Source organism: Cherax quadricarinatus, chromosome 32 (assembly GCF_038502225.1).
Source record: "Cherax quadricarinatus isolate ZL_2023a chromosome 32, ASM3850222v1, whole genome shotgun sequence".
Lineage (NCBI taxonomy): Eukaryota > Metazoa > Arthropoda > Malacostraca > Decapoda > Parastacidae > Cherax > Cherax quadricarinatus.
Genome location: NC_091323.1, coordinates 26,364,570 through 26,508,748, shown reverse-complemented (window position 1 = coordinate 26,508,748; position 144,179 = coordinate 26,364,570). Strand labels below are relative to the sequence as shown.

The 144,179-nt window shown below is 40.1% G+C and overlaps 4 protein-coding genes across 7 annotated transcripts in view; 2 read left to right on the top strand and 2 right to left on the bottom strand.

The window, feature by feature from the left end:
- LOC128690149 (glycine receptor subunit alpha-2-like) overlaps positions 1-37,703 on the bottom strand; it is a 303,369-nt gene extending 265,666 nt beyond the window's left edge. For both annotated transcript variants that reach the window (XR_011392685.1, XM_070090555.1), the window contains exon 1: positions 37,382-37,703. Coding sequence is in view for 1 of the 2 variants with exons in the window: in XM_070090555.1 (XP_069946656.1) it covers positions 37,382-37,437 (56 nt within the window). In the remaining variant the exon portion in view is untranslated. The remainder of the gene's footprint in view (positions 1-37,381) is intronic.
- Positions 37,704-48,406: 10,703 nt separating this feature from the next.
- LOC128690279 (dual specificity protein phosphatase 14) lies at positions 48,407-69,070 on the bottom strand. Of its 3 annotated transcripts, XM_053778883.1 has the most exons (6): positions 69,001-69,070; positions 63,689-63,851; positions 57,385-57,426; positions 57,037-57,136; positions 54,434-54,612; positions 48,407-51,761 (listed from the first exon to the last, which is right to left on the bottom strand). In XM_053778883.1, exons 2-6 carry the CDS (start codon positions 63,842-63,844, stop codon positions 51,612-51,614), a joined length of 627 nt encoding a protein of 208 aa, XP_053634858.1. In that variant the 5' UTR covers positions 63,845-63,851; positions 69,001-69,070; the 3' UTR covers positions 48,407-51,611. The 3 variants fall into 3 exon arrangements, with proteins under 3 accessions (XP_053634858.1, XP_053634859.1, XP_053634857.1); XM_053778884.1 differs by lacking the exon at positions 57,385-57,426; XM_053778882.1 differs by lacking the exons at positions 48,407-51,761; positions 54,434-54,612; positions 57,037-57,136; positions 57,385-57,426; positions 63,689-63,851 and adding an exon at positions 63,872-65,531 and having other exon boundaries at positions 69,001-69,065.
- Positions 69,071-75,424: 6,354 nt separating this feature from the next.
- Positions 75,425-97,629, top strand: LOC128690280 (uncharacterized). The gene is made up of 7 exons (XM_053778885.2): positions 75,425-75,597; positions 82,934-83,040; positions 83,405-83,565; positions 91,008-91,602; positions 92,688-92,943; positions 93,511-93,786; positions 96,770-97,629. Exons 2-7 carry the CDS (start codon positions 82,937-82,939, stop codon positions 96,956-96,958), a joined length of 1,581 nt encoding a protein of 526 aa, XP_053634860.2. The 5' UTR covers positions 75,425-75,597; positions 82,934-82,936; the 3' UTR covers positions 96,959-97,629.
- Positions 97,630-104,476: 6,847 nt separating this feature from the next.
- BckdhB (Branched chain keto acid dehydrogenase E1 subunit beta) lies at positions 104,477-134,291 on the top strand. Its single transcript, XM_070090554.1, has 8 exons — positions 104,477-104,905; positions 107,479-107,556; positions 110,862-111,064; positions 119,217-119,372; positions 126,866-127,037; positions 127,892-128,037; positions 131,512-131,598; positions 131,751-134,291. The coding sequence occupies exons 1-8, from the start codon at positions 104,776-104,778 to the stop codon at positions 131,889-131,891; spliced, it is 1,113 nt and encodes a 370-aa protein (XP_069946655.1). The 5' UTR covers positions 104,477-104,775; the 3' UTR covers positions 131,892-134,291.
- Positions 134,292-144,179: the final 9,888 nt, after the last annotated feature.

Here is a 144,179-nt window from a genome sequence, read left to right as displayed (position 1 = left end):
TGTTCCTAGCAACTTTAAAAGATTTATCAATTACATTTCTTGGGTATTTTAAATCATTACCTATTTCATAAATTTTGGATATTTCCTCATCTATGAACTCAGGACTACAAATTCGTAAAGCTCTCAAAAACATTGATGAGAAAACAGACAGTTTGACTCTATCTTGATGCGAGGAATAATAGTGGACATAGGAACAGTTATTTGTAGGTTTTCTGTAAATTTTAAATTTGAATTCATTATTACCCTTAATAATTAAAACATCTAGAAAAGGCAATGAGTTATTTTCTTCAAACTCAACAGTAAAGTTTATAGAATGGGCTAAGCTATTTAATTTTCCAAGAAAATGGTGTATATCTACATTTTTGGGCATAAGACACAAAATATCATCAACATATCTGAACCATTTTGCTCTATTAGGGAGGATTGTGTTAAGCAACCTTGTTTCAAAAACTTCCATGTATAGGTTACTAAGAACAGGTGAAAGAGGATTTCCCATTGCCATACCAAACTTCTGAGTGTAAAACTTATCATTAAATACAAATTTTGCATCAACAATGCAAAGTTTAATAAGTTTAATGATAGTAGGAACAGGCAATGGTAAATCATAGTTAACGAGTTCTTCAGATAAGAAACTTAATAAATCATCAACAGGAACTTTCGTAAACAAGGAAGTAACATCAAAACTAACCATGTTAAAATCATTTAAGTCAGTCAAGGAGCTTAATTTATCAACCAAGTCTATGTTGTTTTTAACATTAAAGTTAGAAATTTTGCCAACAATAGGGCTCAAAATATCAACAAGCCATTTGGATAATTTATATGAAACTGACCCTATGGAGCTAATAATTGGTAGTTTTGCAAAGGACCTATCCAAGTTGGCTCGCCGCGCGTCACGTGTTTAACCGTTGTGGGATCTGATAGTGAGGTGCTGGCCGACCCCTTATATAGCTTCCTTGGATGCTTCACTTTCATAGTTCCTTGATAATGTGAGTAGTCACGAAAGCGCTTGGAATTTCTCTATTCTTTCAGAGTGGTTGTTTTGCATATTTTGAAATCACCTGTTTACTGTGATCTTATTGCATATATATATATATATATATATATATATATATATATATATATATATATATATATATATATATATATATATATATATATATATATATATATACATATATATACATATATATATATATATATATATATATATATATATATATATATATATATATATATATATATATATATATATATATATATATATATAATGTATTACAATGAAAATAAGACACGATTTAAATAAAAAATAAAACTCTTTATATATCATGATTTGAGTAACCTAATTATATAATTTACAACAGACAAACTGAAATGCCTTTCTACAAGACTAGCATATTTTAAAGATGATTATGCAAGAAATTTCAGAAAAATGTAACTTTAAAAGCTATACAGTAACAGAATAATACAACAATGTAAGCTAAATTCCAGTTAGTAATCTAAAATAAAGTATAGCCTAACAACACACCTATACTCACACAACTTATACCTGGAGTTAGCACTTTCAAATAAAACTTACCTAAACATTATTATTATTAAAGATTCGCCGGTATTCTCCCGGCCCGGGCCTTTTCCAAGTGGTGGCCCGGCCTTGGCTTCCTCTTTAGGGAGTATCTGAGACCTAGGTCTCCCATGGGAGGAGGCACAAGTACCCCCTCATCTTTGGGACCAACTGTCCCCAGGCCTAGCCACAAGCTAGGTTTCTCTGGTCTGCCATCCCCGCCTCAAGGGGCCTAATGGGAATGACAGTCTTGTGAGCTATAACCTCTGGCTCAGGCACCTACCCTACCCTAGAAGGGCTAGGCATGGTGTCGATGTTTTACCTAAACAAATGCTTTTTAGTACCTAATTAAATCGTTTAATGAATAAAACAATCAGAGAGTAATATTATGCAAATTGCCCGGTAATACAAACCTGGCACAGTCTTTCATATTATAAAAAAATCATGATTTTTGAAAAATATTTCTAAATGATGCATTATTTTTAAGATTCGTTTCCTATGTGGAACCTCAATTGCTCACCTATATGTGGTTGCAGGGGTCGGTTCACAGCTCCTGGTCTCGCCTCTTCGCTAATCGCTAGTATTTCCACTCTCTCCCTGCTCCAAGATCCAAGAGACTTATCGTACCTCTTCTTAAAGCTATGTATGGATCCTGCCTCCACTACTTCACTCTCCAGATTTTTCCACTTCCTGACAACACTAAGGCTGAGGAAATACTTCTAACATCCCTGTGACTTATCTGAGTTTTCAACTTCCAGCAGTGTCTCCATGTTCCCGTATACCATCTCTGAAACATTCTGCCTTTGTCCTTCTTTTCAATTCCTCTCAGTATTTTATACGTCGTTATCATGTCTCTCCTCCTCCTGTCCTCCAGCATGAGGGAAGTGTTCATTGTTGGTAGTGACAGCTGAACTTGAAAACCCTGTACTCACCTATTTGTCTTTGCAGGGGTCGAGTCATAGCTCCTGGCCCGCCTCTTCACTGATTGCTACTAGGTCCTCTCTCTCCCTGCTCCATGAGCTTTATCATACATCGCCTTAAAACTATGTATGGTTCCCGCCTCCACTACGTCACTTTCTAGGCTATTCCACGGCCTGACTACTCTATGACTGAAGAAATACTTCCTAACATCCCCTTTGATTCATCTGAGTCTTCAACTTCCAATTGTGACCTCTTGTTTGTGTGTCCCATCTCTAGAACATCCCGTCTTTGTCCACCTTGTCCATTCCGCGCAGTATTTTATATGTCGTTATCATGTCTCCCCTGACCCTCTTGTCCTCCAGTGTCGTCAGGCCGATTTCCCTCAACCTTTCTTCGTATATATGTGCGTGTGTGTTCCTCCGCACCTGAAGAATGGGAGGGAAACAAGTTTGATTAAAAGGAAGAGTCGGTTGAAATCCTGACCAAGAGTCCTTTCATCCAGTATCAAAGCTTCACACAGAAGGGTGTGACGAAAAAAATGAACATTCCCATATTTTTATCTTTCGACTTATGAACTATATGACTTTTTTTTCCACGCGAGAAAATCTTTTCTAGATCGTCCTGGAAATTAAAATAGACATTCGACTATTTCGTTATAGAGAGAAAAATGTACTGGTCCCAAAATATTTTTAGTATGGGTTGCGCTCGTACATTTTTTCAAGGATTAAGCCGTTAAAATTTTATGCTGTGTGCGTAATGAATAAACAAAAATTTTTATTATTATTATTATCTATCATATTACAACTGCCACCTATATTATGCTTTAGTTACTAACTCGCTGAAAAACTTGCAATTTATATTGGACGCTTAAAATATACTGCTTAAGTATATATTATACGGCAAAAAAATTTCATACTGGAAAGATTTATTTTATGATGGGAAGATATATTATAATGAAGAAATGGATTATACTGAAAAAACTGTATTATTCAGGAAACTTGTATTATACGAGAAATATTTCCTAGGCTGGAAAGATATATTGTGGTATCTATTAGAGGTTCTGGGGATTATCTTCCCCAAGGCCCAGTCTCAGACCAGGCCTCTCAAGGCCCAGTCTCAGACCAGGCCTCTCAAGGCCCAGTCTCAGACCAAGCCTCTCAAGGCCCAGTCTCAGACCAGGCCTCCCAAGGCCCAGTCTCAGACCAGGCCTCTCAAGGCCCAGTCTCAGACCAGGCCTCCCAAGGCCCAGTCTCAGACCAGGCCTCTCAAGGCCCAGTCTCAGACCAGGCCTCTCAAGGCCCAGTCTCAGACCAGGCCTCCCAAGACCCAGTCTCAGACCAGGCCTCCCAAGACCCAGTCTCAGACCAGGCCTCTCAAGGCCCAGTCTCAGACCAGGCCTCCCAAGGCCCAGTCTCAGACCAGGCCTCCCAAGACCCAGTCTCAGACCAGGCCTCCCAAGGCCCAGTCTCAGACCAGGCCTCCCAAGACCCAGACTCAGACCAGGCCTCCCAAGACCCAGCCTCAGACCAGGCCTCCCAAGGCCCAGTCTCAGACCAGGCCTCCCAAGGCCCAATCTCAGACCAGGCCTCCCAAGGCCCAGTTTCAGACCAGGCCTCCCAAGGCCCAGTCTCAGACCAGGCCTCTCAAGGTCCAGTCTCAGACCAGGCCTCTCAAGGCCCAGTCTCAGACCAGGCCTCCCAAGACCCAGTCTCAGACCAGACCTCCCAAGACCCAGTCTCAGACCAGGCCTCTCAAGGCCCAGTCTCAGACCAGGCCTCCCAAGGCCCAGTCTCAGACCAGGCCTCCCAAGACCCAGTCTCAGACCAGGCCTCCCAAGGCCCAGTCTCAGACCAGGCCTCCCAAGACCCAGTCTCAGACCAGGCCTCCCAAGGCCCAGCCTCAGACCAGGCCTCCCAAGGCCCAGTCTCAGACCAGGCCTCCCAAGGCCCAGTCTCAGACCAGGCCTCCCAAGACCCAGACTCAGACCAGGCCTCCCAAGACCCAGCCTCAGACCAGGCCTCCCAAGGCCCAGTCTCAGACCAGGCCTCCCAAGGCCCAGTCTCAGACCAGGCCTCCCAAGGCCCAGTTTCAGACCAGGCCTCCCAAGGCCCAGTCTCAGACCAGGCCTCTCAAGGTCCAGTCTCAGACCAGGCCTCTCAAGGCCCAGTCTCAGACCAGGCCTCCCAAGACCCAGTCTCAGACCAGACCTCCCAAGACCCAGTCTCAGACCAGGCCTCTCAAGGCCCAGTCTCAGACCAGGCCTCCCAAGGCCCAGTCTCAGACCAGGCCTCCCAAGACCCAGTCTCAGACCAGGCCTCCCAAGGCCCAGCCTCAGACCAGGCCTCCCAAGGCCCAGTCTCAGACCAGGCCTCCCAAGGCCCAGTCTCAGGCAAGGCCTCTCAAGGCCCAGTCTCAGACCAGGCCTCCCAAGGCCCAGTCTCAGACCAGGCCTCTCAAGGCCCAGTCTCAGACCAGGCCTCCCAAGGCCCAGTCTCAGACCAGGTCTCCCAAGGCCCAGTCTCAGACCAGGTCTCCCAAGGCCCAGTCTCAGACCAGGCCTCCCGAGGCTTAGTCTCTGACCAGGCCTCCCAAGGCCCAGTCTCAGACCAGGCCTCCCAAGGCCCAGTCTCAGACCAGGCCTCCCGAGGCTTAGTCTCAGACCAGGCCTCCCAAGGCCCAGTCTCAGACCAGGCCTCCCAAGGCCCAATCTCAGACCAGGCCTCCCAAGGCCCAGTCTCAGACCAGGCCTCCTAAGGCCCAATCTCAGACCAGGCCTCCCAAGACCCAGTCTCAGACCAGGCCTCCCAAGGCCTAGTCTCAGACCAGGCCTCCCAAGGCCGTCTCAGACCAGGCCTCCCGAGGCCGTCTCAGACCAGGCCTCACAAGGCCGTCTCAGACCAGGCCTCCCGAGGTCCAGTCTCAGACCAGGCCTCCTTAGCTTGAGCGGAAATATTACAGAATAAAGAACTACTAAGAACCACACAGGAAAGTAAAGGTATGCGTATACTGAATGGTAATATGTACCTGTCATTTTACGTGTTTACCAAACAGAAAGAAAAGATCAGTCTGCCCGTCAGTATATTAACAGCTTTCCATTTGGCAGGAAGGAACTGGAAATATTTTTTATTATACTGCCTGGGCATGAATTATATTCTGAAGATTTATTATTCAAAATATTATAATGGAAAAATATTATTACACACACACACACACACACACACACACACACACACACACACACACACACACACACACACACACACACACAATACACACCTTCAACCAGGACTTTCTTGTCCCTATTTCTCAAGAGGACATCTTGCCAGGATAACCTGCCAACATCCCTCGTGTAAACCCTCTCTCAACTCCCTGGTCTTCCTTTGGCTCCCTGGTTGAGTGATAAGCCGGTGGTCAGCTGACAGCAGCAGCTTTGGCTCGTGGTAGCTGGCAGGCAGCCTGACATCTTTCGGATAATGGCTTCTTTTCTAACCACACACACACCAATCTCTCTCGCTGTCTCTCTCTCTCTCTCTCTTTCCCTCATTTTTATTTTTTGACGCTTAAGGTTCTACGGGAGTTAGGCTAAAAGTTCCTCCACGTATTTTACAAGACTGTGAGAACTTGTTTCTAATGTGGGAATGAGCGATCGTTGAAAGGGTGATGCCCTTGAGAACAATAGAGCTGGAATGGTGCTAATGATAACTTTATTTTCCAAGAAGATTCATCAGGGTACATTATACCATTTCGTGCACTCTTAAAGGACTATTATTAATAATATAAAAATATAAAATATATATTTTGGACATATGTATATAAATGCAGTGGACATTAAATGTAAAAAATTACATATTACAAAATTTTAGTGGAAGATGTGTACTTATTGAAAGACATTAAAATTTAATGTTAAATTAAATTTAGCTTAAGGAGAATTAAAAAGCAAATAGGGAAGTAATGATGGTTAAAACTGAAAAAAAAGGTTATAAATCATGGTGTAATATACAACTTGGAAGTAAAAGTGATGGACAGCATACTGTGTCAGGGGATATACATTAAGCGCATATTTTTCACTTATTAAGTTAGGTTTGCAAGTCATCCGACAATTTATTCTGCATTTTGTTCCTTATACCGACATCGTGTTTCTATAGTGGACGAGTCGTGAGTGATGCTGTGTGTTCTGTTCTAGCTTTCCAGGAAGTGACTCAGGCCAATTTAAGAAAGCCTAGAGAACGAATGAATTTGTCAGTTAAAAACTGAGTAGGGGAGTTAATAGATGGGGAGATGGAGGTGTTGGGTAGATGGCGAGAATATTTTGAGGAACTTTTAAATGTCGACGAAGAAAGGGAAGCGGTAATTTCATGCACTGGCCAGGGAGGTATACCATCTTTTAGGAGTGAAGAAGAACAGGATGTGAGTGTGGGGTAGGTGCGTGAGGCATTACGTAGAATGAAAGGGGGTAAAGCAGCTGGAACTGACGGGATCATGACAGAAATGTTAAAAGCAGGGGGGGATATAGTGTTGGAGTGATTGGTATTTTTGTTTAATAAATGTATGAAAGAGGGGAAGGTACCTAGGGATTGGCAGAGAGCATGTATAGTCCCTTTATATAAAGGGAAGGGGGACAAAAGAGATTGTAAAAATTATAGAGGAATAAGTTTACTGAGTATACCAGGAAAAGTGTATGGTAGAGGTAAGACAGAGGTGTAGAGGTAAGACAGAATGTAGGATTGCGGATGAGCAAGGATTTTTCAGAGTGGGTAGGGGATGTGTAGATTAAGTGTTTACATTGAAGCATATATGTGAACAGTATTTAGATAAAGGTAGGGAAGTTTTTATTGCATTTATGGATTTAGAAAAGGCATATGATAGAGTGGATAGGAGAGCAATGGGGCAAATGTTGCAAGTATATGGAATAGGTGGTAAGTTACTAAATGCTGTAAGAGTTTTTATGAGGATAGTGAAGCTCAGGTTACGGTGTGTAGAAGAGAGGGAGACTACTTCCCGGTAAAAGTATGTCTTAGACAGGGATGTGTAATGTCACCATGGTTGTTTAATATATTTATAGATGGGGTTGTAAAAGAAGTAAATGCTAGGGTGTTCGGGAGAGGGGTGGGATTAAATTATGGGGAATCAAATACAAAATGGGAATTGACACAGTTGCTTTTTGCTGATGATACTGTGCTTATGGGGGATTCTAAAGAAAAATTGCAAAGGTTAGTGGATGAGTTTGGGAGTGTGTGTAAAGGTAGAAAGTTGAAAGTGAACATAGAAAAGAGTAAGGTGATGAGGGTATCAAATGATTTAGATAAAGAAAAATTGGATATTAAATTGGGGAGGAGGAGTATGGAAGAAGTGAATGTTTTCAGATACTTGGGAGTTGACGTGTCGGCGGATGGATTTATGAAGGATGAGGTTAATCATAGAATTGATGAGGGAAAAAAGGTGAGTGGTGCATTGAGGTATATGTGGAGACAAAAAACGTTATCTATGGAGGCAAAGAAGGGAATGTATGAAAGTATAGTAGTACCAACACTCTTATATGGGTGTGAAGCTTGGGTTGTGAATGCAGCAGCGAGGAGGCGGTTGGAGGCAGTGGAGATGTCCTGTCTGAGGGCAATGTGTGGTGTAAATATTATGCAGAAAATTCGGAGTGTGGAAATTAGGAGAAGATGTGGAGTTAATAAAAGTATTAGTCAGAGGGCTGAAGAAGGGTTATTGAGGTGGTTTGGTCATTTAGAGAGCATGGATCAAAGTAGAATGACATGAAGAGCATTTAAATCTGTAGGGGAAGGAAGGCAGGGTAGGGTCGTCCTCTAAAAGGTTGGAAGGAAGGGGTAAGGGTATTTTTTGTGGGCGAGGGGCTTGGACTTCCAGCAGGTGTGCGTGAGCGTGTTCGATAGGAGTGAATGGAGACGAATGGTATTTGGGACCTGACGATCTGTTGGAGTGTGAGCAGGGTAATATTTAGTGAAGGGATTCAGAGAAACCGGTTATTTTTATATAGCCGGACTTGAGACCTGGAAATGGGAAGTACAGTGCCTGCACTCTAAAGGAGGGGTTCAGGATATTAGCAGTTTGGAGGGATATGTTGTGTATCTTTATACGTATATGCTTCTAAACTGTTGTGTTCTGAGCACTTCTGCAAAAACAGTGATTATGTGTGAGTGAGGTGAAAGTGTCGAATGATGATGAAAGTATTTTCTTTTTGGAAATTTTCTTTCTTTTTGGGTCACCCTGCCTCGGTGGGAGACGGCCGACTTGTTGAATATATATATATACATATATATATATATATATATATATATATATATATATATATATATATATATATATATATATATATATATATATATATACATATAAATTAAAGTCATGGGTTTAAACATACGATAGTTATATCATCAGCAAAATGTACTGTCTAAAGATGCATTCAGTAGGTCATTGATACAGAGGAGGAAGAGAAGAAAGCCCTGCGATGTTATCTTTGGGAACACCTAATTTAGTTGGATGGGTAGATCAGGAAGTGTAATTTATGACTACGTACTGCTCTCTCTTAGTTAAGCAGGATCCCAGGTAGCTGTATAAATTCCCTCTGAGATCCTATCTAAAGCCTTACGCAAATCAGTACAAAAAATCCAGTGGGATACTCTTTTCTTCTCATAAGAGTGCTGAATAAATTGTATCACACATTTTTAATTTCATTTCACTTGGCTGAAGTACGTCGACGACAATTTGATGGAGGTACCTAAACACTTTAACCTGCAACACTAGAGACCAAATCTTGTGTTGCAGGTTAATAACTGCCACTTTTGAACAACTTACTCACCAAAGAGGAAGATTAATCTATTTGCAGGAACTAAAGGAAGATTTAGGCATTAACATATAAAGCATACAGCTACACATTTATGTACCTTACGACGGGAACATTAAATACCTAACCGGAAAACAATTAAGTGCCTAGCTACAGAACTACTGTGTACCTAACTGCAGAACCACTGCGTACCTAACTACAGAACCATTGCTACCCAATGACAGAACCAGAAAAGTACATAATTTTACAAAGCCATCTCGACAGTGAGATCTAGACCTAAGATCACTTAGGAATTATGGATGTTTTCTTGACAAAATGTGTGTATTAAACTATATATATTACAAAAGTTTCTATGGCTAATAAAGCCCTTCCTAGGCTTACTTTCCAAAATATTTTCGTATATCCATAAATATGCTTAAAATGCTAAAACTTGAGAAAATATATTTCAGAGGATATTTTCGCATCCTGCCGTGAAAATATTTGCTGAGGTAAACATTGCTTGCTTGAACTAATGGTGTAACTGAGCGGGTGGGTGATGGGTGAGCGGGTGGGTGATGGGTGAGCGGGTGGGTGATGGGTGAGGGATGGGATTGATATGTTGTAAAAAGATTTTTTTTTTTTTTAATATTTTTCCATCCATATTTATGAGGGTTATTTTATAGTTTGCCAATGTAGCATTTGAATTTCTCACAATTTTATTTACATGAATCTTCCGGTGACAATTTTTTTTTAATAATCACTCCTCCATTCCCTCTCTGATAATTTCAATATTTTGTTAGTCTGTACTCTTCAATAATGCACCACGCAGAAACAAACGGGTATATACAGAGAAAGATCGCGGTCAACACGATTCGAACCCACTACAGGAAGATTGACAAGGTATGGTCTGATTTCGCCAGAAATCAGACCATACAGGAGAATGAAATAGCTTGAAACCATGCTTGAGGCCCACTGATGTGCCCACTGATGTGCCCGGGCTGTACCCTCCACAGAATGAGTTTTGTACATCAGGTAATTAAATCTGTGAGCTTGAGATGAGTGACTTCACCAGGGCGATGAAGAGTTCAAGTGTCTGGTGTGTATATGTGGTGGTATTGTTGGAGATAACACGAAGAGGCGTAGTGAGGAGTTATGGAAAAAAGTGTTTGGCTGTGGGCAGGCACAAGTATAGAGACTGATCAAGGTAATGATGAACTGCTAACCATAAAATACTAGTAACTTGAGTTAAATAATCTCTCGCACTATTTTACAGATCCTATGTGTTTAGGACGAGGGGTAATAACTGTGAAAATATTTTTCTATCTATGCTTCGTCCCATCTGCCTCCATTCCTTTCCCTTCCTCGCTCTTCCAACCCTTTCCCTCTCCTTCCCTTTCTCCTTGATCTCTCTTTCCTCCCTGCCTCCCTCCAACAGCCCTTGGCGATGACTTTAGGTAGCAGGTAGACGTTAAAAAACAAAGAGCAATTTTTATTTATGGGCAGCTGGCTGCTAGGGTGAACCTAGGAGAGGACACCAGAGAAAATGCTGTTAAAAACAAGGCCAAAAGGTAAGGAACTGTGTGTGTGTGTGTGTGATTGCTTGGTCCTAGTTGTTGAGTTTATAGGTTTCTGAAGTTCAAATTATGCCAGTTATCGTGAACCAAAACAACTTGTAGTTTAATTGATTTACTTTGATGAGAATACTTTGCTAATAATAATGTGTAAGTGGTTAGTTAGATTTTGAAGCACAGATGTATATACTAGGTGATAATAAAAAATCCATGAATGATATGTTTTGCAATATAACACAATGAGTTATTTAAACAAACTCAATAAATCAATATTAATTTTGTTTTGCAGCAACGCAGGAGCGAATCATGTTCCAATGGGATGCCCTAAACTCGCAGGGGTTCATACAGTGCCTCGGAATGGGAGGCAATAAAGTGTGCCCCAAGGAAGATATTTCTAATTATTTGAAGACATTTCACAAGCATGATGGCACATGTCATGAAGGGAAGTCCACTGTAGAGTAAGCTCTGCACAGCAGCCTTCGCCTCAGCACCCGCTCGTTCATTACCTGGACCCCAACATGTCCTGGGCACTAACAAAACTCTAAGCTTTGTATAAAGTACACATGTGCTACCTTTGAAAACTTTTATTGGGATATGTTTCGTTCACCAGCAACTTTTATCAATCCAATAAATTGGTAAAGCTCCAAGTGATCAAAGCATATCTTAATAAACGTTTCCAAGCATTGAACATGTGTCTAATTTATGTATGTCAGCATATGTATCATGTGATTTACGTCAGTGCGCTATGCATAGACAAACGCAAACAACAGCTTCTACGACTACACTCAAAAGACTTTAGGGTAGATTACAAAATAAATCTTTCATAAGTGGCAGAATAAATATTTTGAGAATATCGATATTAGCTATATGAAATGCTAAAGGTCGACTTCGAAAAAAAATTATGTTAACCAAATATATATTTGGCCCAGTCCCATCAGGATATATAGACCGTAAGGCATATCTCTCACTGTATATACACCTTGAGGTGCATATCTCTCATTGTATATACACCGTAAGGTGTATGTCTCTCACTGTATATACGCTGGTGGTTTACTTTAATCCCCTTTTATATGGGTTAAATATTCTAGACTGATGAACACGTTACATGTAGTCTCAATGATTATCGTTTTGACGACACAACTTACCCTCAGAACTGGCCACTCCTGAATACTCGTTAATACTTCCTGACGTTACTCTTTATTATGAAGGTACTGCTATTAATAATGAAGACACAGGTACACAATAATAATAATAATATAATCAAGTTAACAGCTAAACCCGATATGGTTATACAGCACACGTGTACACAGTCTTATATTGTAACAACAACGTTTAGCTCACTATGTATTGTTAAGCTTTATCAGGATGACTGACGTAGCTGTAAGCAGAGTGACAAGCTGTCACAATAAAGGTGTGCTCTGCATCATCTTTTCTTCATACCGCTGGCAGTACGCTACTTCTGTATATACTTACTATTAATTAATAACCTCAAATATACTCCCTTGTTTATATATCAGAACAAAGTTATTAAAATAGGACTAGTGCAAGGGACTAGCTAGCCGAATTAATAATAACAGTAGTAAAAGTAGAAGTGGTCGGTAGTAACAGAGAAGTAGAGTGTGGAAAGATTTCTACATGATTATCCTCTCAAGATATAGGATATATACTTGCAACAGTACGACAGTCATTTGGTCTCCATTATATAATCTTGGTACAGGTTTCGTGTTGGTCTTATCACTGTTTAATATTAACACCAAAGTATTATCAAGATCCTTCTCTTGAGTAAGAGAAGTTATAAATACACACAGCTTAATATAATGTGTGTGTGTGTGTGTGTGTGTGTGTGAGAGAGAGAGAGAGAGAGAGAGAGAGAGAGAGTGAGTATGGAACACATTCGTACAGCATAACGATGTCAACGAGATAACGTCAGTTGATCACATGAAAATGCTGGCCCACAGATGGTTCCAACTTCATCCTGTTCCCTACTTGTATGTCTCATAACAATAAAAATGCTTTCAAATGAGCTGATGTAGGTAACAGCTCTTAGCTTGTCAATAAAGTTAGGAATCCTTAACCTGTAAATAGCTTGTCAATAAAACTAGGGGTCCTTAACCTTGTCAAACCCTGTGTAAAAAAAAAAGAGAGAGAGAGAGAGAGAGAGAGAGAGAGAGAGAGAGAGAGAGAGAGAGAGAGAGAGAGAGAGAGAGAGAGAGAGAGAGAGAGAGAGAGAGTACAAAGCATGGCGAAGGTATAAGAGACATCCTACCACCTATAACAGGAACTTGCACATGCAAGCCTGTAGGCATATGGGTGATGTTCAAAAGTGGGCCATTGCTAAATGGGAGTTGGACACTAAAAGAAAGTTAGCATCAGGTAGGGTAGGCTCCAAAACCTGGTGGTCCCTGGTCAAGGACAGACAAGGTTATCTGCCTGATGAACTTATTCCACCTCTAAATCGACAGGATGGGACCACCTCTACTAGTAGTCAAGAGAAAGCGGACCTCTTTGCTGAACACTTTGCTACCAAAATGCAAGTTCCTGATCCAGCAAGGGACCCTCCTTGGCTAGCTGCAAGAACTGTATCAAAACTGTCAGGGGTGACAATAAGGCAGGAGGAGGTGCATTTCCTTCTTAAATCACTTGACCAAGAAAAGGCTGTGGGCCCAGACAAGTTGAGCCCAAGATTGTTGAGAAGATGTGCAGACCAGCTAGCAGCACCTCTAACTCGCATCTTTCAGCACTGCCTAGTACAGTGCAAATGGCCCTCTCCATGGAAAGAGGCAAATGTAGTCCCTGTTCACAAAAAGAAGAGCAGAGCAGAAATCAGCAACTACAGACCAGTGTCACTCCTGTCAATCACTGGTAAGATCCTTGAGACAATAATCTCAAGACAAATGACAGATTTTTTTGACTACCACTCACTACTTTGTGATCGTCAATATGGCTTCAGGAAAGGTTACTCTGCTGCTGATCTGTTGTTAAACCTCTCCACTAAGTGGCACCAGTCACTGGATGAATCCAAAGTCAGCTGTGTGGTAGCACTGGACATTGCTGGCGCTTTCGACCGGGTGTGGCACCAGGGCCTCTTAGCAAAACTTCAAGCACTGGGAATTGCAGGCTCTACGCTATGTCTCCTCAGTGATTACCTTCATGGTAGATCTCTAAGTGTAGTCCTCAATGGAACGGAATCAGCAAGACATCCTATTGGGGCAAGCGTTCCACAAGGAAGTGTGCTGGGTCCACTGTTATGGAATGTCTACTTCAACGACCTTCTTCATCTCATCCCAGAATCACATGCATATGCAGACGACTGTACACTGACATTCACTTATCCAAGAGAAGAAATGCCAGCTGCTCTAAGCTACATCAATCACCAGCTGAGAGCTATATCAGCTTGGGGAAATAGATGGCAAGTAACATTTGCACCTGAGAAAACGCAAATGATGATCGTCTCTAGGCACCATGAAGGTAATGCTGGTGCAGTAGTAAGGATGAATGGGAGGATGTTGGCACCTGGAGAAGAAGTTGATATCCTTGGGGTGAAATTTGACTCCAAACTAACCATGAAGAACCATGTTGTAAATCTTGCAAACAAGGCAGCCAGGAAGCTTACAGCACTTCGCCGTATCTCGCATCTGCTTGACAGTAGGGGTTGCAAGATACTGTACGAGGCACAAGTACGCTCACACCTTGAGTATGCTCCACTTTCTTGGTTTGCCTGTCCCCCCTCTCATCTGCGACTGCTTGACAGAGTAGAGAACAGAGCAAGACGTCTCATCTCTCGCCTGGACCCATCCTGGATGGATCTGTCATTTCAGCAGAGCCTTCAACATAGGAGGGATGTGGGTGGCCTTACTGTTATGTACAAGGCCAATATTGTCAAAATACCACACTTGGATCCACTTCGAGGACAGCGCGAAACAAGCTTTTATGCCACAAGACGGGCAGAAAGCAGCAACTTCACTCTGGCTGTACCCTTCTCCAGAACATCACTCCATCTGAGATCATACATACCCAGGATGACTCGAGTATGGAACACATTCGTTCAGCATAATGATGTCAACGAGATAACGTCAGTTGATCAAATGAAAATGCTGGCCCACAGATGGCTCCAACTTCATCCTGTTCCCTACTTGTATGTCTCATAACAATAAAAATGCTTTCAAATGAGCTGATGTAGGTAACAGCTCTTAGCTTGTCAATAAAGTTAGGAATCCTTAACCTGTAAATAGCTTGTCAATAAAGCTAGGGATCCTTAACCTTGTCAAACCATGTGTAAAAAAAAAAAAAAAAAAAAAAAAAAAAAAAAAAAAAAAAAAAAAAAATAAAGAGAGAGAGAGAGAGAGAGAGAGAGAGAGAGAGAGAGAGAGAGAGAGAGAGAGAGAGAGAGAGAGAGAGAGAGAGAGAGAGAGAGAGAGAGAGAGAGAGAGAGAGAGAGAGAGAGAGAGAGAGAGAGAGAAAGAGAGAGAGAGAGAGAGAGAGTGCCGTAAGCAAGGTGGCCAGAATACTTCCTGGTGTTTCATCCTATTCTAAACACTGTACTCTCTTTCCCTCTCCCTCTTGTAGCCTGAGTCAAGTCCTCCAATAGAAAAAAAATAATTTTCCTGCAAATCTTTGCAGCCCTAAATAAAAAAACAAAACTCCATTGAAAATTACCTCGCCTTTTTTCTTCCATCGTAGGAAACTTCATTAATGTGAAGACGGGAGAAATTTCTCCCGTCAGCAGTTATTCACGACACGCAGGGAACGCCACAAGCAATGAATAAGTATGCAAATTACTTACATTCACTCTCTCGCGCATTCCCACTATAACACACTCTTGCCGCGGGTGTGAGCAGACGTCAGCGAGAACAACATGGAGAAAGAACTAAAAATGCAAAGAAAAATCAGGAACATTTCTGAATTAGGAAGCCTAGTGTGTCCACGCCTAACAAACATATTAAGCAGAGGCTGGGTCAACCACTGATATCTAGATATCATCGGGTTTTGGTGCAATTAGTGTTAAGTGAGATCGACGTAAAAGAAGAAAAAACGACTAAAAGTTCTGGATATATCCTTGTTGGAAGACAGGAGGAAAAAATGACGTGATAATGACATGTTATTACAATACTCAGTTGATCTCCCAGAGAAGCTAGATTCACCCTCTACACAAATCACAAATAAGAATTTGTGTCCACAAGATGCACTCACTCGGACAATCTGAAGATCTAGTTAGACTCAGCCTAAACACAAATCACAAGTTGGCCGCTACAAGATCTAGACTCACCCTATATATAAATAACACAACAGCTGACCACACAATCTACTCATCCTATACACAAATCACACACAATAATTGACCTCCGCTGTATGTAGACAACTCGTGTGATGTATAAAGTTGATGTTCTGGGGCGACCCTCGATGCATGAAGATTACCAGTTGAAATTTTGATGTCGCTGAAGGCCGCGTTTTTTTTTATGCTACAAAATGTAATGGTGGAAGTGAATGTGTCGAGCTTAACCTCTCAGCGATACATTATCACTCACTACTTCAATTTCTAGCTGGAAGATTATCTGCACTAAATCTCAATGTAAGCAGGGTAATATTTCTGGGGTAGAGTACTGCCATAAACAGATCGATGAAAAGTCATTTGGAAAGAAAAGGTGTGAGAGATTTGTTTACTTTAACTTCAGTCAAATAGCCTCTTCTTCGGCTGTCCAAAATAGTCTCGACTGAGGCCAATATATGCAGACATCTTTTACCCTGTATGTATTTCTCTTTCCCGTACGAGTGGTTTTTCACTTTTCATGCCTGCTAATATTGCAAATAAAAAATTTTTTCGTAAATCTGAAGTGTTGGAGAATATTCTGAGTGTAAATCTGAAGTGTAATCACTTTGAACCTTATTAACCAACGAGGAGAATCAATTTCCACAAGGGCTAAGCTAGGATACAAAACATCTTTCTCGGATTTCTTTTAACATATCTACGTTGCGCAAACTTAATTTTAATCAAATACGGTTATCTTACTTTTTTCAGATACCTTACGTACTAAACTAAAACTTAAATTACGAAAACCAATGGAAACTGTTGTCAAATTTCCTCTTGATCAAACCATCCATTGTATCAGCAAAGTTTTATGATAAAATCCCCGAGAATCCGATTATGTAGATGTTGTTTTAGCTAGCTTGTATTATAAAACATAGTTTGTTCCTGAAAGTAGGTGGAGATGAGTGGTGTTGGTGGAGGTGGGTGGTGCTGGGTGGAGGCGGGTGGTGTTGGGTGGAGGCGGGTGGTGTTGGGTGGAGGTGGGTGGAGGTGGGTGGAGGTGGGTGGTGCTGTGTGGAGGTGGGTGGTGCTGTGTGGAAGTGAGTGGAGGTGGGTGGTGCTGTGTGGATGTGAGGGGAGGTGGGTGGTGCTGTGTGGAGGTGGGTGGTGCTGTGTGGAGGTGGGTGGTGCTGTGTGGAAGTGGGTGGTATTGCGTGGAGGTGGGTGGTGTTGGGTGGAGGTGGGTGGTGTTGGGTGGAGGTGGGTGATGCTGGGTGGAGGTGGGTGGTGTTGGGTGGAGGTGGGTGGTGTTGGGTGGATGTGTGGTGTGGGGTGGAGGTGGGTGGTGTTGGGTGGTGTTGGGTGGAGGTGGGTGGTGCTGGGTGGAGGTGGGTGGTGCTGGGTGGAGGCGGGTGGTGTTGGGTGGAAGTGGGTGGTATTGCGTGGAGGTGGGTGGTGTTGGGTGGAGGTGGGTGGTGTTGGGTGGGTGGTGCTGGGTGGAGGTGAGTGGTGTGGGGTGGAGGTGGGTGGTGCCGGGTGGAGGTGGGTGGTGTGGGGTGGAGGTGGGTGGTGCTGGGTGGGGGTGGGTGGTGTTGGGTGAAGGTGGGTGGTGTTGGCTGGAGGGATGTAATCCTAAGCCACAAGCTGCGCCCTTAACCAATAATTTAACACAAACAATAAAATGCTATTAACAAAGGTAACATTAACAATGACAACAGCTTAGCATTGAAAATAATGATGATAATAGTAATCATGATAATAAAAATAATAATATATTTTGATTTTCAAAATTTATAAATATAAATTATTATTTAATCGGGCTAGAGCAACCGAGAAGTAATCCCAATGGCTTACTACAGAAATCCTTTTCTCTCGCTCTTTCTCTCTCCCTCTCTCTCATTTAACCAACGCTTTCCTCTCCCTTTCCTTCTTCCACGCCTCATTTCCCCTCTTCCCCTCGCAGAGTGTTCAACCCTACACCATATACGAATGTTAAACGCACTATTTTGGGCTATGAAATATATGCAGCTGTAGAATAATTTAACTTAAAGCTCAAGAAAACTCTCGGGACTTACCAACACGACTTAAAAGCACATAGCATTACTAGGAATCCTAACACCTGCCTAACAAGTCACTTCTATATAGTAAAAAAAATCCTATATACACCGAGAGGTGTAAGTGAATAAGACACATGTGCAACATCTGGGTATCTTCATTGTGAAAACGTTTTGCCAACCAATGGCAAATAAAACGTGTACAATACAAGTGTTGTACACGTTTTATTCATCTACTCCGTTTTATATACCATTAATATTTATCTACCGGAAAAATCTTGGAATCTTGCTACACAGAGTTCTACAATGCTTATCTAACCTACTGGCAAGACCTACTTCGACTACTGGGCTTCGCTCACCTCTGACAGTCTTCAAAACTACTTCGCTTCGCTTGTCTCCAGTATGACTTCATTCTTGAGCATCTATTTTAGATTCATCAAGACTATTTCATGTCCTTCGCCGTCCCCAGTACTTATTTCCTGTACTGGATCTTATTCATCTGTCTCTCGGTTTTATATACCATTAATACTGACAGGTGTACATCTCTCAGTATATATACGCTGAAATTTTACTTTAATCCCGTAACATTATATATTACTCTCGAGTAGTGTGGACAGATTACATAGGTAGTCTTAATAACCTTCTTTTATATACTCTAGTTTTTAAACCCATTTAACCAACTAAAAAATAGCCTAAATATATTAATACATTAAAAGAAATGTGTACAGAATGATGGTTCCTCTGCCCATCGTGCACCACTGTTACCTAAGAGAAAACACAAACTGGATACTTTACAAGCTCCTCCTTTCCTTGCTGCTACAAGTACGACACTATTATGTACTGTCGATAAATTATATGTAATACAGGTTAATATACGTTAACCTAAATAAACCTAACATAATTAAAAATGACAAAAACGAAAATGTTTATTTTCTTGTTAGCCCGGTAACGAACAGTTTGCTGAGGGTATTTATATATGGCAGCCAAGTAGCCACCAGTTTATAGGTTAAGTTACAACAGTTCACATAAACCTGTGAAAAACATACTTAACCACAAATAAGCAAATTGAAAATCAACGAACGTGGGAAGTCTGGTACGCTGCCGCTCATAGCCTTGGCCTAACAAATATTAAAATTACTGAAAAATTAGGAGAGCGCAGAAAGCGCGAGGGACAGTTCGTCAAATAATGATGCACGTTCTAATTGGAGAACAGGTTGGGTTAATGGCACAAACGATCCCACATGAAGATGAGTGTTGTATATTCCGGTCTCACACTGCATCATGTTCTATAATTAGAGCGTATATATTCCTCCGAATTCTCGTTTTCCTGTTTTTTTTCCGTTTCGAATGGTACCGACCGGTGAAATATTTATTATTCTCTGTCAGGTTAGGTTAACATGTTACCGATAGTTATGTATGATTATCTGACAATAACGAACAAGAAAGGTAGCGCACGTCTGACAACACGCACTGGAAACCCGAAAAGAAATAGCCTCGCACTGGGGAAACAACATGAAAACCAATACAAACAACCCATAATTTTGTTACAGGAAAAAAAAAAGATCCACTTCTTATAAACTCCACTTATACGCTCCCCTATATGCTTACAGTCCTTACTCAACTAAAACACTGATATGTTTCAAACAAGACTGTAACACAGGCATGCACATGCAACAGCACGAAAGGCAATAAGCAGCCTGTAAAGATCAAGAGTGACACAAATACCCGAATGTACCTTTACAAAGCCCTCCTCGTGCGCACATAACACATTCACCCCTCGTATTCTCCTTCCCAGCAAAAAGCAACAAGCTGAAAACTCCAGCGTGTCCAAAACAAAGCATTACGCTGCATATTCAACACAAGCTGGCAGGAATTTCCAAAAAGTGAATTCCTTCGCGTCACATATTTATGTTGGAAGACATTTGACATCACAACACCTGGTACACCTTCATAAACACAGTCGAACTCTCTCGAAATCTAAACAATCTATTCTGAACTTTACATGAACTAATACCACTCTCTATTATCAAACTCCTATTAACATCCACTCATTATAATGGCCCTAGCCCTAGCACGTACCATCGTCAATAATCCTATCCACTTTCTAACCTAGGCGAGCGTCGATGGTCGGTGGACCTTAAAATTACACTAAAGTATAAATTTTAATTAAAAGTATTGTTAGGTTCAGGGGCCCAGTGTAAGCATGGAAGCTAAAATTGCTACGGCTAAGTAAAATAAAAGAGGTTCAACCATCTAGGAAATTCCCTGGTTTAAGACCGAGAACTGGGGAGTTGCAGTCGGCCACACACACCAAGCGTCTTAGACTTACAATGGAAAAAAAAACATTAATATGAACAATGATATTTCTTATTTCCTATGCATTAGCACGTTATCAAGAATACGGACTATGCCTTTAGTGGCCTACAATAAACATTTTCATGGTAGGATATTAGCTCTCGCACTTTATACTATATTTTGTGTTAGCAGAAGAATCTGTGACACCTATCTTCCATACACACGACAGGAGCCAGTGTTCCCTATTTACCACCCACCAAAACTCTTACCCAACCATTAACCCACACACACACACACATTTTTTTCTCCACCAACACTAACCTTAAATATAATTCTATCCGGATGAATTCTAGGCAAAAACAATTTACATGTGTTTAGTTATTGTAATGGGAGTCCAGCGCTATCTTTAATCCAGCGGGTAAAGTGTTCAACGAGAAAGATAGATTGGCTTCACAATAACTGGTATGTATTACCTTTCTTTGCAAGTGAGGTCGTTTGTAAAGACAACTGAAAGATAAATGAAAATGTCACACTGAAGTATTTACATGCAAATTATTTACTTAACTTCCATGTTAATTACCCTGAACTCACATATAAACTGCTTTTGTATATTGACTCTTAGTGACAGAGAATGTTTGGTGTATTTGTTGGTATGTGTTTGTGGAGGTTGAGTCCTAGCTCTCAGTTCCACTTCTAAACCGGCAGTGACGGAGTTTTCTATCTCCTGGCCCCATGGAGCTATCGTGCATATACTACTTTACGTTGTGTGTGGAGTGAATCTCCGCCACTTGTTTATCCGGGTCATTCCACTTTGTGACCACCCTGAATCTAAAGAAATAGACATCTGTGCCGCTGTGTTGCTGTTGCCGACTTCTTCCTACCCGCTCATCAAATCTGTAATTACCGTAAAAGAGAGAGCGAGTGTTTGCAGGCGTCGGGTCCCAGTTCCTGGCCACGCTTCTTAAATTACACTCGCAAGAATTATTGCTTCCTGGGCTCTTGGACTCTATCATACCTGTTCTTGAAACTGTGTATGGTGTTTGCTTCCACTATTTTCTTTCCTGCTCATTTCACTTATTTACCACCTTGAGACTGAAGAAATATTTTCTAACATCACTGTGGGTTATCTGATTTTAACTTCCACCTATTCCCTCTCGCCTGTGTCTCGCGTTTCAAACACCATTCTGTCAAATTACTGGAGTATCTTGTACGCCGTAATCATGTCTTCCCTGGACCTTATCTCTTCTACGATTCTCAGGTTCGGTTCTTTAAGTTACTCCAAGTTCCAAACCTCTGGAAATTCTCAAATCCCTGACCATGCTTGACCAGGTGTGTATTCCATGCTAGTGCTGCGCACTCTGTAATAATCCTGATATATGTCGTTTACAAACAGTTCTCAGATTAACCTCGAATGTGCTGTCAATGTTATGCAGTTTATGTGCATTTCTAATGATATGTTCGGTATGAAGTTCACTTCAAGAGTTTTATCCTGCACAGATATTTGAAATTTCTCACCTCTTAAGATGTACTCCGTCTCTGATCTTCTCCCATCACCAATTTGCATAAAACTGCACTTATTTGGTTTGAATTTCAGCAGCCACTTGTTTGACCATCCCTGTAACATTTTCAAGACTTCCTTTCTCATTCATCTCATTAGCTTTACATAATCGGCCCGTAATAATACGGAGGATGCAATACCCTCCAAGAGGTTATTTACATATATTAGCAACAGTAACGGTCCTAGTACTGATCCTTCGGGGACCCCGCTCGTTACCCTTTTCCATCCTTACCATCAGCCTCTGTCTAATATTTATATATTACTTGATCCACTTCACTTCTTTACCTTGTGCCCCTCGTGTGCGTGTGTGTGTGTGTACTCACCTATTTGTGGTTGCAGGGTCGATTCATAGCTCCTGGCCCCGCCTCTTCACTGGTCGCTACTAGGTCCTCTCTCTCTCCTTGCTCCATGAGCTTTATCATACCACGTCTTAAAACTATGTATGGTTCCTGCCTCCACTACGTCGCTTGCCAGACTATTCCACTTCCTGACAACTCTATGACTAAAGAAATACTTCCTAACATCCCTTTGACTCATCATCTGAGTCTTCAATTTCCAATTGTGACCCCTTGTTTCTGTGTCCTATCTCTGGAACATCCTGTCTCTGTCCACCTTGTCAATTCCTCGCAGTATTTTGTATGTTGTTATCATGTCTCCCCTGACCCTTCTGTCCTCCAGTGTTGTCAGGCCGATTTCTCTTAACCTTTATTCATAGAACATTCCCCTTGTGTGTACTCACCTAATTGTGGTTGCAGGGGTCGAGACTCAGCTCCTGGCCCCGCCAGAGTGTGTGTGTGTACTCACCTAGTTGAGGTTGCAGGGGTTGAGTCCGAGCTCCTGGCCCCGCCTCTTCACTGGTCGCTACTAGGTCACTCTCCCTGAACCGTGAGCTTTATCATACCTCTGCTTAAAGTTATGTATGGATCCTGCCTCCACTACATCGTTTCCCAAACTATTCCACTTCCTGACTACTCTGTGGCTGAAGAAATACTTCCTAACATCCCTGTGATTCATCTGTGTCTTCAACTTCCAACTGTGTCCCCTTGTTGCTGTGTCCCATCTCTGGAACATCCTGTCTTTGTCCACCTTGTCAATTTCTCTCAGTATTTTGTATGTTGTTACCATGTTCCCCCTATCTCTCCTGTCCTCCAGTGTCGTCAGGTTGATTTCCCTTAATTAACTTGTGTGTGTGTGTGTGTGTGTGTGTGTGTGTGTGTGTGTGTGTGTTTTCTCGCGTGAGTGTACGCTTGTGTATACTACGGGAGCAAGGTTAACCCGGTCAGAAGAGATGTTAAGTTAGCACACGGAAACCTTGGAGGAAAGAACAACAAAAAGAAAATCACTAGAGGCAGTCATTTTTGTCCCCTCCAGCACCCCGAAATTCCGCAGTGATGACCATCAGTCAAGCTGAACTTCAAGACACCTAAAAGGAACCTTCCACCCGTCTGTCTGTCTCCAAATTCTAAGTGAACCTCTTCCACATGGAAGGAGCACATTAAGTGCCACTTCAGGATTTTAATAAAACTTTCATCCAACGGCAAAACTTAATGGTTTCTCTCATAATTAGTTTTTAAAAGTGGGGAGAGATGAGTGGGCAGTTAATAAGTCAATAACGTAATTTGTTTAACTTTGATTACTTTTATACCAAACTTTCTATTTCCCAAACTTGATTGAAAGAAGCTTAAAAAAAAGTTATTTCAACCTGATTTAAACTACTTTGGAAAGTTATTTCCGGGGTGAAGGAGCAGAAATTCCTTGATAGCCACCGTGACTAATAGACAGCCACCGTGACTCCAATAGACAGCCACCGTGACTCCAATAGACAGCCACCGTGACTCCCATAGACAGCCACCGTGACTCCAATAGACAGCCACCGTGACTCCAATAGACAGCCATCGTGACTCCAATAGACAGCCACCATGACTAATAGACAGCCACCGTGACTCTAACAGACAGCCACCGTGACTCCAATAGACAGCCACCGTGACTCCAACAGACAGCCACCGTGACTCCAATAGACAGCCACCGTCGTGACTCCAGTAGACAGTCACCGTCGTGACTTCAGTAGACAGCCACCGTCGTGACTCCAGTAGACAGCTACCGTGACTCCAGTAGTCACTTTGACTCTGGTACACAACCAACAGTCACCTGAATCCATTCAAGACACACCAAACCTTCGTTCATATATACATCTGAAAATATCTTAACACACAAAATATTCACACTTTTTATTTATGACCTGAATCTTGAATGTTTTAAATTATCGAAAGAGAACCTTTAATATACAAACAAGTTGAGTCTTTAACAGTTATCGTTAACTATATTTGCTGGGTCCTTAACAGTTATCCTTGTCGATATTTGTTGCGTCCTCGACAGTTATCCTTGACTATATTTGTAGCGTCCTCAACAGTTATCCTTGACTATATTTGCTGCGTCCTCAACAGTTATCCTTGACTATATTTGCTGCGTCCTCAAGTTATCCTTGACTATAACTGATACGTTCTCAACAGTTATCCTTGACGATATTTGTTGCGTCCTCAACAGTTATCCTTGACTATATTTGTTGCGTCCTCAACAGTTATCCTTGACTATATTTGTTGCGTCCTCAACAGTTATCCTTGACTATATTTGTTGCGTCCTCAAGTTATCCTTGACTATATTTGCTGCGTTCTCAACAGTTATCCTTGACGATATTTGTTGCGTCCTCAACAGTTATCCTTGACTATATTTGTTGCGTCCTCAACAGTTATCCTTGACTATATTTGCTGCGTCCTCAACAGTTATCCTTGACTATATTTGCTGCGTTCCCAAGTTATCCTTGACTATAACTGATGCATTCTCAACAGTTATCCTTGACGATATTTGTCGCGTCCTCAACAGTTATCCTTGATTATATCTGTTGCGTCCTCAACAGTTATCGCTGCAGCTGAAATTTAATTAAGCTTTCCCTATAAGCATGTCAAGATAATTTAACTCTGGCATCTAAGGCAGTTTATTATATTATTCAGTCTATGAGCGCTAGCTTATTATATAACACCTCTTTCTATTAGATACCCTCTCATAACAATAAATGAGTTCGAACCCCGGTCCACTAGGCGTCATTCCCGCTTGGCAGACCGAGATTCGAGTACACTTGACTGTGCTGTGCTTCGTTTGCGAAAAAGTGAAATCTGAGTTGTGAGTTGGGAGTGTTCATATTGTGGTGTGGCTGGCCATGTATATGCTTGAGCGCCAACAACCAGTGCGGATCATGACATGAACACAGCCAGTGTGGAACATGACATGAACAACCAGTTTGGAAAATGACATGAACAGCCAGTGTAGAACATGATGTGAACAACCAGTGTGGGACATGACCTGAACACAACCAGTGTAGAACATGACGTGAACAACCAGTGTGGAATATAATATAAACACAATCAGTGTGAAACATGACAAACACAACCAGTGTGGAACATGAACAGTGTGCAGCATTATATAAAGTATAACATTACATGAACAGTAAGTAACATGATATGAATAGTGTGGAACATTTCATGGACACAACACAGATATTCTTTAATAACAAAAAGACACACGGGTGTTTTGAAATAACACAGTACCTAATATACGCAGGTGTTCTGTAATAGAGTACCTAACAAACACACACACGTGTGTTACTGAAGCTTGACAAACGCTGGAGACTGCACAATAAATAAGAAAGTAGGTTGTGAGAAATATTAAAGAGGGTGAAGCGGAGGGTTGAGAGCCAACATGTGTGTCGAAAGTTTGTGTTGATGGCATATTCTCACGCTTAATTAATCCCTTTAGCTATTTATGCGCATCCTCGTTCAATTAATTATCGGTACGAATATGCAAGTCTCTGCTGGCCGGGGGGTTCAATCCCTTGTAGGCAAAAAAAAAAATATATTTTTATTTTTTATTTTAATTATATATATATGAAAAATACCAAAGACGGGGTACCACAAGCATAGTTCCGATTCTGTAGCTACTAAGAGGTAATTACACTATCGAAAGCACCTGCAAGCAAGTGACAATGGATGGCATTTGGCCTCTTAATCTTCAAAGAACCGTCTCATAGCGGCGACTCCTATTGGAAGAGGAGGGCCACTCACATCCTGTAGATCATGTAGCTCATCTGTGGGGGCCCACTTGTCTACATATGCCGCATAAAGTCACTGTGACCAAGAACCAGACTATGTATGAAAACAGGGCTAAATATTTTCCTGCAACTAGTAAGAAAATACGCATTTACTTTTTAAATATATGCTGTATAAAAAAAACTGTCAAAAGGTACAATTAGCGCTACCTACTCTATAAATTATAGCCATAATGCTCACGCTTTTAAAAACATACGAAAATTTCAAGCTAGTAAATATTCATTAATCCTAATTATCATAAATGTTTTATATATCACTTAAATGGATACCATGTTTTTTTAATGCTTGCAAAAGCCATTATGTCATGAAGAAAGATAGCATTCACCATCACTATAAACGTTATGAACAAGGAGGAAATTCTGCTAACCCCAACCAGTGATTCATTGGACATGCCTTCCTGTAAGGTCGACGGCTCGAGCCCGCAAATAGTTACCGACTATTACTCGACGGAACTCGGAAATAAGTCTACGTTTTACAATACACCACGGAATAAGCAAGCATTTCTTGTGCAAACTGTTATTCTGGGAGATATTAGGGAAAATAACACTGGTCAATAACCAAAATGCTTTCGAGACCAGAGTAGCAATTTCCAACTAATTTTAGGTCACTGATAATTAATATCACGGTTAAAATTGTTTGTTAGCTCTACTTTTCAATATACACTTACGTGTCACAAGAGGTCCCAGCAGGCTTGTGGTAGTGTTTCTTACCACGCTCACAGTCTCACTGCCCTTCATTATTGTTTCAGCAGTCATAGAAGGTGGTTGTGCTGTGCACAACCACCTTCTATGACTGCTGGACCCTTTTTAAACTTATAACTGCTATAACCCTTTTTAAACTTATAATAAATATGTATGCGAGGCCAGAGGCATGAGGTGGCCAGTCTCAGGAGAGACTGGCCACCTCGTCAATCATTGGAGCCTGAGATGAAAAATGTTCAACATCCACCTCTCACTGAACCAAACAAAATTTTGCTACCACCACTACACATAAAACTGGGGCTCATGAAAAACTTTGTAAAAGCTATGAACAAATCCGGTCAGGTATTCAAGTATTTAACATCAAAATTCCCCTCACTGAGCGACGCTAAGATAAAAGAGGAAGTCTTCAATGGTCCTCAGATTCGAGAGCTTTTTAAAGATGGTGACTTTGAATCAGACCTTCATAGGGAGGAGAAAGCTGCTTGGGAAGCATTCAAGTTAGCGGCGAAGGGATTTCTCGGAAACAGAAGGGAAGGCAACTATGAAGAATTGGTGGAAAACCTCATCAAGGCTTACAAGAACATGGGATGTAACATGTCACTTAAAAACCACTTTTTGGACTCACATTTAGACTTTTTCTCCAGCGAATTGTGGGGCAGTAACGACGAACATGGTGAAAGGTTTCATCAAGATATTTCAACCATGGAAAAATGGTACCAGGGCAAATGGGGCACAAGAATGCTTGCAGACTATTGCTGGACATTGGCAAGAGATGATTCTTCAGCCCACTATAAGCGTCAAGCAAAAAGGCACAGAGTAGGTATGGATTATAGTTTACAACATACTGTTACATATTGTACGTTATAATCAAATAATGTAAGTCTCGTATCTTTAAATCTTTAGCAATAAACATTTTTCAAGGTGATATTTGGATTCAGGACCTGAAAATACATAAGAATTAATTAATCTCATTTAAGAAGCATACAACTTTTGAAAAATTGTTGACCAGTGATTTATTTCGGTCCCGCAGCATCCAGTCTTGTCACGCGCCTGGACGTACGTGTGCAAAGACGCATATCTACGATGGCTTTGTCAGGTTAAATTACCTAACCTAATTTATCTAAACGTCACATAGCATAACCTAAACAAACCTAATAATCCAACCTCGCCTAAAAAATAATGATTATACATTGCTTACAGTTACTAATGAGTAGGGAAGGCACTCGCTATAGCCTTCAGTAAGTTATGAACGAAAGTGCGGTGGTTAGTTAAGAGTGGATGAATAAGTATCCTGCATAATATTATCTACAATGAGTCGCTCTCCTTGTTGTTTGTCTTCAGCATCCAGCTTTTGATATTAGTCATCATAGTTAATATTAAATGGATATAATCATAACCATAATTTTTAAATGGGTGGACCAGTAAGCCAGCAGAATACCTTGGTCGGATAACCAAAAGCTCCAGCTGCGGGCCATCATATGGCTAACACCCGTGTCAGGAAACACTTGTTTCCTGACAATCCATACCTAACATGATCTTTTGATATTTTTCCACAAGTTTGTCAATATTTTCTTTGTTTACATTCGGCCGGCGCTTGACACATCAGTGATGGGCTGACAGGTGCTTGGCAAACAAAATAAATGTACCACTTTCTCTAATATTTCACGACAGCAATTTGCATAAGATATACTTCGCGGTGTACGTAAGTTGTATGTATTGTAAAATGTACACTAATGTCCAAGTTCTAGCGACTAGTAGTCGGTAACTATGGTCCTCCTTCCTCTTAGAGAAAAATTAGTGTAATAATATTTGCACGACACTTCGGCATTTTAGTAGGAAATGTCTCTCTTACAGTAAAACATTCTAGTATTGCACAAGTGTCTACTATATTCTGGCATTATACATATGCCAGGTTCCTGCAACTTAACATTTTAATCTGCTAAACGTTACCCAGTTCTGTTTCATATGCGTTTTTTCTCTGATCTACTGGGGTAAACGCAAGTACTTACCATCGTAGGCCAAGAGTACTGCCTGTACTCACCTGAGTACTATGTACACTGAGGTACTTTTCTCACCGGATTTCACAACACTACCTGCACTCAATGTAAACATTAGTAAAAGAGAGACAAGCGCGGTATAATGTGATCCTTTATTTTACTGATTACTATCACAATAGGTTCGCGTGTGTTTAGCGGGGTTCAATGATAAGGCTTCGGAGGCTCCGTTGTTTTATTTGGGGTCTTGGTACAGCTAAAGGGATTAATTAAGCGTGAGAATATGCCATCAACACAAACTTTCGACACACATGTTGGCTCTCAACCCTCCGCTTCACCCTCTTTAATATTTCTCACAACCTACTTTCTTATTTATTGTGCAGTCTCCAGCGTTTGTCAAGCTTCAGTAACACACGTGTGTGTGTTTGTTAGGTACTCTATTACAGAACACCTGCGTATATTAGGTACTGTGTTATTTCAAAACACCCGTGTGTCTTTTTGTTATTAAAGAATATCTGTGTTGTGTCCATGAAATGTTCCACACTATTCATATCATGTTACTTACTGTTCATGTAATGTTATACTTTATATAATGCTGCACACTGTTCATGTTCCACACTGGTTGTGTTTGTCATGTTTCACACTGATTGTGTTTATATTATATTCCACACTGGTTGTTCACGTCATGTTCTACACTGGTTGTGTTCAGGTCATGTCCCACACTGGTTGTTCACATCATGTTCTACACTGGCTGTTCATGTCATTTTCCAAACTGGTTGTTCATGTCATGTTCCACACTGGCTGTGTTCATGTCATGATCCGCACTGGTTGTTGGCGCTCAAGCATATACATGGCCAGCCACACCACAATATGAACACTCCCAACTCACAACTCAGATTTCACTTTTTCGCAAACGAAGCACAGCACAGTCAAGTGTACTCGAATCTCGGTCTGCCAAGCGGGAATGACGCCTAGTGGACCGGGGTTCGAACTCATTTATTGTTATGAGAGGGTATCTAATAGAAAGAGGTGTTATATAATAAGCTAGCGCTCATAGACTGAATAATATAATAAACTGCCTTAGATGCCAGAGTTAAATTATCTTGACATGCTTATAGGGAAAGCTTAATTAAATTTCAGCTGCAGCGATAACTGTTGAGGACGCAACAGATATAATCAAGGATAACTGTTGAGGACGCGACAAATATCGTCAAGGATAACTGTTGAGAATGCATCAGTTATAGTCAAGGATAACTTGGGAACGCAGCAAATATAGTCAAGGATAACTGTTGAGGACGCAGCAAATATAGTCAAGGATAACTGTTGAGGACGCAACAAATATAGTCAAGGATAACTGTTGAGGACGCAACAAATATCGTCAAGGATAACTGTTGAGAACGCAGCAAATATAGTCAAGGATAACTTGAGGACGCAACAAATATAGTCAAGGATAACTGTTGAGGACGCAACAAATATAGTCAAGGATAACTGTTGAGGACGCAACAAATATAGTCAAGGATAACTGTTGAGGACGCAACAAATATCGTCAAGGATAACTGTTGAGAACGTATCAGTTATAGTCAAGGATAACTTGAGGACGCAGCAAATATAGTCAAGGATAACTGTTGAGGACGCAGCAAATATAGTCAAGGATAACTGTTGAGGACGCTACAAATATAGTCAAGGATAACTGTCGAGGACGCAACAAATATCGACAAGGATAACTGTTAAGGACCCAGCAAATATAGTTAACGATAACTGTTAAAGACTCAACTTGTTTGTATATTAAAGGTTCTCTTTCGATAATTTAAAACATTCAAGATTCAGGTCATAAATAAAAAGTGTGAATATTTTGTGTGTTAAGATATTTTCAGATGTATATATGAACGAAGGTTTGGTGTGTCTTGAATGGATTCAGGTGACTGTTGGTTGTGTACCAGAGTCAAAGTGACTACTGGAGTCACGGTAGCTGTCTACTGGAGTCACGACGGTGGCTGTCTACTGAAGTCACGACGGTGACTGTCTACTGGAGTCACGACGGTGGCTGTCTATTGGAGTCACGGTGGCTGTCTGTTGGAGTCACGGTGGCTGTCTATTGGAGTCACGGTGGCTGTCTGTTAGAGTCACGGTGGCTGTCTATTAGTCATGGTGGCTGTCTATTGGAGTCACGATGGCTGTCTATTGGAGTCACGGTGGCTGTCTATTGGAGTCACGGTGGCTGTCTATGGGAGTCACGGTGGCTGTCTATTGGAGTCACGGTGGCTGTCTATTGGAGTCACGGTGGCTGTCTATTAGTCACGGTGGCTATCAAGGAATTTCTGCTCCTTCACCCCGGAAATAACTTTCCAAAGTAGTTTAAATCAGGTTGAAATAACTTTTTTTTAAGCTTCTTTCAAGAATCCTTCTTCACTCCGTGATGTGGCAAATAGTGACCATAAATTTTGGCTTGCTCAGGAGGTACCTCTTCTATAAATTTGTTAATTAACTGCTCAGCAATTATATCATTATAGGCAGTTAACAATTCTGGTGTCTTACTCAGTACGCGGAGCTGAGCCTTTAATTGTCCATATGCCATTCTGTAATTAGTGGGCAATTCTGGATGGTTCAGTCTCCACGGAAGTCGTACCCAGTATTGTCCAAATTCAAATTTTACATCTCTCAGGTAATGTTCTTGAGTAAAAGAATCGTCTGGACTTTCTTCATTTACATTTATTCCAATGCTGTCTAATTCCCACAATTTATGCACTGGCTCAACACCATCCTCTATGAAAGAATTATACTGGGGCACGACTTCATGAGTAAGACACACAGTTATGGTATTTATAGTTTCCTCTAGTCATGAATTATTATTACGAGGAATCCTACCATACATTACATGGCCTCCTGCAGTCTTCAAAAGGGTGACACCACATTTCTTTACCATATCCTTTACAAAGGAGGCATAATAGTCACTACCTATCAAAATATTTATTGGGCCTACAGAATCATCACTTACCCCAGAAGGTGCTAAATTTACATAATGTGAAAGTCTTTCTGTAGCTTTACTAAGCCCTACTGTTGATATTTTCTCTGGAAGTCTATCTACAATTACTGCATTAACACGTTTTTTCTCATTGCCCAACCTGACAGTTACATAAACAGTGTCATACAATTGAGCCCTTTTATCCGAGAGAAAACCAGAAAATTTTAAAGTTGTGGGATCTCCCATCTGTACTTTCATACCATCAAGACAGTTACGTTTAATGAAAGTACGCTGGGATCCCTGGTCCAATAATGCATTTACAATTTTTTATTTATGCCTTTTATCATCAATTATTACCTGTAACACAGGTAAGGCTACTTCAGCAAAACCATCATTATTAACATTAGCAGCAATTTTTACATTAGCCACTGTTGTGTCAGGATTGCCAACATTATCATTATTATCAACATTATCATATACACCTCTACACATGACTATATGGTGTCTTCCTTTGTGACATTGATAACAGAAGTTTAATTTGGCATAACAATCCTTTACATTGTGATTACCTAAACATCTGATACATCTGTCAAGTTCCTCCAATCTTTCAACTTTATCATTCCATGAATTGTATGCATTGCAATTCTTAGACAATCTCTCTTTTCTTTGACTGGTTTCTTATTAACTGGGCTAGTCTTAGGAGGGTACTTATTCTTCTTACCTTGTGGAGAATCATTATTTCTGATTCTTGCTACTTCATATGCACCTATGCAACTATTTTTAGGAAATGAATTTTGATTATTAACATTGGGATAATTTTTCCCTTTGTGAAACTTGACAGATACCTCAGAGCTATTATGTGTTGCATCTTTAAAATGAGTTGGTTGGCTGGTCTGCAACTGAACAATTAATTCTTGTAGACCTAGTCTTATTTCCTCCAGACCAAAATAACCTTTGTGATATTTATTCGAGATCCATTCAAGTGTTTTACAGCTTAATTTATTCTGTACCATAGCACTCAATAACCAGTCTGATTCCTTCAAATTATATTTATTACTTAAAGTTTTGAGAGTGCTCTCCAGTTTAACTCTAAACTGCTGTAAACCTTTGTAAGTGTGATCTGGAGATTTTAAATTAACAATGATATTCACTAGATCCAACCTACTTTGTTCTATATTACCATAAGTGACCTTCAACAAGTCAACTGCTTCCTTGTAAGAGTCATCTACATTGGGAAAGGCTTGTATCAGTATGTGAGCATCTCCTCTTACCTGTCCTTTGAGGTAAAATAATTTAGTTACACAGGCTAGGAAATTAAATCTTCATCAGAGTACAAAACAAATTCTGGCCACAAAATAGAGCGAAACACCAACGTCAAAGACCTGGGAGTGATCATGTCGGAGGATCTCACCTTCAAGGACCATAACATTGTATCAATCGCATCTGCTAGAAAAATGACAGGATGAATAATGAGACCCTTCAAAACTAGGGAGGCCAAGCCCATGATGACACTCTTCAGGTCACTTGTTCTATCTAGGCTGGAATATTGCTGCACACTAACAGCACCTTTCAAGGCAGGTGAAATTGCCGACCTAGAAAATGTACAGAGAACTTTCACGGCACGCATAATGGAGATAAAACACCTCAATTATTGGGAGCGCTTGAGGTTTCTAAACCTGTATTCCCTGGAACGCAGGAGGGAGAGATAAGATAAGATAAGATAAGATTTCGTTCGGATTTTTAACCCCGGAGGGTTAGCCACCCAGGATAACCCAAGAAAGTCAGTGCGTCATCGAGGACTGTCTAACTTATTTCCATTGGGGTCCTTAATCTTGTCCCCCAGGATGCGACCCACACCAGTCGACTAACACCCAGGTACCTATTTGCTGCTAGGTGAACAGGACAACAGGTGTAAGGAAACGTGTCGAAATGTTTCCACCCGCCGGGAATCGAACCCGGGTCCTCCGTGTGTGAAGCGGGAGCTTTAGCCACCAGGCCACCGGGCCATGATTATATACACCTGGAAAATCCTAGAGGGACTAGTACCGAACTTGCACACGAAAATCACTCACTACGAAAGAAAAAGACTTGGCAGACGATGCACCATCCCCCCAATGAAAAGCAGGGGTGTCACTAGCACGTTAAGAGACCATACAATAAGTGTCAGGGGCCCGAGACTGTTCAACTGCCTCCCAGCACACATAAGGGGGATTACCAACAGACCCCTGGCAGTCTTCAAGCTGGCACTGGACAAGCACCTAAAGTCAGTTCCGGATCAGCCGGGCTGTGGCTCGTACGTTGGTTTGCGTGCAGCCAGCAGCAACAGCCTGGTTGATCAGGCTCTGATCCACCAGGAGGCCTGGTCACAGACCGGGCCGCGGGGGCGTTGACCCCCGGAACTCTCTCCAGGTAAACTCCAGGTAACTCCTGTCATGCACAGCTGCTTTAAAAATTGACCAAAATTCCTCCCAATTTTCACCAGGATTAAATACAGGTAAACATAGTTCTGGGAGTTTTGGCAAAGACATATTATTTGTTGGAGCAGACTGATTAACTGCCTGGTTTACACATTTTAATTTATTCAAGGCCTGACTTTTACAAGAATCTTTTCCTCTAATTCATAATACTGATTAATCATGAGATGTATTTCAGTCTCATCTACACAGTTTACTAATAAATCTCCTTCATATTTGTTGTAATATAATTTGTATGAATCATATCTATTCCCTAAAGCATCTAAATACAATTTTAAATCATCAGTATTCACAGTTTCTTGATTCATTAATTCCAAGCACTTATTATATGCCTTGGTTACATGAACTTTTCTAGCCTGTATTGATGCTTTCTTTACTCTATATTCCATATGTTTGTCTTCTACATCAATTTCCTCATTTTCAGCCATGATGCAATGTATTAAATTCAACTCAATTAATAACACTGATTACAACTTACAACACTGATACAACTTACCTTTGAATAAATCCTAGCTACTTGAGCTTAGCAATTACATGTATAATATAAATTTTAAATGTACATTAATACAAACTTGGCTCATCAAATTTAATATTATACAAATTAATAAATCCTTGCCAGAATTTGGCATAGCAAATTAATATTATACACATTAATAAGCTACACTTGGCTTATCAATTACACATACACTTATACACATTAATATAATCTTTAGCCACACTTGACTTATCCAAATTAATATTGTAATAATTATAATCCACTACACATTAAGTAAATTTGTAAACTTAACATCCACCTCATTCTGTCATTTCACATATAATTATTAAGTAATTAACTAATTAATGACTTCACTAATTACCTCGTGTTCAAGAAGGACCAACGGGCTATTAAATGTGGAAAATTGCATTTATCTGAATGTAACTCATTAAGTACATAACAGTAAATGATAACAAAGATAATTATTATTTATCAGAGTTACATAGACAAGTAGGAATTTGGGACACCTAGGTCGCAAAAAATGTCCCCCTTCGATACCTACCACTGTCATAACCACAAGTTGCTCTGGACCTATTAATTAAATGAAATATACATACACCAGGAATAATGGTAAATATATAAATTTGTGGACTGTATATTAAAAATAATAAATGGTTATATATATACACAATTACATAACAGAAGGAAAATATATCTTAATATCACTCACCAATTTGACTGGAGATTAATGTGTATCATGCTCAGAAAACCTCACTCTAACTAAATCTATGAAAATAATGCTGGCCAGAATTACACACAAATCTAGAGAGCTTATCTGAGGTTCCTGGAGCTGTCTTGTCCAGTCGCCTGACATCTCAAGTTATGCAGGAATGCACATCCACCAATTTCGCCTCCTATTTGAGAGGTGTCAACACAATTTTAACCTCAAGAGCACGAAAAATTCTTCCCATTACACTAACGTTGTATCCAAATTCAAACAAAATGGCGACTGACCCCCCCAGCCGCAGATTTCCCATTTTCGATAACATACTTCTTTTAAAAATACAATATAGGGCATCTATTTACCTATAAATTACCGTATTTCCGGAAAATATATACAGTATTTTCCACAAAATCTTAGAAGAATGCTTCAGGTCACTTGGAACAAAATGGCGTGCTTCCGGCAATGTAAAAAAAAAAAAACACATTTTGCAGAACAAGCTTCTATTGGGACAACGCTTCACTTTGTCAAGATAATTATCAAATTATGGAGAAGATACAATATGAACGATTTTTGACGCCCAGCTTATCAAACTAGACCAAAAACTCAACTTATCAACAACTCAAGTTTAAGTCAACTACGAGACTACCAACATGGACTACCTAATAAACTCCCATCACGGTAAGAAAACCAACCGGGGAGTTGATTTTTTTTTTTTTTTTTTTTTGAAAACTTAGAAGATCTCCAGCCCTGAATACTTAAAAAAAGGAATGCAACATCATTCGTAACAGCCTCGCTACGCTACACTATCCTTCACTTACCATCTGGCATCACACAAAGTGTCCAGTAAATACTTTCATTACCCAAAGATGGTGAGAACGACACACGTCATTTTTACCCACAGGAAACACTACAGATATCATACGCATTAAAGAAAAATATGAAGAATATGACACAATAGCCAGGCGAACATCAATGATGGATTATACACCATTCACTGGTATTTTGGAGTAACAGTACATACACTTGTGAAACTACACACACACATCTAAACACCAGCATTCAGGTATACCAATACTGTGTAGGAAGGACCCACATCACATGCATAGTTCATCGGGATCAACATTCATACCTTGTTGCACGGGAAGACACCAAACTTGTCATCAACGGGACAGGCCAGATGTCTAGACCACCACTGAAAGGTGCATTTAGCTTAGTTAAACCACTAGCTCACATCATACTACAGGGACAGTCTTCGCAATAGGGCTGTGCAAACGTGCAGGCCAGAAACCAGATCGAGTTCAGCAACACAATACCAGTGTACCTCCTGAGGTACTTCGCCGACCCATGAGTCGTCACATCAATGACTGCTTATACCTCCTGCTCATTTCCTTGGTCATTTAAGGTTTTTATTTTTACCATTTATTTGCCACATTCATAAGGTGAGGGTGAGGGGTAACAGAGACACATTTATGAGTGATGCAGTATTAAGATAACCGTTTTTGGAGAAGCGGTTGTAAAACCGACAAGCTGACAAAATGACATTATTGCAGAAAGGAAACCTTTATTAAAACAATGTTTTGCGTGGAGACGAAGTTTTCTCAGGTCTACATAAAGTACATGATAAGTAAACATATATAGTCGGGAAAGCAGGTACAAACCTGTCATGACTTTAATGTAATCTCAGACTTTTACCTCATTACGCTAAAGACTTTGTATCTGCCATAGTATGCCTATATTTTTTTCGTATTTATGCTGCCCTTTATCTAACGCCGGTCATGTGAATTACCCAAATAAAGTCTGGAGCTCCGTGTGCTCATAGATCGATAAAACAAATATATCTCCTATAATTAATGCACAATAAAGTCTACCATCTGCCTGAAGAACGACACAAGCAGTACTTACTGTGTGTCCTGCTGAGCTGCGACCATCGTCAGTGCAAACCAGAGGAGTACCCGCATCTTGCCTTGTGTGTACTTGTCAGATCAGACCTTCCTATTGTGGTTCGTCACTATCACACGTGACTTGCTCCGCACACTCTTAACAAATTGTCAGTGTGGGTTTAGAGTAACTTCCAAGATATTATTATTACAGTCAAAAATAGGCGATAAACCCAGAAGGGTCATACAGAACTTCGAAGATAGTATCATTTAATTTCAGTTTAGAAATATGGATAAACATTGATTTTTTTTTCTTTTGATCATATGTGCTCTACGATATCTATGAAAATTATGTCAGCTGTATAGTAAAATAATGATAAATTTCTAAGATAAAATCATTATTTCCAGACAGTTCGCTTTCTCTGACAATTCATACTAAGTGAGACGAAAGTTTTCATTGGTCCTCAAAACATTAATGAGCAAAAAAAAAAAAAACAATCGTGATGTAAACAGACGTCAATCTCAACTATTCTGTTCTGGGTCGAGACAAGGTTCTTAATACCACACGTCGTATATGGTGGTTCTCTCATGTTATACTTGACAAAAGAATACAGTAAACACGATGTGAGTTTTTCCTTGGCAAGAATTTCAGCAAACACACACACACGCACATAATATATATAATATATATATATATATATATATATATATATATATATATATATATATATATATATATATATATATATATATATATATATATATATATATATATATATATATATATATATATATATATATATATATATATATATATATATATATATATATATATATATATATATATATATATAATTATATATATATATATATATATATATATATATATATATATATATATATATATATATATATATATATATATATATATATATATATATATATATATATATATATATATATATATATATATATATATATATATATATATATATATAAAATGTGTGTGTGTGGTGCCGAAAAGGTAAAACTTGCGATTTTTGCCTTAAATAGGAACGCTCATCTTGCCGAAAAAGGCAAGCGAAAAATTGTGTATGCAATAATTTCGCAAAAAATTATTCTGAATCTAATGAAAAATATATATTTCATTGTGTTTGTTTATTATTAAATTATTGTAAACTTGTCTAAAATATATTAAGTTGGATTAGGCTAAAATCAAATTGCGCTTGTTATAATAAAGTTAGGTAAGTTTTCTAGGAAATTTATATGAAAAGGATGCGCATAAAATTTTTCATGACTACTTTCACCTTCATAAAATCTAGATTATTATTATTATTATTATTATCAAAAAAGAAGCGCTAAGCCACAAGGACTATACAGCGAAAATAAAATCTAGAGATAACTCTTTTTGCATTAAAACTAGAAATTAATGCTACCCAGTTACACGACGCTTGAGATTATAAATAACTTTATTCAGGTATACACAAATAGTTACCTAGATTATCATACATAGCAGCATATGTGTCAAGTCATTTTTTGCCCTCTAAATGTCAGCAAGAAAATAAATATGAAAACATTGTAGATAAAGCCACACAAAAATATTTTAGTTAATTAAGTCATCAGTATAATTATCACTACTAACAGCGCCAAAATCAAAGACATCAGTAACCCGGTGTTAGCACCATGGTTACCACGCGTGCTTTGTCTGCTGATTCTTCTCTCTCTTAGTTACAGGACACGTGATGCTGCTCTTCTGTATAAGAGGTCCGTGTAGTCGTGTACTACAAATTCTTATTCATTTCCACATCTCCGTTCATTGGTTATAACGTGCAAAAACTTTTTATTAAAATGCGTCCAGAATTCACGTTCGTATTTACTAACACTCTTGTCAAAATTGTATGCCTAGTACGAAGCAATAATGCTAAAAACAGTCACGAATTAAAAGCCTTTTAACATATAAGTACATTGACCAGCAGAGCAGAGGGTAAGGTTGTGAGAGAGACGGGCTGAACCTCCAACCACCACACAGTCATACGGTAAACTAACAAGCGCCACTCTACCACACCCCTTTATATAACCTGCGAGAGATGCAGCATCTTGGTACTCAAAACCTCCAGCACACCTGATAATTTCAAAACTATTGGTAATATTGTTCTCGTGTGACGTGCATACATGCTTCATAATACGGTGAATTTAAGCGAAGATAAAAGTGACTTACAGCTCGCTGGAAATAAGCCACAAGGCTTAACTTTCTATGGTTATTCTGGGTTAAGTGAGTGGACTCACCTATTTTATGGTTGCAGGGGTCGAGTCCTAGCTCCTGGCCCCGCCTCTTCACCGGTTGCTACTGGGTCCTCTCTCTCCCTGCTCCATGAGCTTTATCATACCTCGTCTTAAAACTATGTATGGTTCCTGCCTCCACTACATCACTTTCTAGGCTATTCCACTGCCTGACAACTCTGACTGAAGAAATACTTCCTAATGTCTCTCTGGCTCATCTGTGTCTTCAACTTCCAATTGTGACCTCTTGTTTCTGTGTCCCCTCCCTGGAACATCCTGTTTTTGTCCACTTTGTCTATCCCGCGCAGTATTTTATATGTCGTTATCATGTCACCCCTGACCCTCCTGTCCTCTAGTGTCGTCAGGCCGATTTCCCTTAATCTTTCTTCATAAGACATTTCCCTTAGCTCTGGAACTAACCTTGTCGCAAACCTTTGCACTTTCTCTAGTTTCTTCACGTGCTTTATCAAGTGCGGGTTCCAAACAGGTGCTGCATACTCCAGTATGGGCCCCCCCTCAAGGAAGGTTCCTTGATGTTGGTGAGGGGCTCTTGATTTAGGGAATTGGATCTGTGCTCCAGTTCCCCGAATTAAGCCTGAATGCCTTCCACATCCCCCCCCCCCAGGCGCTGTATAATCCTCCGGGTTTAGCGCTTCCCCCTTGATTATAATAATAATAATAATAATAATAATAATAATCCAGTATGGGCCTGACGTACACGGTGTACAGTGTCTTGAGTGTATTTAGGTACAGGTACACAAGTACAATTATCATAGTGTTTTTGCATGTTTGTATGTTTTGCAGTTTTTTGCATATTTATATAATGTTTGGCATGTTATATGTTTTGGAGTGTTTTTTTTTTGTTTTGCATATTTGTATAATGTTTTTCGGTGTTTTTGCATGTTTTTATAATGCTTTGCAGTTTTTTTCATGTTTAAATAATGTTTTGCAGTTTTTGCATGTTTATATGTTTTGCAGTGTTTTTGCTGTATTTTTGCAGTTTTATAAGTGCTTCTTTAGTGTTTTGCAGTTTTTGTATTTTCTGTGTGTGTTACTTTTGCAGTGTTTCATAATTTTTAAATGTTTCTGTAGTGCTTTCTGGAGTGTTATTGCAATTTTTGTAAAATTTTGTAGTTTTCTATATAATTTTTATTTTTAAATATTTTTGCAGTTTTGCAGTTTTTGTAGATTTTTTGCACTGTTTTTATAGTGGTTTGTGCTGTAATGTTTTTGCAGTGTTTCTTGTACGTTTTTGAAGTTTCTTTTGCTTAGTTTGTGCAGTGTTTGTGTAGTTGTAGTTTTTTTTTTTTTGCAGATTTTAGTGTTTGTAAAAATTTTTATAAAAAATAAAAATTTAAAAAATATTTTTTAGAATTTAAGAAATATATTTCCTTTTTAGTGTTTTCTAATGTATTTGCAGTTGCTTACAGTGCTTTGTAGTATTTTTGTAGCATTATTACAGTTTTCGTGCTATATTTGCAATTTTTTCAAGTGTGGTGTTTTCGGTGGTCGATTATTATTATAATTAAAAAGAAGCGCTAAGCCACAAGGGCTATACAGCGATCCCTAGTCAACTGGTCACTTAATATTACCGAAGGTGTACATAGCATATAGGCGAGAGATGCTATGTGGGGTGTAGAGGTGCACCCGTAGGTAGAGATGCACCAGTGGGATGCAGAGGTACACCACTGGAGTGTAGAGGTGCACCCGTGGGTAGAGATGCACCAGTGGGATGCAGAGGTATACCACTGGAGTGTAGAGTGCACCATAAGGGTGCAAAGGTACGCTACTGCAGTATAGAGGTACATGTGGGGTGTAGAGGCATATTACTGGAGTGCAGAGGTACACCACTGGAGTGCAGAGGTATTCCACTGGAGTGCAGAGGTACACCACTGGAGTGCAGAGGTACACCAGTGGGATGCAGAGGTACACCACTGGAGTGCAGAGGTACACCAGTGGGATGCAGAGGTACACCACTGGAGTGTAGAGGTGCACCATTAGGGTGCAAAGGTACGCTACTGCAGTATAGAGGTACATGTGGGGTGTAGAGGCATATTACTGGAGTGCAGAGGTACACCACTGGAGTGCAAGGTACACCAGTGGGATGCAGAGGTACACCACTGGAGTGTAGAGGTACACTATGGGAGTGTAGAGGTGTGCCAGTAGAGGAGGAATCCATTGGCTGGGGGGCAGAGGGACTGCAAAGGTACCTTTAAATGCAGATGATGAATTCCAAAATTTGGCTAACTGAAAACTCTATTCCAAACGATTGTTGACGAGTACTGAAGAGTGGCAGCAATTAACGTTATCTTACAAGAGAAGTGATGAGTAACCTCAATCCTCTACATCATCTCGTGGCTATATAGCATTAGGTTTGTTACGGGATTGACTGAATAAACCAAGACATGTTACCTCAGTCTTCCATTCTCCTTCAGGCACAAAAATTGCATTCAAGGTGGTGAAAGGATTACACTTCAAACATCTTTGAGAATTATCTCCTTGGACAACTATTTCAGCCTCAACTTATTTCACAGTATGGTTTTGTGGTTTACAATGAATAACACGCAAGGCAATAAACTGGTTACCAACTCTAGAGGCTGAGGAAGTGACCACCTGCATTCAAGATTGAGATAGTAACCTCCACCATTCAAGGCTAAAGAACTCCGTCACCTTCATTCAAGGCTCAAGGGATTGAACACATTCTTGCAAGACACTTGTCTAAGACGTATCTTAAACAGGTCCAACATTCCTCCAGCAGTATCTGTGGTGTCCTTTTTAATAACATACAAGCTGTAACTATAAATGTATTAAAGATGACACATTAGGAGCTTCTAAGAAATTTTTACTAAGTAATGCTTCATTCACCAGAAGCTTAACATTTTAGCATTCCAAGGCCCCGTTCAGGGCTCATATCTGTAAGGTTCCAGTGCCCAATCAGAGCACTTAAAATTGTTGACATTGCCTTTAGCCAATAAGGGAACTGTTTGTCATCCTCAAGTAACCAATCAGAGAGCCCTAGCTCCTTCCTAAGGGAAGTGAGGAGTTGAGATGTGAATGAAGCATTGTAGTTCTAGACTTGAGATGGTGGTTTCCAACACTCTTAAGTAGGAATAATGACCATTTGCATCATATTAAAAAAAAATCAAAGTATGAAAATTATGGTAAAAGTTGTAAGAGTAAAAAGATTTTGGAAGGGGCCAATCTGTAACATACTAAAAGCACATCCAAATCCCTCCATTTTTTTGATGCTCACATGCTAAAGGGAATACAATCCATTGAAGTTTACTTTTTATCTCAAAAAATATTAAGGCTCTCTAGATTGATGGTGTCCCTTCAGTGGTACCTTGATGCTGGCAAAGGGCTCTTGATCCAAGGAAATTGAGCTACCTCTTCCTAGGGTCAACCTTACACCTCCCATTTCCTACACGCTTCTTCATCAAAGAAGGTCAAATGAAAACATGAAAGAAAGGCAGATATGAAAAGTAACTGGTTAGGCAGAGGTTACGTGTATGTCAGTGCTAGGCACTGACATGCAGTGTTTCTGTATCCAGTAAGACGATGAAGTAGCATAGCACATTAACATATAATTAATGTGTTAATCACGACAAGCACTACATCTTTGAGGGTCACTCAGTACTGTAGTGTTGCTGTGAAAGTATGTGGTGAGGGTCATTCTGTTTTATATTCTTTAACTCACTGACCATCTCCTACCAAAGTAGGGTGGCCCAAAGAAGAAAACACTTTTTTTTTTTTTTTAACACACTGCCCATCTGCCACCAAGGCAGGGTGACCCAAAAAAGAAATGCTTTCACCATCATTCACACTATCAGTCTTGCCAGAGATGTGCAGATACAACAGTTTAGATGTCCCTCTAAACAGCAAATATCCCAAACCCCTTCTTTAGAGTGCAGGCATTGTACTTCCCACCTCCAGGACTCAAGTCTGTCTAACTGGTTTCCCTGGATCCCTTTACAAAATAATACGTACCTTGCTCATACCTATCATGGAACAGTTAAAATAAGATCTAATTCATTACTGTAACAATATATTCTGTTATAGTTAATTACCATGACAGTAGAGTGCACAAGTTAAAATTATTATATACTATATTAATGGGGAGATGCCAAACCCACAGGGATCATATAGTAATTGGCCAGTCAACAATAAAAAGTTGGAGGGAGCACCAAGGCTGCAATGATCTAGTATCATGTCTAGCAATGTTGCAACTAAGATATAATGTATTACTGTAACGGTAGGGCATTCTGTGATAGTGCATTTCCATGATAGCACAGTGCACAAATTAAAATTAACTGCTCCATGATAGTACAGTGCACAAGATAAAACTAACTGCTCTGTGATAGTACAGTGAACAAGATAAAACCAACTGCTCCATGATAGTATATTGCCCAAGATAAAACCAACTGCTCCATGATAGTATATTGCCCAAGATAAAGCCAACTGCTCAATGATAGTATAGTGTACAAGATAAAACTAACTGCTGAAAATAAAGTCCAATATCAGTCACTCTGTAAATAAATCAATAGCAAAAATTTTAATTTTTTTTTTTTTCAACAAGTCGGCCATCTCCCACCGAGGCAGGGTGACCCAAAAAAGAAAGAAAATCCCCAAAAAGAAAATACTTTCATCATTCAACACTTTCACCACACTCACACATTATCACTGTTTTTGCAGAGGTGCTTAGAATACAACAGTTTAGAAGCATATACGTATAAAGATACACAACATATCCCTCCAAACTGCCAATATCCCAAACCCCTCCTTTAAAGTGCAGGCATTGTACCTCCCATTTCCAGGACTCAAGTCCGACTATATGAAAATAACCGGTTTCCCTGAATCCCTTCACTAAATATTACCCTGCTCACACTCCAACAGATCGTCAGGTCCCAAGTATCATTCGTCTCCATTCACTCCTATCTAACATGCTCATGCACGCTTGCTGGAAGTCCAAGCCCCTCGCCCACAAAACCTCCTTTACCCCCTCTTTCCAACCCTTTCGAGGACGACCCCTACCCCTCCTTCCTTCCCCTATAGATTTATATGCTTTCCATGTCATTCTACTTTGATCCATTCTCTCTAAATGACCAAACCTCCTCAACAACCCCTCTTCTGCCCTCTGACTAATGCTTTTATTAACTCCACACCTTCTACTAATTTCCACACTCCGAATTTTCTGCATAATATTTACACCACACATTGCCCTTAGACAGGACATCTCCACTGCCTCCAACAGTCTCCTCGCTGCTGCATTTACCACCCAAGCTTCACATCCATATAAGAGTGTTGGTACTACTATACTTTCATACATTCCCTTCTTTGCCTCCACAGATAACGTTTTTTGACTCCACATATACCTCAACGCACCACTCACCTTTTTTCCCTCATCAATTCTATGATTAACCTCATCCTTCATAAATCCATCCGCCGACACGTCAACTCCCAAGTATCTGAAAACATTCACTTCTTCCATACTCCTCCTCCCCAATTTGATATCCAATTTTTCTTTATCTAAATCATTTGATACCCTCATCACCTTACTCTTTTCTATGTTCACTTTCAACTTTCTACCTTTACACACATTCTCAAACTCATCCACTAACCTTTGCAATTTTTCTTTAGAATCTCCCATAAGCACAGTATCATCAGCAAAAAGTAACTGTGTCAATTCCCATTTTGAATTTGATTCCCCATAATTTAACCCCACCCCTCTCCCGAACACCCTAGCATTTACTTCTTTTACAACCCCATCTATAAATATATTAAACAACCATGGTGACATTACACATCCCTGTCTAAGACCTACTTTTACCGGGAAGTATTTTCCCTCTCTTCTACACACCCTAACCTGAGCCTCACTATCCTCATAAAAACTCTTAACAGCATTTAGTAACTTACCACCTATTCCATATACTTGCAACATCTGCCACATTGCTCCTCTATCCACTCTATCATATGCCTTTTCTAAATCCATAATTATTATTATAATCAAAGGGGAAGCGCTAAACCCGGAGGATTATACAGCGCCTGGGGGGGATATGGAAGGCATTCAGGCTTAATTTGGGGAACTGGAGCACAGATCCAATTCCCTAAATCAAGAGCCCCTCACCAACATCAAGGAACCTTCCTTGAGGGGACTCTAAATCCATAAATGCAATAAAAACTTCCCTACCTTTATCTACTGTTCACATATATGCTTCAATGTAAACACTTGATCTACACATCCCCTACCCACTCTGAAGCCTCCCTGCTCATCTGCAATCCTACATTCTGTCTTACCTCTAATTCTTTCAATTATAACCCTACCGTATACTTTTCCTGGTATACTCAGTAAACTTATTCCTCTATAATTTTTACAATCTCTTTTGTCCCCTTTCCCTTTATATAAAGGGACTATACATGCTCTCCGCCAATCCCTAAGTACCTTCCCCTCTTTCATACATTTATTAAACAAAAGTACCAACCACTCCAACACTATATCTCCCCCTGCTTTTAACATTTCTGTCATGATCCCATCAGTTCCAGCTGCTTTACCCCCTTTCATTCTACGTAATGCCTCACGTACCTCCACCACACTTACATTCTGCTCTTCTTCACTCCTAAAAGATCGTATACCTCCCTGGCCAGTGCATGAAATTACTGCCTCCCTTTCTTCCTCAACATTTAAAAGTTCCTCAAAATATTCTCGCCATCTACCTAATACCTCCCTTTCCCCATCTATTAATTCCCCTACTCTGTTTTTAACTGACAAATCCATACTTTCCCTAGGCTTTCTTAACTTGTTTAACTCACTCCAAATTTTTTTCTTATTTTCATTAATTATTATTATAATCAAAAAGAAGCGCTAAGCCACAAGGGTTATTTTCATTAAAATTTCTTGACAGTGCCTCTCCCACTCTATCATCTGTTCTCCTTTTGCACTCTCTCACCACTCTCTTCACCTTTCTTTTACTCTCCATATACTCTGCTCTTCTTATAACACTTCTGCTTTGTAAAAACCTCTCATAAGCTACCTTTTTCTCTTTTATCACACCCTTTACTTCATCATTCCACCAGTCACTCCTCTTTCCTCCTGCCCCCACCCTCCTATAACCACAAACTTCTGCCCCACATTCTAATACTGCATTTTTAAAACTATTCCAACCCTCTTCAACCCCCCCACTACTCATCTTTGCACTAGCCCACCTTTCTGCCAATAGTCGCTTATATCTCACCCGAACTTCCTCCTCCCTTAGTTTATACAGTTTCACCTCCCTCTTACTTGTTGTTGCCACCTTCCTCTTTTCCCATCTACCTCTTACTCTAACTGTAGCTACAACTAAATAATGATCTGATATATCAGTTGCCCCTCTATAAACATGTACATTCTGGAGCCTACCCATCAACCTTTTATCCACCAATACATAATCTAACTACTTTCATTACGTGCTACATCATACCTTGTAAATTTATTTATCCTCTTTTTCATAAAATATGTATTACTTATTACCAAATTTCTTTCTACACATAGCTCAATTAAAGGCTCCCCATTTACATTTACCCCTGGCACCCCAAATTTACCTACTACTCCCTCCATAACATTTTTACCCACTTTAGCATTGAAATCCCCAACCACCATTACTCTCACACTTGATTCAAAACTCCCCACGCATTCACTCAACATTTCCCAGAATCTCTCTCTCTGCTCTACACTTCTCTCTTCTCCAGGTGCATACACACTTACTATAACCCACTTTTCACATCCAATCCTTATTTTACTCCACATAATCCTTGAATTTATACATTTGTAGTCCCTCTTTTCCTGCCATAGCTTATCCTTCAACATTATTGCTACTCCTTCTTTAGCTCTAACTCTATTTGAAACCCCTGACCTAATCCCATTTATTCCTCTCCATTGAAACTCTCCCACCCCCTTCAGCTTTGTTTCACTTAAAGCCAGGACATCGTTTCTTTTCATTCATAACATCCACAATCATCTCTTTCTTATCATTTGCACAACATCCACGCACATTCAGACTTCCCACTTTGACAATTTTCTTCTTCTTATTCTTTTTAGTAATCTTTACAGGAAAAGGGGTTACTAGCCCATTGTTCCCGGCATTTTAGTCGTCTTTTACAACACGCATGGCTTACGGAGGAAAGATTCTTATTCCACTTCCCCATGGATATAAAAGGAAAAGTAATAAGACCAAGAACTATTAAGATAAAATCAAAGAAAACTCCGATGAGTGTGTATAAATAAACGTGTACATGTATGTGTAGTGTGACCTAAGTGTAAGTAGAAGTAGCAAGACATGCCTGTAATCTTGCATATTTATGAGACTGACAAAAGACACCAGCAATCCTATCATCATGTAAAACAATTACAGGCTTTCGTTTTACACTCACTTGGCAGGACGGTAGTACCTCCCTGGGTGGTTGTTGTCTACCAACCTACTACCATACAAATTTTTTTATATTAAAGTCCAGGTTTTAATCCCTGGACCTCAGCAATGAGAGTCGCTCCTCTCACCGCTGGGCAGCGGCTACTAAATACCCACATTTAAATGATTGCCAGGATGTTTGAAACTTCTGGAAAGACAGCTAAGGAATGGTTATGTGTGGGTTATCTGTGTAAGGAATGATTATGTGAATAGTGAATGAATAATGGGTATGTTTTCTTACCTGGGTCACCTCGTTTTGTTTGGAAATGGGAGATATACAATTAAAAATTAGATTTTACTAAAATTACTATAAAAGGCAATTAAAAAACAAATTCACATCAAGGTTTATATGTAAACAATAATTTTACAACATTCCCAAAGTAATCCAAAACAGTGCTTCACAGTGGTGTATTGAAAATACAACAATTCAATGAAGAAATGCACATAACTGCTAATCACAGCTCCTCCTGACAACTGACCACTAGCCCTCACTTCCTTGGAAGCAATCTATTTGGCAACATATATTCAATGATTATTTTCCAATGTATCTCTACTAATCATCATATGCATTAATTTTTAAATGATCTTTTGATAACATCTAAATCTATTACTCATTATATGCTAATTAGTCTTCTCTCATCACTAAAATATCATCCATATATTATATGCAACACAATATAGTTCCCATTCCATACCAAAAATATATGCTCTATCACAAAAACTTGAAAAATAATTGGCACCTCCAAAAATATCACCACTTCTGAGCCACTGTCTACACAAAAATATACATTTAGTTATTATTATACAATATATCATTATTATGCAGTATTATAAATTTATTTTAGAAAGTTTTTATTTTTTTTTGTACACATTTCTGCATATTCAAAATAAAAAAAAAGGCAAAAAGAGCATACAAACAAGAAAAACCTGCACTTTATTTACCCATGGCAATTCCTAAGAACTGGTAAGTTTTTGTGAAGAAAACAAAAACCAGAGAGAAGTGATTAAGAAACAAGACAGAAAAATAGCGAATTCCCTGAATCTACTAGCATGTTCACAATGATTATAAAAGGTTTGCAAAAATGAAAAGGGAGAAAGACAAGGCAATATTATCAGAATGTGTATAAGGCATGGACTGAGCCACAGGGGCACTGACCCCTGAAACAATCCTCCATGTATACCCTCCAGGTATATTGCAGGTTACAGAATGATGGATAAATACTTTATCAGTAAGAATAGCTTTATAAAACAAACAGAATAAACACAAAGAAATGTTATGGTAAGACAATAACTTGAGTATATATAGAAACTCCAAAGTCCATGCAAGAACTGTTGACAGAAAACAGAATTAACAAAAATATGCACAGATAAAGTAAAAAAAAAAAATTATAAGGATTCAAGAAAGAAAACTTGTTAAATCATATCGAAACACATATGAGAGTTCATATATATTACTGACAGATGTTACAGTATTAAACATTTTTAATAATAAACTACTGTATATAGTCGAAGGCAAAATACCAAGCAAATTTTTCACAGCTTTAATAAAACTGTTAATACTGTATTCACTGCTCAATAACCTCTGCTTTATACTGAGGTTTCATATTCTGTCTTGGCAGTTATAACTTTACAAGTTTTAATGAATACACCACAATGACATCAGGAACGAGTGAGATATGTAGGTACAGTAAATCATCAATTATCCAGCCCTCTCAGGAAAAGAGGTGGTGATGGAATTTCAACCTTTCCAGAGAGGAACACATCACCTGTGTATGGCTCCTTTTTCTTAAACAGTCCTTCTTAGCACTAACTACATCAAACAAGACTGCTGGATAATGTAAACTACAAAATAATCAATTGTTGGATAATCACTGAGGTATCTGAGGAGACAAAAAAAACTTTATCTATGAAGGGGATATGCCCAAGTACAGTGGTACTAACACTGTTACATGGGTGTGAAACATCAGCTTTAAAATTTGGAGCAAGGAGGCTGAAGGCAGCAGAGACATCATGTTTGAGGCAATGTGTCGTATAATTATGTAGAAAATTTTGAGCACAGAAACTATATGGTGTGGGGTTACCAAATATATAATTCAGAGTGATGAGGTGGGATGAGAATTTAGAGGATGGAGCAGAACAGGATGACCAACAGAGTGCATAAATCAGAACTGGAAGGAAGGAGGAGCAGGGGTCATCCTAGGAAGGGCTGGAGTTAAGGGGTAAAGTAGGCTTTGAGTGCTAGGGGCTTGAGCATCCAGCAGGCTTGTGAATGGAGATAATTTGATTATATGGATTGACATGTTATTGGAGTTTAACTAAAGTAACATTTATGAAGAGAATCAGGTAAACCAATTAGCTAGACTCATATGCTGGAGGTGAGAAGTACAGTGCCTGCATTCTAAATGAGGGGTTTCCTGGGAATGTTTCAGTGTGAAGGATCATTTGAATTATTACGTCTGAATACTTATGGCAGGACAGCTACTGAATGAATGATGGTGAATGTGTTTCTTTTTTTATGGGTCACTCTACCTTATTGGGAGATAACCAGTGTGCTAAAAAATTAACTGGCATTTTCATAATACAGTGGTACCTTGACTTACGAGTGCCCCAACTTATGAGTTACGAGCCGCCAGTCAGTCAATTTTTTGCTTTGAGTTGTGAGCCAAAATCCAAGTTACAAGCAAGCTTCAGATACACCGCCATTAGCTGGCACAGCAAACGCCACAACATCTGCCCAGCATCCCAGCGTTTTGTGCTTTTTGTGCAGTTACATATTTTAACAAATTTCTTTTTTCTAACCATGGGTCCTAAGAAAGTAAGTGCAAAGGACAGTGCTGAGAAGAAGAGGATGATGATGTCCACTGAATTAAAGCATGAAATCATAGAAAAACACAAGAAAATTGCTTTTGTTTCAGTGTTTTCCTAATGAAACTAGTGATCTAGTGCAGTTAGCCTAACAAACACTCCATTTTTTCTTATAATAAGACCTCAGAAGAGCATGAATGGGAAGATATGGTCAGAGCGATAATTATTTTTACCTTGAGAGTGGCTGCCACCACTCATCACATAATGATATTTTATTCATTCTAGAGTATGTATCATGTTTCTGTTATTTGTATTGTTTATTATGTCATACCAAATCAATTGTGATAGATAAATAAGCCACAGAGTTGACATTAGTGTTATATTCAAGTATTTTCTCCTGCCTCCCGAGAGCCAGGAATTCCACTTGATTTGATATATGAGCAAACTGAGTTACGAGCTTGGTCATGGAATGAATTAAACTCGTAAGTCAGGGTACCACTGTACATTATCAACACTTAAATAAAATGAATAATATCAGGAATAAATATCAACCATCCTATGAACGAATATTCGGACACAAGTGAAAGCTGTGTATTGATAACAGTAACAATAATGCTAAATACATGAGCCTTTGGTTTCTGTGAATTGAGAAGTCAGGAGAAAGTATAGTTAAGGTGTAGCCCGGGCCCATGCCAGCAGAGCCACCAGTATGAGTCCTGCTGCAGCCCACCGTCACAAGGGAAAGAAAGAGGTGAAAGTGGAACCCATACTTTGCTTCAACTCTTCTAGGTACACATCAGGAACTTTCTCCCCAGCCTCATATGGTGAATCCTGCATCATTACTGTTGCTCGTCCTCGTACCTCGGTCTCATACGTGATCAGCTGCAAGAATGAAAATGGAACATTTAAATGCCAAATTCCATATAATCAATAATAAGAAAAGTCCTCACAAAACAATATGCTTTGCTTTTACCTTACCAAGTACAGTAATACATACATGATTTTTCCAGATCATTTGCAATGTTGTTAGTGCAGATATATTAATGTCTGAGGTCATAAATATGGCATCACCAGCAGGACACTTATAGTGTACTGTATTAGTATTTAAGCAATTACCAGTTAACACCTCACTAAGCCCTATGGCCATTTATATTATTTTGCAAAAAAATATTTTATAGTGCAAGTTAAACCAATAAAAAATTCAAACTCCAACCGAAACTTTTCATCGCTTACTTGTACAGAAATTTTGAAGATTACATCCTTATTACACATAGCACCAAATTCTTCATCATTTCTATCACACATGAAACAGGTTGGCCTTGGACAACCAATAGGCTTGTGTGAGCATATTATAGGAGTGGAAGTTATTGTTGAGTTTTGATGCGCTGTTGGAGCGTGAGCAAAGTAACATTTATGAAGGAATTCAGGAAAATTGTTTAGCTGGATTTAGGCTCTGAAGGTGGTGTGGGGATGTTACAGTTTGGAGGGTCATCTGAACTCTAATGTCAACATGCTTCTCACAAGACAGTAACTGAATGACTATGAAAGTAAAAAAAGTTGAATACAGTGATACTTTTTTTTTTTATTAACACATCGGCCGTTTCCTACCAAGGCAGGGTAACCCGAAAAGAAGAAACGCTTTCATCATCATTCACTCTATCACTGTCTTGCCAGAGGCACTCCTACACTACAGTTAAAAAACTGCAACACCAGCACCCTTCCTTCAGTTTGCAGGCACTGTACTTTCCACCTTCAGGATTCAAGTCTGGCTTGCCGGTTTCCCTGAATCCCTACATGTTACTTTGCTCACACTCCAACAGCACATCAAGCCATACAAACCATTCGTCTCCACTCATTACTATCTAACACGCTCGTGCACACTTGCTGAAAGTTCAAAACCCTCGTACACAAAACCTCCTTTACTCTCTCCCTCCAACCTTTCTTAGGCTGACCCCTACCCAGCCTTCCTTCCACTACTTTGCTCCATCCTCTCTAAATGTCTGAAACACCTCAACAACCCCTCCTCAGCCCTCTGGATAATACTTTCAGCAACAAAGCACCTCCTCCTAATTTCCAAACTATGCATTATATTCACACCGCACATTGCTCTCGGACATGACATCTTCACTTCTTCCAGCCTTCTCCTTGTGTGTTGAATGGATTTGAAAACCGACAACTTGAAGAATTGAGACACTTGTGCAACATATGGGAATCTTTATTGAAGAAACATTTCGCCACACAGTGTCTTTATCAGTCCAATACAAAGTAGAAATTGGTAAGGAGAGGAGGAGTTTGAGGTAATCAGTCCCTCAACCTGGAATCAATGTGTTCAGTCCATCACTCTTGTAGGAAGTACAGCATAGGGCCAGAGAGGTGGCTTATATACTGCAGTCAGATGAGTCGAAGCAGGAGGAGGCGGGATCACAGTGGGACCTGCCACTAGTGTAAGTAGGTCGTCGTCCTAAGGTTGGACAAGCGTTGAAGTCTTTGTACCAAGATCCCATGATGTTGCAGTATCTGACAGATATGTTGAATTGTTTTGAAAACCGACAACTTGAAAAATTGAGACACTTGTGCAACATATGGGAATCTTTATTGAAGAAATGTTTCACTACACAGTGGCGTAGGAAGTAGGAAGTGGCTGTACTTCCTACAAGAGTGATGGACTGAACACATCGATTCCAGGTTGAGGGACTGATTACCTCAAACTTCTCCTCTCCTTATCCATTTCTACTTTGTATTGGACTGATGAAGCCACTGTGTAGTGAAATGTTTCTTCAATAAAGATTCCTGTATGTTGCACAAGTGTCTCAATTCTTCAAGTTGTCGGTAGGGGTCGGCATAGGAAAGGTTGGACGGAGGGGGTAAAGGAGGTTTTGTGTGCAAGGGGCTTGGACTTCCTGCAAGCATGTGTGAGTGTATTTGATACGAGTGAATGGAGACAAATGGTTTTTAATAATTGATGTGCTGTTGGAGTGTGAGCAAAGTAACATTTATGAAGGGATTCAGGGAAACCGGCAGGCTGGACTTGAGTCCTGGAGATGGGAAGTACAGTGTCTGTACTCTGAAGGAGGGGTGTTAATGTTGCAGTTTTATAAACTGTAGTGTAAAGCACCTCTCTGGCAAGACGGTGATGAAGTGAATGATGATGAAAGTTTTTCTTTTTTGGGCCACCCTGCCTTGGTGGGAATCGGCCAATGTGTTAATAAAAATAAAAAATAACTAGTATACATTATACCAAAAGTCCTATTCATAATAACAATATGATCTAAACAATTTAAAGTCCATTTGCTGCAGTTCAGACCATATGAATAATTCATTTCTCAGAAACATTTGATGAAAGTGGGGATCTCCCTGTTATTTAGGCCCAAAAAAATGGGTAGCTGGGTTATTAAGACACTCAGGCCTCTCAAACACCACTACCACAGTAAGGCAATCCTGAGTCAGCCAAGAGGCTTTCATCCCAAAAGAATCTTTTATCTCAAGAGAACCTTGAAAAAGGCTCATTTAACCAAAAAAAGTTTACAAGAGTAACAGACATGTAAGTTTCTAACCTGTGAGAAGAATCCATAGTTGGGTCTGACGAAGGGCCTGGCAGCCTTGATGGTATAGTAGGCCTGTCTAAGAGTCATCTGCTTTAAATCAGTTTGTCCCACAAGTGCTGCAAGAGCCAGAGATGCAGATCTGCTCACTCCTACCCGGCACACCACTGCCATGCCATTCTTGCCACACACTGTATGTTAAAAGGGATGTTTAGAGGAATGGAAGAAGGGTACAACTTACAACATATAAAAAAAGCTTTGTCCTGGACATTTTAGCATTAATGACTCAACTTTGAAGCTTTCAAGGTCAACTAAATCAACCTCAAGGGTGGTCTTTTTTTTTCCTGGGCATCTTTATATTTTGAATTTGTGCAGTGACCTATATTGTTTCAATTATGTATGTGTTTAATTACTTAGTTTTAGGTACAAGAGAAAAGATGTATTCATCACACACCCTCTTCCATATTTAGCCATACAGAGTTTTACAGATGTACAAGTGATTACTGTACTTGCTTTTGTTTACAGGAATGGAGTTTTCAAGCCTTGTCTGAAAACTGCATCTTCCTCTGGGACCAGTGGTGCCCATGTGCCATTGATTCAACTGTTTAGAAGTGCTCATCGGTGTGTAATTCCCATAATGTAAGACAGTCCATATCCTTGTGTACTGAAGTAACAATTTTGTTTAGCACCAAGAGTTTGGGAGCACTTATCCACATGCACATTTTGCACTATAAGTTACATACAGTATCTTGTTACAGCTTCACCAATGATGCCCATGTGTGTATATAATTTTGACAGCATTTTGCTATTTACCATTCTGGGTCATCCTTGAATCCCATTTATTATTACTACAGCATACACTGTATAAAAGTCTATGATCCTCTGATGGCATACAGTATTTACAGTGATGCCCAAGTACTTCCATTAAATTCTGAGACCAGTATTGATTCTGGATGTGGTTATATGAGCATTCTACATAATGTGTTAGCAGGTCATAGGTTTCATTAAGCATAACATGTAGTTTCTAGACTAGCCTTTCATGAGGAGCTCTTATCAAATGTTATTTTGAACTATGAGTGACTATTTGGATCATGAGTTTTATTCCTGTATAATTTATGTCTATTACACTAAAAGTAGGCCTTAGACAAGGATGTGTGATGTCACCGTGGTTGTTTAATATATTTATAGATGGGGTTGTAAGAGAAGTAAATGCGAGGGTCTTGGCAAGAGGCGTGGAGTTAAAAGATAAAGAATCACACACAAAGTGGGAGTTGTCACAGCTGCTCTTTGCTGATGACACTGTGCTCTTGGGAGATTCTGAAGAGAAGTTGCAGAGATTGGTGGATGAATTTGGTAGGGTGTGCAAAAGAAGAAAATTAAAGGTGAATACAGGAAAGAGTAAGGTTGTGAGGATAACAAAAAGATTAGGTGATGAAAGATTGAATATCAGATTGGAGGGAGAGAGTATGGAGGAGGTGAATGTATTCAGATATTTGGGAGTGGACGTGTCAGCGGATGGGTCTATGAAAGATGAGGTGAATCATAGAATTGATGAGGGGAAAAGAGTGAGTGGTGCACTTAGGAGTCTGTGGAGACAAAGAACTTTGTCCTTGGAGGCAAAGAGGGGAATGTATGAGAGTATAGTTTTACCAACGCTCTTATATGGGTGTGAAGCATGGGTGATGAATGTTGCAGTGAGGAGAGGCAGTGGAGATGTCATGTCTGAGGGCAATGTGTGGTGTGAATATAATGCAGAGAATTCGTAGTTTGGAAGTTAGGAGGAGGTGCGGGATTACCAAAACTGTTGTCCAGAGGGCTGAGGAAGGGTTGTTGAGGTGGTTCGGACATGTAGAGAGAATGGAGCGAAACAGAATGACTTCAAGAGTGTATCAGTCTGTAGTGGAAGGAAGGCAGGGTAGGGGTCGGCCTAGGAAAGGTTGGAGAGAGGGGGTAAAGGAGGTTTTGTGTGCGAGGGGCTTGGACTTCCAGCAGGCATGCGTGAGAGTGTTTGATAGGAGTGAATGGAGACAAATGGTTTTTAATACTTGACGTGCTGTTGGAGTGTGAGCAAAGTAACATTTATGAAGGGGTTCAGGGAAACCGGCAGGCCGGACTTGAGTCCTGGAGATGGAAAGTACAGTGCCTGCACTCTGAAGGAGGGGTGTTGCAGTTTAAAAACTGTAGTGTAAAGCACCCTTCTGGCAAGACAGTGATGGAGTGAATGATGGTGAAAGTTTTTCTTTTTCGGGCCACCCTGCCTTGGTGGGAATCGGCCAGTGTGATAATAAAAAAAAAAAAAATACACTATAGTAGCCCAATAGACTTGATATACTAAACTATGCTCAGGCAAAGCTAGACTGTTTGAAAGTACTGGTAGTTGCTTGTTTTCCAGATATTTTATCCACTTTTCTCTTTTGACTTTTTTCATAATGTTTCTGCAAAGGGTCTTCATTTTCAACTTTTTTTTTATAGTGGCAATATTTGTTAGTTTCCATTTGTCTGACACTTTATCCTGATTCAAAATGTTATCAGCAACCCCAGAAACAGAGTGAACCCATCTTAAACACTCACTGACCCTTAAGTAGGATGGCTCTTCCATTACCACAAGGACCCACCTCGACACTCTTTGAAAGCCTCCGCAACCACTGGGAAATATGGGCTGATGTCCTGGTCTGGGTCATCCTTGATAAGGACCTTCACTATGCGGACTTTGTCCTGCAAAGGAAACAAATAATCACTTCAATTCAACTTTAGAAGATCTAACCTGTAGATCTAATCTAAAGAACAAAATATGAATACAAAATTTCTACTTATTATGAGGCATAGACATCACTAAACGTATTATGTATGTGATTTTAAACAGGATACTGGAACAGAGGAGTCATTCTTTAATATGTGAAAAATGTTCTATGATGCATCATTTAATTACATTCATGCCAACACAAAAGTAAATAAATACATACAATGGACCCTCGGTTATCAGCTGTAATCCATTCCAGGTCAGCCTAAAACCGAAATATTTCTCGTAAGAATCAATGTATTGTAAATCCATTTAATCCATTTCAGACATCCAAAAATATTAGCAAAAAATACATTTTTTGAAGATTGACTACAGTTTTACATACAGAAAACATTCATTACTTACCTTAAAATATTTGTAGTCTTAATGTAGGGCAAGAGGTGAGTAGTATTTATTTGTAGCAAGTCAGTGTAGGAAGTGGTAGATGTAGGTACAGTACACGCATGTAGCCCCTCCCCTGGGCTACATTAGACGGCCATATTATTACACTAGACAGCCATATTATTACACTAGACAGCCATATTATTACACTACACAGCCATATTATTACCATGTTCACCAAGTTTAATCGTTTCTAACAACTACCTTTAGATGCCATCATAAACAATGGGAGAAGTAATGAATAATTCATGCCGAGAATTGTAAACAAATGCATACAATGGGTGGTTACTGGGCGAGACGCCAGATTTACAGTTTTCTCTAATGCTGAATCAGAGAAAACGTAGTGTTTACTCTCCACCTGACTCTCCACTCGATAGCATATAAATATTGCATGTTTATATGCTATATGCTATGTAACGTGTTATATAATTTTGAAGAAAATATCATTGATGGATTAATGAAAATGTCTATATTAACCTAAAATAAGACATTTAATGTGCTGAAGAGTGATTGTTATTAAACAAACATCACATATAAACATTGCATGTTTTTATATAATATGCAACATGTTTCTTTGGGCCCATGGTGGCTTATTTCGCAGTTGCACTCCCTGCTACGCTCCCTCCCTGCCTGCTATGCTCCCTCCCTGCCTGCTATGCTCCCTGCATGCCTGCTACACTCCCTGCATGCCTGCTACACTCCCTGCATGCCTGCTACACTCCCGGCATCCCTGCTACACTCCCGGCATGCCTGCTACACTCCTTGCCTCTATGCCTGCCTGCCTTGAATTCTATCATGTTTCTTACTTTCTTTACCAAAGGAACTTTACTAGGAACTTTCTTTGGGGCCATGGTTACTTATTTCACAGTTACACTTAATCAATAACCACCAAAAGCAATGGATTATAGCAAAATGTTTGGATGAATGAGCAGAAACTTCCTCACTCGCCAAGATACACAGCCACACTGACTCATGAATGCATGAGCAGCTGGCAGTGGACGCGTCCAATACGGCCGATAAGTGAAATAGCGGCCGATAACTGGAAGCCGAAAAACCGGTCGATAACCGAGTTGGCCGATAAGTGGAATAGCTGATAACCGAGGGTCCACTGTACTATATTTGGTAAAGTGTGCAAAAATCTTAAGTAAAATATCAGAATGACTGTGAATCATTGCAGAATGAGTTGGATAATGTTGAAAAGTGCCCAATAATAATGGCTAATTCCCAACTAAATAAACTCCAGTTTCACAGCATGCCAACTGAAATTCCTAAACAATCATTAATCACCAAACATTCACGTTGTCTCCATGACATGTGCACCACCCTTCAGCATCTCAATTACTGTACCTCTAATTTTCTGATATAAGCATAGTTTCACACTCAGTTTTCTCCCTTGCTTCACTATCACCACCTGCATGCACTTCTGGATGCCATAATAAACATCTAGAGATGGGATGGGGTGATGAAAAGTTGAAAAACTGAGTGATTAGTACAGAGCAAAAATCATATGGTATGTGTCCAGATACACTAACCCATTCACCCTCCCTCACACTCTTCCCTGCACTGCTAAAATGATGGAGTTACCCAATGCATAATGATGAGTCTCCTACCTGCCTGATACAGCACTCCTCAATAGAAATGTGCAACAGAAATGCTGGCGACATTGCAGACCTGGAGAGTGTACAAAGAACTTTCACAGCACACATAAGTACGATAATGCACCTAAACTACTGAGAACGGTTGAAAGTCCTTGATCTGTATTCCCTCGAACGCAGGCGAGAGAGATACGTACATGGTAATACAGGTACCATCCGACTAACGACCGAGCTCGGTTCTGAGAAACCGGTCATAAGTTGAAATGGACGCAACCCAAACTTTACAACTGAATATCAACCTCACATTTTTGTAATGACTTTATTTTATTGTTTTATTTTGGTATTCCATGTTTTACTTTACTTTTTATGCTGTTAGTATTGTATTTTATACTGTAAGGTTTAGGATAAACACTGTGTACAACACAAACAGTTGTTTATTTCCCAGAAATTTGGCATAAAAAACAAGGTCGTAAGTTGAATGGTCGTATGTCGAGCAGGTTGTAAGTCGGATGGTAGGTGTATACACTTGGAAGGTCCTGGAGGGATTGGTACCAAACCTGCACACGAAAATCACTTCCTATGAAAGCAGAAGATTCGGCAGGAGATGGAACATTCCCCCGATGAAAAGCAGAGGCGCCACGAGTACACTGAGAGACAACACAATAAGTGTCCGGGGCCCAAGACTGTTCAATTGCCTCCCAGCATACATAAGGGGGATTACAATAGACCCCTGACTGTCTTCAAGAAGGCACTGGACAAGCACCTAAAGTCAGTACCTGACTAACCGAGCTGTGGTTCATATGTCAGCTTGCGTGCAGCCAGCAGTAACAGCCTGGTTGATCAGACCCTGATCCACCATGAGGACTGGTCTCAGACCGGTGCGCGGTGACGTCGACCCCCGAAGCCCTCTCCAGGTAAACTCCGGGTAACCAATGGAAATTAATTCCACTCCAGCTCCCCTTAATGGAAATGGTGTGCTTCTGCTGGAAGTGATAACTTAAATCAGAGGCGTTGTAAGGGGGGAGGGGGGCAGGCCACCCCAGGTGACACCATTTAGGGGGGGGTGACACCATAGAGCCTCTATAGAAGGTGACACTAATGCCCAAAACAGTGCTGTACCAATATAAGAGAAATATCCTTCATTTCTATATAGCCTACTATATATTGACAAATTACAGTGGACCCCCGGTATACGATATTAATCCGTTCCTGAGAGCTCATCGTATGCCAAAATTATCGGAAGGCAAATTAATTTTCCCCATAAGAAATAATGAAAATCAAATTAATCCGTGCAAGACACCCAAAAGTACTATGAAAAAAAATGTTTTACCACATGGCCTGGTCACAGACCGGGCCGCGGGGGCATTGACCCCCGGAACTCTCTCCAGGTAAACTCCAGGTAAACATGAAATATTAAGTTTAATGCACACAAACTGAAGAAGACATGCACAGTTAGTAGTACTCTACTAACAATAGAATACATGACACTTACCTTTAATGAAGATCTGGTGATGATTGATGGGATGGGAGGAGGGGAGAGTGTCGAACTTATTGTTTAGAAGGGGTATCCCCTTCCATTAGGACTTGAGGTAGCAAGTCCTTTTCTGGGGTTACTTCTCTTCTTCTTTTAATGCCACTAGGACCAGCTTGAGAGTCACTGGACCTCTGTCGTACAACAAATCTGTCCATAGAGCTCTGTACCTCCTGTTCCTTTACGATTTGTCTAAAATGGGCCACAACATTGTCACTGTAATAGTCACCAACATGGCTTGCAATAGCTTTGTTAGGGTAATTTTCATCCATAAAGGTTTGCAGTTCAACCCACTTTGCACACATTTCCTTAGTTTTTGAAGTAGGCACAATGGATTCCACAACTGGCATAGGCTTCTCAGGGTTAGCCCCAAACCCTTCAAAGTCTTTCTTAATTTCCATACTAATTCTCACCCTTTTTACCACAGGGTTGGCACTAGAAGCTTTCTTGGGGCCCATGGTGACTTATTTTGCAGAAACAAGCACCAAAAACACTGTGATAATATGGAATGTACCAAATGTATGCTTAGATGCGAGCACACTGGCTGGCTTGTAAACACTGGCACTCACGTGGACGCGTCCCGGACAAATCGCGTGTGGCGGGTTTTTTAACGAGTAGCGAGGCAAAATTTTGGCGTTAAAATGTATCAAATACCGAATTTAACGTATACCGATGCCATCGAATACCAGGGGTTCACTGTGCAAATAAGCCTATATGTATTGGGAAAATCATTGATTTTGATGATGAGATAGGTGATTTTGCAGGAGTGAAGGCAAGGAAATGTAAGTTCAGATTCACTGATCTGTTACTTGTACTCAAGGTCAGATCAGAACTAGTATTTCTCTGATATTGCAATGTTTTTCTTTATTTTTCAAGTTTTTTTTTATTTTGCATTGTTGAAGATGAATAAATGTAGGATCTGTTGGCTGTACTCAAAGTGGTATTTGAGTTTGTTCCTCAATATTACTACGATTATTTATCATTAATAAAGTTGAGAAGTATTCTCCTGTTCAGTTTATGGCCCTTAAACGTTCTCATTGATAAACATTAGTCACTGGTCATGCAGTAGTGACGTAACTGGAGTTTACCCCCCCATCCCCCCGCCTTTGAATTTTATGGGGTGACACCAAAGATGCTGCCCTGGGTGACACCAGAGATTCTGCCCCGGGTGGCACCATTTCTAGCGACGCCTCTGACTTAAATTTAAATCACAAAATACTGAAAACATAAGCTATGGCCACGCGACTTGAGGTTTTCTACTGTACAGTGGACCCCCGTCTAACGGCAGCATCAAGTAACAGCAAATTCGTCTAACGGCGCTCTTTGGCATAAAAAATGGCTCTACCAATGGCCAAAACCTCATCTAACGGCGTCCGGCCTGAATGGGCCCAGTCACTCCAAGACTCAGTGTGCCATTGTTTACAAGCCGTTGTGGTCGATTCCATGTGTACCTGCGATATATTTTGTATTATTCCAGTGTTTTTAGTGCTTGTAACCACTAAATAAGCCACCGTGGGCCCCGAGAAAGCTTCTAGTGCCAAGCCTGTGGTAAAAAGGGTGAGAATTATGATGGAAATGAAGAGAGAGATCGTTGAAAAATACAAAAGTGGAGTGCGTATGTCCAAGTTGGAAAGGCTATGCAACAAATCCCATTCAACCATCAGTACTATCTTGGACCTGCAAGAGCCTCAGGTGCAACAGCAACAGATCACATCTCAGGAATGTTCTTCAGAGCCGGAGGAAGAGAGAGACGGAGGAAGATGACTTTGTCAAGGATTAGGGAAATGTGTACAATGTTTACAAAGGTGCAAGCATTTATCAATGGATTTTATCCTGTCACAGCTGTTGCAAGCCGTATTGGCAACGTGTACAATGACACTCTTGTGTCCCATTTTAGGGAAATCCTAAGGGCACGTGAGAAACAGAGCTCTCTGGACAGATTTTTGGTGCGACAGGGGTCCAGTGACTCTCAAGCTGGTCCCAGTGACATTAAAAAACCAAGAAGGGAGGTAACCCCACCAAAGGACTTAGTACCTGAAGTCTTTATGGAAGGGGATTACCCTTCCAAACAATAGAACACCTGCATCTTCTGTCCTCCTACCGTCTCATCACTCATCAACAACTCCACAATACAGGTAAGTGGCATTTAATTATTGTTAAATTTTGCATGTCCCATTCTTTTTTGTGTAGGGAAATGTATATTTCATGTAAAAAAAATTATTTTGTTTAATACTTTTGGGTGTCTGGAACGGATTAATTCTATTTCCATTATTTCTTAAGGGGAAAATTAATTCAACTACAAATTCAACTAACGGCAAATTCGACTAACGTCTAGCTCTCTGGAACGGATCGATGCCATTGGTCAAGTGTCCACTGTACTTCTTTTTGTGGGCTACTGAAAATTTTCAGCTATAGTTCATAGACCTTAAACTTAACTGCTGTAGTGTACTATAATCAATAGCAGTCTGAAACTACATTGTGCCAATGAGACAGGATAATGCTGGAAGCATATACTACTGTAATGCTAAAAAAAAACTTACAAAATCATTCCTGAATATTTTGCACTTGGTTTCAAGGCAGCTCCTATGTACAAACCCATGCTCTTAGCTCATTCAGAGATTCCTTGCCCCGTCATAGGTAAGGACAAGTCATGTTTACACATTATTTAGTGGTCTAATATGTAAACAGGGATGATCGAGAGCCCATACTATACGTTTCTGCTCCGATACATCAGAAGATTTTATAATACAGCCTCTCCTCACTTAGCGACATACATACTTATTTACCGACAACTCAGATTTATGACAGGCTCTCTGACTAGTATACATACCTAAATAATGTACATAGTTAATTTCATAGCCACACAGTCATAGAAGGATAAAAAAAAATGGAAAAAAAGACAGAGAAACAATCAGCATTACTATAACTAGGAATTGCAGCATTCAACTAAAACAACTTACAGAGAGGTCTGGGGGATCAACCTCAGGAGTGGCCCAGACTAATGTAGTGATGCCACGGGTAGATAATTCATGAGTGGTGATGGCACGGGCAGCACCCACCCACAATCCTGTCCACACGTGACTCAGACCTAGTTCCCACCTCCCTGCATCCATCATGTCCTCTCTGCTCCAAAGACAAATTAAACATGAACTGCATTAAAAATTGAATGAATCAAAATTGTAATAAATACAATACCAAGTTTTCAGCTTCCAGAAATGCTTGGCATAACAAGGGGCTTTGCAAATAATATGCTGTACAAGAGATGTAATCCCATAACTTAATCAGTGGGTGTTCGTGGCTCATGCAGGTGTTCTTGGTTCATTCGGTTTCAGCCTCAGCTCACATATGAAGGACGAGCTCAGTCCCCAGGCAAGTGGAAAGGTTAGTAAGTTTATTAAGGTTTGGGTACATGTAAGTAAGTTTATTCAGGTACAGGTAAAGTAAAAGGACACAAGTGCAACTAATGTGACATTTTATTGTGGCAACGTTTCGCTCTCCAGGAGCTTTGTCAAACCGTTACAAACAGTACATGGACACAGAGGATATACATAGGCTCAGAGTGGGTGCAATACTAGAGGTAGTAGTAGTAGTAGTAGTAATACAATATGGTAGAGCAATTAACTCGTACACGAGTAAAAGGATATAAAAGTTATTACTTGGGTAACATAAAAATAGGTTAGACAAATATAGACTGGATAGAGAAGGCCTGTTTCAGTGTTCACTCTCTGTAATGTGCTTTGTGTAGTATTAACAGGAGACTATGTGATGGCAGGGTTTACTGTTTTCAGGAGGATTCTTGCTAAGACTTCAGAGATGGTGAAGCTGCCTTTGTTTTGTTTAATTCTATTCGAAACGGCGATTAGTGCTGACTCGAGGCACTTGCGTCTGCGGAAATTAGTTTCTTTGATCACTAATCGGGCGTCCCTGAATTTCATGAGATGATTGGTGGAATTTCGGTGTTGTACACAGGCGTTGTTCAAGTTATCGTTCCTAAATGCATAAATGTGTTCATTGAGGCGGGTGTCGAGGTTTCTTGCTGTTTCACCTACATAAATCTTGTCACAGCCTCCACAGGGTATTGTGTAAACCCCTGCATTGACTGGTTCGTGGTGGTTTGATTTTGTCCTGGTTAGATCCTTTATTGAAGTGCTGGAAGCGATGGCGACTCTGGTGTTAGCTTGTGAAAGTACTTTAGAAACGTTCAGTGCAACCTGGCTGTTGGGAAGAATTATAACTTTGTTAGGAGTGGTGTTGGTGCGTGGAGAATTAATGATCTGAAGAGCTCTTTTCTTGCAGTCTTTGATGAAGAAGGAAGGACAATGTAACTCAGTGAAGGTTTGGTGAATGTATGTACATTCCTCGTCAAGAAACTCAGGACTACAAATTCGGTACGCTCTTAGGAAAAACCCAATGATGATGCCTCTTTTAGTCTTAGTATCTTGACTGGAATAGAAGTGTGTGAGATCATTTTTATTGGTAGGTTTCCGATAAACTTGAAATCTTAGGTTGTGGTCTACTTTGTGAATGAGGACATCGAGGAAAGGTAGTTCGTCATTGGACTCTTCTTCTAGTGTAAACTGGATTGCCGGTTCAACTGCGTTGAGCCTTGCCTGAAGATTCCGTACGTCAAAATGTTTGGGAGTTATTACGAGGACGTCGTCCACGTAACATAACCATGTGACGCTTGAAGGGATGATGTTGGCAAAGTGTTCGGACTCTAGGTGTTCCCTGTATAAGTTGGCTAGGACGGCACTGATGGGGGACCCCATTCCCATGTCGTTGGTTTGTTTGTAGAGCCTGTTACTGAAAGAAAAACAGTTGAAATTAACACAGAGTTCAGCCAAGTCAACAAAATCTAAGGGAGGTAGAGGAAGATTAAGGTTCCTGATTGACTTTGCGTCGTAGAACCTCGATGGCTTTAGTGGTAGGTACTTTTGTGAGGGAAGTCACGTCCAAACTACTTAGTTTTTTGTTACGGATGGAGAGGTTTTGGATGCGGTTGAGAAGGTCGCCTGAGTGTTTAAGATGAGCGGGGCTGATGGTCCCCAGAAGGCAGGAAAGATGTTTGGCAAGAACTCCGGCTAGTTTGTGTGGAGCACTGCCTATACCTGACGTGATTGGTCTGAGAGGAATATTGTGTTTATGGGTCTTGGGTAAACCATACATGTGTGCTGGTTTAGGGTTGCTGGGTAACAGGTACAGAAGTTTCTTCCCTTCTCTAGTGCGTTTGAGTATTTGTCTGGTTTTGTATAGAAAGTCTTTGGTGAATGTCTCCCACTGTTGAGTGTTGATGGGTTCGTATGTAGACTGATCACTCAAAAGGTCCATCATTTTAGTGTTGTAGTCACTGGTGTTGAGTATGACGACTCCACCTCCTTTGTCAGCGGTGGTGACGATAATATTGGGGTCGTTGGCGAGGTCCTTAAGGGCAGTGATGTATCGTCTAGGAAGATTAGAAGAAGAAGGTTCACATAAAGCTGCAGTGAGAATGCCCTGTATATAACCCTTCTGGAAGTTGCTGTCACTCTGTCTATGGTTCCTGGTAACTAGGTTGAGTTGATAGTTAGGTTTGCATATGTTGGTGGTAAATTTGAGTCCCAGACTCAGTGCTTGTTTCTCGTAGTCAGTTAAGGTGCGTGACGATAGGTTGTTTATCAGGGATTCGCATCCCATTTCCTTCCATCGGCTGTTAGTGCAGAGGTACTGAAGTTTGCAATTGAGTTTGATCTTCTGTTGGAGGTTGGCTGTGGTGACTGTGCTGAGAATATGCTCAGCAGTGTGTTGGTCAGTCTGAAGATTGGCCCTCATATTCCTTGCAGTTTCAAAGGTTTCCTTTGCGATGTTAGAAAGTTCTTCGGCACATTCAGTTAAGTAAGCTTGGGTAGCTGGAGAGAAGGGGTGTTTGGAGTTGGAGAGTTGTGCAGGAGTAGACTAACAGTTGATGGAAGGAAATGGGACGCCGAATCCCTGATAAACAACCTACCTTTCCTCGACGCCCTCATTCACAAAGTAGACAACAACCTAAGATTTCAAGTTTATTGGAAACCTACCAGTAAAAATGATGTCACACACTTCTATTCCAGTCAAGATACTAAGACCAAAAGAGGCATCATCATCGGGTTTTTCCTAAGAGCGTACCGAATTTGTAGTCCTGAGTTTCTTGACGAGGAATGTACATACATTCACCAAACCTTCACTGAGTTACATTTTCTTTCCTTTTTCATCAAAGACTGCAAGAAAAGAGCTCTTCAGATCGTTAATTCTCTACGCACCAACACCACTCCTAACAAAGTTATAATTCTTCCCAACAGCCAGGTTGCACTGAACATTTCTAAAGTACTTTCACAAGCTAACACCAGAGTCGCCATCGCTTCCAGCACTTCAATAAAGGATCTAACCAGGACAAAATCAAACCACCATGAACCAGTCAATGCAGGGGTTTACACAATACCCTGTGGAGGCTGCGACAAGATTTATGTAGGTGAAACAGCAAGAAACCTCGACACCCGCCTCAATGAACACATTTACGCATGTAGGAACGATAACTTGAACAACGCCTGTGTACAACACCGAAATTCCACCAATCATCTCATGAAATTCAGGGACGCCCAATTAGTGATCAAAGAAACTAATTTCCGCAGACGCAAGTGCCTCGAGTCAGCACTAATCGCCGTTTCGAATAGAATTAAACAAAACAAAGGCAGCTTCACCATCTCTGAAGTCTTAGCAAGAATCCTCCTGAAAACAGTAAACCCTGCCATCACATAGTCTCTCCTGTTAATACTACACAAAGCACATTACAGAGAGTGAACACTGAAACAGGCCTTCTCTATCCAGTCTATATTTCTCTACCCTATTTTTATGTTACCCAAGTAATAGCTTTTATATCCTTTTACTCATGTACGAGTTAATTGCTCTACCATATTGTACTACTACTACTACAATTTATGACACTACTACTACTACCTCTAGTATTGCACCTCACTCTGAGCCTATATATACCCTCTGTGTCCATGTACTGTTTGTAACGGCTTGACAAAGCTCCTGGAGAGCGAAACGTTGCCACAATAAAATGTCACATTAGTTGCACTTGTGTCCTTTTACTTTACATATTGTCGGTAATTCTACAAACATTATTACAGGTACAGGTACATATAAATAGTTACATAAATTATCATACATAGCAGCATGTGAATAGATTACCTAGGATAACCCAAAACAGTCAGATAAGTGACTTATTCCCATTGGGTTCTTGTAATAACTTATTATTTAAACCTTAAAAGTTAAAACAGGTAATTAACTATGTGAAAAGCAGTTACAATAAATGTAGATATACTAGGAATAAGGTAAACTGATTTATTTACATTAACATTAAAGAGAGGCTCAGATCACAGTACTGTAATATGTACATGTATGTTAGCTATACAAAAAAATCACTCTCCTTCCTTTTTGTAGCTACATTCATTAAGTCCCGTTTAGTTCTCTTCTTTAACTGGCTCGTGCTATGACAGGCTTTGACATGTGCAGGCAGCCTGTTCCACTCCTTTATTGCTGTACAATAAAATGTGTTTGAAGCCTGACCACTGACTGTGTTCCTTTCCCCTAGTACTATAATTGCTTTGGTTCCCAGCCTTGACAAACTTGGCAACAAGATGCAGTTATCATACATAGTGTAAATTATCTAGGATAACCCAAAAAGTCAGAGAATGTGACTTATTTCAATTGGGGTCTTTAAGGGCATGTTTCCTCACACTTGTTCCCCATGTTCACCTAGCAGTTAGAAGGTAGATGTTATCCAAATGTTATATGGTTGCATCCTGGGGAAAGAATTAAAAAGATCCCAAATGAAAGAACCCAGTCTGATGACTGCCTTTGATAGGTCATCCTGGGTTGCTAAGTCAAAGGGCTGGCAACCCAGATAATGACCCTGTAATTCACTGAAATAAAATTTAACAATGACATTCTAATTTAAAGTCACTATAATATCACTTTGGTTTATTTATAATAACTGTAGGTAATATAACAGAAATCACTTATATATATCCATGCTACTGTATGAAGCTGACATAAAAAAAAAAAACGATAAAAACATTTCAATATTATTAAATTAGTCATGGGGTGGCGCTAAACCCATAAGGGGATACAGCACCCTGGGGAATAGGCAGTAATCAGACTTGAGCCAAGGAAGAGAAGGGTAACTTAAATTCTTTGAATAAAGAGCCCTTCACTAGCATTAAGGCCAAAAATATATATACGTAAGAGAGAGCAATACCATAGATGTGTCGTCTGCAGCAGTTGTGGTTAAGGGCCACCGCGGCTCCACCTTTCTTAGGGTTTAGAGGGTTACAACAGCTTACAAATACAAATTTATTTCTTTTTCTTTTTTTCCACTGTACAGTTAAGTTTATTTAGGTACAGGTACACATAAATACAGTCACACAGATTATTATACATAGTAACATGTGCAAATTACCTAGGATAACCCAACAGTCAGACAAAGTGATTTATTTCCACTGGAGGCCTTGTGATCGTATTTGCTTGGACCTCCTCTTTTCTGCAACATTTCAAGCTCCTGATGTGTTGACTGTAACACGAAAGGTCTAGAGCTATCACTCAACTCCCCCTGTCATTATTTCGCATCTTGTATCGCTTGTTCGCGATTTCTGCATGATTTACCTCTATATTTGACTGAAGAAGCCTGCAGAGCAGACGAAATGTTTCACTTATGTATATCCAACTAAGTTGGATACTCATATGCCTATGAGTTTGTAAATATACTCAACTCAGTTGGATATAAGTGAAACCATGTATGTAACCATATTACATATGTGTTGAACTCGTCTGTTTGTCAGGATTGTACACCATTAACATAATGAAGTTGCAAAAAAAGGGAGGAGTGATTTCTTGTACAGCTAACATTTGTGTACTTATTATTGTAAGCTGATCCTTTTTAAGGTTAATGTAAACAACATCAGGTCCTTAAGCAAACATTGTGATGACCTCCTGGCACTCCTTGAATCACTAAAGACACCCTTCTCCTGCATTATTCTTATTGAGACCTGGCTTAAGCAGGACACAATAGATATCTACCCAATACCAGGATACACAGCAATCCACAACTGCAGACCATACCAAGTTGGGGGTGGTATTGCAATCTATTACTCTAACCAATTATCTTGTATTAGCACCACTTGCTTTAGTGATGAATATGGAGAATACATTTTTGCTAATTTTACTGTATTATTATTATTATTATAATCAAGGGGGAAGCGCTAAACCCGGAGGATTATACAGCGCCTGGGGGGGGGATGTGGAAGGCATTCAGGCTTAATTCGGGGAACTGGAGCACAGATCCAATTCCCTAAATCAAGAGCCCCTCACCAACATCAAGGAACCTTCCTTGAGGGGAATTTTACTGTAAAAACCTTAAGACGCCTATAACAATCGGTGCCATTTACCGGATACCCCACACGAACATCCCAAATTTCAGTGAGAAATTAAAGGCACTAATAACAAACAGACAAATGAATAAGCACCACCTTCTCTTAGCTGGAGACTTCAACATCAACCTTGGCCTACTAGACGATCGGCCTGTAACTGATTTCATCAACAATATGAACAACACACTTCTCATACCAACAATAACTAAACCAACCAGGCTCACTGAAACAAGTGCAACCATAATAGACCACATATGGACCAATATACTAGCCCCCTTTAAATCAGGGATAATCACAGATAGCACTACAGACCACTACCCCACCTTCCTCTTGATATACATTAGTAAACCACCACTTGAATACAACAAAGTTTCATTTAGACTCCATGATGAGGCCTCAATAAGGAAGTTCACAGCTGACCTAGAGACTGTTGACTGGCCTACAGAATTCTCCAAGGCCAATGGTATTGATGACTGGACAGACATTTTTCTTAACAAATTACTTAGACTATACAACAAACATTGTCCTATAAAAACGAAACAGATCACAAACAAACGGCTTGGTTGCCCATGGCTAACCAGCACCATTCTGAAATCCATTGATAAGAAACACCAATATGAAAAGCAAAATAGACAGGGCTTAATACACAAAGATATTATTAAACACTATTCATTTTCCTCACCAAAGTAATAAAGAAAGCCAAACAACTATACTACTCCAGATTGTAATAAAGTTGGTAGAATTACCGACAATATGTAAAGTAAAAGGACACAAGTGCAACTAATGTGACATTTTACTGTGGCAACGTTTCGCTCTCCAGGAGCTTTATCAAGCCATTACAAGCAATACATGGACACAGAGGGTATATAAAGGCTCAGAGTGAGGTGCAATACTAGTGAGGTACCATTTCGATGTTCACTGGTGGTTGTAGTAGTAGTAGTGACAAAAGTAATACAATATTGTAGAGCAATTAATTCGTACATGAGTAAAAGGATATAAAAGCTATTACATGGGTAACATAATATTTGTCCAACTTATTTTTATGTTACCCAAGTAATAGCTTTTATATCCTTTTACTCATGTACGAATTAATTGTTCTACAATATTGTATTACTTTTGTCACTACTACTACTACTACTACTACTACTACCACTAGTGAACATCGAAATGGTACTTCACTAGTATTGCACCTCACTCTGAGCCTTTATATACCCTCTGTGTGCATGTATTGTTTGTAATGGCTTGATAAAGCTCCTGGAGAGCGAAACTTTGCCACAATAAAATGTCACATTTGTTGCACTTGTGTCCTTTTACTTTACATATACTACTCCAGTAGATTCACTGACACAAGAGGAGATATAAAAAAGACCTGGAAAACACTCTCAGATTCTAGGGACCCACAAGCTGAAAAAAACCAAGAATATTGTCCTAACTAAACCTAATGAAACACCACTGCATCCCACTGACATAGCTAACAAGATAAACGACTTCTTCTCAACCATAAGTTCTAATCTCGCCAATAAAATCCCAGGTACCAATGCCCATGCCGGGGACTACCTAGATGGGAATTTCCCGAATTCCTTCTATCTTGCTCCAACTGAACCCACGGAAGTCACCGAGATTATAAAGTCACTTAAAAATAACTCAGGGAATCTGTCTCATGTCCCACCATTATTGTACAAGAGAGCGGCCCATGTCCTCTCGCATGCTATCTCATTACTTTTTAACAAGTCACTAGAAACTAGCATCTTCCCGAAACTACTCAAGACGGCAAGGGTTACACCAATACATAATGGTGGTGACCCTACAGATTTAAACAACTATAGACCAATATCAAACTTACCATTGCTATCCAAAATCTTTGAGAAACTCGTGCACAGGAGACTATATTCATTTATAACGGCACAAAACATACTCAACCCCTGCCAATTTGGATTCAGGAAAAATAAAAGCACTAGCGATGCAATCATAAAAATGCTAGATCTGCTTTACACAGCACTGGAAAATAAGGAATATCCATTAGGAATTTTTATTGACCTAAGAAAAGCTTTTGACAGAGTAGACCACGGCATCCTACTCCACAAACTTGACCATTATGGTATAAGAGGCCATGCGCTTGCATATTTCAAATCTTACCTTACTAATAGGTATCAGTATGTCACCATTAAAGACAGCATCAACAACACAGCCACTTGATGCTGGAGTTCCGCAGGGAAGTGTCCTTGGTCCCCTGCTCTTCCTCATATACATCAATGATCTTCCAAACGTATCTCAACACCTGAACCCCATTCTCTTTGCTGACGACACGACTTATGTCATCTCTCACCCTAATCTTGCCACTCTCAACACCATTGTTAATGAGGAGCTGATCAAAATATCGACTTGGATGACAGCCAATAAACTTACGCTTAACACTGGCAAAACCTACTACATTATGTTTGGTAGCAGAGCAGGAGATGCTCAAATTAATATTAAGATCGACAACACGCTAATTGCCAGGCATAATGAGGGCAAATTCCTAGGCCTATACCTCGACAACAACCTGAACTTCAGCACCCATATCCAACACATAGCCAAAAAAAGTATCCAAAACGGTTGGGATCCTCTCCAAGATACGGTACTACGTGCCGCAAACTGCCCTTCTCACACTATACCATTCACTTATATTTCCATACCTCACCTATGCTATCTGTGCTTGGGGTTCAACTGCAGCAACACACCTAAAGCCAATAATAACCCAACAAAAAGCCGCAGTAAGAATAATCACTAAATCCCAGCCCTGGCAACACGGCCCCCAATCTTCATAGATCTTAACTTACTCCCTGTTCAGAACATCCACACTTACTACTGTGCAATCTACATCTACAGGACCTTAAATTCCAATATTAACCTTGACCTAAAACGCTTTCTTGATAGTTGTGACAGAACCCACAGGCACAACACCAGACACAAACATCTCTATGACATTCCCCGTGTCCGACTAAACCTTCACAAAAATTCAATGTATGTCAAAGGCCCTAAAATCTGGAACACCCTACCTGAAAATTCTAAAACTGCAGACACATTCATCACCTTCAAAACTACCATCAGAAAACATCTTATCTCCCTGATACACCCTGTCAACTAATTACACGAATACCAGCTGGTGGTTAAGACTAACACTCACTCACCCATTTGACCATAAACAGGAATATTAATCTCAGTCTCAAAATAATGAATCTTAACTAGCCATAAGTTGGCCTGTGATACTCCAATACTGAAACTATGTATAGTGCCAAAACAAAAGCATTCACATTGCTAAACTCACAAACTAGTATTTAGTCAGCCATAATACCAACTTACCTCATAATTTTGTAATATTTTAAACTTAAGACTTAATTTAAGTCTGCCCGAAATGCCTAGCAATGCTAGGTGTTCTAGTGGTACACTCTGTAATTATTATTTTACTACATGTAAACCACACAGTAACCAAATTCTGTAAACTCAGCATTGTAATCCTTATAGAGAATAAACTTTGAATTTGAATTTGAATTTGAATTTACTCTATTCCTATTGTATCTTCTTTTATTTAAACTGATTTTCACATAATTGAGTTACTTAGCTGTTTTAACTTTTAAGGTTTAAATAATAAGATATTACAAGAAAGTTATCAAAACATCGATACCAGTTAGAATGCAGTTAGAATGATAACAAATTCTCACTACAGGCAGCACACTCCACCAATATTCAATACATTAAACCTACTCACCATACAAAACATCCATACTTATTACTGCACCTATTACATACATAGAACACTTAACTCTGATATTAACCCTCCCCTCAAACATCTCCTTGCCAACCTCAACAGAACACATGACCATAACACAAGGCACAGATCACTCTTTGATGTTCCTCGTGTCCATCTCACACTATGCAAAAACTCAATGCACATAAAAGGCCCTAAAATCTGGAATTCATTACCTGTAAATATAAAAGAAACACAACCTGTTTATAAATTCAAGTCTCTTCTCAAAGATTACTTACTCACCCAAAACCAAATAAATACTGAATAACTGAACATTATAAATTTTATATCTTAAATGTTTCTCACAATTATATCACATAAATGTTAAACCTAAAACCCAATCTAACTTTATTATTTTTTAAATACACTACCTAACAGAATCACTACCTAACTGAATGCAACCATATGACCTGTCTTTGTAATACTCACTTGTGCTTTATAGTTATCTGTTTACATTAATGTTTTATCACTGATTTCATCATTGCTTAGTAGCAGCGCTGTATAGTCCTTGTGGCTTAGCGCTTCTTCTTGATTATAATAATAATAATAATCATTGCTTAGTTAGTCTTAAGTTAATTTTAAGCCAGCCCGTAATGCTATGCATAGTATAAGTGGCTTTGGCATACTGCTCTTATCTGTATTTTTTTGTACCTCTGTATGTGTGCACAAATTGGAAATAAATAAATAAATAAATAAATAAATAAATGCCTAACCCTTCTAGGGTAGGGTAGGTGCCTGAGCCCGAGCCTTTAGCTCATAAGACTGTCATTTCCATTTGCCCCCTTGGGGCGGGGATGGCAGACCAGAGAGGCCTAGCTTGTGGCTAGGGCTGGAGACAGTTGGTCCCAAAGATGAGGAGGTACAGTACTTGTGCCTCCTCCCATGGGAGACTTAGGTCTCAGACACTCCCTAAAGAGGGAGCCAAGGCCGGGCCACCACTTGGAAAAGGCCCGGGCCGGGAGAATACCGGCTAATCTTTAATAATAATAAGTTATCAAAACTTTGGGGCCCAGTCCCTGGACCCATTATGTATCTCTGTAATCCTTTGACTACCGCCCAAAAGATGGGTATGGGGTCCATAATAATGACTGGTGTGAGTCGCATCCTGGGACAAACCTGACATAATTTACCAGAAATGCTCTGCATAACAAGCGGCTTTCTATATAGTAGTATGCCATTTATGTCAGCTAGGACTGTATACCTAGTGGTTTAGCGCTTCTTTTTTATAATAATAATAATAATAATAATAATAATAATAATAATAATAATAATAATAATAATGTACACCTTGTGCATGTACTTATAGAAATAAAGATATTTATTATTATTATTATTATTATTATTATTATTATTTTATTATTATTATTATTATTATTATTATTATTATTATTATTATTATTATTATTATTATTATTATTTTATTATTATTATTATTACTATTATTAGTAGTAGAAGTGTTGGTAGTGAGGGAGCGCGTGCGCGTCACCACCACGTTGTTGTTGTCTCAGCTGATCCACAGCTGCTGTAACACATCTACCTCTTCTACTAATCCGGCCTTACAGTGTCCATATATGCTGCCTAAGCAATACATTTTTGGCTGACCGGGATAATAAACAGTAGAAGCATTATAACTAATGTGAGAGTATGTATTTTGATTGTCTAGTAGCACGGTAAAAGTGTAAAAAATTAGCTTTAACGTCTCGTCGCGTGGCGTGGATAACTACCATTGTTACTATACAAATTATGTTTATTTCGGTGGCATTGTAAAAATTGTTGAGATGCTATTGTCATGGTACAGAAGTAACATTCCCAAAAGTAGGTAACAAAGAAGAGAAACGAGGACGAAAGCAAAGGCAGGAGATGGAAATATAGTGGTAGAATATAGTGACGTATGCAAGACAGTGCGAGGGTTATTGCGTTTTATTCATGTATACGTTTAATCAATCTACCATATATATTATCAAATCATATGAGGAGAGATGCTGAGGGAGAATAATTTAAGGTATTTGGATTTTTAACCTGGAGGGTAGCCACCCAAGGTCACAGGGGACTGTCTGTATTATTTCCATTGGGATTGCTTAATTTTCCCCCTCAGGATGTGACCTGCATCAGTCAGCTAACACTCGGGTACCTGCTTACTGCTAGGTAAACAGGAGTAGCGGGTTTCAGGAAACATGCCCAACGTTTTACGGGTGCCGGGGATCGTTGCCAGTTCAGGGTGTAAGATAAGGACTATCAACCAAGCCATGAACACTTAATTTTAAACCTATAATGATATTATATAGTAAATTGTGTAGAGGTTAATGCAGGATAACCCAATAATTTAATCACTTTGATGTATTTCCATAGTCCATAAAAATAATAATTATATTTTTACAGGTATATATACTGCTGTGCTGTATAACCCTTGTGGTTTAGTGCTTCTTTCTGATTATAATAATAATAATAATGATACAGGTATATATAGTGTATACAGGCCTAGCTGGCATCAGTGACACTATAGAAAGCTCCTTTTTTGCACAGTATCTCTGGCAGTTTAGGTCAATTTTGTACCCAGGATGTGACCTACACCAGTCAGCTAACACCCAGGTACCCATTTTACTGCTAGGTGAACAGGGACAGTAGGTGTCTTAGGGAAACATGACGGTAGGAGACTTGGACCTGCCTCGCATGGGCCAGTAGGCCTTCTGCAGTGTTCCTTCGTTCTTATGTTCTTATGTTCTTAATGTTTCCATCCATACTGGGGGTCAAACCACGGACCTCGATGTGTGAGTTGAGTGCTCCAGCAATCGAGCTACGGGACACATGTATCACATAGTTACATGCTGTAGTTTTACCCATATAGATGTTAATAAAAGTGAATCAAATAAAAAATGAAAGTACTGGGTTAGAAAATAATTGTGAATGTTTTTCTGCAAGAAATCTATGTCCTTCCTTATTGCAGCTTTATTTATTAGGTATTCTTTGGCTTTATTCCTAACTTGTTTTCTGCTAAAATTTGTCTTGACACAGTATACTGGACTGATTATGATTAGGATTATACAGCACCTGTGGGGGGGGGGGATGTGGAAGGTATTCATGCTTAATTCAGGGAACTGGAGCACAGTCCATTTCCCTAGATCAAGAGCCCCTCACCACCACCAAGGAACCTTCTCTGAGGGTAGTACTGGACTGAAAATTTTATACCCACCACTCTTATTTTGGCACCCTCCTTGTACTTCAAAATATTTATTCAGCACTTTTGTAATGGAGGCTGATAATACTGATTCTCTATCAGACCTAATAAGGATAAATTGTTGACCACCTGCAGTACTTGATTTAGCAATAATTTAATGCTGATTCTCAGTTTATTTTGACAAAATATAGTCAAAGATGTCCAGCATGAGGTGGGCTCTGCTACAGAGAAAGTTTCATGTTGTGCAATGGGATAAACAAGATAACCTAACGTATATTAATGGTATACAATACCAGCAAGTTAATGAACAGTATGCATTTACAACACTTAGGTATCTGTTGCCCAAATGTTTTGCCTACACAACAGGCTTCATAAGCCAGATACAGGAGAATATACCACTGGAGATAGCGAAAGTGGAGATAATTTGAAGTGATCAGTCTGTCAACCCTGATAGAAGGTCATCATTCACTTAGAGTGAAGTAGAGGCATAGGGCCAGACCTAATATTATATACATATACGTAACTTAACATAACCCAACATAAGACAACCATGCTTACTCTGTTAAGTAGTATGGAGACAACATTATTCATGGAAGCAAAAGGGAGAGTATAGTGGTGTATATGAGAGTACAGTGGACCCTCATTTTTCAGCCATAATCCGTTCCAGAAGGTTGGCATAAATTCGAAGCAATATTTCCCATAAGAATTAATGTAAATACAATTAATCCGTTCCAGACGCCCAAAAATATTCACAAAAAAAATACATTTTTAAAAGATTAATTTTAGTTTTACATACACAAAACAATGAGAACTAAATAAAATAAACATTTAAATCACTATTACATACCTTTATTGAAGATTTGTTGGCTTATGGAGAGAGGGGAATCCCCCTCCATAAGGACTCTCTGGGGTTACTTCCCTCTCTGCCTGCTATACTCCCTGCCTCCCTTCCACACTCCCTGCTTCCCTGCTACACTCCCCTCCATGCTACATTCTCTGCAAGCCTGCTACACTCCCCTCCATGCTCCACTCCCTGCATGCCTGCTACACTCCCCTCCATGCTACACTCCCTACCTGCCTGCTACACTCCCTGCCTGCCTGCTACACTCCCTGCCTGCCTGCTACACTCCCTGCCTGCCTGCTACACTCCCTGCCTGCCTGCTACACTCCCTGCCTGCCTGCTACACTCCCTGCCTGCCTGCTACACTCCCTGCCTGCCTGCTACACTCCCTGCTACACTCCCCTGCTACACTCCCCTGCTACACTCCCCTGCTACACTCCCCTGCTACACTCCCCTGCTACACTCCCCTGCTACACTCCCCTGCTACACTCCCCTGCTACATTCCCCTGCTACACTCCCCTCCATGCCTGTTACACTCCCTGCCTCCCTCCCACACTCCCCCTGCTACACTCCCTGCCTCCATTCCACACTCCCTGTTTCCCTGCATGCTTGCTATGCTCCCTGCTACACTCCCTGCCTGCCTGCTACACCCCCCTGCCCACAGTGGCTTATTTCACAGTCGCACTTAATAAAAGATGCCAAAAACAATGGATTTTAAGGAAATGTTTGGATGAATGCACGGAGTATATGCTCACTCGCCAACAAAAGGAGACTGACTCTCCTAAACATGGCATCCTGGGCTGACACATCTAATATGGCTGTTGTATGAGGCAACGGCCGAAATGCAGAGCAAAATTTCCGCCGAAAAACCTGCCGATAAACGCAGCGGCGGAAAAACGAGGTTCCGCTGTATAGTGGTACCAATGCTCTTTTATGGGTGTAAAGCACGGGTGGTGAATGTTGCAACAAGGAGGAGACTGGAGGCAGTGGAGATGTGTCTGAGGGCATTGTGTGATGTGAATATAATGCAGAGAATCCATTGCTTGGAGATTAGGAGGAGGTGCAGGGTTTCCAAAAGCATTATCCGCAGGGCAGAGGAAGGGTTGTTGAGGCGGTTTGGACATTAGAGAGGACTGGATAAAATAGAATGACTTGGAGGGCATGTAAATCTGTAGTAGAAAGAAGGTAGGGTAAGGATTATCCTAGGAAAGGTTGGAGGGAGGGGGTAAAGGAGGCTCTGTATGCGAGGGGCTGGGACTTCCGGTAAGCATGTGTGAGCGTGATAGATAGGAGTGGAGATGAATGGTTTTTATGACTTGATGTGCTGTTGGAGTGTGAGCAAAGTAACATTTATGAAGGGATTCAGGGAAACCAATTAGCCGAACTTGAGTCCTGGAGGTGGGAAGTACTGTGCCTGCACCCTGAAGGAGTGTTGTTGATATTTTGCATTTTTTTTTTAACTGTAGTGTAGACATGCCTCTGGCAAGACAGTAATAGAGTGAATGATGATGAGTGTTTCTCATTTTTCCTGTTACCCTGCTTCGATGGGAAATGGCCAATGTATTAATAAAAAAATTATAAAAATTACTCTGTTATCAACATAGATGAAAGTATCATATGTTTGTTTTCTGTTTATTTGCCATGATGCAGTATTCAGCATTTGCACCAAAATAAAGTTTTTGTTTTAGCTAACACTTCCCAAAATATTTGCATGTGAAATGACTGTTTATTCCTTTATTTGTATACATTGAATGTAATACAGTGGAACCTCAAATTTTGAATATATCTCTTATCAAACTCTCTGCTTTTCAACCGCTTTTTTTTTAACCAACTTTGTCCCTATTATCGAGCTTGCCCCTTCTTTCGAGCCACTGGGTACTGGACCTGTCCGCCAGCCCGCTCTGTCTGCCTCCCCGCGCAGGCGCCGTGAACCAGTCTGGCTTTGTTGATGCTTGAGTGAACACTAACCTGCAGTCTCATTCAAACATTTTACAATTAATTCACTGTGTTTAGTGCTTGTGGGACTGTGAAATAAGCTACCATGGGCCCAAAGAAGCTTGCTAGTGGTACCCCTGTGGTAAAGAAAGTTAGAAATGCCAAAGATGTGAAGAAGGAAATAATACAGATGTATGAGAGTGGTGTGCGACTTGTTGACCTTGCCAGGATGTACGGGAATAACAAGTCAACCATCGCTTCTATCCTGGCAAAAAAAGAACAAATCAAGGAAGCTGATGTTGTGAAAGGTGTTGATATGCTAACCAAAAAAAGACCACAGACAACTGATCAGGTTGAGAAGTTGTTGCTGGTGTGGATCAAGGATAAAGAGATGGCAGATGATAGTGTTAGAGATTTGTGCCAAGTGGAATGATGTCCAAATGTTTGTGGAGAAGTACCACCCTGAGCAAGCTGAAACAAGCCATCTTTGCAACAAGTTCAGTGACAGAACCATGTCCCATTTTAAGGAAATCTTAGAGGCACCAGAAACAGAGGACTATGGACAGTTATTTTGTGAGACAGGGGTCCAGTGACTCTCGTGCTGGTCCTAGTGGCATTAAAAGACAGAGAAGGGAAGTAACCCCAGAGAGGGCTTTGATACATAAAGTCCTTATGGAGGGGGGATTCCCTTTCCAAACACTAACCCCAACTCCCTCTCTCCTCCTCCCTATCTTCCAGATGCCATCACTAATCTTCAATAAAGGTAAGTAAAAATGTTATTTTATATGTTTGTTTAAATTTATTGATAATTGTACACTATATTTGCTGTGTGTATGTAAAACTATAATGGAATACTATCTATAAAATGTATTTTTTTGTGAATATTTTGGGTTTCTGGAACAGATTAATTGTATTTCCATTACAGGTCTCCCTCAACATTTGCGTTTTCAACTTTCGCGGGCTTCACACATTCGCGAATTCCCAACCACCAAATTCCCAGCTGGCAAATCATATTTAAGTTTACCGCCACGAGTCCTTACTACCCTCCCTCCGACCCCTGCAACTGGCAGCCAGCCCTCCCACCACTGTGTGGTGAGTGTTTTGTTTGTTCATTATTTGCTATTAAACTACAGTATAAATAATGTAAACCCATCCATGACTGCATATTAGAATGGCTATTCGGACAGGTATTGGAAGGTGACATCATGTGTTTACTCTTGAACACAGCAAAGAATCAAACATTTCTGCTACTGCTAATAATAATAATAATAATAATATTAATATAATAATAATAATAAATACGATAGAATTGAAGAAGGAAATTGTAAAAAAATACGAGGGCTGAAGCAGTGGTGGAGGAAGTGGTTGACGCATCGTCAGTGTGGCTTTGTTTATGCTGGGGTGAGTATTAGTCTCCATGCTCTTCCAAACATTTCACAATAATTCATTGTATTTGGTGCTTGTAGATTGAGTGTGACTGGAGTGGTAGAGGCAGTGATATTTACTAACATATATGTTATAAATAATAATAGTACATTATGAATAACATTTATTATTATTATAAATGTTATTAATATTAACATGTACTATTATTATTTATAACATATATGTTAGTAAATACCACTGCCTCTATCACTGCCTCTGCCACTGCCTCACCCACTGCCTCACCCACTGCCTCACCCACTGCCTCACCCACTGCCTCTACCACTGCCTCTATCACTGCCTCTATCACTGCCTCTACCACTGCCTCACCCACTGCCTCACCCACTGCCTCACTCACTGCCTCACTCACTGCCTCTATAACTGCCTCTACCACTGCCTCAACCACTGCCTCAACCACTCCAATCACACTCAATCTACAAGCATCAAATACAATGAATTATTGTGAAATGTTTGGAAGAGCACGGAGACTAATACTCCAGCATAAACAAAGCCACACTGACGATGCGTCAACCACTTCCTCCACCACTGCTTCAACCCTCGTATTTTTGTACAATTTCCTTCTTCAATTCTATCGTATTTATTATTATTATTATTATTAATATGTATTATTATTTTTATTATTATTATTATTAGCAGTAGCACAAATGTTTGATTCTTTGCTGTGTTCAAGAGTAAACACATGATGTCACCTTCCAATACCTGTCTGAATAGCCATTCCAATATGCACTCATAAATGGGTTGACATTATTTATACTGTAGTTTAATAGCAAATAATGAACAAACAAAACACTCACCACACTGGTGGGAGGGCTGGCTGTCAGTTGTGGGGGGTCGGAGGGAGGGTAGTAGGGACTTGCAGTGGTGGAGGCAGTGGTATTTAATAACATACATGTTGTTAAGGCATAACGTATGTATTTAGTACAATTTATGACGGTTTCATGTATTTTATGATTGTTCATGGTTCAACAAGTTAAGGAAGCAGTATTGTATTATATTTCCCTACAATATATTGGGCACCAAACATTTACAGTTTTTCAACATTCGCGAGGCTCTTGATCCCCTAACCCTCATGAATGTTGAGGGAGACCTGTATTTCTTATGGGAAATATTGCTTCGCCTCTCAAACTTTTCGACTTTAGAACTAGCTCCTGGAATGGATTAAGTTCAAAATTTGTGGTTCTACTGTACATCATTATAACTTACTGCACATGGAATTTTTAGTGCATTTTAACCATTCAGCTGCCACTGTCATAAATTTATGCCAGCTGGGGAAAATGTCATTGACACATATTTCAACCAAAACTCTAGGACCTCCAAAATGGTTCCAACTGACCTGGTTAGGATTATACCAGAGAAAACATAAGCATCATAGGTGTGCTCAATTTTTTAAGTACTGTACCTAAAGGAGCAGTGATGGTGTTCCTGTTCCTACACCGAGTGTTTCCTAGTGTGGGCCACTAGGGGCTCTTGACAGCAGAAATAGGTAATAATACATAAAAACTGCATACTGTATCCATGAGTTTGATATTGACCTCTATTTTGTATTGATAAAGCTAATTAGAGAACCACTTTTTCCCATTGCAGATAATGTCCAGTGAAAGACTAGGGTGTGTTGCTTTAAACAGCATGCCGTTCTTATCTCCTGATTTGCCGTTAGAAACAATGAGCACGTCAGATATGTTTGACACTAGGTAACTTTCAGTTTTATTTTTAGTCCTTTCCATCCTCTTTCTTCCCTCCACTTAATGTTCTGTGACGAAGGCTTGGGTAGAAGCCAAACTATATTTAAAAAAGTTAAGCATGAAAGATAATTTCACTTAGCTTAGCTCTTCATGCCATAGATTCAGTATTTATGAACATAAATTTTGTCAATCTGAGAAGTCATTTTGTATTTTGAGAATATTTTGTAGTTCATGGTTTACTAGTCTGTGTGGTAGGCAATGATCTTGCTTTAATTTAAATGTTTGACAGGTGCATACTGTTTGTCCAAGTTTTTAACAATATTTTATCAATGTAGTATTGTATATATAGGAGTAAAAATTATTCTCATTTCAGTTGGGACTGTTCTTCGGGAGTGGACAGTGAAATTTCTGATGCAAACATTGCTCCATCACTTATTCCTCCAGAAGTAATTGATGACAACTTTTTTGTTTGGAACACTGAACATATTCTACAGACAAATCTGTTTGAAACAGAGTTAGAGACTTGTTTTGAAGGTGTGTTATTAGTCTATAAGTGCCTTATTTGACAAGATCTTATGGTCCCTAATGATACCAGTATTTTTTATGTGCTAAAAATACTTGGTGCAGAGGAAACCCTTGTTATAGACCAAATTTTACCTGCAAAGTGGGCTTTGTTAAGTTGTAAAGGAGTAGAGTGACAGGATGTTATATGTATATAGATGGAGTGAGGTGGGATCCTCTCTGGCAGTACTCTAAGTGAAAGTCTGCATCACCTGTAGGATGTGAGTGGGTGTTGAAATCACCTGATGCATTTTTGTGCCCAAGAGCAGTTTAGTCTGTATTCTGTGGCTCAGTAGGTATCCCTCAGCTCGGTTGATTTCTCACTTGCCTCTCACACTGAGTGTCCACGGTTCAATCCTGGTTTGTGTGGGGCAGTGGACCACCAGTAACAACAGCCTGGTTGACCAGGCAAACACCAGATGAGCCTGGCCCATGGCCGGGCTCCAGGAGTAGAAAGAATCAGAATTCATCAAAGGTATGGGTGAAAATGTGGGGTGTTTCCATACACCTGCTGTCCCTGTTCACCTAGCTGTAAGTAGGTATGTGGGTGTTAGTTGACTGGTGTAGGTTGCATCCTGTGGGACAAGATTAAAGGACCCCAGTGGAAATAAGACAGTCCTCAATGATGCACTAACTTTGGTTATCCTGTGTGGCTAACCCTCCAGGTTAAATATCTGAACCTATCTTATTTTTTCATAATCTATGGTATGACAATCCTAAATGATCCTTGATGTTGATTCAGAACACTGTCTTCTTGCCTTTTGATTTTTCTTAATGATTAGTTTTACATGTGTCCAATTCATGGACTATTTCCATAATTTACAGTTGTGACCTCTTTGTTTTTCCTCTTGATGGTGGTAAAAAAAACTTTAACCTTTTCACTGTCTCCCATGTAGATTAGTTGTGCATCACTGGTGCTCTTGTCATTCATGTAGATCTGCATTTTAAGCACAGCTCCCTTAGATATGCTGTGAGTGGTGAATTTTGGCCTAGAAACGAGTGAATGTGTGTGCGGTGAGTGTACACAGTATAAAAAAATTCTTGCCTCATACAGTGCATGATGGGAAAACCAAACTTCTGACCTTGCGTTTGATTAAAAGTATCAGCCTAGAGTTATTTTCTATGGTGGTTTTTATGGGTTTATTAGCTGTTTCTTATTATCAGTGGATAGAATCAAAAACATACTCTTGTGATAGAGATAATTTTGGTTGTTTCAGACTAGAAGTAGCTTGAAATAGAGCTTAAAGCATCAGAAATACAGTATTAAATTTTTGTCCATTTTTTTTCCTGGGGATATATAAGAGAGTCCCCTCTCAAGATCCTCCAGTCTGTTTTATGGGTTGTACTAGGTTTTATTTTATTTATTTTATTATCACACTGGCCGATTCCCACCAAGGCAGGGTGGCCCGAAAAAGAAAAACTTTCACCATCATTCACTCCATCACTGTCTTGCCAGTTATTGCTTCAATTATTGAAATGGCCAAAACCATGACCAATCATTCTTGGTTAGATTTAATTATCTGACAATGGAGTAAAATGGATTTTATGTGTGAGAAATTCATTAAGGAGGGCAAATGTTGTATAGGAGAAGCCTAGTGACATGATTAATGAACAGATGAACTGTTGCTTTAGTGGCTGGAATGTTTACACTTTATTTTTAACTTTTGAATTTTTTCTTTAACCCTTTCAGGGTTGACAGGCCCTCTCCCAGACTTGTTCTCAGGGTCAAAAAAATTAAAAAAAAAAAAAAAAAAATATTTTTTCTTATGAAAAGATTTTTTTTGCCATCAATACTTACTGAGATATGGAGGCATGAAGTTGACAGAAAATGAGCTGCATAGGGCATCATCGCCGACTGCCGGTCACCCGGTAATCTTTTATTTACTTTTTTTCTACTTTTTTCTATTACTTTTTAATTTTTTTTATTAAGTAACTTTTATGGCCTGTGAGACCAATATGAACACTATTTTGTAAGTTTCTTCTCTTTCTATACTACACAATAACTGCACAAACACTGTTGTCACTGTATTGTTTACAAAACTTGTTTACACAAACGAACAATATGAAATGTTGTTTATTACTATTTTTCTATATTTTATATACACATATACAGTCAGAGGACATGTTTCTAGAAGTTCTGCAGCCTGTGGAAGTTTTTGAAACATGGTGTCATGCACAGCAGGTTTTACACTCCTCACACATAAAACGTGTGTTTCTGCGTTGTTGTGGGCATTTTGTTTTTTTGTATGTGCACAGACGTAACACCTCTTCTGAGCCTTTTTCTTGAAAGCAGTAGCAGGCAGTTTTATTAGGAAGTGATCACCATGCTTCAGACAAGAAGATAGTTGTTGATAATTTAGTGGGCGGTTTTCTATTGCAGGTGTTGTTCCTTGGTACTTGAATACTATTTGTCTGATGACAGACAAACAAAATTTGCTATATGGTAGTTTGTTTCTGGTCCTCATCTTGTACATATTATAAGCATTGAGCATGGAAATGTCCAGAATATAGAAAGAGTTTTATGTACCACTTATAACTCTTGCGAACACAATCAGCAAACCCAATCTGCATGTCACATTTGTCCACTGAGTGCATATAGAGGGTGTAATCAATCACAGCTGCAAGTTTTAGAATGGGTTCATTGGTGTGTGCATTCTGCCTGCCAGTGCTTGTCATTTCGTTAGGGTGAACTGATGACAACAGTGTGACATCTCGTTTGTCATGCCACCGAAATGCCATGATGTCATTGGCAGCAAACACCTGCACCTCACCTCTACAAGTGCCAGTATCAAACCTGGGCATGTGCTTACGATTTCCATGCACTGTGCCACACACATTTATCATGTTCACTCGCAAAAAATCACTGAGCAAGGGGCTTGTGTACCAGTTATCAGTATATAATATATGCCCCTTACCAAGATATGGCTCCATCATTGTTCTAACCACATCACCAGAGATGCCCAATAACTTCCTGGTATTTTGCAATGTATAACTTCCAGTGGACACAATAATGTCCAATACAAGACCACTGTAGCAGTTACAAGCACAAATAACTTTATACCAAAGCGTTTCCTCTTGCTTGGTATTTTTTTTTTTTTTATTATCACACCGGCCGATTCCCACCAAGGCAGGGTGGCCCGAAAAAGAAAAACTTTCACCATCATTCACTCCATCACTGTCTTGCCAGAAGGGTGCTTTACACTACAGTTTTTAAACTGCAACATTAACACCCCTCCTTCAGAGTGCAGGCACTGTACTTCCCATCTCCAGGACTCAAGTCCGGCCTGCCGGTTTCCCTGAATCCCTTCATAAATGTTACTTTGCTCACACTCCAACAGCACGTCAAGTATTAAAAACCATTTGTCTCCATTCACTCCTATCAAACACGCTCACGCATGCCTGCTGGAAGTCCAAGCCCCTCGCACACAAAACCTCCTTTACCCCCTCCCTCCAACCCTTCCTAGGCCGACCCCTACCCCGCCTTCCTTCCACTACAGACTGATACACTCTTGAAGTCATTCTGTTTCGCTCCATTCTCTCTACATGTCCGAACCACCTCAACAACCCTTCCTCAGCCCTCTGGACAACAGTTTTGGTAATCCCGCACCTCCTCCTAACTTCCAAACTACGAATTCTCTGCATTATATTCACACCACACATTGCCCTCAGACATGACATCTCCACTGCCTCCAGCCTTCTCCTTGCTGCAACATTCATCACCCACGCTTCACACCCATATAAGAGCGTTGGTAAAACTATACTCTCATACATTCCCCTCTTTGCCTCCAAGGACAAAGTTCTTTGTCTCCACAGACTCCTAAGTGCACCACTCACTCTTTTTCCCTCATCAATTCTATGATTCACCTCATCTTTCATAGACTCATCCGCTGACACGTCCACTCCCAAATATCTGAATACGTTCACCTCCTCCATACTCTCTCCCTCCAATCTGATATTCAATCTTTCATCACCTAATCTTTTTGTTATCCTCATAACCTTACTCTTTCCTGTATTCACCTTTGCTTGGTATGTACTGCTTAAATGAGGGTCTTCCTTTGAACAGAATCAAAGACTCATCAGTAACAAGTTTCCTGAAGGGATAAAAATATATATTGAATTTCTGTTTCAGATAGACAAACACATTCCTAATCTTATATAACCTGTTGTTTATGTCAGGCCTGGTTTTGTCTGAGAAGTGAAGCATACGTAATAGTAGCACAAATCGCTTCACTCGCATTATATCACTGAAACCTGGGGTTGCAATCAGACGGTCTGCTGACCAGTATGATTTGACACTGTGCTTATACACATGTGGCATAAGCATTATTGTGGCAAAGAAAAGATACTTCTCAGCCACAGTTGTCTCCTTCACTAGTGAAGGCATGATTTTGGTGAAAGTATTGCGTTTGCCATGGTGTACTCGAAGTATCTGTTGCATTCCCTGACAATAATTTTCATCAGGGGTTCGTCAAAGAATAACTGGAAACATTCCCGTTCAGTGGCATTGTTCCCAAGTGTACAAGATGACCATATTCCACTTAGAGTTTCATCAAAGTGATTAGGATTGGGAACAAAATTGTCAGCTTCCTGCCAATCCCAGGTGTGGTCTGCTGGTGGGTACTGGATATTGACAGGTGGTTGTGGTTGTGGAGATTGTGGTTGTGGAGGTTGTGGTTGTGGAGGCTGGTGTGGTGGGTGGGTGGGGGATGGTGGCCTTTGTTGTAGATCAGCTGAGGCAGTGGTGTGGATGGCAGCATGGCCCACTGCTGGTGCCTCATGGCTGGCACCACCATGCACAGAATCTTGAAACTCATCTTCACTGGCACTTCCATCTGTATTAGAACTCTCACTGGGGAACAAAAGTGTCCCATTTCGCCGAGGAGTGAGGAGTTTCTTACCGCGAGGCATGGTGAACAAGATGTACTAAAATGGCGTTCCCACAATGCACCACTAGGTCCCAGATTTTTTCTACCACACACACCCATTCTCTCACATCTAGGCCTACCAGCCTTTTCCTGCTTGATTTGAAGGTGCTAGAATTTATACATACTAGTATGTCAATAACCCTAGCGCGTAAGCCGTACTAGTATGTCGGAAGCCCTGAAAAGGTTAATTTTGTGCAAAACTGGCCAAATTACCAAAGTCTGTGCACATTATATGGTTGTTCAGACAATTGAATGGGCAGTTTTTTGTGTTAAATCACTAGAATAGAAGGCATACTAGTGAAATAGCTAGGAATTGGACCGAATTAAGCTTTGGAATTGTCTTAACCCTTTCAGGGTCCGTCCCGTAGATCTACGGCTTCACGTTCAGGGTCCAGACCGTAGATCTATGCCATGAGCTCAGCTCACTCTGATAAGCTGTGAGTGGTAAATTTGGGCCTAGATATGAGAGAATACATCTATGTAGTATGTGTGCACCACATAAAACAAATCCTGCAGCACACAGTGTATAATGAGAAAAAAAACTGAGACCGTGATTTTTTATTAAAACAGCGACTTTGTAGTGTTTTATCGTATATTTTTTATAGTTGTATTTGCAATTTCTTGGTCTCATTTGATAGATTGGAAGACATATTACAGAAATGTAGATGATTTTGATTGATTTTAGTACTGGAAATGGCTTGAAACTGAGCTCAAAGTAGCGGAAATGTTAAATTTTTGTCCGTGTTCAAGAGTAAACAAACGACCTCACACGTCTGATACACGCCAGCTGGTGGGTCTAATATACATTCACAAATCTGATGATGATATTTATACACTTATTACAATATTGCACAACAGTAAATCTATTTTTTGGTTTGAATAAAAATTCATTATGTGAATAAAAAATCAAAATGGAATTCATTTGTAAAGCCTGAAAACATAACTAATGAACAGAGGAAATGTTAGTTTAGTGCCGGGAATGCCTGCATTATTTATTCTGGACCCTATTTTGAAATTGGAATATTTTGAACTTTGTGTTAAATTGGCCAAATTACCAATTTCCAATCACTTTATTTTGTAGTTGAAACAGTTGATTGGGCAATTTCTTGTGCTCAATCGATAGAATAGAAGTAAAACTAGTGAAATAGCTAAGAATTTGGTCGACTGGAATAATGTAATTGGCCTAAAATGGGAGTCAAATTCGGCAAAATCGCCGATTCATAAATATCGCTGACACATCAAAATTCGCAAGGGCATAATTTCGTCAATTTTCCATCGAATTTCGTACTTCTTGTTTTATTACCTTCAGAAAAAGTTTCTCTACCATTTCATAAGAAAAAATAACAAATTATTTTTTTTTAAATTCTTGGACACAGGTGCACCCTTTGCAATTTGTCCTCTGGACCCTGAAAGGGTTAAAGTTGGATTCAAATTGTGTGAAATTACGGAATGCACCCAGGCCACCAACTTTGTGTCTACATAATTCCATAAGTTTTTTCCATCATATTTTGCATTTTTGGTGTCATTATACCAACAAAAAAAAGATTTTGTACCATTTCAGAAAATATTTTTTTTAATGTTGGGGGTTGCAACAGTGAAAGGGTTAACCGCTTTCACATATTTTATAACTTTGTGTAGCTCCATCTGTACAGACTAATTCTGCAGTCTCATTAATCTGGGTTGCTAATTTGACATTCTTTTTAGATTATGCAGATTGTGATTTCTTATCGAACACAGTTTGCCTCTAGTTCTTGCCTTAAAATTTTTAATCATTCCTTCTAGTTCTGTTTTGTACATAGCTCATTTTTTTTTTCTATGTCCTGGTGTGCCTCTTTTTTTCTATAGTTTTTTACAAGATCCTGCATGTCTTCTAAGCATAAGTATATATTTTGTGTAGCAACTATTAGTGGATTTGCAGTCTGTTTAAAGAAGCTTTTCTTAATTACTTGTGTAACTCTTTTATATTCTTTGCCAGATCAGATACAACACTTGTAGATTTCTAGTTCAGTCAAATGTTACTAGTTTAACTGATCTGGAAAGGTGAAGTTTTGAGTTTGCATGTATTCCTAACTAAAGTGGCTAAAAAAGCTCTGCAAGAACCATGCAAGGTTTTATGTACAGCATGTGAATCATGTGGTGGGTAAATAGATATTATTTTTTTTATTATCACACTGGCCGATTCCCACCAAGGCAGGGTGGCCCGAAAAAGAAAAACTTTCACCATCATTCACTCCATCACTGTCTTGCCAGAAGGGTGCTTTACACTACAGTTTTTAAACTGTAGTGTAAATAGATGTGGTTCCAAAACGTCCTGACACTAAAGAATTTGCTTCTTTGTGTTAGATATACTCCCATATTAATGTTCATATTCATTCTGACTTTTAATTATATGCCTTAACAAGTACCATTATGCCTATCATGTTTTTAGGATCTTTTAATAATACATAGTTTATTATAAATGCCTGTACAGCAGTAATTCTTATTTTTCAGATGACATTGCCGTACTGTCTCCAGTCAGTTCACTACATGCAAAGGAAGACATCAATTTCTTTCACAGTGAAGATAGTAACATGTTAAGTCCATCTTCCTCTTCCTTAACTCTCACTTCATGTGCACTTCCTCAGTCACCTTATTGTTTTTTGGAAAATCTGGAAGATGTTCAGATTTCAACTTCCCCTTCATTACACATGCTTTCAAGTCTTGCGAACTGTTCAGTGGTCTCTGCATCTTTAAGCTGTATACTGCCTGATAATGTGTTCAGTGAAGAGTTACAGAACTCAGAAGCCCATTCCTCTAGACATTTACTACAAGAGAGTATCAGTAAATTGAATTCAAAGGCAGAAATTAAAGGATGTGAAGAGAGGGCAAGTCACCCAGGAAAACGTACAAAGGTACTTCGGTCTCCTCTAGCGACATCATCCCAGCTCTCATCCAATAATAATGTGTTATTTCACTCCATTGCTGACGTTCCTCATAAGAAACAATTACCTTCCACATATCAGCAGTATAAGGCATCCACTAAAGAAAATGGCATTTCTCCTAGGAAAAAAAAAACCTCCAATATATTGGATAGTAACATGAAATGGTGAGTTTTTATACAATATATAAATGTGAACTTTAGGATGCTTTAAAATTTGTGTGTAAATATCAGAAACCTAAATAAAAAATATTAATAGATGAGACTTCTTGCTTCTCAGTGTTTTAGATTGTAGTTATCTGATATGTGTGTGTGTGCATCAAAGATTTGGAAAAATCCATTATGTGCTATTGTATTCTGATACAAACAGCCTTTCCATCTTATTTGTATACCCTTCTTTTGAGGAATGGGGTGATTCAAATGCAACATGGCTGCTCATCCCACTTGACTGTATCCTCAATTTACAGTGAGTCAGAACTAATACTCTCCTTTGTTCAGCTGGTGCTAGATTGTCATTCATGAACATACTAGTATGATTTATAAAGCAGGGCTGGTCACTTCATTCTCTATATAACATTATAAAACAATTTCTTCTTATGTTATTTATCACAATCTGCTTTTTTTTTTGTGCTTCTCTATATACATGTATGTATATTTTATGCTACATTATCTTAATCATTACAAGAATATCGTTTTCACAGTTTGCTTTGTTTTCATCTCTAGTACCTTTCTCGTTTTTTATTTTAATGATATATTTTTTGTTACTTATTCACTTCTTCATGGGGAAGTGGAACAGAATTCTTCCTCCGTAAGCCATGTGTGTCATAAAAGGCGGCTAAAATGCTGGGATCAAGTGGCTAGTAGCCCCTTCTCCTGTATATATTACTAAATTTAAACGGAGAAACTTTCGTTTTTCCTTTTGGGCCACCCTGCCTCGGTGGGATACAGCCGGTTTGTTGAAAGATTTATTCACTTGTTAAGACTTAATAAGGACCTTGTGTAAAAATGGTTTATTAATAATACCATTTTTTACACACTTCAAATTTAGAATCTTCTAGCTTTATTTATATGAAAAACAGTATACTGTCTAGTTAAATTCTCTTTATATATAAAAATATACCAAGTTATGCATGTAAATGATTTTGTGTTTACTTATTTTTTAAATTCATTGTGACTAAATGAACAGAAAAATCAGTTTTTATATGGAAGAGTTGGGCAGATATTTTTAATACCTTATTTGTTTTTGTTACCAGGAGTGAGCTTGATAGCAGTGAACAGTGGGCAGTCGGTAAAGGAATAGGAGTTATGCTCTCCCAGTCTTGGGGTATTCGAGAAAAACTTAATCTTTTAAATATTCTCAGTTCCACATCACCAGATATTTCTCTCACTTCAGGTGATACTGACTTAATATCTAGTCTAGATGATGAAAAGTTAGAAAGAATACGCCTTTATTTAAGAGGGCTAGATAACATTGATGATAATTCTACAAGCAGATTACCCATTAACAAGGTAAGACAGTTATATAGCATGTAATTTATTCTTTGTTTAAACCCCACTTATTGCATATTGTTGTTGGTTTTCCTGCTTTATATTTTTTTATAGTAAAGTACATTATTAACTCCATACCTGATCAGTTGTTTTTGCATAGCCAAGTTGGCCTTCAAATTCTAAGTCAATTTCTTGCATATTGTTGTCAGTAAATTTCTTGATTTCAGTTATTTAGGCTGTGTGTGGATAGGTTAGATTGTAGTCAGTTAATAAAAATAACAAATTATAACGTGCAGCAATACAAATAAATTTAATGTTACATAGAGGTGATAAAAATTTCTCCATGGGGAAGTGGAACAGAATTCTTCCTCTGTAAGCCATGCGTGTTGTAAGAGGCAACCAAAATGCCGGGAGCAAGGGGCTAGTAACCCATTCTCCTGTATATATTGCTGAATTTAAAAGGAGAAACTTTTGTCTTTCCTTTTGGGCCACCCTGCCTTGGTGGGATATGGCCAGTTTGTTGAAAGTAGAAAGAAGTTATAACATTTTATGTAACAAAATTTTTAAGCTAAGTTTATTTTTTTTCAGTATGGTAAAGTATTACAAAAATACAATAATAAGAATTATTTAAGGAGGAATGAAAGTTTACAGTGCAGCTCAAATGAACACAAAATCCTGGGAGTTGGAAAAGTTGAAGACAGACCTAACATGAGTGAGGGCATCAACTTAAAACTCACAAAGACTCAACATTCAAGAAGGTTTCCTAGACATGATCCGCTAATCATGACTCACCTGTCTTCACATACCAGGAGCTCCAAAAAGAATGCTACTCAGAAATTTAAGCAAAACAAAACAAGGAAAAAGGTAACTATTTTTTTTTTTTTTTTTTTTTTTTTTAGTAAAAATATTTTTCTACATATAGGTAGTGTGTGGTGATTATTGTACCTGTTTCTATCTACAGGAGCAGAACTGTGCTTGTACTGTTCTCTCTGCAGTATTTAATATTGCATGTAATGTGTTTAAGTTTCCATATTAAACACTTTCTCTTTTATTCCATGAAGAAAATTTGTTAGGAAATTTTTTTTTAGTATCCTTTCAGTGCTGCATTTTTTTTTTTTTTACTTTACCTTTCAACACTGGCATCTTGTTTTCCCTTATGAGCATGCCTTCAAATCATCTTTACCTGTTTGTCATTGTTTTATGATCTTGCATGCATGAATATGAGCATGTCATTACCTGTTTGTGTTTACCTATTGGATTTGGGTTGAGCTCCAACTCTCAATAACTGTGATTGTATTTCATCTTATTTCTTTGTCTTCTGTGACATAGGACTTAGAACTTTGATTCACAATTTGTTTTTCCTTAACTCAGGTACCAGTTTTGATGTACAGTATTCCATTGTACTTAGAACTTTGATTCACAATTTGTTTTTCCTTAACTCAGGTACCAGTTTTGATGTACAGTATTCCATTGTACTTTCTTGAGTTTTCCTTGTATTTTCTATGTGCAGGGCCAACATTAGTTCTGACAAGGCATAGATTCTTCAATGAGTCTTTGTTTAACTTCCTGAATGTCAGGCTTACACTTGCAAGCTTATCGTGTGCTTCTGCTGCTAAATGTTCTTTTTATGTATGCTTCAGAGGACAGGTGTAGGATAATGGTTATTCCTAGAACTTTGTTTCTGTGCTTAGATTGTACTGCATGTGTGTGTGTGTGTGTGTGTGTGTAAATACTAGTCATTTGTGTGTGTGCATGTGTGCACTTGCCTTGTTATCTTTAAAGTTTCCACATTAGTCAGCTGCTTATCAGCTGTTGCAATACATAAAATCTATCTGAACTAACTTATTAAAGATAAATGCCATTATCACTCCAAATCCTTGTATATTTTTCTCTGTTGGTAGAGTTGTCAGCATTAATTTTGTTCTTTCCTCTCTTTGTTATTTTAATTATCCTTTGTTCAGTGTCTTGGTTTCAGCTAATGCATAAGCAGCATCTACCAGATAATTGCATGAACTGATTACATTATATATACTATATGCTTGACATCAGCATTATGTGACCTTTGGTTACAGCCTTCTGTGGTTCCTTGTAGTTTTCATTCTATTCAATTCTTTTCATTTTGCTGTTTTTCTTCCTTCCCAATCTAGAGCACTTCACCATCACTCCAGCTCTACACTTCTCGGCTCTGTTTTAGGCAGAATTCATGTAATTTATGCAGAATTCATTTTAATTCTCTGGACTGTTGTTGGTCACATCCTGAGGAGTGATACACTGCTCATCATTAAAGTCATACCATACCCTGGTAGGTTTTTGGATCAGGCAGTTATTATGGCCTGGCAACTCATAGTGGGTTGTCTCAGGATTCTAAGTTCTTTCTAGGCTTGTTTGGTGGACAGTTTTGTGTCCATGGTCCCCATGTGCCTTGTGGTTTCAAGGGCCGAGTTTGTCAGACATTTTTGGTTATTAACAAATAATATGGGCAGGAGTAAGTCATTGACCAAAAAGATTATTGCACAGACCATTGGGTTACATAACGCAAGGCATCAAACAAAAGGAAATAGTAGAAGCCATCTATGTGCATGAGTGCTGATGACATGCCCACACCAAAAGCATATCCAGGGAAGCCTAGAAAAATGACCTCAGTAATGTTAACTGTATTAACATACGTACCTAGAATTGCTCAGTAATCATTTGCCCAAATCTTTCACATAGCATGGTGCAGTGATCTTTATATACATGAATGGTATACTGTTCACGACCATGGTGCTCTTAACACCAACTTCAAGGCCGAGGGACTGATTACTTCATCCTTTGTATATAGTTCTACTGTCTTCTAATCATGTCCTAGAATTTGTATTGATAAAGCCACTGGCTGGCAAAACGTCTACAATAAAGATACCCAGGTGTTGCACATGTGTCTAAATTTTTCAAGTGATCTTTATACAAAATAGTGCATCTTGCCACACAATGAAATCTGTTATTCAGTGACTTTGTGACTGTGAGGTACCTTTCTTCGTTGACTGGCCATTGAGAACTTCTGGGTTGTGATAGAGACCATTTAGGGTAAAGATGTCAGTCACTCCCACAACTGTCTACCCATTACTTAGGCCAGTTTTCTCTGGGAGCTGCTGAGTCAGGTACTCTGCAGAGATTCAAATCCTACAGCATATCATTCTCTAACCTTTTTTTATCCAACCATACAGCCAGGTCGTTTTGCTCTCCAGTTCAAGAGATTGGAGGATCAAACCTCCACGTTTGTTTTCCCATGGCTCAAGGATACCATCCACAAGTCATGGGAAATTTACCCCAAGAAACCCTGAAGAATGTATATTAACCCTTAAACTGTCCAAACAGATCTACGTTCACATGCGTAGTGCTCCAAAAGTAGATCTACATTTTTTTACATATTTTCAAATATAACAAAAAAAAAAAAGTAGATTCAAGTTTTTTACACATTTTCAAATGTAAAAACAAAAAAAAGGTCTACGTTTTTTTACATACTTTCAAATGTTGAAAAAACGTAGATCTACGTTTGGACAGTTTAAGGGTTAATCACTTCTTAGATGGTTGAAGGATATCCTAAAGTGCAAGAGACAAACCTTGCAGTTGTAGCTTTAGAAGGGGCTAGCATACTTCAGTGATGAGCACTTTTATAGTGCTGTTTTTAGGGGTCAGGCTTTTAAGTTAGGTTAAGTAGACAGTTTGTGGCCCTTAATAATGAACTCTGACAAAATCAGCATAGAGAATGGTACAGAAAGATAATATTATTAAATATTTCCTACGATAAAAACAAATTAAGAAAAATATTACTAAATTTTTCCCTAATTTTCATGTATCTTTCTTTTAGTACACTTCACCAGATCTGCATCTGCAATATATAAGAAGCAAAAAAGAACACAGGCAGTTAATGAAAGAAAAAAAAAGTGGACTTTTTGAGCAGGAAGAAGTTGTGCTTGTATCAACAACAACTTACAGAGAGAGTGTGCAACAGTATGATCACAACAAAGATGAAGAAGAGATAGATATTTTGGGATAACTCACAGCTAGGTTTATTGTCTTATTGATTTCCTTACTTTTTATGTAAGCCTCTAGAACAAATCCCAAATAGGGTTGTTGTTGATTGATATTAAATCTAACCATTCCTGTATTTTTACCAAAACAGACGTAATTCACAAGAAAAATCATTTTGCAGAATTTTTTGTATGGTATTCTTCGTACATTATATGTGCTAAAAGATACTTAACAGTTCGCAAAGAGGCAAAATTATTTAGAGAGAGAGAGAGAATGTTTATATACTAAAAGATAAAAAATACACAAGTTTATCCAAAGATGTAAGCTGTCAATGGTGCTAATAAAGTGAAGATATTGTTTTAAATATTATTATGCCAGTATGAAAGGTATATAACTTGCTTAGGATATAGTATGAAAATTTTCTGCCAATCAGTGGGAGAAAAAAATAATCCATATTTTGGAAAACTACATGGATGGATTTAACAAACTTTACTGATGTAATGTATTTAGTGTTTACCATATTGTCTACTTTGATAAAGCAAGTTGCTGTTCTTTATGCCATATATAGTTACAAATTCAATTTGTAACTGATAAGTAGTATTTATATATTTTTTAGAAGTGTGAAAGAGTTCTCATTTTTGTATTTTACAGTATGAAATCTGATGAGTATTAATAAACACTTGAAATCCTATAGAATTCATTAACCTATGATGTTATACTAACTCAAATGTACCTGAATGTTAAGATCGTTCTGAAGCAAGACCTCTTCAAGGGGGGCTCCTTGGCGTGGTGAAGAGGCTCTTGGTCTGAGGAATTAGACCTGTCTGTCTCCTTCCTCAGACCGAACCTAATTACCCCCCAATCCCCCCTTCCCTATCCCATCCTCCCCTTTTTCCTTTCCTCCTCCTCCTCCCCACCCCTCCCTTTTGCCCTTACTTTTTTGGCCTTTGGAATTTTTTCCACAGGCGTGCTAGTTCCTGGGTAGGGGAAAGGGTACCAGGGTCCATCCCATTCCGTTGAGGTTCTTGGCGGTGGCGTAGTTTGCCGTGGAATCTAGATCGCCTGGGGATGTCCCAATCCCTCTCCGGTATCTCGGAGGGTGGCTTTGGGTGTCTTTCGGGCGACGGGTATATCTCTGGAAGCCACCTTTTGGATTCCAGGGGTGGTGGCCGAAGGAGGTATGCTTTGTGAAGGATATCCAGCCGCCCTCTCTTTTGTCCACCGAGATAGCTCGGCAGATGTGAGGTTGCTATCTCCGATTGCTGGTTTACTGGCATGATGGGTAGGATATGGCACGGGTTCCATGCATCTGTGCTACTGGCGGTGCTGAGGTCCTATTGGGCACGGAGGGAGATTTCTAGCCCTTTCATTCCTCCTAGGAACTATCCCTCCCTGGTCCCCCCTTTTTTTATTCTTTTTTTATTTTTATTTTCTTTTCTTCCTTTTTTTTCTTAAAAACAAAAAGAAAGAAGTAACCTAACCATGGAGTACCCGATCCATGACCCCGCTAACCCCGGGCCCCTTATTGTTACCGCACCCCGTTCTGACCTCGCCTCATCTTTTGGCCACTCTTCGGATATTCCTAAGGCCCCTGTACCTCTTGCTGGTGCTGTTTCCTCACCCGCTTCAGGTACCGGGGCTTCCACTGACTCCTTTGATTTGTCTGACCTCCGCTCTCCTTTGACTATGCTTCCGGCTTCTCCCTCTACGGTGCGGCGATTTTCGAATCGCCAGCCCGTCCCATGTCGGACCGACTCTGGTCCCACTTCTAAACGTCAACGACAATCTCCTAATGATGTTACTTCATTACCTTCCCTTTCTACTCGGAAAAGACCGACACGTCATGCACTCCCTCTCCGCACTCGGTTTCAAACCACACAATGGACTAAATTCTTTACATTAAGACCGACTTCTTCTACTGCGTATCTTTCCGACCATAGTATTGGCAAAGCGCTCCTACGCCACGTTGGTAGAGATATTTCCTTTCATGCTCTTAAGAGTGGTACGCGCATCATCACAGTCCAGAATTCTACTCAAGCTCATAATCTTTCTCTTCTTGTGCGTCCTAAGGATGGCGGTACACCCTTTACCAACCCACGGGACGTCACCAACGCCATCAGTGGATCTCCTTTCGGCAAGGCTTGCATAGATGAGGGCGTCCAACAACTCGGTAGGGGTGCAGCCCTAAGGCTCCGGCTCCATCATCAGTCTTTTCTGGCTAAAAATTTGCCACGAAATGCCATTCATGTTCTGGGTAGGTGGAATGTTTGCTGGGAGATCCACTCCTCAATCCTCGCTGCTGGCTGTTGTTACGGCAGAATTGGACCGATTTCTACATCCCTCTCAGATGAGGAGATCCACTCTGAATTGGTTCACAGTGGGGGTGACGACTTAGGTTTGCGGGGAGTTTGGAGCCTCTCGAATCGTCTTACCCCATCTCGTATGGTTCGTGTATGTTTCTCAGGTGCTCTCCCGAAATTTGTGACTTGGCATCTAAGATTTCCTGTTCTTCCTTATACTTTTCCTTTACTCCGGTGTTGGAAATGTTTCCTTTTCGGGCATGGAGAGTTGTCTTGCCGTGGTAAGGTAAAATGTGTGAACTGCAGCGGGTTTCACCCAGTAGTTAAAGACGGCATTACCTGTACCCGCCCAGCTTCATGCTACTTCTGTAAGGGGAACCACAAGGTTACCTCCCAGTCTTGCCAGGCTCTTGATCTGGCAAACTCAGCCAGGGCCCGGTCTTGTACGCTCGATGAATTTAACTCCTGCTTGCGGTCCGTAAAGCTAGTCACAGTCCGTCAGCCCCTGCCTCCTTCGCCTCCAGTGCCCCCCACTAAGGGATTCTCCCCAACACCAACACGGCCAGGGCATCTGTACTCCACAGCTGTGAGGGCTAATATCCCTGTTACAAATAGGTTTGGGGCTCTTGCGGACCTCTCTTTACCTTTAGAGGATTCCCCACCCCCGGGGCAACATTAGATTAGGGTGTCCTCGGACCCGGCTTCCATTGCGGAAATTATTGCACATGCCCCCTCTCGTCCACAACGCATGTCCTCCCGTCGAGGTGGTACAGTTTCCAAATCGACTCGTTCAGATGGACATCATACCCTACCCGGAGCCTCCTGTCTCGCAGCTGACTCCCCCCCAATTCTCCTCGACCCCAGCCTCGGCCTGTTTCCACTCCAGGACCCTTCATGTCTGAAGATCCCGCTTTCTCACTTTCGCCTGCCTGGGCTTTATTCCTTCATCCTATCCTCCTCCTGGTGGAGGAGGTGCTACATTCTTACCTCCAGGGCACCTCTTTTGTGACTGCATGTCTCTCGGTTCTCCCTTGCCTTATTGGCCTGCTTAGTTCACACACGTGAACCTTTCTCACCCCTCTGTTTTTCTTCTCTGGAACGCACGTTCTGTACTGGGGAAGCTTCCAGACCTTCAGAGGTATCTGGCTGAGGTACAGCCACTGGTGGTGGGGTCTCTCTCAGACATGGTTACGCCCTCGACATTCTTTTCGGATGCCTGGTTTCACTGTTTACCGTAGGGATCGCCTTGAAGGGAGCGGAGGTGGCCTAGCTCTTCTTGTATGCAACAGGCTCCAGAGTACAACCCTCTCTCTCCAAGCCTATGAGAGTGGAGTGTTGGAAACTCTGGCTGTGGGAGTTGCCTTGGGCACTCAGTGGTGCAACATACTCCAGATCTATAATCCGGGCAGGTCGGTTACGCAAAGTGAATTTACCTATTACTTTGGACAACTCCTTGGTTCTACGCTTGTCATGGGAGACTTTAATGCAAGGCATCAGTTCTGGGAGCCATCCATTTCTTTGGGATCGGTGAATCCCACAGGTAGGGCCCTGTTCCAAACCCTCCTTGCATCTCACCTTTCGTTGCTCACGCCACCAGGTTTGGAGACTAGAGTGGATCCTTATACTGGGCGAGTTTCTACCCTAGACCTCGTTCTTGGGTGTGGATATTTTACTACAGCTACTGTTACTGTAGGCCCCTTCATGGGGAGTGACCATCTTCCAGTACTTACTTCTACAAATGAAGCCTTAGCAGTGCCGGTGACGGCAGTTCGTTCACGGTGGAAAATCACCTAGGCTGGTTGGACAACCTATAATCGGGCACTTGTTGATTACAGCCTGCCTCAGGACTCCTTGCTGAACGAGGCTGTCACGTCTCGGCAAGGGGCCATGCTTGAGGTGGGCTCGCGTTCATTCTGTCTCTCCGGGAGCTTCTCCCGTTCACGGCCCCGGGTTCCATGGTGGAATGATGAGTGCCTCCGAGCAGTGAAGGCGCGTCGGACAGCGTGGGCACGGTAGCGGCGCCAACCCTCTCGGACTCAGCAGTTGGCTTACCGAAGGGCAGACGCTCTTTGTCGGCGAACCTTCCTCCAGGCGAAACGTGCATCCAGGGCTTTATTCTGTTCTTCTCTTTCTTTTCGTACCTCTGCCAGTCAGGCATGGGGTTTCTTCCACTCCATGTTGGGATCACGTTCTGTAAGTACTTTAACCCTGCTGGGGGAAGGAGCGACTCCACTCTTACCCCAGGACAAGGCTGGGACATTTGCAAATTTCTTCGGTCCTATGTTTTCTCCTCCTCCTCCTCCTCTACCCTCTAAGATGATCAAATGGGGCCCTTTGCCACCTGCCGTACCCGAGGTTCACTGCCAAGTGCTGGCATCTCCCTTTAGCTCCCATGAACTGCAGCGGGCACTTTCCCAACTTTCTTACCGCTCTTCTCCGGGGGAGGACAACTTACCCTATTCATTTATACTACATCTACCTCCCTCCACCCCTCAAGGAAGGTTCCTTGATGTTGGTGAGGGGCTCTTGATTTAGGGAATTGGATCTGTGCTCCAGTTTCCCAAATTAAGCCTGAATGCCTTCCACATCCCCCCCCCAGGCGCTGTATAATCCTCTGGGTTTAGCGCTTCCCCCTTGATTATAATAATAATAATACCTCCCTCCTGTACAGAAGCTATGCTGGAGGTTTTCAATACCAGATGGTATACAGGTGTCTTCCCTGATATGTGGAAACACTCTTCTGGTTCCGATTCTAAAGCCAGGCAAGGATGATACCCAACCGAGCTCTTACCGGCCCATTGCTCTACTGCCCTGCTTGGGTAAGGTGCTGGAACGACTGGTGGCTACTCGTCTCTCTTGGTGGATTGAGGAACATGGCCTCCTGCCTGAAAACCAGAGTGGCTTCCAAGAAGGTCGATCCACCATCGACCCTTTGCTTCAATTTACACAGCTTGTGCACACTTCATTTGAATGTCGGGAGTTCCTTTTAGCTGCATTTTTGGACCTACGCAGAGCATTTGACTCTGCATCACACACAGCGATTGTTTTCAAGTTAGCCCGCATGGGGCTGACAGGAGCTCCCCTCTGCTAGATGCGCAACTTTTTGCAAGGGAGAACCTTTCGTGTAGCAGTGGGTGGCGCTTTGTCCTCACCCTGTCCTGTATACTGGGGAGTGCCCCAGGGATCTGTTCTTAGCCCACTCCTTTTCTCCGTCTTATTGTCGGATCTCCCTTCCATCCAGGGAGTGCATACCCTGTTGTTAGGTAAGACACATATGCAACAGTTAGGTATCTTTATTTCGAAACGTTTCGCCTACACAGTAGGCTTCTTCAGTCGAGTACAGAAAAGTTGATAGAAGCAGAAGATGCTAGAAGACGATGTAATCAGTCCATCACCCTTAAAACAATATTGGTATGAAACAATATTGTTTCATACCATGGAACAATGCTCTTCTCCAGACTGAGGGACTGACCACCTCAAAACTTTAAGGGTGATGGACTGATTACATCGTCTTCTAGCATCTTCTGCTTCTATCAACTTTTCTGTACTCGACTGAAGAAGCCTACTGTGTAGGCGAAACGTTTCGAAATAAAGATACCTAACTGTTGCATATGTGTCTTACCTAACAACCTGTCGGTATTTTATACCATTCTAATGTTCAGTGCATACCCTGGTATATGCGGATGATGTGGCCCTTATGTGCAGTGCCCCAGCTTTACTGACAGCACAGGAAACGCTTCAGGGTGCCCTGCAATGCATAACATGGGCCACCACCTGGGGTTTGGAGGTTAGTGACACTAAGTCCAAGCTCTTATGCTTTACTAGACGCCGACTCCCCACTCTTCCATCAGTCTCATTGAATCAGACGCCAATCCCTTTGGTCTCTTCTCATCGTTGGTTGGGAGTCACCTTAGATGCACCATTCTTGACATGGAAGAAACACATAGCGGCCCTCCACCTCTCGTGCGCACGTCGCATTGCACTTATGCGCCGGATATCTGGCACCAAGTGGGGGGCGGATCGAGACCTCCATAAGTTCTATATAGCTATGGTTCGCAGCAAGCTCACTTATGCGAGTGAGGTGTATGAATCGGCTTCTTCCTCCTCTCTTCATCGCTTAGACATTCTCCAGAATTCAGCCATCCGTAATATGCTGGGGCCATTCCCCTCCACCCCTATCGCAACCTTGGAGGCAGAGTCGGGGATAGTCCCTCTCTCGTCGGTGAGGACATCGAGGAACTGTTTACGACTCCATCATATGGCCTCTCTGCCTTGTACTCACCTCTGTCGCCTCTCTTCACAGATGTGGGAGACAGCCTCTGTCCCCCCACGTTTGATTCAGCCTTCCTTTGTAGCCAGGGCCCAGCGTTCCCTGACCTGCCTTACTCTTCCTGCACTTGTGGTGACTCCCTCCCCTCTCCATTCTCCGGCACCCCCCTGGCTGGACCTGACACGATACATCCACCTGGATTGGCACTACAGGAACAGGGAACCCCCCTCAGTTAGTTACATTTCTGTTTGAAGAGTTTCGCTCTGTTGCAAATGGCTCTTCATTCTCCGTCTACACGGATGACTAGGCACGGTCCTTCCCCCCTTCCACATCATCTGCGGCCTTCTTCGCTAATCTCTCCCTGTGTCAAACGTGGCGGTTGGACCCTGCTCATTCTGTTCTGGCAGGGGAGCTCTTCGCCATTCACCAGGCTCTGGCTTTTGTCCTAGATCACATTCCCTCACAACCACTGGTCCTCTTCTCTGATTCCCAATCTTCCCTGGCACTTTTGTGCTCTGCCCGTCCACGATCACTGCGCGTCCTCGTTCGTCAGACACAATCTCTCCTCCTGCGTTTCTTGCGGAGCCCAGGTTGGAGCATCTCCCTTCAGTGGGTTCCCGCCCATGTTGGAATCTGGGGCAATGAAGTGGCAGATCGGGCGGCCTCCCTCGCACACACACTTCCTACTGTTACCCCTCTTGCCCTGGGCCACAGTGATTTCACAAGGGCTGTCTGGAAGGGAATCCGTCATCAGTGGCAAGAGGGCCTTGCACACTCCCTCTCTTCTTCGGCGTTGGGCTCTGTCCGAACTTTTAATGGCCCCTGCCCTTGGGCTCGCCATCCCAACCGTTCGGTGGACGTTGTACTGACTCGCCTTCGAGTCGGGCACTCGCGACTGGCGGCTCATCTATATCGTCTTCGGATGACGGACTCTCCGTACTGCCAGTGGTGTCCCTCACAGCCTGAGACGGTGGAACACTTCCTGCTGTGGTGCCCACGTTATCACTCTGCACGGACTACTCTCCGTGCGACCTTGCGCACACTTGGGGTGCACACTTTCACTCTACCTGTCCTCCTCAACGGGGAGATATTGGCTTGTACCTGCTCCTTCCTGCTGGCTTCAGGACGTATCAGAGACATATGATATTAGTCAAGACATTCTTCCACTTTGGTCGATATTCCCTCTCCTAGCACTGGACGGCCGGGCTCGATACGGCGTATGCTGTCAGTGGTCCTGAAACCTCAACAGAAGAAGAAGGGATATGCGAGGCAATGTTACTTGCTTTGCCATTATTAAAGCGAGTGTTGAAGCCAACTGTGGCTCCATCCCTTTGCAATGTATTTACTAGCAGATATTCTTCTCATTTCTCCTATTTTCCTGACACTGTGCCAGAATCCATGGGTAAGTTTTTTAAAGCTACATAATATAATAAGTGCCAATAACACCTGGGTACCCAGTTTCGAGGATAAACTCACACTACTTAAGCACATATCAGAGATAGAATATTATACTGCAGCTGTCATGATTGTACAGGGTTTTATATTCAAGAGGCAACTGCGAGGCAGGACTCGACTCCACAGTAGACCTATGGCTCCAGAATGCCTCCTTCCGGTCTCGATTTGGGGGGTGGGGGGGGGGGGCAGCGCTGTATAGCCCTTGTGGTTTAGCGCTTCTTTTTTATTATAATAATAATAATCGATTTTGGGGGGGAAATGAGTACAAGGACCCCAATAGAAATAAGTCACTTTGACTTTCTTGGGTTGTCCTAGGTAATCTGTAGATATGCGGCTAAGTATAATAATTTATGTAACTATTTATGTGTACCAATACCTGAATAAATTAACGGGATTGATGCCTGGTCCAGCTGCAACAGCACAAGTCATCTACCTTCCAGCTCCTCACCCCTCAGACGTTAATAGATTTGTTTAGGGTTAGTAAGTTTATTTAGGCACAGGTATACATAAGTACAGTTGTCATATATAGTGTACATCACCTAAGATAACCTTAAAAAAGTAGAAAAGAGTGACTTATTTCCATTGGGGTCCTTGTAATATCCTCTCATTTAAAGCATAAAAGTAAAAACAGCCAAGTAAGTCAACTGTGTGAAAATCAGTAACTATAAAAGGAGTATGCTAGGAAAAGGTAAAGCGAGTTATTGCTGTAGGCCTATGCATTCTTATTGTTTTACAAAATAATGTATGTGTAAATTATCAAGGATAACCCAAAAAAAATGTCAGTCAGTGACTTATTCCCATTGGGATTGATCGCTTAAAAATAATTTGTAACATATCTGTGCATATAATCTATGAAATAAATTTTTGACTTGGAAAAATAATGTACTGTACTTTCATAATGCCTTATCAAGCATAACCCATGTTAATTTTTTTTTTAATTATGGCAAACAGTTTCATTCTATTAAAGCAAAATACTTTTTATCAGATTTAGTAGAAAGCATATAAGGATTAAGGATTTTATTTCTTTGCATAGTTTACAATGTGTAATTACAATTTTGATTTGCAAAGTACAAAGAAAGCCATTATCATGCCGGGCATTTTTTGCAGACTATACTTACAAATTGAACATTGTTTTTATATTTTAACAGAGGTAGTAGTGGTTTAGCAGTATGTAATTGAATTAACAAGTAATTGATTAACAAGTTACATTATTATATTTTGGCACATTCTACATAATGAGATTGAGACCATTTTATTTTTTAAATAAACTTGGAATACATTCCCTTAAAATCAAAGGATTTAAGAATCAGTTAAAGTTTTACAACTGCTTAATCTGAGTATGAATGTATATGCGAAACACAACTATTGTTTTCTATACAAACAACTTGTAACTGAAAAATTAGGAATGCCACTCATTTGTAAGTTTTGGCCCTTTTATACTTTCATTTGCACAGTTTTTAAGCTTTTCCTAAGCAAACTGTCTCATAACACCAGACACAAACATTTCTATGACATTCCCCATGTCCGACTAAACCTTTACAAAAATTCAATGTATGTCAAAGGCCCTAAAATCTGGAACACCCTCCCTGAATACTCTAGAACTGCAGACACATTCATCACCTTCAAAACTACCATTAGAAAACATCTTATCTCCCTGATACACCCCTCAACTAATTACATGAATACCACCTAGTGGCTCACACTTACACTCACTCACCCACTTGACCATAAACACAGAAATATCAATCTTAATCTTAAAATAATGAATCCTGACTAGTCATAAGTTGGCCTGTGATACTCCAATACTGAAACTATGTATTGTGCAAAAACAAAAGTATTCACATTGCAAAACTCACAAACTAGTATTTAGTCACTTAACCATAATACCAACTTACCACATAATTTGTAATATTTTAAAGTTAAGAATTAATCTAAGTCTGCCCGAAATGCCTAGCCATGCTAGGTGTTCTAGTGGCCCCCTATGTAATTAGTATTTTAAAACATGTAAACCACACAATATCCAAATTCTGTAAACTCAGCATTGTAATCCTTATAGAGAATAAACTTGATTGATTAGAGTAGTGTCTGTTGCTGTTTGCTTGATTTCTCATGTATAATGCTGTGAATAATTGTATTTTATCATATACAGTAGTGTTATATAATTTTTTATGACCATTTTTGTTGTTTGAACATTTTACAATTGCAATATGTCAGAAGTTTCAATCTGCTCTGAAACATTTTTGCTAGTTTTCCTAAGTACAATATTTCACTAAATTTTTGAAATGCATGTAAAAAGTATATTTGTGTATGGTATTTCCTTTTTAAACTTTAATGTTTCTTTCCTTGGGTATGGTGAGACAATATACAGAGCAAGCTTTTATTGCTCTGTATATTGTCTCTATTCCCACACCTCTCAGCATCATGTCTGTGTATATTGTTTTTTTTTGTTCTGTTTGCCTGCTTTATTGGTAGGTATTTTTAGGATTGCTTTCAATATTATGTGAACATTCTTATTAACAGGTGAAACACAGAGGTTGAATTTGTTCCAGTCCATCAACAATGCTTTGGATACTGCCCTTGCTACAGACAACACTGCTGGTCAGTTTCTTAATCTGAATTTTGTGATTCTCCATTAAGGTAACCCACAATTTGGAGTGGAAACTTTAGGCTACATTTTAGTCTATTTTCTTGTCTTGCAAGAAGACACTATTTGCAGAGTAAACCTCTATATAAAGATGATGTTTCATCCAAGATGAATTAAAATTTTCTTGAAAGTTTCTCACAAATTGTGAATTAATAATTAATTATTCTATTCTTGGTATTATGAGTATTATTATTCTTTTAGAAGTTTGTAATGTTAGTGAGGTATCTGCACATGAATACCTATAATGTATTATAGTTTTCTTCACTTGTAATTCTTTTGATAATTTGAGTCCCTCCACAGTAACCTGAAACTTCCACCACTTGTGTCATAGTAGCATGTTACTGGTACATGCTTGGCTGATTCTACTTCCACCCAACCATTCCTATTTATATATTTGTGCAATCCATTTTTAAAGCTACCCATAGTAGTACTGTGGCAATTCGTTCCACTCATATTGATTTCCTAGCCAAGTTAGTGCTTTCTTATATCCTTCAGCTTAAGCTATCTTCAGCAAAGTGAAATGACTGGGGAAAACACTCAAAGTCATCTGAAGAGTAACCATGAGGAACACCCTGCACGATAAATTAGCAGAACATGGGTCAGATACAAAGAAAAAAAAACTTTTTTTTTTTTCCTGGGAAAGAAATTCCCAGGACTAATGCAGCCAGGCAAAATTAAATTGAGTTCAAATCTTTTAATAACTTTTAGCCATTACTAAATGCTGTGATTATTTTCTGTTAGTAAGCTGCAAAAGATATTAATAGAGTACTGCCTTAAATGTCAGAAACTAAATACCTTTTCTTACCAGCCAAGGTGTATCACAGCTTTTACTGAAATCATACACTATACAGTTGTCCCTAAAATTTGCATAGGGTTACTACATATAATATAAAAATAACCTAATAAATTTTGTTTCAGATATTAGTTCATTGGTTTACTCTAAATCTGGTTAATATTGACAGTTGTAAGAAACAATTATTACAATACTAAACGAAAAGCCATAAATGAAATTGAAAGAAACCCAAAATATTTCTTTTCTTATGCCAAATCAAAGTCGAGAACAACTTCCAGTATTGGGCCCCTACTTAGACGAGTTGGGTCCTACACAGATGACAGCAAGGAAATGAGTGAGCTACTCAAGTCCCAGTATGACTCGGTTTTTAGCAAGCCGCTAACCAGAGGGAGAGTCGAAGACCTAAATGAATTTATGAGAGGTACACAGAACTTGGTAGACTCAAACGTATCTGATATTATCCTGACGCCAAATGACTTCGAAAAGGCGATAAATGACATGCCCATGCACTCTGCCCCAGGACCAGACTCGTGGAACTCCATGTTCATAAAAAACTGCAAGAAGCTCCTATCATGTGCTTTTAACTTCCCATGGAGAGTAAGCATGGACACGGGTCGTCACACAGCTGCTAAAAACAACAGATATAGCCTCAATCCACGAAGGGGGCAGTAACGCAATAGCAAAGAACTACAGACCGATAGTGCTAACATCCCATATCATAAAAATCTTTGAGAGGGTTCTAAGAAGCAAGATCACCACCCATCTACTGTAGATACTCATCAGTTACACAACCCATGGCAACATGGGTTTAGAGCAGGATGCTCCTGCCTGTCCCAACCACTGGACTGCTATGACAAAGTCCCTGATGCTCTAGAAGATAAAAGGCAGATGTAGTATACACAGAATTTGGAAAAGCCTTTGACAAATGTGACCATGGTGTAATAGTGCACAAAATGCATGATAAAGGAATAACAGGAAAAGTTGGTAGATGTATCTATAATTTCCTAACAAATAGAAAACAGAGTAATAGTAAACAGAGTAAAGTCTGAGGTGGCTACAGTGAAAAGCTCTGTTCCACAAGGCACAGTACTCGCTCCCATCCTGTTCCCCATCCTCATATCTGACATAGACAGGGATGTAAGCCACAGCACCGTGTCTTCCTTTGCAGATGATGCCTGAATTTGCATGACAGTGTCCTCCATTGAAGACACTGCAAGACTCCTGGCGGAATTCAACAAAATCTTTAAATGGGCCACAGAAAATAACATGAAGTTCAGTGATGAGAAATTTCAATTACTCCAATATGGAAAACATGAGAAAATTAAAACTATATTGGAGTATAAAACAAATTCCAACCTCACAGTAGAATGAAAAACTGATGTAAAAGACCTGGGAGTGATAATGTCAGAGAATCTCGCCTTCAAAGACCACAACATTGTATCAGTCACATCTGCTAGAAAAATGACAGGATGCATAATGAGAACCTTCAAAACTAGGGATGCCAAGCCAATGATGAAACTCTTCAAGTCTCTTGTTCTATCTAGGCTGGAATATTGTTGCATACTAACAGCACCTTTCAAGGCAGGTGAAATTGCTGACCTAGAAAATGTACAGAGAACCTTCACGGCACACACAACTGCGATAAAACACCTCAGTTACTGGGAACGCTTGAAGTTCCTCAACCTGTACTCCCTATAATCAGGCAGGAGAGATATATGATTATATACACTAGGAAACTCTTAGATGGATTAGTGCCTTACTTGCACTTGAAAATCTCTCCCTATGAAAGCAAAAGACTCAGCAGACGATGCAACATCCCCCAATGACAAGCAGGGGTGCCACTAGCATGATAAGAGACAACACAATAAGTGTGAGGGGCCCTAGTCTGTTCAACTGCCTCCCAGCATACGTAAGGAGGATTACCAATAGACCCCTGGCTGTCTTCAAGAAGACGCTAGACAGGCACCTAAAGTCAGTACCTGACCAGCTGGGCTGTGGTTCGTATGTCGGGTTGCATGCAGTCAACAGTAACAGCCTGGTTAAATTGTACTTTTTAACTTGTTTATTTTTGATGCTTATTGTAAAGCAAATTGTGTGTACAGCACTATACTAGGTATACAGTACATATAGTACTTAAGATTTTTTTAAATTTTTAAACAGTCGTACTATTTTTTAACTGGTACCCAGACAATCTTCCTCCGTTATTTTATTCAGTTCATGCTCCCAAATTAAGTTAGTTATAATTTGGGAGTAAATCATTACATTATTAAGTTTTCAAGCAAATATGTGCTCTGTAGTATGACTCTATATGTGTACAGTTTGTCTAGGATTGCTTAATACAATTTTTTTTAATTCAATATGTATGATCTGTTTATATTATTCTTGATCTAATTTGCCTTTGAAAATTTTGTCACTATTATAGTATGTGCTCTAGTACAGTATATGTTACATATAAAAATATTTCAGTGGTATTTGGGGAGGATGTTGGTTTTGGAGGAGTTTTCCGATGCACCATAGGTCTTCAAGACAAGTATGGAAAGGATCGTGTATTCAACACTCCACTGTGTGAACAAGGAATTGCAGGGTTTGCCATAGGAGTTGCAGTGAGTGGTGCCACTGCAATTGCAGAACTGCAGTTTGCAGATTACATTTTCCCTGCTTTTGATCAAGTAAGTTAAAATTATTTTTAAAAACTTGGGAATAATAATAACCACTGCATATTCATTTTCCTTCAAAATACAAAATGCTATATACTACTCAGATTTCATTTATTAATAGATTTTTAGATACAGTGCAGGAATTTAAAAGTTTGTCAACATTTTTGGGATCCTTGTTTTTTGTGGTGAAAACTCTGATTTAGTAGAATCAAAGATTTTACCAAGAGAAATTAAATTATTTTTCTTAACACTGCTGTTCACTTTTAAGGTATAAACATCTCTTTTTCAAGATAAAAGAAGATGGATGTAAATAACGTTGGGTAGCCATGCACCCTTGAAGTTTTGTTAAGCGTTAATAAAAAAATGGACATTTTTCAAATGTGTAAATACATGTATTTAATATTCATTTTTGAGCAACTCATTATAAATACAGTAGGGCCCTGCTTTTCAGCATTTCGCCTTATGGCATTACGCTAATACGGCGATCTCAAATTATGACCAAAACTTTCTATACAGCAAGTGGTCTTTCAAATACGGCGCGGCCAACCTGGTTTCTTTACATTCTCCATGAGCACATCTCTCTATTATGTAGCTGTATAGTCCTTGTGGCTTAGCGCTTCTTTTTGATTATAATAATAATAATAATCTCTATTATGTAATAATAATCACTCTTGGGCACATTAAATGTCTAATTTTATGTCAATATAGACATTTTCATTAATCCATCTATGATATTTTCTTCAAAATTATATAAGAAACACGTTACATGGCATATAAACATGCTGTTTATATGCTATGGAGGTGTGGTTGCCGGGTGAAGGGAAAACATTACATAATACAGTGGACCCCCGCTTAACAATCACCTCCCAGTGCGACCAATTATGTAAGTGCATTTGTACGTGTATGTTTGGGGGTCTGAAATGGACTAATCTACTTCACAATATTCCTTATGGGAACAAATTCGGTCAGTACTGGCACCTGAACATACTTCTGGAATGAAAAAATATCGTTAACCGGGGGTCCACTGTACTAATAATAATCACTCTTGGGCACGTTAATTGTCTAATTTTATGTCAATATAGACATTTTCATTAATCCATCTATTATATTTTCTTCAAAATTATACAAGAAACACATTACATAATATATAAACATTTTATGTTTATATACTATGGAGGTGTGGTTGCCGGGCAGAGGGAAAACATTACGTCACTCCCCTTAATACATTACACTTTTGTTTACAATTCTCGGCATGAATTATTCATTACTTCTCCCTTTGTGTATGATGGCATCTAAAGGTAGTTGTTAGAAACGATTAAACTCATTGAACATGGTATGTCGATGGTAATAATATGGCTCTGGGCCGCATTAAATATTGTGTAGCTATGTAGGTAGGTGTAGGTATGTAGCCCAGGTGGAATACATCCCTACATCCTTAGGCAAATAGATAAATTAAAACCTAACAAATCCCCAGGCCCTGATGAACTGTATGCAAGGGTTCTGAAGGAATGTAAAGAGGAGCTTAGCACACCTTTGGCTAATCTTTTCAACATATCACTACAAACTGGCATGGTGCCAGATAAGTGGAAAATGGCAAATGTGATACCTATTTTCAAAGCAGGTGACAGGTCCTTAGCTTCGAACTATAGACCAATAAGCCTAACCTCCATAGTGGGAAAATTTATGGAATCAATAATTGCCGAGGCAGTTCGTAGCCACCTTGAAAAGCATAAATTAATCAACGAATCTCAGCATGGTTTTACAAAGGGGCGTTCCTGCCTTACGAATTTATTAACTTTTTTCACTAAGGTATTTGAGGAGGTAGATCATGGTAATGAATATGATATTGTGTATATGGACTTCAGTAAGGCTTTTGACAGGGTCCCACATCAGAGACTATTGAGGAAAATTAAGGCACATGGAATAGGAGGAGAAATTTTTTCCTGGATAGAGGCATGGTTGACAAATAGGCAGCAGAGTGTTTGCATAAATGGGGAGAAATCAGAGTGGGGAAGCGTCACGAGTGGTGTTCCACAGGGGTCAGTGTTGGGCCCCCTGCTGTTCACAATCTACATAAACGACATAGATGAGGGCATAAAGAGCGACATCGGCAAGTTTGCCGATGACACCAAAATAGGCCGTCGAATTCATTCTGACGAGGACATTCGAGCACTCCAGGAAGATTTGAATAGACTGATGCAGTGGTCGGAGAAGTGGCAGATGCAGTTTAATATAGACAAATGCAAAGTTCTAAATGTTGGACAGGACAATAACCATGCAACATATAAACTAAATAATGTAGATCTTAATATTACGGATTGCGAAAAAGATTTAGGAGTTCTGGCTAGCAGTAATCTGAAACCAAGACAACAGTGCATAAGTGTTCGCAATAAAGCTAATAGAATCCTTGGCTTCATATCAAGAAGCATAAATAATAGGAGTCCTCAGGTTGTTCTTCAACTTTATACATCCTTGGTTAGGCCTCATTTAGATTATGCTGCACAGTTTTGGTCACCGTATTACAGAATGGATATAAATTCTCTGGAAAATGTACAAAGGAGGATGACAAAGTTGATCCCATGTATCAGAAACCTTCCCTATGAGGATAGACTAAGGGCCCTGAATCTGCACTCTCTAGAAAGATGTAGAATTAGGGGGGATATGATTGAGGTGTATAAATGGAAGACAGGAATAAATAAAGGGGATGTAAATAGTGTGCTGAAAATATCTAGCCTAGACAGGACTCGCAGCAATGGTTTTAAGTTGGAAAAATTCAGATTCAGGAAGGATATAGGAAAGTACTGGTTTGGTAATAGAGTTGTGGATGAGTGGAACAAACTCCCGAGTACAGTTATAGAGGCCAGAACGTTGTGTAGCTTTAAAAATAGGTTGGATAAATACATGAGTGGATGTGGGTGGGTGTGAGTTGGACCTGATAGCTTGTGCTACCAGGTCGGTTGCCGTGTTCCTCCCTTAAGTCAATGTGACCTGACCTGACTAGGTTGGGTGCATTGGCTTAAGCTGGTAGGAGACTTGGACCTGCCTTGCATGGGCCAGTAGACCTTCTGCAGTGTTCCTTCGTTCTTATGTTCTTATGTTCTTATTATTATAACTGATACGTATGTGTACCTGTACCTAAGTAAACTTACACACTGTGCTGGCATGCAGGTACACATTAAAATTACTAAGAGTGTCTTATTAGTCTTGAAGACACCATATTAATATGTAAGTCCTTTTCTGGGGTTACTTCCCTTCTTCTTTTAATGCCACTAGGGCCAGCTTCAGAGTCACTGGACTTCTTTCGCACAAGATATCTGTCCATAGTGGCCTGTACCTCTCGTTCCTTTATGACTTGCCTAAAGTGTTTCACAACATTGTCAGTGTAATAATCACCAGCACGGCTTGCAATAGCTGTGTGAGGGTGATTTTCATCCATGAAGGTTTGCACTTCAAGCCACTTTGCACAGATTTCCTTAATCTTTGAAGTAGGCAACTTCTTCAATTTCTCTCTCCCCTCCTCCGAAGCAATTTCCTCAGGTGTGGCCTCTTGCTGTTGAAGTTGATCTAGCAGCTCATCAGTGGTTAGTTCTTCATTGTCCTCCTCCACCAACTCTTCCACATCCTCCCCACTAACCTCCAACCCCAAGGACTTTCCCAATGCCACAATGGATTCCTCAACTGGCACAGGATTCTCAGGGTTAGCCTCAAACCCTTCAAAATCCCTTTTGTCTACACATTCTGGCCACAGTTTCTTCCAAGCAGAGTTCAAGGTCCTCTTTGTCACTTCCTCCCAAGCCTTACCTATAAGGTTTACACAATTGAGGATATTAAAGTGATCTCTCCAAAACTCTCTTAGAGTCAGTTGAGTTTCTGAGGTCATTACAAAGCACCTTTCAAACAGAGCTTTTGTGTACAGTTTCTTGAAGTTGGAAATAACCTGCTGGTCCATGGGCTGCAGGAGAGGAGTGGTATTAGGAGGCAAAAACTTCACCTTAATGAAGCTCATGTCCCCATAAAGTCGCTCTGACACGTCTGTAGGATGACCAGGGGCATTGTCTAACACCAGGAGGCACTTAAGTTCTAATTTCTTTTCAGTTAGGTAATTTTTCACATTGGGGGCAAATGCATGGTGTAACCAGTTATAGAAAAATTCCCTAGTGACCCATGCCTTACTGTTTGCCCTCCACAGCACACACAAATTATCCTTGAGGACATTCTTTTGCCTGAACGCTCTGGGAGTTTCAGAGTGATACACTAATAAAGGCTTCACTTTGCAATCACCAGTAGCATTGGCACACATCAACAAAGTAAGCCTGTCTTTCATAGGCTTATGTCCTGGGAGTGCCTTTTCCTCCTGAGTAATGTAGGTCCTGCTTGGCATTTTCTTCCAGAACAGGCCTGTTTCATCACAATTAAACACTTGTTCAGGTTTCAGTCCTTCAGTTTCTATGTACTCCTTGAATTCCTGCACATATTTTTCAGCCGCTTTGTGGTCCGAACTGGCAGCCTCACCATGCCTTATCACACTATGGATGCCACTACGCTTCTTAAATCTCTCAAACCAACCTTTGCTGGCCTTAAATTCACTCACATCATCACTAGTTGCAGGCATTTTTTTAATTAAATCGTCATGCAACTTCCTAGCCTTTTCACATATGATCGCTTGAGAGACGCTATCTCCTGCTATCTGTTTTTCATTTATCCACACCAATAAGAGTCTCTCAACATCTTCCATCAATTGCGATCTTTGTTTCGAAAACACAGTTGAACCTTTGGCAAGAACAGCTTCCTTGATTGTCTTTCTGGTGCCCACAATAGTAGCGATGGTTGATTGGGGTTTCTTGTACAGCTTGACTAGGTCGGCTATACGCACTCCACTTTCATACTTATCAATTATCTCTTTCTTCATCTCTATAGTAATTCTTACCCTTTGAGGTGTAGGGTTGGCACTAGAAGCTTTCTTGGGGCCCATGGTCACTTATTTTCCAGAAACAGCACCGAAAATACTGTAATAATACGAAATATTCCGAGTGTATGCTTGGATGTTACCGCGGAGGCTGGCTGGTAAACAATGGGACGGAGCGGCACATGTGAGGCTGGCTGAGGGCACATTGGACGCGTCTCGGACGAAAATCGGTATGCGGGTTTTTAATCGGTATGCGGGGCAAAAATTTTGCGATAAAAGTAATCGTTATGCGGAAAAATCGCTATGCGATGCCATCGTTATGCGGGGGTCCACTGTACTTCTCACCTCTCACCCTACATTAAGACCATTAAGACTACAAGTATTTTAAGGTAAGTAATGCATGTCCTGTATGTGCATTTTATCGCTCTAGGAAGCTTTAAGCATCGTGGTATAGTATGTGTGGGTGGGGTGGCCAGGAGGGCTACCACACCTGACTTAGAGTAAATACTAGTTACCTTTTGCCCTACATTAAGACTACAAATATTTTGAGGTAAATAATGAGTGTACTGTGTGTGTATTTTACTTTTTAATGCCTAGTTCTATTGCTAACTGAATATTTTTTTTTTTTTTTTCAACAAGTCGCTCGTCTCCCACTTGTTATCTGGCATTTATATGCATTTATAAACAGAAAAAATGGAGTTCTGCTTTCCGGCAAAGTCTGCTTTCCGGCAGTAGCCTGGAACCCAACCTGCCGAATAGGTGGGGCCCTACTGTATTGATTGTAGTATTTTTCTGTATCACAATGAATGCTTTCCTATGCAGGAAGGAAGCCAGGCAGAGCTCAGCTGTTTTCTTTCAACAAACCGGCCGTATCTCACTGAGGCAGGGTGACCCAAAAAGAAAAACACAAGTTCTTATTATATTTAGTAATGTATACAGAAGGGGTTACTAGCCCTTTGCTCCTGGCATTTTAGTCACCTCTTATGATATGCATGGCTTATGGAGGAGGAATTCTTTTCTGCTTCCCCACGGAGTTAAGAGGAAATAAAGAAGAACATGAACTATTAAGAAAATAGAAGAAAACCTCAGGTGGGTGTGTATATACGTATATGTTTGTACATGCATGTGTAGTGTGACCTAAGTGTAAGTAGAAGTAGCAGGATATATGTACCTGTTATCCCATGTGTTTATGAGACAAAAAAAAGACACCAGCAATCCTGCCATCATGTAAAACAATTACAGGTTTCCGGTTCACATTCACTTAGCAAGACAGTAGTACCTCCCTGGGTATTGCAAAAGACCAACCTATCTAAATCTTGCAACTTATGGAATACTATTGTTTAACATTCCGTCCGTCTTGCACTGAGGTAGGGTTACCCCCCCCCCCCCCCCCCCAAAAAAAAAAAAAAAAAAAAAAGGAAAACAGTCAGTTATTCTCTCATTTGCTGTCTTACCAGACACCAACTGAGTGATATCATAGTTCAAGTGACCCTCTGAATTGCAGCATCCTCACTCCTCTTCTAGAGTGAAATTAATGAACTTCCTATCTCCAGGACTCCAGTCTGGCTAACCAGTTTCCCTGAAGCTCATATTCCAACAGCAAGTAATAAAAAACTATTTGTCTCCACTCTGATCTAGTTCATTTGCAAGCTTCTTTGATGCTCACTTCCCTAATACTCAAAATCTTTACTCCCTCTTTCCAGCCCTTCCTGGGATGACCCATAGCCCTCCATTCCATCCCAGATTTATATACACCCTCTTTGGCATCTTATTCTGTTCCATACTCTCTCAGCCCTCTTAAACTATACATATTTGATTATGTCATATGGAAATTTTGAAATCATGATATGATGCAGTAAAAGTTAAGAACAAGTGGAGAACAATGATCCTTGCATATAAATCACCATCAGGTTGGCAGTGTGGCAGAGGAATTCATGAAACAAAGATAGCTAGCTGCCTGGAAAGTCCTACACTAAATATTATCTTCCTTGGAGATTTCAGCCTCACAAATGTCGAATGAAAGAGGATAGATAACATTGTACCTGAAATAATCCAGTCTTGACACTTCAGATCACCTGTACACTCTTCTTACAAATATTGTTCAGTATTTTAGGCTCCATGTAAGGCAGGAGAGAGATGTAAGAGCTGGAGAAGGTGCAGAGATTGTTTACTGTTCACATAGAGCTAATAAAGCATCTAAACTACTGGGAACACCTCAGAGTCCCAAATCTACACATTACCATAAAAACATGTTGGAGTTAGAGAAATGGGAAGAAGTGTAAAATGGACCTAGTGAAAAGTAGGGACTTATTTTTTTTTTTTGGCACAACAAGAAAATACTTTTGTCAACGTATGTGATCTAAAAGTGCTCAGTCTGCTGCCAGCAAATAGGAGAAAGATTTCCAGAACAGCTTTAGTAGTTTTCAAGAAACTGGATCACTACCTCAGAGGAGTGCCAGATCAAACAGGGTGTGATGAGTATGTGACCAGTAGGCAGCCAATAGCAACAGTCTGACTAAACATGCAATAAACATAAAAGCCTGACTCTTGACTGGGCTGTGAGGGTAGAATAACTTTCAAAGCAAGCCAGGGGTATATACCTCTCACTAGCTATCAGTTTCTTTAATTCATTCATTTTCATTTCTCATTTCTTTTACTAACATTGTTCTTATAATATTTTAATGTCTTCTTATTCTGTCTGCCACTAAGTGATCCAAAATAACTGTTACTCTTTTTGAGAACATATGTACATAATAATTTTTTTTCCTCAACAAATTAGCCATATCCCACCAAGGCAGGGTGACCTAAAAAAGAAAAACCAGCGTTTTTTGTTTTAATTTAGCAATTTATACAGGAGAAGTGGGTTACTAGCCTTTCACTCCTGGCGTTTTAGTCACCTATTACGACATGCATGGTTTATGGAGGAAGAATTCTTTTCCACTTCCCATGGAGGAAATAAAGAACAAGAACTATTAAAAAATAAAAGAAAACTCAGATGGGTATGTAAATATATATGCATGTACATGCATGTGTAGTGTGACCTAAGTGTAAGTAGAAGTAGCAAGATATACCTGTTTATGAGACAGAAAAAAGACACCAACAATCCTACCATCATGTAAAACAATTACAGGTTTCCAGTTCACACTCACTTGGCAGGATGGTAGTATCTCCCTGGGTAGTTGCTGTCTATCAACCTACTACCTAATATTCATATCACCATAATATTTATGCATTTATATTCAATGACTTTCTCACCAGATTGTAAATGAGGCAGCAAAATATCGGTACAGATCAGGCAACTTATTCGACTGTGGAAATTTGACATTCCGAGCTCCCTGTGGTGCAGTGGGTCATGGTGCTCTATATCATTCACAGTCACCAGAAGCATATTTTGCCCACACTCCAGGCCTTAAGGTAAAACTATGAAAGTTTTCTTTTTCTTTTTTTTTTTTCATCCTGCATTTCTTTTCTCATACTAGTAGGTGTTTTCCTAAGTAGTCCTTGAATGGTTTGGCTATTATTTCAATAGTTAAATGTCTTGGAAATTCACCTTGAACACTTTTCCCATGTTGTAGCATTACAGTATTTATAGTTATTGCTCAGATCACCAGCAAAGCAAGGCACTCATGTTTGCACTGAATGTGGCTAAATTTCTTAGTCATATTTATGCAATTAAATATAATAAACCCTCTGTTTAATGGACTTGGGGAAATGCAGAACAAAATCTGCTGGCTCAGTTGACTGGAAAACAACCAACAAACTCCATTGGTTACTGAATTGTACATTATTGTTATGATCACAGTAAAATTATCTCATATCCATCCACTACAATTGCCATTACTGGCTACCTGTTCTTCCCTCTTATATTGTTAAATCAAGGGTTTATACTATTGGAAGATGAAAAATGTAGTGGCTGAGAAAAAGAAAATGAATATTAAGACTTGTAAGCCTCTTCAAGGGGGGCTCCTTGGCGTGGTGAAGAGGCTCTTGGTCTGAGGAATTAGACCTGTCAGTCTACTTCCTCAGACCGAACCTAATTACCCCCCAATCCCCCGTTCCCTATCCCATCGTCCCCTTTTTCCTTTCCTCCTCCTCCCCACCCCTCCCTTTTGCCCTTCCTTTTTGGCTTTTTTTTTTTTTTTTTTTTTTTCCCCCACAGGCACGCTAGTTCCTAGGTAGGGGAAAGGGTACCGGGGTCCATCCTATTCCGTTGAGGTTCTTGGCGGTGGCGTAGTTTGCCGTGGAATCTGGATTGCCTGGGGATGTCCTGATCCCTCTCTGGTATCCCGGAGGGTGACTTTGGGTGTCTCTCGGGCGACGGGTGTATCTCTGGAAGCCACCTTTCGGATTCCGGGGGTGGTGGCCGAAGGAGGTATGCTTTGTGGTGGATTTCCGGCCGCCCTCTCTTTTGTCCACCGAGGTAGCTCGGCAGATGTGAGGTTGCTATCCCGGATTGCCGGTTTACTGGCATGATGGGTAGGGTATGGCACGGGTTCCATGCTGCATCTGCGCTACTTGCGGTGCTGAGGTCCTCTTGGGCACGGAGGGAGATTTCTGGCCCTTTCATTCCTCCTAGGAACTATCCCTCCCCGGTCCCCCCTTTTTTTATTCTTTTTTTTATTTTTATTTTCTTTTCTTCTTTCTTTTTTTTCTTAAAAACAAAAAGAAAGAAGTAACCTAACCATGGCAGCCCTAGTCCATGAACCTGCTACCCCCGGGCCCCTTCTTGATACCGCACCCCGTTCTGACCCTGCCTCGTCTTTGGACCACTCTTCGGACACTCCTCATGCCTCTGTACCTCTTGCCGGTGCTGTTTCCTCACCCGCTTCAGGTACTGAGGCCTCGACTGACTCCTTCGATTTATCTGACCTTCGCTCTCCTCTGACTATGCTTCCGGCCTCTCCCTCTACGGTGCGGCAATTTTCGAATCGCCGGCCCGTTCCACGTCGGACCAACTCTGGTCCCACGCCTAAACGCCAACGACAATTACCTGCTGATAATACTTCTCCACCTTCTCGTTCTTCTCAGAAAAGATCGACACGTCCTTCACTACCTTTCCACGCTCAGTTTCAGACTGCACAATGGACTAAATTCTTCACTTTACGACCGACTTCCTCTACTGCCTCTTTCTGACCACAGTATTGGCAAGGCACTCCTACGCCATGTTGGTAAAGATATTTCTTTTCATGCTCTTAAGAGCGGTACTCGCATCATCACCGTACAGAATGCTACCCAGGCTCATGAGCTTTCTCGTCTTTCCCAAATCGATACTGTTCCTGTCACTATTGAAAAGCATCATTCCCTCAATTCTTGTAGTGGTACCGTCATTCTGCCCCATACCATAGTTCAACAAAATTTCCAGACATGTGGCATTGACATTTTTGAACAGCTGGAACTCCAAGATCTCCCAATCCTCAAGGTAGACACTTACGTTCTTCCTGCCCACGGGCGGAGACGATACCCTAGCAATGTGGCTCGTTTAACTTTTGACAGCCGTGAACTCCCATCCTCAGTTTATGTAGCAGGACATCGGTTACAAATTCGAAAGGTGATCCCTACACCGCAACAGTGTAGAAATTGCTGGCGATTTGGTCATCCAGCGAAATATTGCAGATCTATCGCCGAATGCCCAGTCTGTGGTGCCGATGACCATTCTAATATGTCTTGCAATCGAACTCCCTCTTGCCTCAATTGTCATGAGGCTCACCCTTCGTACTCTCGCCATTGTCAAGTCTACTTAAACGAGCGGGAAATCCGTTACCTCAAAGAGGCAGAAGGTCTCCCTTATGCCATGGCAGTTTCTCATCTCCGCCTCCAAGGGAGACTACCTCGTGTTTCTTATTCCCGTGTTTCAAAACATCCCCCCACTTCTGGTATCCCATCTTCTGCACCCACCTCTGTGGTTACCTCTCCCATAGTCACTCCTGTAGCTAATTCTTTTGCTGTCCTCGGCTCAGACGTCCCTACTTCAACCTCTCAGTCTGATCTCGCTTCTTTGTGTTCTCTCTCACAAGCCTCAGTAGCGACGAGATCTCGTATGACACCTCCTCCCAATCGTCCCTCTACTTCTCGAAAGTTAAAAAAAGGTCCGTTAACACCTCCTACCCATCTTCCACCTCCTCATTTTCCCTTCCCTGTCTCTGTACCTGGTTCTCCCCCTCTCACTGGCTCTGTTACAAGTGTAGAGGTTCACCCTCCTCCTTGTACTGTACCTTCCTCCCCTGTTCCCTCCCAAGTTTCTTCCTCTTCTGCCACCTCCCAGGTTTCTGCCTCTTCTGTCCCCTTCCATGCTTCTCCAGTTCCCTCCACCCTTTCGCCCCCCCCTACCTTGGTACAGTCCATTACAGTTCCAATCTTTACTCATCCTCCCCCTACCATTTTCAATATTGTCTCCCATACGACGTCTCTGAATTCTGAAACACTTGAAGCAATCTCTGAATATATTGCAGAGACCAAACCATCAATGGACACTGATCCACCCTCCGCTCCTTCTCTCTCCTCTACTCCATCTGCGCAACTCCTTTCTTCACAGCGCACCATTCCTTCGCTGCTTGAACGTTTTCCACTGCCTCCGCATGTAGACTTTTCTAACCCCTCTAGTCCGTAGGAACCCTTACCTGCAGATTTCAGGTATCTTTATCATTGCCAATCATGGCCTATTTACAGTGGAATATACGCGGCCTCAGGGGTAATCGGGGTGAGCTTCAGATGTTACTCTCCCAGTTTTCCCCTGTTGGTGTTTGCTTACAGGAACCAAAATTACACTCTGCTGTTATCTCTCCCATCTCAGGCTATAATTTATTGTATTCTTCAGATCCTTTTCCTGATGGGACCTTTAATGAAAGTGCCCTTCTTCTACGCACTGATATTCCGTACCATCAGGTATTTGTTCGTACTTCGCTGCATTACACAGCAGCCCGTATCCACTTGCATAGGTGGTATACGCTCTGTTCTTTATATCTCTCTCCTTCTCGGGCATTATCTATTCCGGATATTGCCTTTCTTGTTTCGTCATTACCGCCACCGATTCTGTTACTTGGTGATTTTAATGCCCACCATTTCCTCTGGGGGGGGGGTCTCACTGTGATTCCCGTGGCATTCAGTTAGAGGCTTTTCTTGCCACCCACCCCCTCCATGTTTTAAATACAGGTACTCTCACCCATTTTGATCCTCGGACTCACTCTCTCTCTTGCATTGATCTCTCAGTCTGCTCTTCCTCCACCGCATTAGACTTCACTTGGTCTGTTCTTCCGGACTTACATGACAGCGATCATTTCCCAATCATTCTTACTTCCCCTTCATATTCACCACCTCTTCGCATCCCACGCTGGCAATTTGATCAGGCAAATTGGAACCTTTACTCACACCTAACTGTTTTTAGAGAGGTTCCTTCTTCGTCCTCCATCGATGAGCTTTTACACCTCTTCTCGTCCTCCGTTTTAACTGCAGCTTCTCATTCTATACCCCAAACTTCGGGCAGGCATTCTCAGAAATGCGTGCCTTGGTGGTCTCCTGCTTGTGCTCGTGCAGTACGTTTGAAACGCGCTCCATGGGGCAGGTACCGGTACAATAGAACCACAGAGAGACTTCTTGATTTTAAGCAGAAGCGTGCGATCGCTCGCCGTGTCATCCGTGACGCTAAACGCACTTGCTGGCGAGATTATGTCTCCACCATCACCTCTGCTTCCTCTATGAGTGCAGTCTGGAAAAAAGTACGAAAACTGAGTGGTAAATATTCTCCTGACCCGGCTCCTGTTCTGCGGGTTGCCGGTGTTGATATAGCAAACCCACTAGCTGTTGCCAATGAAATTGGCAATCATCTGGTCCGTATTTCTCAGGGACTCCATCTATGCCCCTCATTTCTTTCCTCAAAGTCTGCCAGAGAGTTAGCACCCTTGGACTTTTCTTCTCTCAGAGAAGAACAGTATAATGTGCCTTTTACACTTCAGGAACTGGAGGCAACACTCTCAGCTTGCCGATCATCGGCAGCTGGGCCCGACGACATTCATATTCGTATGCTACAACATTTACATCAGTCAGCCCTTGCAGTCCTATTACGCCTTTACAATCTTATTTGGTCACAAGGAGTTCTTCCACAGCTATGGAAATCCGCCATTGTTCTCCCTTTCCGCAAACCAGGCACTACGGGACATGAAACCTCCCACTATCGTCCCATTGCTCTTACCAGTGCAGTTTGCAAAGTGATGGAACGCCTAGTAAATAGACGTTTAGTGTGGTATTTAGAGACACACAACAGTCTCTCCACTCGTCAATATGGCTTTCGTAAGGGACGTTCTACCATAGACCCCTTACTACGCTTGGATACGTATGTTCGTAATGCTTTTGCGAATAACCACTCAGTTATTGCCATAATTTTTGACCTTGAGAAGGCATATGACACAACTTGGAGGTATAATATTTTAGCCCAAGCCCACTCCTTAGGCCTTCGAGGCAATCTACCATCCTTCCTTAAGAACTTTTTAACTGACAGGCATTTCCGTGTTCGGGTTAATAATGTGCTCTCCCCGGACTTTATCCAAGCTGAAGGTGTCCCCCAGGGATGTGTTCTGAGCACAACACTTTTTCTCCTTGCTATTAATTATTTGGCCTCTAGTCTTTCATCAAATATTTGGTCATCACTATGTTGATGACTTCGCTATTGCCTGTGCAGGCGCTGACTGTCACCTTATTACAGTTTCTCTCCAGCATGCAGTCGACCGTGTTTCCAATTGGGCCACCACACATGGGTTTAAATTTTCCAGCACTAAAACCCACCAAATTACTTTCACTAGACGCTCTGTCATCTCCGATCATCCTTTGTACCTCTATGGTTCCCGTATCCCTGAACGTGATAGTCAAGTTTCTGGGCCTCCTCTTTGATCGTAGGTTATCCTGGAAACCTCACATTACCTCTCTGAAGGCAACTTGTCACAGCTGGCTGAACCTTCTTAAAACCCTTGCTCATCTTTCATGGGGAGCTGATCGTCGAACCCTCCTTCGCCTACATTCCACCCTTATTTTAACGAAGCTTGATTATGGTGACCAGATCTATTCAGCGGCATCTCCTGCTACTCTCTCTAGCCTTAACCCCATTCATCACCAAGGATTACGTTTATGTCTTGGTGCTTTTCGCTCTTCCCCTGTCGAGAGCCTCTATGCAGAAGCGAACGTTCCATCCTTATCCGATCGCCGTGATGCCCATTGCCTTCGCTACTATGTACGCTCTCATGATCTCCGCAATCCTTCCATTTATAGAATGGTCACTGATATTAGTAGACATTCTTTATTTGTTCGCCGCCCCTGTTTACTCCGTCTCTTCTCTCTTCGCCTTCATTCGCTCTTGTCTTCTCTTCAATTACCACCTTTCTATGTTCATGTAGCATCTCACTTTTCCCTACCCCCCTGGGAAGTTCCAGCTGTTCGAGTCTGTTCTTTCTCTCTCCCTTGCTCGAAAGCCCAACTGTCTACGGTCGCTTCCCGGTCTCTTTTTCTTGACCACTTTCACTCTCATTCTCATGCCATTGCTGTGTACACAGATGGCTCTAAGTCTTCTGATGGCGTAGGATTCGCAGCAGTGTTTCCGGACAGCGTCGTACAAGGGCATATACTATCTTCGGCTAGTATTTTTACTGCTGAATTGTATGCCATCCTTACAGCACTTATCCGTATTGCATCTATGCCTGTGTCATCATTTGTGGTTGTCTCAGACTCCCTTAGTGCTTTACAGGCTATACAGAAATTTGATACACCTCACCCCTTAGTCCTCCGTATCCAACTTTGGCTACGCCGCATCTTTACCAAGCATAAAGATATTGTTTTTTGTTGGGTCCCTGGTCATATTGACGTACAGGGCAATGAACAGGCAGACACTGCTGCGCGGTCAGCAGTACATGACCTACCAGTTTCATGTAGAGGTATTCCATTTACGGACTATTTTGCTGCAATATCTTCCCACCTTCACACCCGTTGGCAACAACGTTGGTCTACTATGCTCGGCAACAAACTTCAATCTATTAAACCGAGTATAGGTTACTGGCCGTCTTCTTGTCACCAGTGTCGAGGTTGGGAGACTACTCTCTCCCGTCTTCGCATTGGCCATACTCGTCTTACTCATGGATATCTCATGGAGAGGCACCCTGCTCCTCTCTGTGAGAATTGCCAAGTTCCATTATCGGTGGGCAGTCCAACATTCTGTTGGACTGCCCACTTTATCAACGAGCACGCAGAATTTACCTCCGTCGTCGTCTTCGCTCTGCTGCTCTCTCTTTACCTTCCCTTCTGGCTGATGGACCCACCTTTCATCCAGACTCTCTCATTGACTTTTTGACAACAACTGACTTACTTCACAAATTCTGATACCTTCAGCCCTTTCTACTTCAATCTCTTGCTACCCTCTACCCCTGTACTATCCCCTGCCCCGCTGTTTTCTGTAACCTACTGATCATCCCTCCTCCCTTCTGCCATCCAATACCCTCGCTTCCTTCCCTACCCTGCAGCGCTGTACGTATAGCCCTTGTGGCTTAGCGCTTCTTTTTGATTATAATAATAATAATAAGACTTGTAAGAATAAAAGTTCTTAGGGTCAGTCTCATATTTAGGAAGGTGGTAGATAATCAAAAGTAATGATGCTACAATGTATATCTGCCCAGGAATGCGATGCAGCCAGTAAGGAAAGGAAGGTAAATTCTTAAGTAAGTGTCACTTATGCTCATTGCATTTACTGTAAGTGGCCAGTGGCCAAAACTAAAGTACTGTGGTACACTTTTAATTGCACACAAATTCTTGCTGTGATTTTTAATTCACATGCCGACTTCCAGTCACATACAGGTTATGTTACAACAGATCCAACTCTTTATTTGATCAAATATTAAGCCTGGATCACAAATAATAGACAAATGTTTTAACAGGTTGTTGTGCCTCGAGGACCAATCAAGGCTAAAGGTCTCCTGCTTTCCTGTATTCGTGACCAAAACCCCTGCATTTTCCTAGAGCCAAAAGTTCTTTACCGCTCAGCTGTGGAAATGGTACCCACCAAAGATTACACTCTACCACTTTCTTCGGCTGACATTCTTGTCGAAGGTATTGTACTATGTTTTCAGTATTAAAAAGTAAATGAACTTTGCAATTTCTCTCATTTGTAGCTTATTCTATGAATATAATAATAATCAGTTTCTCTATTGTGGACCTTCCTATGTACGTATAAGCTATAAGTTAATGGTTCTGGAGAGTACTGACTCCTAATTTCTCAGTGGCGTATTGAAAACATAGAAATGAGAAAACTGACACATGAGATAAAGTAAATAGAAAAAATAGATAAGCAAAATGTGAATTAGAGTAAAGGAGTGATTATTTAGTAAAAAATTATAGGAAGCTTCAAATAAATTATATTAATTAATAAAGGCATGAAATTTGTAAAATAAAAACTTTGGAGGAAAATTAGTGTTGAAGGATGGAGATACCTAATCTTGTTTCATGTGTATGTAACTACCTATTTGTTTTTGTATGCATGAGATATCTTAAACAACTAGGTAATTTCCTCATTAACCAGAAAACAAAATGGTTGTCATATTTAAATGCTTCTAAAATAAAGTTGTTATTTCTTGTTGTCACATACAACATACATTATGTTTTGCACATGGATTTAAAAGTAGGCATAATAGAATCTAAAGTGTTTAGGAATCAAGTATGCCAATTGATTAAAAATTGAAAGAGAGGTGGCAAGAGATGGAGTTCCATCCCCATAAGCATTGGTTGTAGACAGACACAAAATACACAAGTTGTAGTGACAGAAAATGGAAGTAAATGAGCTGTATGGCATAAAATGGCATGAGCTATGACAATTGTTAACATGTGATTAATGCAACCAATCACTACATAAACTCAACTTGATCTAAGTTAAAAAAATACTAAATTATATAAAATGGCTTCTACAGGTGAGGATATAACAATGGTAGCATGGGGAACCCAAGTTCATGTATTGAGAGAAGTGGCAGAACTTGCACGTCAACAACTAAATGTGGCATGTGAGGTGATAGATCTTGTCAGTATTCTGCCATGGGACAAAGAAACTGTTTTTAATGTAAGTAAAAAAGTATGACTCAATTAGACATTTTTCATTGATTACCTTTGATGTACCTTCAACAGATTTGAAGAATTTTCCTACTCCTGCAGCCTGACCCTGGACCAAGCTTGTCTGGTTAACCAGGCAAGCTGCTGACCCACACATCCATCACAGTCTATACACAAATAACCCACACATAGGTTCAAGTTAGAATGAAACATCATCATAAACTTCTCTCTTCTATTTGTGGGTTATTTGTGTATTGTTCCAGTCATGGGTATTGTTCCTTTTTGTTCATCACAGTCTGGTTGATCTGGCACTTATCAGAGGTACTTGTTGAGTTTCCACTTAGTTAACTTTAGTCGTAATGGAAGGACAATTATAAATGATAAATCTTCATTCTGTATGTGTACACACACAGTACCTATACATACGTGGACCTCCTGAAATGTGTATAATTTGCATAATACAGGAAGTCTTCGGCTTAAGAACACGTTGGAGACCTTCTGTATTGTGTATAATATATAATAATGATATTATACACATCTTCCTCTGTAACCTGTGTGTGTCGCAAGAGGCGACTAAAATGCCAGGAGCAAGGGGCTAGTAACCCCATCTCCTGTATACATTACTAAATTTAAAAAGAGAAACTTTTGTTTTTCTTTTTGGGCCACCCTGCCTAGGTGGGATACGACCGATTTGTTGAAAGAAGAAGACATTATACACAGTAATGATATAAAAATGATATTATAAACAATACAGAAGATTCTCAACATGTTTGTAAGTCGAGGACTTGCTGCACTGTATACCTATTATTTCTGTTATGAGACCAAGTGGAACCCACTTTGGAATACTTGTATGCCATACCTAGCCCTACCTATTACTCACCTCTGATATTGATGGTATGGTCTGGATGGATCACAGGCTCAGGTCAGGAATCTTGGGGAGTAGGAGGGGAGAGCATATGAGGTCTGGTGGGTGACTGGTAGATCACAGGACCAGTTGTGTCCATGACCTTATTTGTACTTCTGTTGTATATACAGTGGACCCCCGGTTAACGAACTTTTTTCATTCCAGTAGTATGTTCAGGTGCCAGTACTGACCGAATTTTTTCCCATAAGAAATATTGTGAAGTAGATTAGTCCATTTCAGACCCCCAAACATACACGTACAAACGCACTTATATAAATACACTTACATAATTGGTCGCATTTGGAGGTGATCGTTAAGCGGGGGTCCACTGTACTTGTCAATCTTCCAAGTGTGATATTACCATAATATCAAACTTTACAGTAAAATGTAAATGTTAGTAATATAAATTTAGTTATGGTTTACTTATAAGAACATAGGTAGAGTCATTGAAACCAATACTTAGGGTAGCTTGAAAAGAAAAGTGTTAGACAAATATATGATTTGGAATAGATAAAGTTTGAGAAGGCCCTGCCTAGTTTGGGCCAGTAAACCTACTGTATTCTTATGGCAGTAGTAGCATTACAGGTAGGTTGGTAGACAGCAAGCACCCAGAAAAGTACTACTTTCTTTTAAAATAAAGGTGAAGTTGAAACCTGTTTTAATTTTTTTTTTTTTTTTGCACATTGCTATTTCTGATCTTTAATTTTTTTCTCATGAACATGCAAGATGATAAGTCAATCCTAAACCCTTTAACTTAAATTTGGCTTATTAATGTTAGAAGGAGAATTATTTTTACAATATTTTTCATTGAGGTCTATATGCCTGTCTGTTGGGAAGTCCATTGTTTACTGTTAATGAGGATGGGTGACACATGCATAACCACACTTGCCAACACCACCACCACTTTGTTACCACCTCACTCAACATTGCTCTTCTTATGTATGTACTTTATCAAGTGATTATTAATTGAATTGACTGTATATAGGCAGTGTATTAATCTTTTGCACTCCAGTTTTCAATAAAATCCCACAAAAACTTGTGTGCAGTCTGCTGCCACAGTATTTTACAAATTATCCTTGTTTGGTATTTTATATAAAATTTTATTTTATATACACAGTGGTACCTTGACTTATGAGTGCCCCAACTTACAAGTTTTTCAAGTTATGAGCCATCACTCGTTCGATTTTTTGCTTTGAGTTGCAAGCCAAAATCCGAGTTAGGAGTGAGCGCCACTAGCAGGAGATACCGAGGAAATATCAAAAACGTTGATAATAACCAATGTGTAACAGCCTTTCAATTTTGATACCACTGGTAGTGTCATCCTGCCAGAATGTTCTTTAATATATGCCCTAAGTAATAAAAAACAATTCTGGAATGTGTGTAATACATGTTCGGCAGGCAGGCTGGCTGGCTGGCTGGCCGGTTGGCTGATTTGCTTTCATTGTCTCTGTCTCCATCTTCTGTTTGTATCTATCTCTGTCTGTCTGTGTGTCTATCTGTCTCTGCCTATCTCTGTCTCTATTTCACAGGTACACAAATACAGTAATACATAGTGTAAATTACCTAGGATAACCCAAAAAAAATCCAGACAAAGTGCTATACAATGCTTGTAGATATAAGGCATAATAAGCATGACTGGCAGGTAATACACATTTTCACTTGTTCAGGAATCAGATGTGACTGACTCTGCATTGTGTGTAATACCTGTTGGTTCATGAGCAGCTCTCTCTCTTAGACAGAGAGACAAGTAGAGAGACAGGAAGACAAAAACACAGGCAGACAGAAAGATAGATAAGCAGAGACAGAAATAAACATAGAGCTAGACAGAAAGATAGATAAATAAATAGACAGAGAGAGAGATAGAACAGAAGCCAACAGATAGACATGTTTATGTGTAACTGAAAAATAAAGCCAAGGCAGTGCACGATCATCAAGTGTCACCACTGCTGCAGTGTCAGCAGTGGAGTGACACTCATCTTACACCCTGCTTCAAGGAGTTTCATATATACTCCTGCATTTCTAAAACATTGCTGGGAACTGGGAAAAAAGACACAAATCATTTCTTATTTATATATACCTTTTTCTTATTTAAAACTCCATAACAAAAAAATTGGGGTACTTTTTTGGGGGCTGGAATGGATTAATGGCATTTCAGTTAATTTCAATGAGGAAAAGTGATCTGATATACGAGCAAAATGAGTTACGAGCTGGGTCAAAGAACGAATTAAACTCGTAAGTCAAGATACCACTGTAGTATGTGTAAATTCTTCTTGTTTGGTATTTTACAAATTATTCGTGTTTATCTAAATTCATGGTTTTGTGTATTCAACTAGGGTATTAGACATAAGTAATGTTTTATATTTTGGTATCTGTAATTTGTTACATGGTCAGCTGTGTCCTAGTTTTAGCAACTGTTGTTTGTTATCATGAAAGGTTACCTCCTTGGTTACTAAATCATGCACAAACCACAATTTTGTATGAACTTAAACTAGTCAGATTTTATTTATATACCCTTGATAGTTCTGTATATACCTTAATGTACAGTTGCTTTAGTAGTTAATTCTAATCATTATTTTTCAGTCTGTAAAGAAAACTGGTAGAATACTTATTGCCCATGAAGCACCAATAACTAATGGCTTTGGGGCTGAAATTGCTGCAGTCGTGCAGGTAAACGTGGTAACTGAAAGTTTTTTTTCTATCCCTTTTTTCTTTTTTTAAATCTTCAAATTTTATTGATATAATATTACTATTGTTATAATAATAATAATAATAATATTAATAATAATTATTATTAATATTAGGTTTGTAATTTTTTACAGAGTGAATGCTTCCTGCATTTAGAGGCACCAGTTCAACGAGTTTGTGGCTTTGATACTCCTTTCCCACACATCTTCGAACCATTTTACTTACCAGACAAATGGCGTTGTCTCAGTGCTGTTAAGAAGTTACTTAACTATTGAGAAAAGAAGAAGACTGATAAGAGAAATTTAAATCAAAAGATGGATGTTTAATTGAGTTTGGTTTAAAATTCAGTGCTTGTAGGATGAAAATTATGGTATTTATTTTTTACTTTAGCAAAATTGGCTCTACTCTTAGTAAAATTTAAATAAGACTTGGTTCACGAAGCCAAGGTGAGAATGCTCTCATTGAACGAATATTATTGTGTGAGAATTTTCTGTTAATTTGCTCTTCAGTAGGCTCAAAAATAACCTCTTCACTATAAACAATTGTATATTACTTGTACTGCTTTGACCAGCATTAAACAAAGTCTTGTAGTTGTTACTAATTTGTCACTATTTTGATGCACAATATATTGAAAAAATGGTATTGTGTTTGTAGCCAAGTTATTTAAGTCATATGAAATTAGGGGTCAAAGATCATAGAATGATTAGATACAGCATCCTAACAGTTACCATGGTAACCTCTTGTGCTGAAGCTTGGTGTTCCTGTGTTAGATACTCAGTTACTGAATCTATGGGCTAGAATTAGTGTAATGTAATGCATGGTAAATAGTTATACAGTATAAATAGTAAATCATGGGATTCTTTTGTTATAACATTTTTAAGCAATGTTCCATGAATAACATTAAATAATATAGAAATAATTCACCCAGAGAGAGGAATTCAAAATTCTGTTACTATTTTTTATTAGCATTATTTTTTTATATACTAAAACATAATCATATTGGATAAAGAAATGTTTAATGTCAGTAAACAGCAGTTCAGTTGCTTATGAATTTAAGTGATGAATTTACAGTTTTTGTAAATACAGTACTGTATTGCAAAAAATGGGCATGTGTTAATCATGAATTAATTCATGTATGGTAGAATCTCGAAAAAACATGTTGGTACTTCCTTGAAAATGAAGTATTGCATGAAATTGTGTTAAGCAGACTTTAGAACATGCAGGAAAAATGTGATGTCCCTGATGCTTCAAATAAAAGCCAAATATGTATATATTTTTTTTAAATTTTGTAATTTATCATAAAATAAAAGTTTCCCCATTCCATACATTGCAGTTGCCAATGCTTGTTGATCTGGAAATGTATGGAGAAGTTTGATGAGGCTCATCTGTACAATACTTGTGCATACATGTGGTAGACATAGGAACACACAGAACTCTTCACCCCTATACCAAACCTAAGTACTACAGGTGAATACATTAAAGAAAGTAATACCCAAGAAAAATGCAGCAGTGTACAATAATAAAATGGTGTTGGTTATTTAGGGCTCTGACTAAAGAATTGTATGAGCCCTGCTCCAAGTGGCATGCAGGATCATTATGGCCCTATAAACAAGCAGATTTCATGGTGCCACAGCAAGGTTACACCCTTCATTTTCTGGTTTAATATATTTATATAAATACAGTGTTATGGGTTTTTAGCCATTGTACATCATCTTTCAGCTATTTTCCCTTAACCCTTAAGCTGTCCAAACGTAAATCTACGTTCACGTGCGTAGCGCTCCGACCTTGATTTTCCCCATTTGAAAGCATGTAAAAAATATGTAGATCTATGTTCGGAGCCCCCCACACGTGGACGTAGCTCTACGTTTGGACAGTTTAAGGGTTAAATTTATAACATGCTACTTGGTTTTCCTTCCATGCAGTATGAAATTTAGTGAAAATTTTCAGTAGTGTCATAGCAAAAAAGGTGTTGCTCAAACATGTTATTTGAATCTACTGTATTTATATACATACATACATGCATGCATACAGACACATGTACATTTACATGTATGTATGGTACAATGTGTATGGAGTTAGGAAGTAAAAAAAAAATAACTTGAAAATATTGATTAAATTTCAACTCTAAAGTTATATTTACTGAAAGACTGGATGTCTTGAAAGATTTTATTTATATCACAGTGTCTATCCTTTAATTTTGTAGAATTAAACCTTGAAAATTTTTTCTAGATACCTTGGTGTTGTGCATAAAAGAGCTATATTATAAATTACCATACTGTTTTATAATTCATAAAATACTGTAGATGCACATGTTTTTGTACAAATGCTGGATTGTGTAATACTGTGCTGTAATTTGTAAAATGAACATTATTTTAAATTATTTTTTGACTGCAGTGCTAGTTTTCAGTCATTAAATATGTTTCAGTACAAATTTACTTCAGTTGTAATTTGTTTTGTTGACTCCATTGTATATATTTCATCATGGTCTTGATAACTGTGACTTGATTACATAAAGTATACCCTTGTTGGCTGTTATTCATGGTTGTCCACTACAATCATTTAAATACATTGCTGTAAAGTTGTCAGAAGATTATCTTAGCTGTCAAAAGATTAGCTTGTATAGATTTGCTACTGATTTTGTATAGATGGTGTAAATATTTGTAAATCAACAACAACTTTTCTTAAAATCCTATTATTAAATTTAAATTTATCCAAGAGGAAATGATAAGGCATTACGTGTGTTTGTATGCACGTTTGTCTAACACTTCATGGCAATGTCAATACTGTTGTTGGTTTAGTTATTCAGTTAAGTACTGCATATAAAATGACCTATCTGTGCTCTACATGGCTATCTTAATTGTTGAGGGAGTCATCATTGGTATTTTGATCACTGTCAAACTTTAAATAGGAAAGTGAGTTTTGCCATCTATGAGAGAAGCACTGTATAAAGCTTATGGGATTTAGCACCTTTTTTTTCATGACTACTAATGTCTGTGGATAGGCACTTAACATATCTTTGAGGATATGTTTATGTACAGTTTACTTTAATTCCTGTTTTAGAGGTTAATGTTCATGATTTAAGCCTAACAAATTAATGAATCTTTAGGAAGAAGGTTACCTTCTATCCTATATTCCTTAGATACTCTTGTAGTTTTGTTTCCTTCCATTTCTGCATTCTTCATTCCTTCCTAAAACTGTTCTGCTTTCCACTAAAGTCTCCATATGATGCATTGAAGAAATGGGATGTACTGTGTAACTGCTTTTATAGATTATTGCTAAGGGGCCTTCTCACATGTGAGTGGTAGCCATAGCTGTTGTCTCCCTCTAAGCAGCATGCTGTTGATCTGCAAGACTGTGACCTTCCTACCTTTCTGCTGTGTTACCATCTACATCTGTATTTATGCATCTTGCTGGTACTTTTTATGTTTTGCTGCAGTCTCTTCATTTTCTCTGGTTTTGATAATTGCCCCCATCTTTTTAAAAGTTTCATTCATTTTTTTATTTTTTGTTTTAACCCTTTCAGGGTCCGTCCCGTAGATCTACGGCTTTACGTTCAGGGTCCAAACTGTAGATCTACGTCATGAGCTCAGCTCACTCTGATAAACTGTGAGTGGTACACTTGGGCCTAGATATGAGAGAATACATCTATGTGGTATGTGTGCACCACAAAACAAATCCTGCAGCACACTGTGTATAATGAGAGAAAAAACTGAAATCACGATTTTCGATTAAAACAGCAACTTTGCAGTGTTTTTTCGTATGTTTTTTATAGTTGTATTTGCAATTTCTTGGTCTCATTTGATAGAATGGAAGACATATTACAGAAATAGAGATGATTTTGATTGGTTTTAGCACTAGAAATGGCTTGAAACTGAGCTCAAAGTAGCGGAAATGTTAAATTTTTGCCGATGTTCAAGAGTAAACAAACGACCTCACACGTCTAATACACGCCAGCTGGTGGGTCTAATATACATTCACAAATGTGGTGATGATATGTATACAATTATTACAATATTGCATAACAGTAAATCTTCTATTTTTTGGTGTGAATAAAAATTCATTATGTGAATAAAAAATCAAAATGGGATTTATTTGTAAAGCCTCAAAACGTAACTAATGAACCGAGGAAATGTTAGTTTAGTGCCAAGAATGCCTACATTGTTTATTCTGGACGCTATTTTGAAACTGGAATATTTTGAACTTTGTGTTAAATTGGCCAAATTACCAATTTCCGATCACTTTATTTTGTAGTTGAAACAGTTGACTTGGCGATTTCTTGTGCTCAATCAATAGAATAGAAGTAATACTAGTGAAATAGCTAAGAATTTGGTCGACTTAAATGATGTAATTGGCCTAAAATGGGAGTCAAAGTCGGCAAAATCGCCGATTCGTAAATATCGCTGACACATCAAAATTCGCAAGAGCATAATTTCGTCAATTTTCCATCAAATTTCGTACTTTTTGTTTTATTACCTTCACAAAAAGATTCTCTACCATTTCATAAGAAAAAATAATTTTTTTTTTTTTGGAAAATTCTTGGACACTGGGGCACCACTTCAGATTTTGGCCTTGGACCCTGAAGGGGTTAAATGTGCATCCTCCATTGGAATCTCTGAGAGTAGCCACTCGTGGAAATCAGAGGAGCTCCTGTTGTTGGCTTAGTTTTTCCTTGTCTACAAGAAAAAATTTCACACAATTGAGCTTCCTGTCTCTGGTTTTGTTCTTTTACAATACGTTGACCACTATCGTGTAGTACCATCCCTCAAAATGTACAAAGTATATATACTTGCTATGCATGCTGATGTTTCATGCATTAGATTTTCAAGTTCAAGCTTTACTGCTATACACGAAAACTAGAGTTTATTTAGATAACTGGTATATAATCTGATCTTTGTATTTTTCGATTTTTGCGCTCTGTCTTTAAGACAGACTGTGGGATCAGGTTTAAACTTTTTTTAAACTGCTGTTAAGCCATTTTTATTTCCTCTCATTTTCTTGTCTCTGGAGCCAAAAAAAAATTATCCATGGAGGCAAAGAAGGGAATGTACAAGAGTATAGTGGTACCAACACTTCTATATGGGTGTGAAGCATAGGTTGTGAATGCTGCAGCAAGGAGGAGGCCGGAGGCAGTGGAGATGTGTGGTGTAAATATTATGCAAAGAATTTATTTTGTAGTGTGGAAACTAGGAAGAGTTGTGGAGTTACAAAAGGTATTCAGAGGACTGAAGAGGTGTTAATGAAGTGGCTTGGTCATTTAGAGAGGATGGAGCAGAACAGAATGACTTTGAGGGTGTATAAATCTGTAATGGAGGGGAGGAGAGGTAGGGGTCATCCTAGGAAAGGATGGAGGGAGTGGGTAAAAGTGGTTTTGTGTGCATGGAGCCTGGACATGCAGCAGGCATGTATGAATGGACATAAATGAATTTTGGGACCTGATGAGCTGTTGGAGTGTGAGCAGGGTAATATTTTGTGAAGGAATTCAGGAAAACTGGTTAGCTGGACTTGAATCCTGGAGGTGGGAAATGCAGTGCCTGCACTTTAAAGGAGGGGTTTGGGATATTGGCTGTTTGGATGGGTTTATGAAGGATGAGGCTAACCATAGAATTGAAGGAAAAAAGGTGAGTGGTGCATTGAGGTATATGCGAAGACAAAAAATGTTATCTGTGGAGGCAAAAAAGGGAATGTATGAAAGTATAGTGGTACCAATATAATTATATGGGTGTGAAGCTTGGGTTGTAAATGCTGCAGCGAGGAGGTGGCTGGAGGCAGTGGAGATGTCCTGTCTAAGAGCAATGTATGGTGTAAATATTATGCAGAGAATTCAGAGTGTGGAAATTACGAGGAGGTGTGGAGTTACTAAAAGGGTTGCAGAGGGTTTGTTGAGGTGGTTTGGTCGTTTAGAGAGAATGGATCAAAGTAGAATGACTTGGAGAGAGTATAAATCTGTAGGGAAAGGAAGGAGGGGTAGGGGTCATCCTCGAAAAGGTTGGAGGGAGGGGATAAAGGAGGTTTTGTGGGCGAGGGGCTTGGACTTCAAGCAATGATGTGTGAGCGTGTTAGATAGGAGTGAATGGAGATGAATGGTTTTTGGGACCTGACAAGCTCTTGGAGTGTGAGCAGGGCAATATTTAGTGAAGGGATTTAGGGAAACCAGTTAGCTAGACTTGAGTCCTAGAAGTGGGAGGTACAATGCCTGCACTTTAAAGGAGGGGTTTGGGATATTGACAGTTTGGAGGGACTTCTAAACTGTCATATCTGAGCACCTCTGCAAAGACAGTGATTATGTATGAGTGAGGTGAAAGTGTTGAATGATGATGAAAGTATTTTCTTTTTGGGTCATCCTGCCTCGGTGGGAGACGGCCGACTTGTTGAAAAATATATATAGTATATAAGTAACAACAGTGCGACTAGCCAAGGAGTCGAACCTATGCTGCTTTGGCTCGCCTCATGGTGAGCGAAAACTCGTGACGCTTTAGTCCGCTGCGGACTAAAGCATCACGAGTTTTCGCTCACCATGAGGCGAGCCAAAGCAGCATACTTGACACTGGTTAGGGGCTCTTGACCTATGGAATTGGATCTGTGCTCCAGTTCCCTGAATTGAGCCTGAGTACCTTCCATCCCCCCACAGGTGCTGTATAATCCCTGTGGGTTTAGCACTCCCCATGATTATAATAATACATACACATAAATAAAGTTAGGCAGTGTATGATCACTGAGTTTAGTGCTTGTACGTCATGAACCGCTTGGTATTTCAAGTGTCGTCTTGACGGCTTTAACTGCGCTTGTTTACTGATACATGTACATTCTCTTACCACAAAGTGTCAATAACTTAATACTACATGTTTACTTGCTCATGATCAGTCAAGGACACTATAATCCCAAATATATGCCCTATGGGAATTAACTCAAATTTTAGGTGTATACCGTATTTTTTGGCATATAAGGTGCGTTTTTTCCCCCCCAAAAGACGGAAAATCAACCTGCGCCTTTCATGCTCAAGGTAAAGATCCCTCAAGGAAGGTTCCTTGATGCTGGTGAGGGGCTCTTGATCTAGGGAATTGGATCTGTGCTCCAGTTCCCTGAATTAGTAAGTAAGTTTATTCAGGTATACACAAATACAGTTACATAGAATTATCATACATAGCAGCACATGTGTAAAGTACCTAGGATAACCCCAAAAAAGTCAGTGACTTATTTCCATTGGGGTCCTTTAATTAATTTATTTATTTATTTACTTATTTTATGTATTAAGCCTGACTTTACAAAAGCCTTCGACAAGTGTGACCATGGCGTAATAGCGCACAAATGCGTGCTAAAGGAATAACAGGAAAAGTTGGTAGATGGATCTATAATTTCCTCACAAACAGAACAAAGAGTAGTAGTCAACAGAGTAAAGTCCGAGGCAGCTACGGTGAAAAGCTCTGTTCCACAAGGCACAGTACTCGCTCCCATCTTGTTCCTCATCCTCATATCTGACATAGACAAGGATGTCAGCCACAGCACCGTGTCTTCCTTTGCAGATGACACCCGAATCTGCATGACAGTGTCTTCCATTGCAGACACTGCAAGGCTCCAGGCAGACATCAACCAAATCTTTCAATGGGCTGCAGAAAACAATATGAAGTTCAACGATGAGAAATTTCAATTACTCCGATATGGTAAACACGAGGAAATTAAAACTTCAGAGTACAAAACAAATTCCGGCCACAAAATAGAGCGAAAAACCAACGTCAAAGACCTGGGAGTGATAATGTCGGAGGATCTCGCCTTCAAAGACCATAACATTGTATCAATTGCAGCTGCTAGAAAAATGACAGGATGGATAATGAGAACCTTAAAAACTAGGGATGCCAAGCCCATGATGACACTCTTCAGGTCGCTTGGTCTATCTAGGCTGGAATATTGCTGCACACTAACAGCACCTTTCAAGGCAGATGAAATTGCTGACCTAGAAAATGTACAGAGAACCTTCACTGTGCACATAACGGAGATAAAACACCTCAATTACTGGGAGCGCTTGAAGTTCCTGAACCTGTATTCCCTGGAACGCAGGCGGGAGAAAGACATGATTATATACACCTGGAAAATCCTAGAGGGACTAGTACCGAACTTGCACACGAAAATCACTCACAACGAAAGTAAAAGACTTGGCAGACGATGCAACATCCCCCCAATGAAAAGCAGGGGTGTCACTAGCACGTTAGGAGACAATACAATAAGTGTCAGGGGCCTGAGACTGTTCAAATGCCTCCCAGTATACATAAGGGGGATTACCAACAGACCCCTGGCAGTCTTCAAGCTGGCACTGGACAAGCACCTAAAGTCGGTACCTGACCAGCCGGGCTGTGGCTCGTACGTTGGATTGCGTGCAGCCAGCAGTAACAGCCTGGTTGATCAGGCTCTGATCCACCAGGAGGCCTGGTCACAGACCGGGCCGCGGGGGCATTGACCCCAGGAACTCTCCAGGTAATACCTTCCACATCCTCCCCCCCACGGGCGCTGTATAATCCTATGGGTTTAGCGCTTCCCCCTTGATTATAATAATCAAGGTCAAGGGTAGACTTTGGGTTAGGCTTTAGTAGTTGTTTACAAACGTTACGGTACATCTACTTGGAAACATCGTCATAAATCTTACATGCTCGTACACCTTATATGCCGGAAAATATGGTATGTACTGAGTTACAAACCCCTCTATGTTGACATGTGTTGTTGTTATCGGTGCATACACATAAAGCGGGTCGTTAATTGATGAGGATTAAAGCTTATCGGCTACGCGAATCATTAAGGCTTCATATAATATATTTATTACCAATAAAGAATACTTTAATCTCTAAAACCAGGATTGAAGTACGCTCTTAGCATATATACGCTGAAAGACGCGCTCCTCTTGGTGCATATATCAAAGGCCTTCCAAGAGTCTTCTCTTTCATTTAACCAAGTTTTCTCGTATTAGCTATCTTTTAAATAAACACACACACACACATGTCGTGCCGAATAGGTAAAATTTGCTATTTTGAACTGTCGAATAAGGCAAACGAAAATTTGTGTATGAAATAATTTCGCAAAAATCATTTTGAACCTAACAAATATATATATGTCGTGCCGAATAGGCAGAACTTGCGATCTTGGCTTAAATAGCAACGCTCATGTTAGGTAAGACACATATGCAACAGTTAGGTATCTTTATTTCGAAACGTTTCGCCTACACAGTAGGCTTCTTCAGTCGAGTACAGAAAAGTTGATAGAAGCAGAAGATACTTGAAGACGATGTAATCAGTCTAGTGAGAACGGCTGAGTTTGAGAAGGACCTGCCCTCCCAAATCAACCTACGTCTCACCTCCTGGCACTATATAAAGCCCCATTCTGTCACTTCAACTTCATATTGTTTCAGACAACGGAACAATGCTCTTCTCCAGACTGAGGGACTGACCACCTCAAAACTTTAAGGGTGATGGACTGATTACATCGTCTTCAAGTATCTTCTGCTTCTATCAACTTTTCTGTACTCGACTGAAGAAGCCTACTGTGTAGGCGAAACGTTTCGAAATAAAGATACCTAACTGTTGCATATGTGTCTTACCTAACAATCTGTCGGTATTTTATACCATTTTAATGTTCATTCAGCAACGCTCATCTTGCCATATAGGACAAGTGAAAATTTGTGTATGCAATAATTTCGCCAAAATCATTCTGAACCTAACGAAAAAAATATATTTCACTGTGTTTGTTTAGTATTAAATTATTGTAAACAAATCTAAAATATATTTAGTTAAGTTAGGCTAAAATAAATTGTTCTTTTTATAATAAGGTTAGGTAAGTTTTCTAAGATTCTTTTGGTGCAAAATTAAAATTTTTTACATTATCATTAATGAAAAAATATATATCTTTAAACGTATAAGAGAAAATTTTAGAAAGGACTTAATTTTAATTGAGTTCTTGCTAATTGATCAGTTTTGCATATTCGGCACGACAGATATATATATATATATGAATATATATATATATATATATATATATATATATATATATATATATATATATATATATATATATATTTATTATCACACTGGCCGATTCCCACCAAGGCAGGGTGGCCCGAAAAAGAAAAACTTTCACCATCATTCACTCCATCACTGTCTTGCCAGAAGGGTGCTTTACACTACAGTTTTTAAACTGCAACATTAACACCCCTCGTTAGGTAAGACACATATGCAACAGTTAGGTATCTTTATTTCGAAACGTTTCGCCTACACAGTAGGCTTCTTCAGTCGAGTACAGAAAGGTTGATAGAAGCAGAAGATACTTGAAGACGATGTAATCAGTCCATCACCCTTAAAGTTTTGAGGTGGTCAGTCCCTCAGTCTGGAGAAGAGCATTGTTCCGTTGTCTGAAACAATATGAAGTTGAAGTGACAGAATGGGGCCTTTATATAGTGCCAGGAGGTGAGACGTAGGTTGTTTAGGGAGGGCAGGTCCTTCTCAAACCCAGCCGTTCTCACTAGTAGAGGTTGTCGAAGTGGTCTGTACCAAGATACCCTTGTGTTGCAGTGTCTGACAGAATGAACATTAAAATGGTATGAAATACCGACAGATTGTCGGTATTTCATACCATTTTAATGTTCATTAACACCCCTCCTTCAGAGTGCAGGCACTGTACTTCCCATCTCCAGGACTCAAGTCCGGCCTGCCGGTTTCCCTGAATCCCTTCATAAATGTTACTTTGCTCACACTCCAACAGCACGTCAAGTATTAAAAACCATTTGTCTCCATTCACTCCTATCAAACACGCTCACGCATACCTGCTGGAAGTCCAAGCCCCTCGCACACAAAACCTCCTTTACCCCCTCTCTCCAATCTTTCCTAGGCCGACCCCTACCCCGCCTTCCTTCCACTACAGACTGATACACTCTTGAAGTCATTCTGTTTCGCTCCATTCTCTCTACATGTCCGAACCACCTCAACAACCCTTCCTCAGCCCTCTGGACAACAGTTTTGGTAATCCCGCACCTCCTCCTAACTTCCAAACTACGAATTCTCTGCATTATATTCACACCACACATTGCCCTCAGACATGACATCTCCACTGCCTCCAGCCTTCTTCGTGCTGCAACATTCATCACCCATGCTTCACACCCATATAAGAGCGTTGGTAAAACTATACTCTCATACATTCCCCTCTTTGCCTCCAAGGACAAAGTTCTTTGTCTCCACAGACTCCTAAGTGCACCACTCACTCTTTTTCCCTCATCAATTCTATGATTCACCTCATCTTTCATAGACCCATCCGCTGACACGTCCACTCCCAAATATCTGAATACATTCACCTCCTCCATACTCTCTCCCTCCAATCTGATATTCAATCTTTCATCACCTAATCTTTTTGTTATCCTCATAACTTTACTCTTTCCTGTATTCACCTTTAATTTTCTTCTTTTGCACACCCTACTAAATTCATCCACCAATCTCTGCAACTTCTCTTCAGAATCTCCCAAGAGCACAGTGTCATCAGCAAAAAGCAGCTGTGACAACTCCCACTTTGTGTGTGATTCTTTATCTTTTAACTCCACGCCTCTTGTCAAGACCCTCGCATTTACTTCTCTTACAACCCCATCTATAAATATATTAAACAACCACGGTGACATCACACATCCTTGTCTAAGGCCTACTTCTACTGGGAAATAATTTCCCTCTTTCCTACATACTCTAACTTGAGCCTCACTATCCTCGTAAAAACTCTTCACTGCTTTCAGTAACCTACCTCCTACACCATACACTTGCAACATCTGCCACATTGCCCCCCTATCCACCCTGTCATACGCCTTTTCCAAATCCATAAATGCCACAAAGACCTCTTTAACCTTATCTAAATACTGTTCACTTATATGTTTCACTGTAAACACCTGGTCCACACACCCCCTACCTTTCCTAAAGCCTCCTTGTTCATCTGCTATCCTATTCTCCGTCTTACTCTTAATTCTTTCAATAATAACTCTACCATACACTTTACCAGGTATACTCAGCAGACTTATCCCCCTATAATTTTTGCACTCTCTTTTATCCCCTTTGCCTTTATACAAAGGAACTATGCATGCTCTCTGCCAATCCCTAGGTACCTTACCCTCTTCCATACATTTATTAAATAATTGCACCAACCACTCCAAAACTATATCCCCACCTGCTTTTAACATTTCTATCTTTATCCCATCAATCCCGGCTGCCTTACCCCCTTTCATTTTACCTACTGCCTCACGAACTTCCCCCACACTCACAACTGGCTCTTCCTCACTCCTACAAGATGTTATTCCTCCTTGTCCTATACACGAAATCACAGCTTCCCTATCTTCATCAACATTTAACAATTCCTCAAAATATTCCCTCCATCTTCCCAATACCTCTAACTCTCCATTTAATAACTCTCCTCTCCTATTTTTAACTGACAAATCCATTTGTTCTCTAGGCTTTCTTAACTTGTTAATCTCACTCCAAAACTTTTTCTTATTTTCAACAAAATTTGTTGATAACATCTCACCCACTCTCTCATTTGCTCTCTTTTTACATTGCTTC

Bases quoted from the DNA above. Each gene is read 5' to 3' on its own strand.
- BckdhB (XM_070090554.1), top strand. From the start codon at position 104,776: ATGTTACTTGCTTTGCCATTATTAAAGCGAGTGTTGAAGCCAACTGTG. The intron at 104,906-107,478 runs GTAAGTTTTTTA...TCTTATTAACAG, and splicing joins CACTGTGCCAGAATCCATGG to GTGAAACACAGAGGTTGAAT. The intron at 111,065-119,216 runs GTAAGTTAAAAT...CTTTCTCACCAG, and splicing joins TTTTCCCTGCTTTTGATCAA to ATTGTAAATGAGGCAGCAAA.
- LOC128690280 (XM_053778885.2), top strand. From the start codon at position 82,937: ATGTCCAGTGAAAGACTAGGGTGTGTTGCTTTAAACAGCATGCCGTTC. The intron at 83,041-83,404 runs GTAACTTTCAGT...TTCTCATTTCAG, and splicing joins TCAGATATGTTTGACACTAG to TTGGGACTGTTCTTCGGGAG. The intron at 93,787-96,769 runs GTAACTATTTTT...TCTTTCTTTTAG, and splicing joins AAAACAAAACAAGGAAAAAG to TACACTTCACCAGATCTGCA.
- LOC128690279 (XM_053778882.1), bottom strand. From the start codon at position 65,503: ATGGGAATGGGGTCCCCCATCAGTGCCGTCCTAGCCAACTTATACAGG.